The 144179-nt window shown below is 37.9% G+C and overlaps 1 pseudogene; it reads left to right on the top strand.

Moving 5' to 3' along the window:
* The first annotated feature begins 2863 nt into the window (after positions 1 to 2863).
* On the top strand, positions 2864 to 109796 carry Ppp1r2-ps2 (protein phosphatase 1, regulatory (inhibitor) subunit 2, pseudogene 2; annotated as a pseudogene).
* The last annotated feature ends 34383 nt before the right edge of the window (positions 109797 to 144179 follow it).

The raw sequence follows: 144179 nt of genomic DNA on the forward strand, positions 1-144179 counted from the left end.
CAGAGACTGAAGGAACACCCATTCAGAGCCTGCCCCACATGTGGCCCATACATATACAGCCACCCAATTAGACAAGATGGATGAAGCAAAGAAGTGCAGACCGACAGGAGCCGGATGTAGATCGCTCCTGAGAGACACAGCCAGAATACAGCAAATATAGAGGCGAATGCCAGCAGCAAACCACTGAACTGAGAATAGGTCCCCTATTGAAGGAATCAGAGAAAGAACTGGAAGAGCTTGAAGGGGCTCGAGACCCCAAAAGTACAACAATGCCAAGCAACCAGAGCTTCCAGGGACTAAGCCACTACCTAAAGACTATACATGGACTGACCCTGGACTCTGACCCCATAGGTAGCAATGAATATCCTAGTAAGAGCACCAGTGGAAGGGGAAGCCCTGGGTCCTGCTAAGACTGAACCCCCAGTGAACTAGTCTATGGGGGGAGGGCGGCAATGGGGGAAGGGTTGGGAGGGGAACACCCATAAGGAAGGGGAGGGGGGAGGGGGATGTTTGCCCGGAAACCGGGAAAGGGAATAACACTCGAAATGTATATAAGAAATACTCAAGTTAATAAAAAAAAAAAAAAAAAAAAAAAAAAAGAATGGATGGCTTTATCACCCTGCTGGGGGATCTTTTGACCCAGAGGAAAAAAAAAAAAAAAGAAATACTCAAGTTAATAAAAAAAAGAAGCCCCAAAAAAAATAAAAAATAAATGCATTCTCCTTTCCATTAATTTTTCTCTAGTCATTCTTGTAGCCACCATGAGTACATTGAATTCTTTTCTACATCAAGCCTTTAAATGTGTGTTGACAATGGTCAATATTGATCTTCTCTTTAGTACATATTTTCAGTTCCTTCAATTTCCTTTTAAAAATATTATTTCACATCTGCTTATGCTGTAGTCAATATTGATTTTATACCTCTTCTATGCTAGAGACTGTGCTAGATGACATGAAATTGAAACAAACCATAAAAAAGTCAGCACTCTTTGAGATAGTGTTAGAATAATTGAGGAAGGCTGTCCCATACATATAGAGGGAATTATGATGAATACTACAAAATTGAAGAGTGGAATATTTTAAGAACAATGAGAAGTCGTTTCTATTGGGAAGAAAACAGTGCGTGTCAGGTGAAAGTTTTAGAGAGAGTTTGGGATGTGATATCTCAGCCTTGAGTGTTCTATTGCAAGTTTCCAGTGAGGACAAGACAAATGGAAATTGCTAAATTCAATCAATGGTGAGAGGCAGATTTGATTGAAGTATATTCTATGCATGTATTAAAATGTCATAATTAAATCCATTATTATGAATAACTAATACCTGGTAATGAAAAAGGGCAAATCTGATTAACAATTTGAAACTCTTAAGTTCTACAGGTATCACTCAAGTTATTTACTCTGTGACCTAATTGTTTCAGAAGGTTTATACCCTACTGTGACTGTCCTTAGAATTCTAAGTTTACAGATCTTGAATTCACTAAATGCACAACATGTATACCAACATCATTGGGTTTTTATTTGTATGTATTACCCACCATGTATAAAGTAAATGAAGTAAAATACTTGCTAGGGTTTTGTTTTTAGTTACATCCTTTCCCAGGCCAATTTCAAAATAAGGTACTGTTTCTGTGTAGAAATTTGTCATGACAAATGTTAATTTCTCTGAAGTCCATTATCAAGGGGTATTTCACTTGCATCCTTGATCACAGTGTCATATTAAGCATATCAAGCAACCTGTGAAATCTGGCACTAACAATACATTTATTTTTATATGTCTTTCTACTTTACCATTCAGACAAATGATATTCCAAGATACATCACTGAAGTGAAGAGTGAATCTTTATGTCAGGAAATTACTTCTGATGATTAGATTCAGTAACATGTTTTTCACAAGCCATTTCAAGACTCCCAAACCTGGTTGCTATCATCTTTATTTTATTAAAAATGTGAAGTCAAATTTTGTATTGATCTCCTTATAATTTTGTATTTTTTCCACAGTAATCTTTATTTTGACTAACTCAGATATAGAACATACATAGCTATTTGGAAGAGGTACATCACAAACACAATGACAGACAGAAGTGTACATGTGTTTCTAAAGACACTATGTAAGTAACTAATAGACATAAACACTGTCCAATGAAAATTAAATAAATGTATATATATTAAAATTATATATACTGTATATATCAGTATATATATACATACTTATATATATACATATAATACATATATATATATATATATATATATATATATATATATATATATATACTGATGTCATTATGGAGGTGAAGGCAGACAAGATAAAATGAGGACTGTCATTGTATGAGAAGGAAGGATGGTGGACGGGGACAATTTTAAGAAGCAGGAGAGAGGAGCAGAGCAAGAGAAGGAGCTGGGGGGCTGGAGAGATGGCTCAGTGGTTAAGAGCACTGACTGCTCTTCCAGAGGTCCTGAGTTCAATTCCCAGAAACCACGTGGTGGTTCACAACCATCTGTAAAGAGATCCGATGCCCTCTTCTGGTGTATCTGAAGACAGCTACAGTGTACTTATATATAATAAATGAATAAATCTTAGAGAGGGAGAGAGAGAGAGAGAGAGAGAGAGAGAGAGAGAGAGAGAGAGAGAGAGAGAGAGAGAGAGAGAGAGAAGGAGCTGGGAGACCATGGCAGCAGATGTTAAGATTCTTCTCTGTACATAGATACAGGTTGTTATGACTATTTTTAAGGGATGGGTGTGTACAGGAGTTTGTGCTGTCTAGATGGGCACATTTTATCTTATCAATTGGATCAGAGGTGATTGGGTGGTGTGTTCTTTCATGGGGCAACTTAACTGACTTCAAGAGAGTGTGTGGCGATAGGATGCACCGGGCCCGCCAGGTACTGGGATGTGTATGCAACCCACCCTGGGAACTAGATGGGTAGAGATTGCTGCCTGGCTCAGAGAGTAGCAGTCAGCAGTGTGAGATGGGATGGAGTTTATTTAGCAGGTGATATGCTTTGCTGACTGAGATGTAAATATCCCGCAGATATCATGTGGCCCTATGGTTCCAACACTAGCACGGGATAATAGAAAATCTTTTTTATTTTACCACAATATATACATCAACATATAAAAACATAAAATGAAAGTAAGCAAACCTGTTAATATGCTTAAACTCATTTTTAAAAGGTACAAAGGGATGGAGGAATGGTTCAGTGGTTAAGAGCATGATCTGCTCCTCTAGGGATTCAAATTTCCATGTCTAGCATGAGCATGAAGGCTTATATTAGTCTATCGCTCTAGTCTCAGGGTTCCAATATCCTCTTCCATCTTCTTTAGGCATCAAGCCTATCTGTGGTGCACATACATGCAAGGAAAATACTCATTCACATCAGATGAAACAAACCAAAATAAGATAGAGTAAAATAAAGACAATTTCAAAAAGAATATGAATTTCAAAATAACAACTGGGCCAGACAAAACAACACTTAATACAAAGTATGGTCTTAAGACACAGATCAATGAATGTCTAGTGATTTGAACTTTTTAATGTCGTATTATTCTCCTTACCTGAAAGATCTAATTAATAATTCACAATAGGTGGCAGGACATGTATTATAGTTGAAATATTTTTGTGACGTATTTGTGTTTGTTAAATAACTGGGTGTATACATTTACTACAGCCAGACAATGTCATTTCTATCTTCACAAACTTCTCAACTCACAGTGAAATATTGAAGTCTTGACCTAAAGTGCTATACTATTCTTGGCTTGAGTTAATGTCCTTCATGCTTTAGTTTTCAAAATATCATTGAACAATATGTATGTCTACTGAATATGTGAACAATACCATTGTGTACACATGTACACATTTATCTGTTATTGTGCTTGTTATTTTTTTCCAAAGAATTGAAATTGTCTATTTACTGTATCTATTTATCTTTCAAGGAGAAACATTTAAAATATTGTGTGGGTAAAACTACTTTGTAAGAAAAATTACCCAGTCAAGCAGTAATAAAGTTCCTAGTAATATATGAATTGTACCAAACAATTTGAATATCCATTAAAAGGTAGACACATGGCCCATAAATACTTGGAAGGAAGTGTTTCTCTTTTGGTGTAAAGTTAAACTAATTGGGATCATCCAGTTTGTTTGGACCTCTAAGTGAATTTGTATTACTTATAAGCCACATGGATTTTAATAAGTAATTTGACTGCTATAGAGTTTGATTTCTTCATCTTTGAAAACATGATGAAAATCAAACATTTTAAGATAAAATGCTTTATTATGGCTAAAGAATTTGGAATGTCACCTGGCAAAATGTAAGCAATAAATACATTAAGCAGCGGAAGTGCTGGTGGAAGAATAAATCATTATCATACTAGATTATTTCAATACCAGTACTGGATACATATCTATACATAATCCTTAAGGATGGATGGATTGATAGATAGATAGATAGATAGATAGATAGATAGATAGATAGATAGATAGATAAAGCAGAAAGCTTACCCTGCTAGCTTAGACCTGTAATTTTAACTCTCAGGTAGCAGGAGGATTACTGTGAATGTGAAACCTGTCAGAAGCCATAACAGGACAAGCTAAAACTAGCAGGTGATCATCCTGAGATGGCCTCCCAGATTATTATATAATCTGTGACCAGTTCACCCTTCTTAAACAAGGCTGTAATAGATTCATTTTAGGAAATATTCCTGCTATTAAAATGCTTTTCCTGGTATTATTAAACACATATAGCAATCATTAAGTAATAGCACACACCCTTTGGAGCAGATTTCTGCAGGTCAACAAAGACTTCTTAAGTCTTAATAATAATCCTATCCCTAAAATTATAACAGTGGTTATTAAGCTCTTTTATAGTCGTACTGCTATTGAGTCTTTTTCTGGTAGTCAAAACTGCAATGAGAACTCTGCCAGTCTCCCAAGTGTCACCAGCTAATGACCCTGAGATGGTAACCAGACTTTCTCTTATTCAGAGCACATTCCAAGAGGTTGTAAAACAATTATCCAAAGGTCATACAAAGGGAACTAACTATTTATTATAAGTGTTAAGACAGAGGTTAAAATATTGACTGGGTTTATCTATACAAAACTTCACTAATAAAGTAGTTATGATTTTTAAACCTTCAGTGAACCTGTAAGAGCAGAGACAGGTGATGGATGTTTAGCCAGATAATTAATCCTAATGGATATGCATGTAAACAGTCTCTGTTGTAAACTTCTATTTCAATTTATGATTTGATTTTTTGTGTGAACTTGTGATGAACTTTGTAGCATGTGATCATGAATTCTGAATGATGTTTAAGTGCTGAGGGCAAAGGGAAGATTCAGAACCGAGCCGATGAGATCTAAGGAGACCTGAACTAAGAAGATCTTGGCTGAGAAGAACAGAGCTGAGAGAGGAACTGAGCTGAGGAGAAGTTTTAGAACGGCATTTAAACAGAATTGAGTTAAAGAAGAACTTAGAAGTATAGGCGAAGCATTGTAGAAAAGGCATTGAGAATAAGAGCATTATTGGGACATCAGAGCAGGAAGAGAGAGCAAGATTAGAAGGTGCATGCAGAGTGGAATAACAATAATACCTAGCGCTTAGAGATAACATAAAATACTAAGAGAGCAATGTGCAGAATGCAGAAGAAGAAAGGAAAAAAAGAAAAAGCTGCAGAGAGCAGAAGGAGCAGGAAGGTTTCTCCTTACATGGGACAGACCAGGTCCTTTCTTAATAACAAGGCAGGCTTAGTATTATTAAAAAGAAAAAGCTTTTTTCTTACAAACTTGGGTTTAATACATTTAGCATTAAAAGGGTAGAAGCTTTTTTCTTTCTCTATGCAATAAAGATTGGAGCTCATTTTTCATCCAGAATAGAGTTAGTTCTTTATGCACCAGTGCTTGGTCTTTTGCTCCATATGCATATGTAAGTATGGATGTGTGTAAGTATATAATTGTGAGACTGTAAGCATGCATGTGTGTGTAAGAATGTAATTGTGAGAATACATGTAGTGAATCCAACTGGTTGAGTAGGGATATATAAATGTGCATTCATGAATCTGTGTATGAACTTATGTAAGTTTATGCATGTTTGCCTATGTAAAAGTTTTTCTTTCTGCAAGCACGCTAGCTATTCACTTCTATTAGTTCAATAGAAGTTTATTGCTCCAAACTTCCCCCTAGCCTGACAAGCAAGAGCCATAGAGACAAAAGGGGAAAGGCTCTAGCAATGAATCCTTTACTTTATCTCCTGCTGTTTTAGAATGAGGTGCTAAGTGCCAGAGGCTGCAGTTTCTGGCCTCAGAGGAACACAGAAGGAGGGTCGGTTACAGTAGCAGAGCCTAGTGACATAGACATAGATAAGTAAATCAGCTACAGTAACATAGTAACTTAGACTTAGATAAGTAAACTTATTATAGAGCAACCCTAAATATATCGTAAAAGTCTTACCCCCATATCTCCTAAGACAAAGTCTTACCCTCCACTGACACTCTTCTCCCTCCACTGCATCAAGAAGAACCAACAAGAAAAAAGACCCATGCAGGGACTGGCCCCCAGCAGAAACCAGCTTGGGATACAAAGTGAGTACTAGGTCAGTATGTCTACAGGATGAGAAAATGTCTCAAAACAACAACAAAAACAAATAAAAAAAGAAAAAAAGATTTTATATCTATAATAAAAATTCTAATAAAAATTAGGATACCTTCCTAAGTAATTTGGGGTGCATTAGAGAACACATTTCTCATTTTTTTAATATAAAGACATTAAAAGGAACTGTATGCATGCCATAGGATAATATAACATTTATTTATTACTGTGTTGTTAGCTATTATTATTTTGGGTTTTCTTTGTAGCCAGAAAATGAGAAAAAGGAAAAGAAGATGCTAATGACATTAGATATTTTTAATATTGTTCACCATGCTAAGCCGTCAAGGAAGTATACATCAAAATTGCTCTGAGAACCACCTTGTTCCAGTAAGAATGGCTATTACCAAGCCAAAAACAAAATGACAATGAATGTTAGTGGGGATGTGGGGGGAAAATAACCCTATACACTTGCTGGTAGTAGTGTAAGCTGGTATAGATACTGTGAAAGTCAATTTTGAATTTTTCCAAAAGTACTAGAAGGCAATCATAAAACATGACCCAAGTGTACTGCTCATCAACATATATCCAAAGTAAGTCATGTCCACCCTAAAGTTATTGAAATAATCATTGTTGCAGTATTCACAGTTATAGAGAAATAATGTCAGCTTAGATGAATGATTAATGAAGGTTCTATATATACATCTATATCTACATATATACACACATATATATATTTACACATATACATATATTTCAGTAATAAAAGTGAAATTTGTGGAGGAATGTGTAGATCTAAGAAATACTGCATTAACTAAAGTTTCTTTTATATATGATCCTTGCTTTTAGTATGTGCATGCCAGAACAAAATTGAAAAGAGGACCAAGAAATAGGCAGGAAGAGAGGAAGAGAGGAGAGGAAAATAGTACACATGTGACATGAAATTTTAAAAGAGTCTATGATGGGTGGGAGAGCACCAATGTAGAACAAGTAGATGGGAGAGAAGTGGAACAGTAGGATCAACAACATCACAATAATGCTTGAAAATCTCATAAATATATCCAATGCTTTATTAATTAAATACACCAAAGTATAAAATAAACATAATATCTTGAGATGTCAAGACTTGAGGTAGACAACAGTGTGGTATGTGGTAGTTATCTATGTGTTGTACCTGTATTATTGGCTAGGCTGTGGCTCAGAAGGATACACAAAATAAGGAGCAGAAAACATAACATCTTCTGTATTTTAGGAAGCATATAATTACATAACATTGAATAGATTAGTGAGGGGAAGTACAACTGAGAACTGAAAGTCTCAAACAGATACTCACTCTTTCCTATTAAAGTTTCTTTTCTCAACTAAAAATTATATTCAGACCAAAAGTACTGGAAAATATATCTTTATTATGGCTGTATTGATTATAGGTGGAAGTAATTAATTACTTTGCCCAGGGTTTAGATTGTCCTGTCCAATAGGCAGAGTAACAGATGAACTTCTCAGTGAGTCTCAGACCTTAGTGAGAAAGAATCTATCTGGGAACTTATTAAACAACCTAAAACACTGGAGCCTTAACTACAGACAGTAATCCAGAGCAGTAGGTGTGGGCTGAGAAGGATCATAGAATTCTGTTTGTCTTTTACCTTTTGGCCACATTTCTAAGGTAGGTTCCAGAAGGTGTCCCACAGATCATATTTTGAGAAATGACACTTGACCCTCAAGTGTGCCTTGAAAATTCTTATCTATCTGAATGTTTTCAAATGAACTTAGTGTCAATTCTTCTATTGCTACATGATTTTCCCTGCCTGGTTGATGAATTTCTCACAAGGTTATTGAGAGAACTAAAATCATAAATACATATGACTGTGGGGAATATTCTAGATGATCTTGGCTTAATTTGGTCTTCAGTTACCTCTATATAAAACTTGGTCTTATTTTTCACCATCAGGAATCACAGCTACTAATGATCTGTCAGCCACTAACATTTATGAATCTATGGCAAATTCTTGAGGTTTTTGGAGAAGAAAATGGTATTGTATAATAAAGATACCTATAATTTTCTTTGGAAGATTTTTAGTAAGAACTGGACAGTAATGGCATGTGCCTTTAATTCTAGCACTTTGGAAACAGATGAAGGCAGATCTCAATGAGTTTGAGGTCTGACTTGTCTAGAGAGTGAGTTCTAGGACAGCCAGGGTTGCATAGAAAAACCATGTCTAAAAGGGCAAACAAAAAGTAATTAAATACATTCTTTCATTTCATTTATATATGTAATATATTCAGATACTTTTTTGCTCCAACCCCTTAATGCCCTTTCATGTTTTGTTTTGTGACCCACTGAGTTTATTTTTTTAATTATTTTGAGTGCTTGTCACTTGACATCATATGGGAAGAATGATAGTGATACTGCCATTTGGTAAATAAGAAAACTGAGGATGTTAAAAGTAAAGGAGTTGTAGAGAGGACTCTTTTTTTAATAAAGAAATATTAGAATACACAAGTTCAGAGCACCCAAATTCTGCTCTTAACAGCATTTACAAAAGTGCTTTGACGGGACAGTCCAGTGGGATAAGCAATCTCTCTCCACAAGCCTCCTATAAAGAGCAATGAACCCTGAGCAGATCAGCATGATGCATCACTGACACCTCAGGGACCTGAGATCACCATAAGTTGGTCTTGCCAGGTTATTATCTTGTGTAAATAGTGAGTCTTTTCTGCTTGTCTGGGCAGGGCGAGGAAGTGAAAGGCAAATGTGATAGAGGGGAAATAAATGTCTCAATTCTACTTCTCTGAAGTTTACATCAAAATTAAATGTTCTACTTCACAGCAATGGATGTGGGTACTTAAGTACAACAATGCCAAGCAACCAGAGCTTCCAGGGACTAAGCCACTACCTAAAGACTATACATGGATTGACCCTGGACTCTGACCCCATAGGTAGCAATGAATATCCTAGTAAGAGCACCAGTGGAAGGGGAAGCCCTGGGTCCTGCTAAGACTGAACCCACAGTGAACTAGTCTATGGGGGGAGGGCGGCAATGGGGGGAGGGTTGGGAGGGGAACACCCATAAGGAAGGGGAGGGGGGAGGGGGATGTTTGCCCGGAAACCGGGAAAGGGAATAACACTCGAAATGTATATAAGAAATACTCAAGTTAATAAAAAAAAAAAAAAAAAAAAGAATTCGTTAGACACACTCTAATTTGTACAATAGCTAAAAGGAGAGTATAATACAAGTTTGAACAGAAGGCCTATTGGGTGCACTGTTTAGAAAGACTATTTAGACATAGAGATGGCCATTCCACTGACTTACAACAGAAGCCTTTGATGTTACCACAAGCCGCATAGGTGTATGGTATAGGTTTATGTGTCCTTGCATCTCCACTGTAGTAAAGAAGCAATAAAATAAAAGTTTAATTTAAGTGGATTGAGCTAACTCTTATTAATGGAATATTTTCTAATAATCGATGCTGGGTCACATTTAGAATAAATAAGTCCACATCATAAAGCTTGACATATAAAATCAAAACAATGTGTCAATTATTATTTTAATGAACAGCTGTTGCCAGGACTAGAATTTTCACTCAGTCTTAGCTAATGGCTTCTTATCCTAACCATCGTACATGCCATTCCCCTTCATGAAATCCTCAGTTTCCTTACAATTAATATGGAGCCAGTAAAGATGAACTTTTAGAAGGTTATTGAGAAAACTGAAGTCAGGAATATATGTGAAACTAATAACACAAGGCCTGGCACACTGATTCCTCAAAAAATTCTACCCATTCTTATAAAAAATATTGCTTGTAAAAATAGAAAACAAATGATTTTTTAGAGTTCTTACTCCTACACTGGACATTTGTCTTAGCTCCAGATGCACATTGTTTCCCAGGTAAAGGGAACATGGCAGGAGGGGGGACAATAGACTATAAGAAGAAATCGACTCAAGAGAACCATGCCGTGAAATGCGGGCTTCTAGTCATGACTTAGCTGATGGACTCATAAACTCCCTGCAGCTATGGTTACCTGTATGTGACCCACACAAGATTGAGCCTATCAACCTTTTATCATGGAAAGGCCAAAGACTTATGGGTTTTCACCATTTCCGAAGGGATTGTTGCCAGTTAATATTGGCTAGCAAAAGGAATGTCACTCTCCAGACACATATGCATCAGGGGATAGGCTTGTCTGACATCAGTGGGAGGGGAGGCCCTCAGTCCTGTGGAGTTTTAATGTCCCAGAATAGGGGGATGCTGGAGCAGTGAAGTGGGAGAGGGTAGGTGGAGGAACACCCAAAAACAGGCAAAGGGGAAGGGGGAGATGTAGGATGAGTTCTTTGTGGAGAGGTAACCAGGAAGTGGGATATCATTTGAGATGTAAATAAATGGAATGATTAATTAAAAAATAAATATAAAATAAATAAATAAAGTTTTAAGTTGCCCATACTCCGATAAATAAGTTCCCATGTGTTCTCGTAAGGTAACTTTTAAAACTCAGTGAATCACACATGCATATGCATATGCACATACACACACATGGACACACACACAGAAGAGAGTAGGGGAGGGGCTTGTTGAGAAGAAGAGTTGCAATAGGAGCAGAAGGAGAACTGAGATAGTGTAATGTGGGAAGAAGAATTAACTCTCATCACATACACAAGAGGTTGATAAAGAATTACAAATGAATAAAACATTTAAAACCACTGCTCATAAGACTTCACATTTATAATTGTATCTCTCATACCAATTATCCTGAACAACAACCTACCTATTGTCATTTCATGAGAGACTTCCTTGCTAAGTAGAAAACTTTTTCTTTGAAAATGGAAACCATGCTCATTATTACAGGCAGACTTGAGCAATAATAAACCACATGTCTTAAAGTAGAGAAAATAAACATTTTGATTTGTACCTCATTCGTTAAATACCCAAGCATTCACCATATTAAGCAGAAACTGCAACCCACCCTTCTATTGCACAGACACGGAGTATTGAGCTACTTTATTGACTTGTTCAGCATGGGGCATGAGAGGAAGTGCCAATCTTTGGAGACAAATGATACAACACCAAAGCCGAGTCCTCACTGATTTGACTGCTAAATATACAAAACATCATTTTGGCAATTAGACAATAATCCTTCTTAGAAAGGGGAAGAAGACACAGGAAGTAGAAGATGGGAGGAACTTGGGGGGAAGAGAGGAGAGGGAGGGGAAAAGGGGGGAAGGATCAGGTGTGGGAGGAGACAGATATGATATAGAGAGGGTCGGAAATTGAACAGAGGTATATCAAAATGGGGGGTGGGGAACTGGGGATAGCCACCAGAAAATCCCAGATCCCAGGAAAGCAAGAGGCCCCCAGTACTCAACAGGGATGAGATTAGCTGAAATGCCCAACAAAGATGAGGGAGAACCTATAGAGACTGTATCTAGAGGTTAGGCAAGGTTCCTATTGGGGGATGGGGCCACCCACTCATCTCCAAATTTTTGACACAGAATGGCTCCTGTCTATAGGAAATATGGGGACAAAGTACAGAGCAGAGACTGAAATAAAGGCTATCCAGAGACTGCCCTACCTAGGGATCCATCTTATATACAAACACCAAACTCAGACACAATTGTGGATGCCAAGAAGTGCATTCTGACAGGAGCCTGATATAGCTGTCACCAGGGAGGCTCTGCTTGACAAATACTGATGCTTATGCGGGCAGCCAAGAATTGGACTGAGCACAGGGACCCCCAGTGAAGGAGTTAGGGAAAGGACTGAAAGAGCTGAAGGGGTTTGCTGGGCTCCAGCTGCAGAGGATGGCCTTTTCTGGCATCAATGAGAGAGGAGAGGCCTTTGGTCCTCTGAAGGCTTGATGCCCCAGTGTAGGGGAATGCCAGGGTGGGGAGGCAGAAGGGAGTGGGTGGGTGGGTGGGTGAGCATCCTCTTAGAAGCCAGGGGAAGGGGGATGTCATAGGGACTTTACAGAGGGGAAACTGGGAAGGGGGATAACATTTACAATGTAAATAAATCAAAATATCCATTAAAAAAGGGAAAATTAATTTACTTAAATAGAAAGAAAAGAGTAACCAAAAATGCCAATTCCCAAAGTTTGCTGTGTCACACACAAAGGTGGCCAACTGATAACAACACTAGTGGTAGGATATGATTGTTGTAAACTCAATTCCAAGCTGCAGCTAAGAAGTTTTGTAGGAGCAGGAGTGATGGCCCAGTGTAAAAGAGCACTCACTGCTCTCTTCAGAATACCTGAGTTGGTTTCTCAAAAGTATTGTCAGGGAGCCCACAGCCGTGTACAACTGCAGATCTAGGACATCTCATTTTCCTGGGAAATTATTTAATTATATTACAATTTCAAAAATAAAAATTATTATAAAATATTGAAGAAATGGTTCATGGCTCTCTAGCCAACAGGTTATGGCAAATCAATAGATTCCATCTTGCCCCAGTAAGAACACCCATCTCTACCAAAATAACAGTTACAATAAATGTTGGCAAGGATGTGGGAAAAGGCAAATATTGTGTACTGTTAGTGAGAATGTAGACTGGTGTGGCCACTCTGACAACCAGATTTTTTTTAAATGTACTGAAATTAGAACTCTAAAATATGTCCAGCTATAATGTTCCTGTGCATGTATCCAGTATGCCGTATACCATAAGACAGAAATATCTATATATCTGTATGTAATGCTAGAAAATTAAATCAATTTCTGAATTATCAACTAATAGATGAATCAAAAACATGGTACAAAAGTTGTTTTTTTTTATGCTGTTCAAATCACTGATTTTCTTTATGGTTCACCTGTGTGATAAATTTCTTTAATTCCTGCAGTTTGAACTGCTTACATTAAGAGTGCTCTATTTAGACAGGATTTCTTTCTCAGCCACACCATCTCCAGCTCTCTCCTTAGTTGTCTTATTGTGTACTGAAGTGTGTGCAGACATTGGTTCTGCTCCAATTTCACTCGCACTTAATGACCCAGCCCTATGGCTTGCTTCACATCTGTGAGCTTACTCTTATTTATTACTTCGTTTGTCTGCTAATGACTCTTGTCATCTCCCATCTCTAAACACTCACAAATTGTATCTCCTTTGTTTATTCAAACTAGATATATACAGCTATAGCCACCTATTTATTTCCTATGTTTATATGTATGAAAACTAATTTATTTCTTCCAGTGAAGAGTTCTTTTCACCTAACAACCTATCTACTGTCTGTTTTGTCATTTTCTTGCATGAGATGGCCTGAAGCTCTCTTTGTCCCACCTGATCAATAGCCAGTGTTATATAAGATAAAGTTTGCATTCAATTGTTTCCATAGCAACCATCACACATAGGATTAGATATAAAAACTACTTTTTGATATGACTGATTTCTGATAAAAGGCTTTACAGTTGACAAGCTAAGCTTTCTAGAACAAACTTTTCAACAACATATTGAAACAGAATTTAGTATGGCTATGGAACAAGTCAAGAGAAAGTTCACTGCACTATATCCAAACACAAATAACCTTAGGGGATTTGTATTTTAATACTTTTAAGCCTTTTACCTAAGAAGAAGACTAGATAGAAGTGCTATCAGATTAAACTTCTCCCTGTTTTTCAGAAAACACTGAGGCCATTTAACATGAACTCATTAAAATTGTCCAGTCTCTACTTAGTGTTCTTTGGCTCTATCCTTTTTCTTCTTCTTCTCTATCTTCGAAAACCACCCTTCTACACCCTAATTCTTGCCCTATGCATTCCTGCTTGTTCTTGCTCTCTTCTTTGTTATTCCTCGAATCTCATGGTACCAATTGTCCACAGTCATATGTCCTTGATGCTGATTTCTTCCTTTTGATAAGCAGACACACACAATTCTTTTTGTACACAATAATCCCTTTCCATATTCTCCATTTCTTTTACAAATTACAACTCGATTTTTCTACTTCCTTTAAGTTAATGTAAGTATGTGACACTTGTTTCTCCATTTTCTCACTGGACATTCACCCAAAAGAGACTTGTAATATAGATTCTAGTTTCATTATTTTCTTTGATTCACTCCAAATTAAAATATCCTATGTTGACCCTGATAAGCTATGCATGTTACTGATGATAGTGCTTTACCTTTTTGAAAAATGCCAGTGCCAAGGGAACTAAATAGATGAGGAGAGAGAGAGACAGAGACAGAGACAGAGAGATAGAGAGAGAGACAGAGAGGGACAGAGAGAGACAGAGAGACAGACAGAGACAGACAGAGACAGACAGACAGGCAGAGACACTGAGAGATAAAGACCATAATTGCACGGAGCCATATTGGATTTGGGGCTAGCCGCTTTTTGACTGCATGGTTCAAAGTGACTCTGGTCTGTTTGGCCACAGAGACTCACCCCTACGATGACTGCCATAAGTCTTAAGATTGTTGGACAAAGCCTCTCCCATGAATTTACGGCACAGGAAGATAATATTCAAGGGATGCCTCAGCTCCCTTAGCAGATACCAGTTATCTCCTCAGTCTACACCCGGTGTCTCCACCACCTGACCTCATCGCCTGACTTCTTTGCCTCCAGCTATCACTGCCTATACCCTCATCTCCCCCTCCTTCATGTTTCACAAAGGTCACTCCCCCTACCTGAAAGCCTTAAAAGCTGTAACGTTCATCCCAATAAACGAGACCTTGACAACAGAATCTTGCTTGGTCTCCTTCTTCTTTCGCCCCCCATTTAGGCCCAAGGGTAGCGCCCCTTCGGGACCCTGAATAACTGGGTCCCCGCTGGCGGGAACACATAATGAAAGGGAAGGGGGCAAAATGTGAGTATGAACTTGAACAAAACACATTTTAGGTATGAAGGTAATTCTCATATGAGAAAAACTGTAAAACTTCCTTCCAATTAGAGTCTGGTGATGACTCAGTACTTATTCTGTTTGTCCTGTTGACAGCTATCAGCACAAATGACTATTTCTGTCTCTCCTAGGTTCATGCTCTCATTTCTACATCCCTAGTCACATCTTGTCACTGTCATTGTATATTCATTCTATTTTCCCCTCCTCCATCATATTAATTCCCCATGATGCCACTTTTGCTGACTTCTCTCATCAAGGCTCCACACTCTCAATGATCTTGCTTGGTGTTACTGACTCCTCTTGGGAATTTCAGACCCACTCATCAAAATAACTGCAGCTTAGTAGGTCTACATATGTACCCCAAAACCTGTCTATCTTCAAAATATATTTCTCTGAATTACAGCCTATCCATTTGCTCCATTCATCAAATGAGCTTTATTTCCTCAGGGTTTTTATTTTCTAAGGAAATTCCTGATGCACACTCAGACTAAAGATCCTGAGTTACCTTCAGCAATTCTGTTATTGATTACTCTCTGTATCAAATCAGTATGAAAACACATTAATTATATCATGGCAGAGCACATTACCTCCATTGTCTTTTTTTTACTTCTGATGAGGTTGTTGAGATCATATCTTTTGGGTAGAAAATATAAATAAATAAATAAATAAATAAATAAATAAATAAATAAATAAATAAATAAATAAATAAAAACAGGATCTTAAAACTCTCTCTTGTGATTCAGTTCCTCCTGCAATAAAACCTATAAACCCCATTCAGGATGACTTCACTAAAGAAAAACTAGACATTACCTCATTCAAAATGCCTAGGGTCCATTATATCCACTGCTTATCAAATTGCACAATTACAGCAGATGTTACTTACACTGTGGTATATATTCCTTTTGACTGTATATCTAGGCATTTATAGTAGCCTAAATTACATTCCAGCACTGCTCTAGACACAGAAATTATAAATACAGTACTGAACCAGCCAATTAAAAACTAGCTTTTGCTTTGTTGGGATTTTCAGTGTAGTGGTGAGACATAATAAGCAGATAAGTAAATGTGGAAATCTAATAATACCACTTCAAAACTCAAAAATGTTTAATTCTTGCCATTATAATAAGGAAAGTGCTTGTTTTTATATTAAGGTTATCCCTGCTTGTGATTAAAATTTTTACCTTATTTGGTGTGAGGTTTCTGTGCAATGAAGTCAGGCTAATAAAATTCATCTCATTCTTCAAAACATTCCTTAGCCTACACTATTATGCTCATGTATTTGTCCTTTGATCTTGAATAACCTCTCATTCTAATTGTATTCATATCCTAGTTATTTGAAGACATATATTAAAAGATATTTTTCCAAAATATCTTTAATATTTTTGTAAATAACCTTTTTTATACTGACAAGGAGAAAGTATGTTTAAAAGAAAATGACTTGGAAGTGATGGCATATGTCTTTAATCCCAGCACTTGAGATACAGAGGCAAGACATTTCTGTGAGTTCAAGGCCAGCCTGGTCTACAGAGTGAGTTCCAGGACAACCAGGAAGATATAGAAAAACCCTGACTCAAAAATCTAAAACAACAATGACGATGACAATGAAATATGACTTAGAAATTGATGGATGGAACTATATTTGAATTTTAATTGTTAAAATCTAAGATGTTGGAACAGTGAATAACCCTTTTTGAGACCTGTCTTTGTTAGGATTTTATTGCTGTGGACAAACACTTTGACCACAGCAACTCTTATAAAGGCAAACCTTTAACTGGGGTGGCTTACCATTTCTGTGATTTAGTCTATGATTGTCATGGCAGGGAGCATGGCAGCCATGTAGGCAGACATGGTCTCAAAGAGCTGAGGGTTCTTTCTAACATATTGATCTGTAGGCAGCAAGGAGATTCTAAAAATCACTGGGCATAGCTTGTGCATATATGACATCAATGCCTGCCTCTATGGTGACACATTTGCTCCAACAAGGACACACCTCCTAATAGTGCCACAACCTGCGGCCATGCATTCAAACACATATGTCTTTGGGGGCCATTCCTGTCCAACATAAGAACTCAGTTTCTTAATATTTATAATGGTGGCTAAAATATACCTTAATATTACTGTAAAATTGGTCAAATTCATCAAGTTTGTAGCAGCACTATGCATACTGCTGGCACTCGACATCAAAGGAGCAAATAGCATTGAGTATATAGGAAGCACTTAACAATTGAGAGTTATTTACAAATTGATGGTGAAGGGTTCAAGTCACACCCTCAACTACTTAGCAACTATGCAAACTTGAAAATGATTCCTAATATTCTCTCAACTTCCAGAAATTGATCTGCTCATCTATCAAGACAGCCAAAACTAAGTCTTATATTGCCCTGAGTTCAACACAAAGAAGAATTTGAAGGGATAAGTTCTTAACAAGACATGACTGAAATTATAATAGTTTGCATATGTGCACCTACATGTAGTCACAACCCTTCAATCTATTTCTGCCACTTAATTGTGAACTCTATTCTTCAAGTAGACTGCATTCACTCAGCTTTCTGTGACGCACACTACTCCCTAAAGTATTTCAAATATGGGTGTTCACTGTTATTCATTGTCTTTCTATTCTTGTTCCCAAGGCCTACTTTCTCACTAACATTTTCTCTCACGCTGTTGCTGTCAGATATGTTATTAGGTGTTCAAGTGAAAAAAAATGGATATATCCTATTACGTTTCATCACTTGAAGGAACCTTAAACTGAGAGCTTTACATGGTAGGACTTCAATATTTTGGTTAATTTGAATTTAATTCTTACTATATAAACTATAAAGTCCTCATGAGAAATGTGTCTAGAGTTAATTATGAGAGGTACAATCTCAGTAGACATTATAAATAGCATATTTTGATAGAACAGATCAATCACTTGGACTTAAATATTCTGAGTATCTATGTAATAAGTAATCCTCTTAAGTATCGGACACAGTTCAACTGCATAAGAAAATGGATACTCATGACAGGTTCTACAAGCTAAGATCCAATATGATCCCTTTGCCTTTGTCTATCAACTCTACAATTTATTAAAGTAGCTTCACAAACCCATATTCAGACAAAGATCATTAATCTAACCAAGATATCAACTTCAAGATAAAGAATTGCACTAGAATTTGATTATGCTCCAGTTCTCTTCTGCTTTCTTCCTCACACGTTTTGATCACAGTGTTTTATATTAAATTCAAGTCAGAAAGTCACAAAGGTGACAGATTCTCATTTGAACTTTACATCTAATAGTCATAAACTGCTGTGCTAGGATACTTTGTAGAGATCCATTTAAAGTTCTAGCCCAGAAGTGACAGATGTGCTGACTTCTGATAAAAATGGCCCAGTGTATTCTGCTTTGCGTTCTTTAGTTTTCTCTTAGATGATGAAAGCACTAATGATTACGCTTTGGTCAGCCATGATGGTTATTGGGACATCCATTCCATCTTCTCATAATAAAAATCGCCAGGAGTTATTGTTAGGAAAACATAAAAGGTCATGCTGAAGGTTACCAATGAAATAGAAATTTAGAAGATGCAAAAGTAATCTGAAAGCCCCATATCAAATACTTTCATCTTGGCTTGATTTTAAAGGATCTATATACATGGTAGAAAAGCCAAATCCCAAACCAATAGAAGAGAATTTATATAAATTGTAATACAGTTATAAAGTGCCACTAAAACCTTAAAATGATGTGTTTTCACAGAAAATTCAGGAAATGGAGTGGCAGGTGTATATTAAACATGCTTTCTGAATTCCTTGTTTTTGTGTGGAAAAATAGATTTTCTCTGCACAATTTTGTAACTGGAGCTGAGGAAAGTTAAAAGCAATGACAGGAAACTATTGTAATATGACCTGAAAATTAGATGAAAACTAAAAGTTTTCCCCAGTGTATTTGCAAATGTTTTTATAGAGTTACTACTTTGACAATCCATGTATGTTTGTAATATATATTCTGGTCACTGTCTCCCCCCACCCTGTCTTCTCTACCTCCATCAATAACAAGACCAAAAATTGGGGGAGGTGTAGGATAATGTCATTATTCAGCAAGGTGGGTCCAGGATAATGCATAGCCTATCATTGAATGAGAAGGAAGGATAGGTGGAGAAAAGTCTAGGAAGGAGGTAGGAGGAGGAGTGAAAAAAATCAAAATCAAGACAAAAGAGCAGGAGGATCGAGGTGGACTGGGTCAATTTTGTCTTGTTTAGATAGGCAGTATAAATCTTTATTAATTGGCAGTGAATTTATTGTGTGGCTATATTGTGGCTTGGGAAAATAATGGGGAATATAATGTGCAGGTCTCATTGCTAAACATTGCTAAAATTACAATTTTTTTACTTTGATTTAACAAGCTAAAGAGGACAGTGTGTGAAAGAAATGACTGAGAGGCAGTTGGAGCATTTGGATCTGGTTCTGTTGCCTGCACAGAGTGAGAACACGAAAGGGCCTGCAGAACGAAGTGTGTGTGTGTGTGTGTGTGTGTGTGTGTGTGTGTGTGTGTGTGTGTGTGCTCTTGTAACTACCACCTAGGGGACAATGCGGACAGGCGGACAGGGTGGCTAAAAGGAAGACAGCTGGAAGAGGGTGCTTGCAGATCACCTAGCAGAGTAGCAGCAGCAGTGAGCAGATCTGGCTCACAGGGACTGGAAGAAAACATTCCTCTTTAAGTTTTACTGCAACAGGGAGGTATTAAGGAGAACCAACATTACAGAACTGGTTCTTAGGGGTAGATTCGAGAGAAAGGAGGAATCACTGCATTTAGCCATTTATGTGCAAGGCTCAAGAGAATAGTCTCAGTCCAGTGGACACAAAATGACCCTTGGAAAACATAGCAAAACTAAAATCATTTTGTGTTACTCTGAATTGTATAAAATGGTGGGTTCTGGTAAGACATTTCATGTACGCATATAATATACTTTGCTCTTATTCATACACTATTGCCCTCTCTTGTCCCCTGTCCTTCACCTAATTCATTATATCATCCAAAATTGTCCCATTTCTAGTTTCATTTCTTGATTGTAAGATATAAATTGTTCTACATGTGAAAATACAGTGAGACTCAGATCCTGTGGATAGAGAGCTGTATCCTCAGAATTTCAGACAATCTTGACAGCACTGGTGAGACCACCACTTCTCACATTCCTGCCCCAAGAGGAACCCACCTAGAGCTCTTTGGACACAGGAACCTAGGAGCAGTATGAAACAGGATCCTTCCAGATGCTGCTGGAAGAAAGCCAGTCCCCAGGAGCGCTGACACACAGGCTTACAAGAGGATAAAGCCATTGTCAGAGACAGCAAGATCAGCTAACACCAGTGATAAGCAGATGGCAAGAGGAAAAGAGCAAGCACCTAAGCAACAGAATCCAAGGCCATTTGGCATTTTTAGAACCCAGTCCCGCCCTCCACAGCAAGCCCAGGATACCCCCAACACACCAGAAAGCAAGAACTGGATATAAAATTACAACTAGACTTGAAGAAGGACATAAATAACTCCCTTGAAGAAATACAGGACAACACAGATAAGCAGGTAGAAGCCCTTAAAAAGAAAACACAAAAGTCTCTTACAGAATTACAGGAAAACAAAACTGAACAGGTGAAGGAATTGAACAAAACTATCCAGGATTTAAAAGTGGAAATAGAAACAATAAAGAAAACAAAAAGAGAAAAAGCCCTGGAGATAGAAAACCAAGGAAAGAGATCAGGAGTCATGGAAGCAAGCAGTAGCAACAGAATATAAGAGATAGAAGAGAGAATCTCAGGGGTAGAAGATACCATAGCAAACACTGAAATGACAGTAAAAGAAAATGCAAAACACAAAAACCTCCTAACCCAAACCATTCAGAAAATCCAGGACACAATGAGAAGATCAAAGCTAAAGATAATAGGTATAGAAGAGAGCAAAACTTCCCAACTTAAAGGGCCAATAAATATCTTCAACAAAATTATAGAAGAAAACTTCCCTAACCTAAAGAAAGAGATGCCTATAAGCTTACAAGAAGTCTACAGAACTCCAAGTAGATTGGACCAGAAAAGAAACTCCTTCCCTCATTTAATAGTCAAAACAGCAAATGCTCAAAACAAAGAAAGAATATTAAAAGCAGTAAGAAAAAAGGTCAAGTAATATATAAAAGTGGTCCTATCAGAATTATACCACACTTCTCACCAGAGAATATGAAAACCAGAAGGTCCTGGGCAGATGCCATTCAGATCCTAAGAGAACACAAATGCCAGTTCAGGATAGTATCCAGCAAAGCTCTCAATTGACATAGATGGAGAAACCAACATATTCCATGACGAAACCAAATTTACACAGTATCTTTCCACACATCCAGCCCCACAAAGGATAATAGATGGAAACTTCCAAAAGAAGGAAGGAAACTATACTCTAGAAAAATCAAGAAAGTAATCTTCTTACAATAAACCCAAACAAAGAGACACACACAAAATTAATTCTACCTCTAACAACAAAAATAACAGGAAGCAGCAATCACTTTCCCATAATATCTCCTAACATCAATGGACTAAATTCCTCAGTAAAAAGACAAAGAGTAAAAGATTGGATACAGAAAGAGGACCCAACCTTGTACTGCATACAGAAAACACACCTCAGTGAAAAAGACAGATACTACCTTATAGTACAAGGCTGGAAAACAGTTTTTCAAACAAATGTCCCCAAAAAAAAGCTCGAGTAGCCATTGTAATATAGAATAAAATTAACTTTCAACCAAAAGTTATCAAAAACAATAAAGAAGGAGACTTCATATCCATCAAAGAAAAATTTAGCCAAGATGAACTTTCTATCCTGAATATCTATGCTCCAAATGCAAGAACACCTACATTCACTAAAACTTGAAGCACACAAACAAAACAGGCCTCAACAGATACAAGAAGATTAAAATAATCCCATGCATCATTATCAAATCACCATAGACTAAGCCTGTTCTTCAATAACAACAAAAATGACAGAAAGTCCACATATACATGGAAGTTGAATAATGCTGTACTCAATGATAACCTGGCCAAGGTAGTAATAAAGAAAGAAATTAAAACCTTTTTGTATTTAATGAAAATGGAGGCACAATATACCCAAACTTATGGGACAAAATGAAAGCAGTGCCAAGAGGAAAACTCATAGCTCTGAGTGCCTCCAAATAGACACTGGAGACAGCATACCCTCGCAGCTTGACAGCACATGTAAAAATCGCTAGAACAAAAAGAAGCAAATATACCCAAGGGTAGCACATTTCAGAAAATACCTAAACTCAGGACCAATATCAACCACGTAGAAACAAAAAGAATTATACAAAGAATAAAAAAAAACCCAGAAACTGTTTTTATGAGAAAATCAAAATGATTGATAAACCCTTAGCTGTATGAACTAGAGGGCAGAGAGAGTATATCCAAATTAACAAAATCAGAAATGAAAAGGGAGATATAACAACAGAATCTGAGGAAATTCAAAAATATCATCAGATCCTACTACAAAAGCCTATATTCAACAAAACTGGAAAATCTGGATGAAACAGCATTTTCTAGACAGATACCAGGTACCAAAGTTAAATCAGGATGAGAAAAAAAAACCTCTAAAGAGTCCCATAACTCCTAAAGAAATAGAAGCAGTTATTAACAGTCTCCCAAACAAACAAACAAACAAACAAACAAAAGCCCTGGACCAGATGGGTTTAGTTCAGAATTCTATCAAACCTTCATAGAAGACCTCATACCAATACTGTCCAAACTATTCCAGAAAATAGAAACAGACAGAGCACTACCCAATTCCTTCTATGAAACCACAATTATGCTTTTACCTATACCACACAAAGACCCAACAAAAAAGAGAACTTCAGACCAATTTCCCCTATAAATATCGACAGAAAAATACTCAGTAAAATTCTAGCAAACCAAGTCCAAGAACACATCATAATGATCATCCATCATGATCAAGTAGGCTTCATCCCAGGGATGCAGGGATGGTTCAATATAAGGAAATCTGTGAACACAATCCACTATGTAAACAAACTCAAATTAAAAAACCACGTGATCATCTCATTGGATGCTGAGAAAGTATTTGACAAAATTCAACACCCCTTCATGTTAAAAGTCTTGGAAAAATCAGGAATTCAATGTCCATACCTAAATACTGTAAAAGAAATATAGTAAACCAGTAGCCAACACCTAAGTAAGTGGAGAGAAACAAAGCAGTCCTACCAGAATCAGGTATTAGACAAGGCTGCCCACTCTCACCCTACTTATTCAGTATAGTACTCGAAGTCCTAGTCACAGAAATCAGCCAACAAATGGTGGTCAAAGGGATATAAATTGGAAAGGAAGAAGTCAAAATATGACTATTTGCAGATGATATATGTCAAGTATATATAGTATACTTAAGTGACCTCCAAAATTCCCCCAGAGAACTCCTAAGCCTGATAATCAACTGCAGCAAAGTGGCTAGATATAAAATTAACTCAAACAAATCAGTAACCTCCTTCTACTCAAAGGATAAACAGTCTGAGAAAGAAATAAGAGAAAAGATACCCTTCACAATAGTCACAAATAATAAAAAATATATAGGTGTGACTCAAACCAAGCAAGTGAAAGATCTGTATACCATGAAGTTCAAGTTTCTGAAATTGAAGATCTCAGAAGATAGAAGGAACTCCCATATTCATGGATTGCCAGGATTAATATAGTAAAAATGGCCATTTTACAAAAAGTAATCTACAGATTTAAAGCATTCCCCATCAAAATTTCAAGTCAATTCTTCATGTAGTTAGAACAAGCAATTTGCAAATTCATTTGGAATAACAAAAACCCGGGATAGTGAAAACTATCCACAGCAATAAAGGAACTTCCGGGGAATCACCATCCCTGACCTAAAGCAGTATTACAGATCAATAATGATAAAAACTGTATGGCATTGGTATAAAGACAGGCAGGTAGGACAATGGAATAGAAATGAACCCACACTCCTATGGTCACTTGATCTTTGACAAAGAAGCTAAAACCATCCAGTGAGAAAAAGATAGCATTTTCAACAAATGGGGCTGGTTCAACTGCGAGTTAACATGTAGAAGAATGCAAATTGATCCATTCTTATTGCCCTGTACAAAGCTCAAGTCCAAGTGGATCAAGGACCTTCACATAATATGAAATACACTCAAATTAATCCAAGAAAACATCAGGTAGAGGTTCAAACACAAGGGCATTGGAGAAAATTTCCTGAAGAGAATACCAATGACTTATGCTCTAAGATCAATAATCAAGAAATGGGACTTCATAAACTTGCAAAGCTTCTGTAAGGCAAAGGGCACTGTCATTAGGACAAAATAGCAACCAACAGATTGGGAAAAGATCTTTACATCTGATAAAGGGCTAATATCCAATATATGCAAATAATTCCAGAAGTTCAACTCCAGATAATCAAATAACCATATTAAAACTGGGGTACTGAGCTAAACAAAGATTTCTCAAGTAAGGAATATTAAATGGCTGAGAATCACCTAAAGAAATGTTAAACATTCTTTGTCATCATGATAGACAAATCAAAACAATCCTGAGATTCCACCATACACCAGTCACAATGGCTCAGATAAAAAACTCAGGTGACAACAGATGCTGACAAGGATGTGGAGAGAGGAACTCCTCCACTGCTGGTGGGATTGCAAGCTGGTACAACCTTTCTGGAAATCAGTCTGGAGTATCCTCAGAAAATTGGACATAGTACTACTTGAAGACCCACCTATACCACTCCTGGGCATATACCCAAAAGGATCTCCAACATATAACAAGGACACATGCTCCACTATATTCATAGCAGCCTTATTTATAATAGCCAGAATCTGGAAAGAACCCAGATGCCCTTCAAAAGAGTAAGAGTGAACAAAAATAATACTTAGGGAAAATATGGAGACAAAGTTTGAAGAAGACACTGAAGGAAAGGCCATCCAGAGACTGCCCTGGGGATCCAGCCCATATATAGCCACCAAACACAGACAATATTGCTGATGTCAATAACTGCTTGCTGACAGGAGCCAGAGATGGGTGTCTCCTGAGAGGTTCTGACAGAGCATGGCAAAAACTGAGGCAGATTTCACAGACAACCATTGAACTTAGAATGGGGTCCCCATTGGACAGAGTTAGAAAAAGGATTGATGGAGCTGAAGGGATTTACAACCTGATAAGAACAACGATACCAACAAACCAGAGCTCCCAGGGACTAAACCACTACCCAAAGACTACACATGGACAGAACCATGGCTCCAGCTTCATATGTAGCAGAGGATGGCCTTGTTGGGCACCAATGGCAGGAGGAGCCCTCCCAAGGCTCGGCCTCCCAGTGCAAGGGAGTATCAGGGTTGGGAAGTGGGAAGGTGTGGGTGAATGGGTAGGGGAATACCATCATGAAAGAAGGCAGACGGGGTAGGGGGTAGGGAGTTTGTGGATGGAAAACCACCGAGAAAGGGGATATTTGAAATGTAAATAAACAATATAGCATATAAAAACACATAAATAAAAGAAAACAATATTTTTCCCTCTCTGACTGGATTAATTCTCTTTTTTCTTGAAGATGACATACTTGTCCTTTATATTTTTTTTTATTAACTTGAGTATTTCTTATATACATTTCGAGTGTTATTCCCTTTCCCGGTTTCCGGGCAAAAAGCCCCCTCCCCCCTCCCCTTCCTTATGGGTGTTCCCCTCCCAACCCTCCCCCCATTGCCGCCCTCCCCCCAAAGACTAGTTCACTGGGGGTTCAGTCTTAGCAGGACCCAGGGCTTCCCCTTCCACTGGTGCTCTTACTAGGATATTCATTGCTACCTATGGGGTCAGAGTCCAGGGTCAGTCCATGTATAGTCTTTAGGTAGTATAATACTTCATTGTATATCACACTTTCTTCCTTCATTTATCTGTTGGTGGATGTTTATTAGATTCCCATGACTTGCCAATTAGGCTAAGTCAAAAATGAATACATTAATAACCATTCCTGTCAGGAAATGGAATTTGATAGTACTATCTTGAATTTATTAGTCACATTATGTCAGATTCTATGCCACCTTTATATTACAGTGTTGAAAGTAATAAACAGTTAAATATTTCATATGAAATATTCAGTGAGTAATATGTATAGTAACAGCAAATATTTACTACTGATAGCATGACAAACATATGTTCTCTAAGTGCTCTATGCAATCATTTTATGAAAGGGGAAGTAAAATTTGAAGAAAATGTAGCAGAACAACTTAAAGAGCTAGAAATCAATCACAGCTGTTAGTCCAAGACCAATACTCTCTGCAGCACTTAGTTACCATATATGAATAATGGAGGCGTCCGTGGGAAGAAGATTTTAGCTTACTATACACTGGCATTGGAGAAATATAAGGTTAACTTTTGGAAAATACAGATATGAAGATGTAAAGGCGATCCAAGTAATTCTCATTCACTAACTTTTACAAACCACGTGCCACAAGAATTTGATGACATGGCATAAAATACCATCTTCACATTTAGTTTTATACAATAGTTTTATAATTTTGTGTCTATCAACTTGAAGAAAGTATTTAACACTTGAATATTTAATAATCTTGGGTAGAGGCTTTTTTTTTCAGCTCTGCCACATTGAATCCATCTTCATTTCAGTGGTTGATGGGTAAAGGGGTGTAAAATTCTCTGATACTAGACTATTGTATTATTACTCTCAGTGGAATAAACTGCAAGGAAAAACCTGTAAATAAAGTTCTTGATCATATCGATGTAGAGGGAATTAAAAATATAAAATTCCAATACAATATTTTCATGTCCACTGTAGACAGGCTCTCGTCCACTAAATATTGACTGCAGTATTTGTTTTAAAACATTAATAGCATATATATATATATATATATATATATATATATATATCAGAAAAGGGTATTGAATCCCATTACAGATGGTTATGAGCCACCATGTGTTTTCTGGGAATTAAAATCAAGACCTCTGGAAGAGTGATCAGTGTTCTTAACTTCTGAGCCATCTCTGCAGGCCTGTCTATTAGTTGTCAGTCTTCTAACTCTACTCACATGAGACTGTGGCCAATGTTGATTGATTTTGTCTCTTTGAATCAAATTACCAGTGACTCAAATTTTAAATCTTTTTTGCTTTTGAAGAGCACAGTCATTATTGGGTCAACCATATGAAGTTAATATCTGAATTGACGAACATTTTCCAAAATTGGAAAATAAATGAAAAGAGAAAAAGATATACCACATGTTCTAAAGTCAGGACTTGTAAATATCGCTGGTTTTTAGTTTGCAGGCATCTTTTCAATAGTTTGGCTTTCAAGAAGATAAATCCACCCTTTGGAAATAAAATATCCAGGACTATACTAAGGAAGTTTTCTTAGAGCATGGTATACCCTATGAAAAGTCTACTGCTGAAAATCTCATTGTGTGGAACCAAGTTTTCTGAGCCTCAGCTCTGTTCTACATGGTCATTTATTTTTTTAATGCCCTAGTAAACTAGGGAGTTTCAAGAAGTGTGCAGGAGTAGAGTTTCAAGGTACAAAAAAAGGTATCATGTTCAGAGTTCCCTTAACAGTTTTATGATGTTAAACACTTTTATTCTTTCCTTTATATTCACTACAATGATGATTCTTTCCAACTGATAAAGTTATCAGCTAAAGTAAATGAAGTATCATATACTCAAATACAAACGAGAGTGTACACAGTAACGAATATAAATATTTTCTTTCTTCTATAATATCTTGCTATAAACTCCAGAGTTCACCAATATAAAACAACATTGTGATCACTAACAGAAGTCCTAGATTTAAGCCATTCCATTACTAGCCAATAATCACTTTTAGTATGAATTATTTAACCCATTTTGGTTGTTTGAGTATGCCTAGCCCAGGGAGAGGCACTATTTGGAGGTGTCGCCTTGTTGAAGTAGGTGTGCTACTGTGGGCTTGGGCTTTAAAACCCTCACCCTAGCTGCCTGGAAGCCAGTTTTCTCCTAGCAGCCTCAGATGAAGATGTAGAACTTTCAGCTCTTCCTGGATGCTTGCAGGGATGCTGCCATGTTCTTGCCTTGATGATAATGGACTGAAACTATGAACCTGTAATTCAGCTCCAATTAAACGTTGTCCTTATAAGAGTTGCCTTGGTCATGGTGTCTGATCACAGCAGTAAAACCCTAAGACACCCATACTGGTTGTTGTTTTCTCCTGCATCATAAGATGCTTTAAATTTGAAAATGTGTGTGAACCACTGGGCACATTGTTTACATTCAAGTTTTAATTCAGTGATATAAGGCAGGAGAATTCTAAGATTGACAGCTCCTAGAATGCAAGACCTAGATGAATCCTTGAGAAACTAATGCCCTGAGGGAATATGTACTGGTGACGTGGCACAACCATGACAGTTACCAAAGTCTTAGACTGATAGGAAATTGCAAAGCCTTCTCCCATGTGAGCTAGGCTGGAAGTTGGCAAAACTTTCTTCTGATTCAAGAATGTTTATGGACGGGTGATCTGCAGCTTCTTCCCAGATGTTAACTACCTGATGCTGCTAGCCTACAAGAGACATCTTATTGAGATTAGCTATGCCTTCTCCCTGTACTCTACCTAACAAACAGGCTGAGGTTCCAAGTATGGGTGCTGCTGATAGTATGTGTGGCAACAGGTCTCCTGACCCCAGCTTTTCTGTGCCACCTGTTATTTCTTCATATCCTCACTGTCCCTAGTCAGTATCCCAGGTTCAAGCTGCTCAGGTCATGGCAAGCACACTAAATCTTTGACTATAGTCAGGGCCAATGTTAAAGTTGTAATATAGTACTTATTATTAGGTCATATTGCATGGCAGATGAAAGGAGTGTTGCTGAGTCGACTCTGACTTACTGAAAATAGAGTGTTCTGATTTGGTGTGACCTACCTGACTAATTCACTTGAAGAAGATATAGACTTCAGAAAAAGTCAGAAAATGAAAATGCATCTTGTTTGTTATAAAGTAGTAATCTGTTTTAAATTTTTACATGTATGAGGAAGTGAATACGGCATTTTACCAACAGCCAAGTAAATGTGTAAGTGAACAGCTTGCTTCTGACTAGACCTCAGCTGTATCTGATGCATAGATTTAAACCTTAGAAAAGAAAGTCACTCTAACCACACTCAGCCATTAAAGACTTGAGAAAAACATGTTGTTTTAAGCTGATAATCTGTGTGATTTTGTTAGGCAGAAATGTAGCATTAACATAGCAGGTTGTTCTGAGGCTACAGGATGACTCCTGCTGATACATAATCACACTCTAAACTATATATCACACAAATACTCCAAGATTCAGATGAAAATATAATTATTCTTGCCCACAGGGTTGTCCTTTTATTATGCTTTCTTGAACTTTATGCATATGTTTGAATAACTCTTCATCCTTGGCTATGACCTCCATTTTCTAAATTTTCTTCATAGAAGTTATATGGGAAATCCCCACTTAAACTTCCAGATGTCTCTGTGTATTCCCAGTTAGGATTCCATTCCCTTTTATTTTTCTATTCTCACAAGAAAATTAAGTAGATTTTAATCAACTGTAAATAGCATAACATAAAGAGGTAATTACCATTTTGTCAATTCAATCAAATCATTTTAAGTACACTAGATATTATTAGTAACAGGATTTTAATGTTTACAGCTGAGAATGTTAAATAAGGCAAAATGATCATTGTTTTGTTTTTTGTTTTGTTCAAATTAAATGTGTTTTCAGACCAAGATTTTCATCATGATATAATTTAAAACTACCTCATGCAGCTATGAATAGTTTAAACACTTTAAACATACTTAGATTTATAAGTCAGTGAGTTTGGGAAGAACCACCACCATCAAAGCTACAGTCATGTAGATTGATTTGCAACATTCTTGAGTATTCTTATGTTTATAAATAGACTATTTAGAGCTCATTAAAATTTTCTCTTAGGAAAAAAATTTCAGTCTGCTCCCAGAGCTGACACTGTGTCATAGTTCTCTGTACTCAGATCCCACGTGGGGAGAGTTGGTCTCCCAGGAGTGCTGACATATCTGAGGGCACAGATAAAACTACCACTTCTGCTCAGAGGGACTATACTAAAATCCTCACGACACAGGAACTGAGGGATCCCAGAAGTACTGACAAACAGGCTTACAGGAGGGTCAAGACACTGTTAAAGACAGTAAGACCAACTACACAGAAGATAACCAGATGATGAGAGGCAAGTACAAGAATGTAAGCAACAGAAACCAAGTCCACATGGCATCTTCAGAACCCACTTCTCCTACTATATCAAGTCCTAGGTACCCCAACACACCAGAAAAGGAAGACTCACATTTAAAAATCACATCTCATGACAATGTTAGAGGACTTTAAGAAGGACATAAAAAGCTCCAATAAAGAAATACAGGACAACATGGGTAAACAAGTAGAAGCCCTTAAAGAGGAAACACAAAAATCCCTTAAAGAATTACAGGAAAGAAAGAATTCCAGGAAAACACAATCAAACAGTTGAAGGAATTAAAAATGGAAATAGAAGCAATCAAGAAAGAACACATGGAAACAACCCTGGATATAGAAAACCAAAAGAAGAGACAAGGAGCTGTAGATACAAGCTTCACCAACAGAATACAAGAGATGGAAGAGAGAATCTCAGGAGCAGAAGATTCCATAGAAATCATTGACTCAACTGTCAAAGATAATGTAAAGCAGAAAAAGCTACTGGTCCAAAACATACAGGAAATCCAGGACTCAATGAGAAGATCAAACCTAAGGATAATAGGTATAGAAGAGAGTGAAGACTCCCAGCTCAAAGGACCAGTAAATATCTTCAACAAAATCATAGAAGAAAACTTCCCTAACCTAAAAAAAGAGATACCCATAGACATACAAGAAGCCTACAGAACTCCAAATAGATTGGACCAGAAAAGAAACACCTCCCGTCACATAATAGTCAAAACACCAAACGCACAAAATAAAGAAAGAATATTAAAAGCAGTAAGGGAAAAAGGTCAAGTAACATATAAAGGCAGACCTATCAGAATCACTCCAGACTTCTCGCCAGAAACTATGAAGGCCAGAAGATCCTGGACTGATGTCATACAGACCCTAAGAGAACACAAATGCCAGCCCAGGTTACTGTATCCTGCAAAACTCTCAATTAACATTGATGGAGAGACCAAGATATTCCATGACAAAACCAAATTTACACAATATGTTTCTACAAATCCAGCACTACAAAGGATAATAAATGGTAAAGCCCAACATAAGGAGGCAAGCTATACCCTAGAAGAAGCAAGAAACTAATCGTCTTGGCAACAAAACAAAGAGAATGAAAGCACACAAACATAACCTCACATCCAAATATGAATATAACGGGAAGCAATAATCACTATTCCTTAATATCTCTCAATATCAATGGCCTCAACTCCCCAATAAAAAGACATAGATTAACAAACTGGATACGCAACGAGGACTCTGCATTCTGCTGCCTACAGGAAACACACCTCAGAGACAAAGACAGACACTACCTCAGAGTGAAAGGGTGGAAAACAACTTTCCAAGCAAATGGTCAGAAGAAGCAAGCTGGAGTAGCCATTCTAATATCAAATAAAATCAATTTTCAATTAAAAGTCATCAAAAAAGATAAGGAAGGACACTTCATATTCATCAAAGGAAAAATCAACCAAGATGAACTCTCAATCCTAAATATCTATGCCCCAAATACAAGGGCACCTACATACGTAAAAGAAACCTTACTAAAGCTCAAAACACACATTGCACCTCACACAATAATAGTGGGAGATTTCAACACCCCACTCTCATCAATGGACAGATCATGGAAACAGAAATTAAACAGTGATGTCGACAGACTAAGAGAAGTCATGAGCCAAATGGACTTAACGGATATTTATAGAACATTCTATCCTAAACCAAAAGGATATACCTTCTTCTCAGCTCCTCATGGTACTTTCTCCAAAATTGACCATATAATTGGTCAAAAAACGGGCCTCAACAGGTACAGAAAGATAGAAATAATCCCATGCGTGCTATCAGACCACCACGGCCTAAAACTGGTCTTCAATAACAATAAGGGAAGAATGCCCACATATACGTGGAAATTGAACAATGCTCTACTCAATGATAACCTGGTCAAGGAAGAAATAAAGAAAGAAATTAAAAACTTTTTAGAATTTAATGAAAATGAAGATACAACATACTCAAACTTATGGGACACAATGAAAGCTGTGCTAAGAGGAAAACTCATAGCGCTGAGTGCCTGCAGAAAGAAACAGGAAAGAGCATATGTCAACAGCTTGACAGCACACCTAAAAGCTCTAGAACAAAAAGAAGCAAATACACCCAGGAGGAGTAGAAGGCAGGAAATAATCAAACTCAGAGCTGAAATCAACCAAGTAGAAACAAAAAGGACCATAGAAAGAATCAACAGAACCAAAAGTTGGTTCTTTGAGAAAATCAACAAGATAGATAAACCCTTAGCCAGACTAACGAGAGGACACAGAGAGTGCGTCCAAATTAACAAAATCAGAAATGAAAAGGGAGACATAACTACAGATTCGGAGGAAATTCAAAAAATCATCAGATCTTACTATAAAAACCTATATTCAACAAAATTTGAAAATCTTCAGGAAATGGACAATTTCCTAGACAGATACCAGGTATCGAAGTTAAATCAGGAACAGATAAACCAGTTAAACAACCCCATAACTCCTAAGGAAATAGAAGCAGTCATTAAAGGTCTCCCAACCAAAAAGAGCCCAGGTCCAGACGGGTTTAGTGCAGAATTCTATCAAACCTTCATAGAAGACCTCATACCAATATTATCCAAACTATTCCACAAAATTGAAACAGATGGAGCCCTACCGAATTCCTTCTACGAAGCCACAATTACTCTTATACCTAAACCACACAAAGACACAACAAAGAAAGAGAACTTCAGACCAATTTCCCTTATGAATGTCGACGCAAAAATACTCAATAAAATTCTGGCAAACCGAATTCAAGAGCACATCAAAACAATCATCCACCATGATCAAGTAGGCTTCATCCCAGGCATGCAGGGATGGTTTAATATACGGAAAACCATCAACGTGATCCATTATATAAACAAACTGAAAGAACAGAACCACATGATCATTTCATTAGATGCTGAGAAAGCATTTGACAAAATTCAACACCCCTTCATGATAAAAGTCCTGGAAAGAATAGGAATTCAAGGCCCATACCTAAACATAGTAAAAGCCATATACAGCAAACCAGTTGCTAACATTAAACTAAATGGAGAGAAACTTGAAGCAATCCCACTAAAATCAGGTACTAGACAAGGCTGCCCACTCTCTCCCTACTTATTCAATATAGTTCTTGAAGTTCTAGCCAGAGCAATCAGACAACAAAAGGAGATCAAAGGGATACAGATCGGAAAAGAAGAGGTCAAAATATCACTATTTGCAGATGACATGATAGTATATTTAAGTGATCCCAAAAGTTCCACCAGAGAACTACTAAAGCTGATAAACAACTTCAGCAAAGTGGCTGGGTATAAAATTAACTCAAATAAATCAGTTGCCTTTCTCTATACAAAAGAGAAACAAGCCGAGAAAGAAATTAGGGAAACGACACCCTTCATAATAGACCCAAATAATATAAAGTACCTCGGTGTGACTTTAACCAAGCAAGTAAAAGATCTGTACAATAAGAACTTCAAGACACTGAGGAAAGAAATTGAAGAAGACCTCAGAAGATGGAAAGATCTCCCATGCTCATGGATTGGCAGGATTAATATAGTAAAAATGGCCATTTTACCAAAAGCAATCTACAGATTCAATGCAATCCCCATCAAAATACCAATCCAATTCTTCAAAGAGTTAGACAGAACAATTTGCAAATTCATCTGGAATAACAAAAAACCCAGGATAGCTAAAGCTATCCTCAACAATAAAAGGACTTCAGGGGGAATCACTATCCCTGAACTCAAGCAGTATTACAGAGCAATAGTGATAAAAACTGCATGGTATTAGTACAGAGACAGACAGGTAGACCAATGGAATAGAATTGAAGACCCAGAAATGAACCCACACACCTATGGTCACTTGATTTTTGACAAAGGAGCCAAAACCATCCAATGGAAAAAAGATAGCATTTTCAGCAAATGGTGCTGGTTCAACTGGAGGGCAACATGTAGAAGAATGCAGATCGATCCATGCTTATCACCCTGTACAAAGCTTAAGTCCAAGTGGATCAAGGACCTCCACATCAAACCAGACACACTCAAACTAATAGAAGAAAAACTAGGGAAGCATCTGGAACACATGGGCACTGGAAAAAATTTCTTGAACAAAACACCAATGGCTTATGCTCTAAGATCAAGAATCGACAAATGGGATCTCATAAAACTGCAAAGCTTCTGTAAGGCAAAGGACACTGTGGTTAGGACAAAACGGCAACCAACAGATTGGGAAAAGATCTTTACCAATCCTACAACAGATAGAGGCCTTATATCCAAAATATACAAAGAACTCAAGAAGTTAGACCGCAGGGAAACAAATAACCCTATTAAAAAATGGGGTTCAGAGCTAAACAAAGAATTCACAGCTGAGGAATCCCGAATGGCTGAGAAACACCTAAAGAAATGTTCAACATCTTTAGTCATAAGGGAAATGCAAATCAAAACAACCCTGAGATTTCACCTCACACCAGTGCGATTGGCTAAGATCAAAAACTCAGGTGACAGCAGATGCTGGCGAGGATGTGGAGAAAGAGGAACACTCCTCCATTGTTGGTGGGATTGCAGACTGGTAAAACCATTCTGGAAATCAGTCTGGAGGTTCCCCAGAAAATTGGACATTGAACTGCCTGAGGATCCAGCTATACCTCTCTTGGGCATATACCCAAAAGATGCCTCAACATATAAAAGAGACACGTGCTCCACTATGTTCATCGCAGCCTTATTTATAAAAGCCAGAAAATGGAAAGAACCCAGATGCCCTTCAACAGAGGAATGGATACAGAAAATGTGCTACATCTACACAATGGAATATTACTCATCTATCAAAAACAACGAGTTTATGAAATTCGTAGGCAAATGGTTGGAACTGGAAAATATCATCCTGAGTGAGCTAACCCAATCACAGAAAGACATACATGGTATGCACTCATTGATAAGTGGCTATTAGCCCAAATGCTTGAATTACCCTAGATCCCTAGAACAAACGAAACTCAAGACGGATGATCAAAACGTGAATGCTTCACTCCTTCTTTAAATGAGGAAAAAGAATACCCTTGGCAGGGAAGGGAGAGGCAAAGATTAAAACAGAGACTGAAGGAACACCCATTCAGAGCCTGCCCCACATGTGGCCCATACATATACAGCCACCCAATTAGACAAGATGGATGAAGCAAAGAAGTGCAGACCGACAGGAGCCGGATGTAGATCGCTCCTGAGAGACACAGCCAGAATACAGCAAATACATAGGCGAATGCCAGCAGCAAACCACTGAACTGAGAATAGGTCCCCTATTGAAGGAATCAGAGAAAGAACTGGAAGAGCTTGAAGGGGCTCGAGACCCCAAAAGTACAACAATGCCAAGCAACCAGAGCTTCCAGAGACTAAGCCACTACCTAAAGACTATACATGGACTGACCCTGGACTCTGACCCCATAGGTAGCAATGAATATCCTACTAAGAGCACCAGTGGAAGGGGAAGCCCTGGGTCCTGCTAAGACTGAACCCCCAGTGCACTAGTCTATGGGGGGAGGGCGGTAATGGGGGGAGGGTTGGGAGGGGAACACCCATAAGGAAGGGGAGGGGGGAGGGGGATGTTTGCCCGGAAACCGGGAAAGGGAATAACACTCGAAATGTATATAAGAAATACTCAAGTTAATAAAAAAAAAAGAATTACAGGAAAACACAAACAAACAGATTAAAGAATTGAACAAAACCATACAGGATCTAAAATTGGAAATAGAAACAATAAAGAAATCACAAAGAGAGACAACTCTGGAGATAGAAAAGCTAGGAAAGAGATCAGGAGTCATAGACGCAAGCATCACCAAAAAAATAAAAGAGATAAAGGAGAGAATCTCAGGGGCAGAGGATATCATAGAAATCATTGACAAAACAGGCAAAGAAAATGTAAAACAGAAAAAGATCCCAAACTAAAGCATTCCAGAACACAATGAAAAGGTTAAAGGTAATAGGTATAGAAAGAAGGGAGAAAAAAATCTCCCATATTAAAAGGCCAGTAATTATCTTCGACAAAATTATAGAAGAAAGCTTCCCTAACCTAAAGAAAGAGATGCCCATAAGCATGCAAGAAGCCTATAGAACTCCAAATAGATTGGACCAGAAAGGAAATTTCTCAGGTCACATAACAGTCAAAAAATCAAATGCACTAAAAAAAGAATATTAAAAGCAGTAATGGAAAAAGGTCAAGTAACATATAAAGGCAAACTTATCAGAAAATTCAGCACCCCTTTATGATGAAAGTCTTATAAATATCGGGAATTCAAGGTCCATCCCTAAACATAGTAAAAGCAATATGCAACAAACCAGTAGCCAACATCAAACTAAATGGAGAGAAACTTGAAGCAATCCCACTAAAACCAGGGACTAGACAAGGCTGCCCACTCTCTCCCTACTTATTCAATATAGTTCTTGAAGTTCTAGCCAGAGCAATTAGACAACAAAAGGAGATCAAGGGGATACAGATTGGAAAGAAAGAAGTTAAAATATCACTATTTGCAGATGACATGATAGTATGCTTAAGTGACCACAAAAGTTCCACAAGTGAACTGCTAAGCCTGATAAGCAACTTCAGCAAAGTGGCTGAGTATAAAATTAACTCAAATAAATCAGTAGCCTTCCTCTACTTAAAAGATAAGCAGAATGAGAAAAAATTAGGGAAATGACACCATTCACATGTCACAAATAATAGAAAATATCTTGGGGTTTCTCTAACCAAGCAAGTGAAAGATCTGTATGACAAGAACTTCAAATCCATGAAGAAAGAAATTAAAGGAGATCTCAGAATATGGAAAGACCTCCCATGCTTGTGAATTGTCAGGATTAATATAGTAAACATGGCAATTTTACCAAAAGCAATCTACAGATTCAATGCAATCCCCATAAAAATCCCAAATCAATTCTTCACAGGGGAAAAAGAGCAATTTGCAAATTCATTTGGATTAATAAAAAAAAACAGGATAGAAAAAACTATTGTCAACAATAAAAGAACTTCTGGAGAACTGTCATCCCTAACCTCCAGTGGGATTACAGAACAATAACGATTAAAAACTGTATGGTATTGGTACAGAGACAGGCAGGTAGATCAAAGGAATAGAATTGATGACCCAGAAATGAACCCACACACCTATGGTCAGTTGATCTTTGACAAAGGAGCTAAAACCATCCAGTGAAAAAAGACAGCATTTTCCACAAGTGGTGCTTGTTCAACAAGCAGTTAGCATGTAGAAAAATGCAAATTGATCCATTCTTATCGCCTAATACAAAGCTCAAGTCCAAGTGTTTCATGGGCTTCAATGTAAAACCAGATATACTCAAAGTAGTAGAAGAGAAAGAGGGGAAGAACTTTGATCACATAGACACAGCAAACAATTTGTTGAACAAAATACTTATGCTTATACAATGGCTTATGCTCTAAGATCAAGAATCAACAAACAGGACCTTCAAAATTGCAAAGCTCCAGTAAGGCAAAGGACATTGTCATTAGGACAAATGGCAACCACCAGATTGGGGAAAGATCTTTATCAATCTTACATCTGATAAAGGGCTAATATCCAATATATGCAAAGAAGTCAAGAAATTAGACTATTACAAAATTGGATACAAGGCTAAAGAAAGAATTCTCAACTGTGGAATATTGAATGGCTGAGAAGCACCTAAAGAAATGTTCAAAATCTTTAGTCATCTGGGAAATGGACATCAAAGCAACCTCACACCAGTAAGAATGGCTAAGATCAAAAACTCAGGTGACAGCAAATGCTGATGAGGTTGTGGAGAAAGAGGAACACTCCTCCATTGTTGGTGGGATTGCAAGTTGGTACAATCACTCTGGAAATCAGCCTAGTGGTTCCTCTGAAAATTGGACATAGTACTACCTGAGAAGCCAGCTATACCACTCTTGGGCATATACCAGAAAGATGCTCCAACATATAACAAAGACACATGCTCCACTATGTTCATAGCAGCCTTATTTATAATAACCAGAGTCTGGAAAGAGCTCAGATGTCCTTCAACAGAGGAATGGATACAGAAAATGTGGTACTACAATGGAATACTACTCAGCTATTAAAAACAATGACTTCATGAAATTCTTAGGCAAATGGGTGGAACTAGAAAATATCATCCTGAGTGAGTTAACCCAATCACAAAAGAACACACATGGTATGCACTCACTGATAAGTGGATATTAGTCCAAAAGTTTGGAATACCCAAGACATAATTCACAAGCCACATGAAGCTCAAGAAGGAAGATCAAAGAATAGAACCTTCAGACCTTAGGGGTCGGGGGACAAAAATATTCACAGGGCAAAATAGCTAGACAAATTGTGGAGCAGAGACTGAAGGAAAGGCCATTCAGAGACTGCCCTACCTGGAGGATCCATCCCATATACAGACACTAAACCAAGACAATATTGCAGATGCCAAGAAGTGTATGGTCACAGGAGCCTGATATAGCTGTCTTCTGAGATGCTCTGCCAGAACCTGACAAATACAGATGTGGATGCTCCCAGCCAACCATTAAACTGAGAAAAGTGTCCCCAATGGAGAAGTTAGAGACAAAAAGTGAAGGAGCTGAAGGGGTTTGCAACCCCATAATAAGAATGACAATATCAAATATCCAGACACCACAGAGCTCCCAGGGACTAAACCACCATCCCACGAGTACACATGCATGAACCTATGGCTCTAGGATGGCATTGCCCAGCATCAATAGATGAGAGGCCCATGGTCCTGTCAAGGCTCAATGTCCCAGTCAATGTCAGCTCAATGTCAGAGAGGGGAGGTGGGATGGAGTGGGTGGGTAGGTGAGCGAGACCCTCATAGAAGCAGGGGGAGGGGGAACGGGATAGCGGGTTTCTGGAGGGAAAATCCGGAAAAGGGATAACATTTAAAATGTAAATTAAAAAAAATAAGTTAAACAATTTGAAAAATGTCATTCACTATCTCTAGCTATAGAAATTTTGCTTGATTAGTGTACTGGCAGAATCTATATTGCATAAATGTGACTTAGTAGACATGACCTAGTGTAGGAGGAACGGTGGTGGCCATGTCTAAGTAAACTCCTGGGGCTGTTTAGCTGCCAATGCATCTCCTACCGGAGGATATAATTGAGGATTGATTGCCCGAAAGATGAAAGATTGCTAGTGCAGACAGTGTTAGTCAATCGGGTACTGCTGTTTAGAAGAGATGTTTTCTTGGGGCCAGTGGGGCATGTATGGAAGGTATTAAAGGAGCTTGTAGCAGTGTTCAGAGTAGCTTGCTTTCACCTGCTCCCAGAGTCTGTGTCATTGACACTATCCCACATCATCTCCAATCCCCAAGGGCAGGTAGTGTCAGGCAGCAAGTAGTCCGGGGCACAGTCAACAGTCTGGGTCTTTCCTTTTCTCTTACTCCAATTCTCTAACAATCACCATTATGTTTGACTGTTTTTTGAGTCTATATATAACTGATATCATGTCGTACTTATTTTTGTGTTTCTGTCTTATTTCACTTAGCTCCATGTTCCCCAAGCACATTTAGTGATGTCACAAATGGTGGGATTCCTCCTTTTTTGAGCTAAATGGTTCATTGCTAGCATCATAGTGTAGTTTACTGCCTCTAATCTTCCATCAAGAGACAGGTTGGTTGTTTTTTCCCCGGTATTCTAGATGGTGAATATAATGTCTATAAATACAGGTATACAAATACCTCTTTGAGGTCATGAATCTGAGAAAAATTGGGGAGCATGAAAGTAGTCAGCTTGAAGAGAGGAAAAATGATCCTGTTTGCCATAAGGAGTTAAATATTTAGGAACAAATTAAATACAAAGTTAAAAAACTACCAACAATTAATAAGTGGTATTCTTACTCATGAAACTGAAAAGCTTTTGTACCAAAAGCTAAGGACACCATCAATAGAACAAAATGGCAGTCTTCAGAATGGAAAAAGATCTTCACAAACACTGTCTCTGACAGAGTACTAATATACAAAATACATAAAGATCTCAAGAAATTAGACAAGAAACCAAATAACCCACTTTTTAAAAAAATTGCTACAGAGCAGAACACAGACATCTCAACAGAGGAATCTTAATTGGCTAAGAAGAACTGAAAGAAGTGTTCAACATCCTTAATAACCAGGGAAATGCAAATCAAAGTGACCCTGAAGTTCCATGTTATATCCTTCAGAATGGCTAAGATCAAACACTCCAGTGAAAGGACATGCTGGCTAGGATGTGCAACAAAACGTTCACTCTTCCATTGCTGGCGAGAGAGCCAACTTGTACAACCACTTTGGAAATAAATCTGGCAGTTTCTCAGAAAATTTGGAATAGTTGTACCTGAAGACCCAGCCATACCGGAATATACCCAAAATATGTCTCACTATACGACAGGAACACTTGCTTAACAGTAATCATAGCAGCCCTGTTCATAATAGCCAGAAACAACCTAGACATGACATAAATGCTGAGCCCAAGAAATATCAACAATGTGGTTTCCTAAGCAAAATCTGCATAATGGCAAAACCTTTACTCATGCCAACGCAGGCATGGGGAATTTAACAAGTCCCCACTAATAGATGAAAAGCTATAGGTTATCAATACCTGTGGAAAAAATATAGAGTCACTTTTCTCTGGGGAGAAGCACCCTTGCAGATTATCAAAAACCCAAGTAGTCAATTCTAATTAAAGAGGTCATGAAGTCATGATTTTGAGAAAGGAATGGAGAGGACATGAGAGGAGCTGGAGAGTGGAGATAAAAGGGGTGGTAATGAGGTACAAACAGTACTCATTTTAAAAAGTAGAAAGGACGAATTTATCTGCATGTAACCATAACATTAACATCCCTTATCCAAAATGTTTACAATGAGAAGCATATATAATTTATAGTAAAAATGATACTGTATTTTTAATTTTTTTTGCTTTAATTTTGAAATACTTGCATATATGTGTGGGAAAACTCTACTAGTTAAGGTTGAAATCTACAATGACTGGATAGCCTCTGAGCTCAGAGCAATCTGGGAGACTCCCTTCATTACTAGGGCTTTTCCTTCTCTGACTTTATCTGGGGAATTCTAAGCCCTCACATACATCTCTACCTGAGGAATGCCATGCAGCCTCAATTAGATTGCAGGATCAATTTCCTTTGTCCAGATAAGAACCTGTTCAGCCAGCCTCTGAGATTCCTGAAGTGCTTCCTCATGGTAATGAGAGAGTCCAGTTACTCTAAGCCTCCAGCCAATGACCTTTTCCCATCCTGAATGTCCTGACCCTCAGTTGTCCAAAACTTTATAAGCCTTCAGTCACCCTAAGTAAACTTGATCTGCCTACTGATAGCTGATACCACTATGGTCTTTCACTGTATGTATTCACAAGGCTTCCACATCCCCCCTCTTCTGCCTCGATGTCTCTGCTCCTTCCGCCATCATGGGTTAAATTGGCAACAATCCATGAGAGTGAGGAGACCCACATACATGTGATGAATTAAGTAGGAAACATGATGTCTAAGCATGACTTTTATTAATAATGATAATGATTACATACATTCGATAAGTTTGTACAAAAAGCAAAGTATCATGACATGAAATATTTTATATGTGTGATTGTGTCAGTGCTTAAAAAGATTCAAATACTTTCAAAAAACTGACAAGTACTCAGGCCTAATTGGACATCCATAAAATCACCTTCTCCACAAGGCTCAGGAGTTATAAGAAAAGAAAAAGAAAGATGGCAAGATAAAGAAGTGGCAGATGAGACCAGCAAAACACTGCTTTTCAGACACAAGAAAATCATTGCACACAGGAAATCATAGAGCTATGTCTGCAAGCACAAGATATGCACAAAGCCAAGCTAAAATATCAAGCATGGATTCAGAAAGGGCTCAAAAATTCCTGCCTTTATCTGAGAAGCCTTGGCAGTTGACAGATGCTGGGGGAAGGAGAGGCAGTTTTATTTGGGAATGTGAACCATGATAAGCTTCCCATGCTCCAGTAAATGGTCCTTATACCCATTTATGTACTGGTAGCACTAAGTGAACTCATTGGATTTAAAAAGAAAAGAATGTAAAATTGAAAAGAAAGTTGGTGGAGAGTAGTGAGGAAGGTGATGTGAGGGGATGTGGAGGTAGGTTGGTTCAAAATACTTTTTGTGAGTTGTTTTACATAAATGTTATGCATGTATGAAAATTTCAAGTGAAAATTATAGATTTTAGAGCATTTCCAATTTTAGAATTTTGGATTATGCATGCTCTCCTACGCAGTTTTGGCACATCTGTTGATGACTTCATTTTTCAAAAAGTATTTGTTTGCACCTGACCTCTGAGTCATTGAAGGCAGAACAAAATAATTAAATTGTTGTATTTCTCTTTGGGGACATTTTGTCTGAAAGCAAGAAGTCATTTTCTCTTTGTAACCCACATCCTGACTTTGTTGAATGGAGCTTGCTCAACTTTTAGCTCAGTTCACTTTTGAAAACTCTACATTTGGGAATGTGGGAAGGAAAAGGGAGGAGGAGAGATCAAGGGATAACCACAAGCAGACTGTATTGAACGAAAATAATTAAATAAAAGAAAATATTATATCCATGTTCATAGTAAGATAATTTTAATTATGTTTAACACTATAGAAATAAAGTGATTACCTGTAGAAGGTTGTTTGCCTCAATATAATACCCTCATACAATGAAATGTGATATACCTAAAAGTATAACCACGTCATAAGAACTCTGTTGAAAGTATCTTTATGAACTATTATGAATAAAGAAACTATATAACTATGTTTATAAAACTCAGGACTGTGTTTAATAAAGTATTCTCCTATAATATAGGAAAGAAGGCATTATAAATCACCTATATTCATTCTCTTTGGATAGATCTAGAGGGAATATACAATGAATCATGTTGATTATGATACAATGTGAAAATTAAAAGGAGATGTAGGAGCTCCAAATGATTAGTTAACACATGACACTGAGTTACAAGCATGAATCAAAGTGAGGACTTTACAACAGAAAGAAAAATATTTCCTACAGATTAAAGGGCATGAAATAGAAAAGGCCATTGGTTATACCATAGGTGAGAGACAGAAACATAAGATAAATTTAGAAAAAAGTTATGGCTGATTAGCCATATAAAAGAGGTGAGACTTTAAGCTAGGACAGCACTTATAAATATATGAGTCAAAGGGCTGTTCTTAATATGTTGGAGAGTTCCAGAAAATATTTTATACGTGTTCTAAGTACCAATATTTTTTATACTGGAAATTCAACCTAGACTCCCTTAAAAATACTGTTTATTCAGGAAAACTATCCATTTAATTTTCATTACTTATTAACAACTATAAAAGACAGATCTGTGTTTCTCTTTAATCTTTCTATATATCCAGTTCTAACATTTGAGTACTAATTATATCATAACCACAAACTCTAGAAAATTCAACTCCTATGAGAAAATGTAAATAACAAAGAATGCCTTAATACATTATGAATGTTTTCTTGATCTTGTAAAGCAAAATAATTTAGAGTCTTCTAGGGGCTTTACGACAATAATTTACAAAAATCATGTTAAGAAGTAGAAAAATGAAACATAAAGGGTTCAATGACGGGAGGTGGCCAATATCACACTCATCACTGCAAACCTTCTCTATAGAGAATGAATGCTATTATATTAGCTACTTCATATGCTGTGATATATACTATGCAAAAGCAACTTAAAGAAGAAAATATTTATTGAGGCTCCTAGTCTGAGTGTATTGTGCATCATATATGTTAGGAATTCAGGATGAGAGGATATTGAGGTTGCTGGTCCCATTGCATCCAAAATCAGGAGGTAAAGAGCAATGAGTGTTTGTGCTTGTCTTGCTTTCTCATTTCCATTCAGTCTGGATCCTCGGCAAATGGAATCATGTTTCCTACAATTAGGGTGGATCTTTACCCATCAAGTACCCTTATATACAAATTCCTCACAATCATATTGGACATTTGTTTGCATGGTAATTTGATTGACAGCATCAAGTTAACTATGAAGAGTAAGCATTGTTTATACGAAGATAGATTTCACAAATGTCTGTCAGATCATGAATACTCCTATTGAATGACATTAAAATTTTATATGACATTGTATATGGTGAACGTAAATAGCCTCAATACTGTTAGTGGAGTAATCAAACATTTGTGATCACTCAGCAAGTCAAGGAAGAATGTAATTTTTTGATAAGAAAAGTAAAGCTTGACAAGAGATTTACCTTTCTTAGAAGATGTCAAGTATTGTAACCCACTGAACAATAACCCACTAAATATTGCTTCTTAAAATAATAGATGATATTAAAGGTATTAATTAATTAATTGATAATGAAGAAGTTAATATCCTGATATATAAAATCCTAGATCAAGAAAGAGTGAGGAGTCCTAGTAATAATATTTAATGATTGCCTTCATCAATAATAATTGCTAAATAATATTTTTGAGTACTACTTCCTAGGTGCTAGCCTAAGAGATTGCCAGTTGCTTCAACTTAATCTTTATAACAACCTTAAAGATGGGATCTACTATGAATACATACAATGAGTACCATTATCCTGTCCAACAGCAAAGATAGGGATGGGGAGGAGAGGGAGAGGATAAAGAAGGAAGCCTGAGAATGGAGTAATATTTATTGATATCATACATAATACTTCCCCTGGAATATGGGTTAAAGATGCTTGCTTACACTTCTGTAAAATATGGCCAACAATCCATTCAAAGTTTGTTGATACTACTTGAAGAAATAAATCTCAAAGGCATATGAATGAACAATTACAAGTTGAAAATATATTTGATGTCAGAAATCATGAAAGTAAAGAACAATTAAAATATCAATAACCCTAATGCTTAAAATTCAAAATACTGCCAGTTCAAGTGCTACTGGAGAATATGCAAGACAATTTGAATAATGCTGATGATGATGTATAATTTTACAACTCTGGCAAAGTTTTAATGTTTCTTTTTTAAGTTTTAGTACTCTAAAATTCTTTTTCCTTACCACACAGGGAAATGTTGTTCAATGTCTCATGCTAATTAAAAGATACTATTATGCTGTTCTCTTATTCATTTCCCTTCATCCTACCCTAATCTTCCTGTACCCCTCTTAATGGTTTCTTTTCCCTCTCAAAAAAGCCCCTTCATTATTCTTTCATAATTCTGTGTGGGTTAATATCGATTATCAACTTGATAATATCTGGAACCAGTTGGGAAACAGATCACTGGGAATGCCTGTCGGGAATTAACTTCATGATGTTGAATGAGTTGTGAAGATCTGTCCACTGTAAGTGGTGTCATTCCTGGTGTAGACTGCATAAAATGGAGAAAGCTAGCTGAACACAGGCATTCATTGCTCGCTTCTTACTGCACATGCAATGACAGCAGCTGCCTTAAGCTCCTGGTGCTGTGACTTCCATACTATGAAGGAGTGCGATTTTGAACTATGTATCAAAATGGTCCTTTCTCCCTCCAGCTGCTCATGTACTGTATCACAGGACCAGAAAAGTAACCAACGTAGTTCCCTTTCTGCTTTCATATCATCTAGAAAAGAGATAAAATCCAGAATCAACATGTGATAGAAACATGATATCTGTCTTTCTGTTTATCTTATTTTGCTTAACCCATGGATCTCCAGATGCATGTATTTTACTGAAATTTTCATAATTTTCCTTTTCATTATGGCTGAATAAAATTCCATTGTGCATATGTACCAAGTTTTATCTAGTTATCTTTGATATATACCTTCTCTTCTTTTGTATCTTTGCTGATATATTTACTGCAGTAATAGACAAAAATATGTGGGGTCTTCCACAACGGTATGAGAATCTGTCCCCATAATAAACCAGCTTGCAAATATTGCACCAGTGATCATATTTGTCTGGGAGATAATTATTGTAGCATTCAGAGTATAGTACTAGGGAAGATTACTGATATCCTCCACACCCCAGCAACACACTAAAACCTAGTCAGCAGAAAGTAAGTATCCTGAACAGTTCATTATTGATTTATCTCTGTGCTGTATTTGAAGCATATAGTTTTTATTCTGCAAAAGGGTCTTACTTTCTAGTTATGATGGGCAAGCAAACAGCAAGGCAATAACCTGTCTTATTTTGGGTGCCTCCAAGAGCTCACTGATAAACAACTTGTAGGGAGGTAACTTGTACATGCACTGAGCTTTCCATTTAAGTAACCCATTTCTTCTGGGAATGGCATATAACCTCATATGAGACACTTCTCTTCAACCTCCTCTTTAAAGTGAATTATTGTTTACTTAGCTTATGGACTAATAGGGTACAATAAGGCTTCATCATATATCTTTAGCTTTGGTAAACTCACCATCATTTCAACCTTCAGTTAAAATGTTATTCCCAGAATCCTCACAACATAGTCTTGTCAGCTCACATGTGTTCTTCTATCATATATCATTTTACTGTTAAATTTGGTTGCAAATCCATATAAGTTCTTCATGCCTACTTTGTTTTGGTCAAACCTTCCTCTGAATTCTCATTTCCCATCTCTCCTTTCATCTCAACTATAATCTACTATCCTCCCAGTAGATTCCTGATGTGCACAGGTACTCCAGGATAAACACACAACACAAAAGATTTGAGTTTAACATACCCATACGAGATAGACTATTTTATTTGTGTTTTGGGATCTGGAAGGCCTCGCTACGAATAATCCATTTTGTGTTCCAACTATTTCCTTATATGTTTCATGATTATATTTTTCTTTGCAGGTAATATTCTAATGTACACATATAACACACTGAAATTTTTGAAGTCTACTGCAGTAGAACAGGAAATAATTGTAAGAACTAAGAAATGGAAATACATGAAATGAAAGAGATCCTAAATGGAAACAGGAATGATGATATAAATCAGGTGGAACACTTTCTTTTAAACAGTAATCATACAATCTAAATCTTTCACGACTGCTTATGTTTTTTTATCTTTATTAATTTGGGTATTTCTTATTTACATTTCTATTGTTATTCCCTTTCCTGGTTTCCAGGCCAACATTCCCCTAACCCCTCCCCCTCCACTTCTTTATGAGTGTTCTCCTCCCCATCCTCCCCCCACCACCGCCCTCCCCCCAACAATCACGTTCTCTGTTTATGTTTTTTAATATAGTGAAAACATACATACACAAATATTTCTACATAAATATTAATGAGAGTTTTATTCACAGTAATTGTAATGGTCTCATCCAACATATGGTGGGGGCACATGCCTTTAATCACAGTACTGAGGAGGCAAAGGAAGGAGGATCTCTGCATTTGAGGCCAGTCTGTTCTATAGAGTGAGTTCCAGGACAGCCAAGGCAACACAAGAAACACTGTATTAAGCAAACAAACAAACAAACAAACAAACATGTTCTAGCTAAAGAACAAAGAACAGATTGCTACCAACTAAGAAAAAGAAAAAGAATTCACATGCCAGTATATGTGTAGCTTTGCATGAATCTTACTGAGTTTTTGAGAACAAAAACAAGAGACTCAATTCTAAAAGTATTGATCTTTAGAGACCAAGGGAAAACGAATCTAACTTGTAATACTACAAAATGGATGACTATTCCTTTTGGACCACTGTTGTAGTTATGAAATGAATGAAAAACTATGCCAGAAGACCCTGAAAAGTACAGCCATGTAATGTGGAAGCCAATTTTGTACTTCCATTTCTGCCTTTTCACACTCAGGGACAACATTGTCAGATTGAAAATGTATATATGGGAGTATTTACGTGATAGTTTTAAGGGAAAAGTAAAAATAAAGGGTTTATCTTCATGAAGAACCATGTGCTAAACATTTTCAGGAATATACCAATTTTAGGGACTTCATTTTCTGAGGAGTGTCTTCCACTTATACTCCCACAACAGAGCAAAGTCCAGTTCTAACAAAGACTCCCAATAGGGAACTGCAGTTGATTAGATGTACCTATTTGCTCATGGTCTCCTGGGTAAGTACCTGCTTTACAGGCATTTGAAGAATGCCAAAGCAGCTGCTCCAGAAAGTCTACGCCCAGCACAGGTGATGGGTTCCCCATAATTGTTTTTATGGAGTTCCCTTCCAGTTAACATCCCAAAGCCAAAGATCTCAAGGCCAATTAGAATAGAATGCACAGAAATGTCTGGAAAGTACAAAAGGTAGTTCTGGAATATACTAAGCCTACCCCTACTTCTCTAAGGGAATGTCAATAGTTCACAGTCCTTATCTTGAGGGTCTCTCTTTTTCTTCTCTTCATCTTTATTAACTTGGGTATTTCTTGTTTACATTTCAATTGTTATTCCCTTTCCCGGTTTCCAGGGCAATTATCCCCCTAGCCCCTCCCTGTCCCCTTCTATATGGCTGTTCCCCTCCCCATCCTCCCCCCATTACTGCCCTCCCCCCAACAATCACGTTCACTGGTGGTTCAGTCTTGGCAGGACCAAGGGCTTCCCCTTCCTCTGGTGCTCTTACTAGACTATTCATTGCTACCTATGGGGTCAGAGTCCAGGGTCAGTCCATGTACAGTCTTTGGGTAGTGGCTTAGTCCCTGGAAGCTCTGGTTGGTTGGCATTGTTGTTCATATGGGGTCTCGAGCCCCTTCAAGCTCTTCCAGTCCTTTCTCTGATTCTTTCAATGGGGGTCCCATTCTCAGTTCAGTGGTTTAATGATGGCATTCGCCTATGTATTTGCTGTATTCTGGCTGTGTCTCTCAGGAGAGATCTACATCTGGTTCCTGTCAGCCTGCACTTCTTTGCTTCATCCATCTTATCTAGTTTGGTGGCTGTATATGTATAAATAGAGGCACACCTGACGTGAGGAGGATAGCAGCTGTGTGGTCAGGAGGACCATGCTCTACAACAGAGAGTAAAAGAACATATTGTTATCTGAACTGCAATTTTGGTGACATTGTTGCAAGAAATTGTTTGCCTTCATACTCTATATCTTTAACTTGTATATAATCATTTTGTGTTAATTTTATTGTGACTCATTCAAAAGAGGTAGTCTTTGACAGTCACATCACAAAAGGAGTCAATAATCACTTGAAAATACCCAATGATATTACTCATAGGTAATATGAAAAGTAATATGTAATTTAAATCTATTTTACATTATGAATGTCTCAAATTTAAGATGTCTCCAATTATAAGTTCTGTCCAGAATATTGAGCAGCTAGAAAATATCTTATATTCTAGAGGGATGTAAAATGATGTTTTTTAAAAAATATCTGACATCTTATAAAGTTATAAGTATACCTACCTAGTTTATGTAACTATGAATAACCCTCACTAACATTTGTTAAGTGACATAAGCCAGATGAGAAAGAGTACATCCTTTGTGCTTGATTATACATCAAGAGCTAGAATAAGCCAAAATAATTTATGAAAAAAGAAATCATATCTGTTTGTTTTGGGGAAAGAAGTCACCTAGGTAGTAAATTTGTCAAAATTAATGATGCTTTATGCTGAGTGAATTTTAATATGTGAAAATTATACTTTGGTAATTAAATCAATAAAGGAAATTTCACTGAATTTAAATATATTCAACCATCAACAATGTACTCTTGGGACTCAAGGTTTTGTTCACAATATTATTTACACAGTAGAAATGCTTGAGGATTTTTTTTTTATTAACGGCGATTTCTTATATACATTTCAAGTGTTATTCCCTTTCCCGGTTTCCGGGCAAACATCCCCCTCCCCCCTCCCCTTCCTTATGGGTGTCCCCCTCCCAACCCTCCCCCCATTGCCGCCCTCCCCCCATAGTCTAGTTCACTGGGGGTTCAGTCTTAGCAGGACCCAGGGCTTCCCCTTCCACTGGTGCTCTTACTAGGATATTCATTGCTACCTATGGGGTCAGAGTCCAGGGTCAGTCCATGTATAGTATTTAGGTAGTGGCTTAGTCCCTGGAAGCTCTGGTTGCTTGACATTGTTGTACTTTTGGGGTCTCGAGCCCCTTCAAGCTCTTCCAGTTCTTTCTCTGATTCCTTCAACGGGGGACCTATTCTCAGTTCAGTGGTTTGCTGCTGGCATTCGCCTCTGTATTTGCTGTATTCTGGCTGTGTCTCTCAGGAGCGATCTACATCCGGCTCCTGTCGGCCTGCACTTCTTTGCTTCATCCATCTTGTCCAATTGGGTGGCTGTATATGTATGGGCCACCTGTGGGGCAGGCTCTGAATGGGTGTTCCTTCAGTCTCTGTTTTAATCTTTGCCTCTCCCTTCCCTGCCAAGGGTATTCTTTTTCCTCATTTAAAGAAGGAGTGAAGCATTCACATTTTGATCATCCGTCTTGAGTTTCGTTTGTTCTAGGGATCTAGGGTAATTCAAGCATTTGGGCTAATAGCCACTTATCAATGAGTGCATACCATGTATGTCTTTCTGTGATTGGGTTAGCTCACTCAGGATGATATTTTCCAGTTCCAACCATTTGCCTACGAATTTCATAAACTTGTTGTTTTTGATAGCTGAGTAATATTCCATTGTGTAGATGTACCACATTTTCTGTATCCATTCCTCTGTTGTAGGGCATCTGGGTTCTTTCCATTTTCTGGCTATTATAAATAAGGCTGCGATGAACATAGTGGAGCACGTGTCTCTTTTATATGTTGAGGCATCAAGAGAGTATAGCTGGATCCTCAGGCAGTTCAATGTCCAATTTTCTGAGGAACCTCTAGACTGATTTCCAGAATGGTTTTACCAGTCTGCAATCCCACCAACAATGGAGGAGTGTTCCTCTTTCTCCACATCCTCGCCAGCATCTGCTGTCACCTGAGTTTTTGATCTTAGCCATTCTCACTGGTGTGAGGTTAAATCTCAGGGTTGTTTTGATTTGCATTTCCCTTATGACTAAAGATGTTGAACATTTCTTTAGGTGTTTCTCAGCCATTCAGCATTCCTCAGCTGTGAATTCTTTGTTTAGCTCTGAACCCCATTTTTTAATAGGGTTATTTGTTTCCCTGCGGTCTAACTTCTTGAGTTCTTTGTATATTTTGGATATAAGGCCTCTATCTGTTGTAGGATTGGTAAAGATCTTTTCCCAATCTGTTGGTTGCCGTTTTGTCCTAACCACAGTGTCCTTTGCCTTACAGAAGCTTTGCAGTTTTATGAGATCCCATTTGTCGATTCTTGATCTTAGAGCATAATGCTTGAGGATTTTTAAAAATACGCAGTCTTTTGTCCCATTACCAAATATTGAGAACTATTGGGTTGCTACCAAAAAATTCCTTTATTAATTGGAAAATATTGACATAATTTGATTGTTTCAAGGCATCAGTTAAAACAGAAATCAACTTCCATGCTCAAATGTAGTATCTCACGATTCCTTTAAATTCACTTGATCCTAGTAGACATACATGTAGTGCTTGAATTTGGGGTTGAAGAGATGACTAGGTGGTTAATAGCACTGGGTGCTCTTTAGAGGGACCAAGGTTCAATTTCTAGTACCACTTGGCAGCCAATATAACCACTAGTAACTCCAGTTCCGTGGGATTCATTGTACTTTTCTAGCATGTTTCAAGCACTGACCATGTATGTGCACTGGATAGCCGTATAGGCAGGAAAAACATTAATACATAAGTAAAAGTAAACATGTTTTAATTTTAAAATTTTATCATGGGACTAGAGAGATGACTTAGTGGTTAAGAGCACTGGTTGCTGTTCCAGAGGTCCTGAGTTCAATTCCCACCAACCACATGGTGGCTCACAACCATCTGTAATGAGATCCAATGCCCTCATATGGCGTGCAGATTTATATGCAAATAGAGCATTCATATACCAAAACCAAATTTATTTAGTTGACAACAACTATGAAACTAAAATATGGCCATTATTGGTTTTAATTTCTTCTAATGGCACATAGAAAACACTATAGAAATAGGAACAGGTATGAACATTAAGATTTTTGAATAGACAGAAATTTTTTTGAAAAACAGACTGAACTACAAAGGGTGGAAAATGAGGTGACCATAAGAAGAGGAAGCAAAACAGTAGGAAATTGACTTGGATGTCAGTGTCCTTTGGACACTAAAGAACATCAAGCCCTAAAAATGAGACGCAGAACTCATTACTAAGGCCAACTGAACTGCAACAGCAAAGCAATATAATTTAAATAAATAGTGTAGGAGAAAGAACCTGTGACTAACTCCCTAGAAATCTAAATCAAGGCCAATTCAAACTACTTTTGGAAAATTCCTTTCCTAGTTTCAGCAGCTTCACCTTAATGAAGATTCACCTTATGATTTCTAAGTCTGGACTCCTTGAGCACTTGTGACATAATATATTCCAGGACGTGGGAGGAATGAAAAGGGTACATTTTGGGATGTTGAGCAGCAGAAGTTTCCAGGGCCAGAAAGGCCAAAACTTTATGCACCAAGAATGAAAACGATTAATCAATCACTGAGGAAATGATTGTCGTCTCCAGTTCAACATGTTCAGCCTCATCGTTCTCTGCATCTTACCACTCTAAATTTCTCACAGTCTCTAAATTTCTCACAGTCAAAACTGTAGTCATTACCCTTGGTCTGGGTTAAAGCTTTGCTCAATCCACAACATCTGCCTTACCTTCCTCTCAGGGGGTATTGAAAAAGGTGAGATGTTGCATATTCACTGGAGAAGATTCTAGTACCATTTTCTGGCGTGCACTTGAGAATATTACCATTTTATAGGACTAAGGGATAGCTCAGAGGTGAAGAGTACTTGGTGTTCTTGCAAAGGGTTCAATTGTCCCCACACTCATGGAGGCCTAGAGTCATGTTTTACTCCAGTCCCGCAGGATCCAACATCCTATTCTGACCGCAATAATCTTACATAGTGTATAGAAACTCATGCAATCAAACATGCAGAAATAAAATAACAATCTCTTTTAAAAAAATAAGGAATTGTAGCCTTTGGGGAGACATATTGTCAAAGGCCCCATTATACTTAAATATTTTATGAACACTACTGTGATGCTGAACATTAGGCAAAAATTATCTCTGCAGCCGACTGACACAGATTTGCAGTTAGAAAGGGAAGAATTATGTTTGCATTTTATTTTTTATTTTTTAAATTATCGTAAATCATTTTTTACATTCCAGTCATTATCAACCCCCTGATCCACCCACCTACCGTTCTTCATCCCATCCCTCTACCTCCCCCCTCGCTGTCTTTAAGAGGATGTTGTCCAACTTCACCCCCAATCCACCCTGCCAGGCCTCCCAAACGCTGGGGCCTCAAGTCTCTCAAGGATTGGATGTTTCTTCTCTAACTGAGGCCAGACCAGGCAGTCCTCTGCTGTATATGTATCTGGAGCCTTGGTCCAGATAGTGTATGCTGATTGTGTCAATCTCAGAGGAGCTCAGTGACTCAGAGGGATCTCAGGGATTCAGGTTAGTTGAGACTGGTGGTCTTTCCTCCTTAGCTGCTTCTAGCCTTTCCTTAATTCAACCACAGGGGTCCCAGACTTCAGTCCATTGGTTGCTTGAAGGTATATGCATCTGTCTCAGTCAGCTGCTTGTTGGACTTCTCAAAGGGCAGCTATGCTAGGCTCCTGTCTGTAAGCACATCATAGCATTAGTATTAGTGTCAGGCCTTGGAACCTCCCCTTGAGTTGGATCCCAAGTGGGACGGTCACTGACAATCCTTTACCTTAACCTCTTCTCCATTTTTGTCCCTGCAATTGTCTTAGACAGGAACAATTCTGGGTCAGTGTTTTTGACTGTGGGATGGCAACCCCATCTTTCCACTTGATGCCCTATCTTTCTACTGGAGGTGGACTCTACACATTCCCTCCCTCCACTGATAGGCATTTCATCTAAGGTTCTTTCCTTTAGTCCTGAGAGTCTCTTACCGCCTAGGTCTCTGGTTCAATCTAGAGGGTCCCCTCCTCCTACCTCCTGAGGGTGGCTGTTTTCTTTCATTTCATTCATTCTGCTGGTCCTCAGGGCTTCACTGCTGCCCCCCCCAATACCTGATCATGTTCTCCTTTTCTCCTTCCCTTCCCCTCTCCCACCCATGTTACCCCATGAGAAGGGGGTGACAAAAAATATCCCTCCATCTGCTCCCAGTGATTGCTTTCTTCTCCCTCCCAAGTGAGGTTGAATCATGTTTACTTGGGACTTTTGGCTTGTTAAACTTCCTGAGTTCTGTGGATTGTACCCTCCTCAGAAATTGGAAATAGTTCTACCTGAAGAGCCACCTATAGCACACTTAGGCATATACTCAAAGGTGCTTTACCATGCCACAGGGGCACATGTTTCACTACGTTCACAGTGGCCTTATTTGTGATAGCCAGAAGCTGGAAACAACCCAGATGTCCTTCAACAAAAGAATGGATACAGAAAATGTGGTTCATTTACACAATGGAATACGATTTGGTATTAAGAATGAAGGGCATCATGATTTTTGCAGACAAATCAACGAAACTAGAAAATATCATCCAGGATATGGTAACTCAGACCCAAAAGGACATATATGGTACTCAGTAATAAATGGCTATTAGCCAAAAATGTACAAAATACCCAGGATACAATCCACATTTGTATTTTCTAATAAGAAATTCTACAGCATGCTTCAGTCTTTCTTAGAAGAGGGAACAAAATACTCACAGGAGGAAATACAGGGACAAAGAATGAAGGACTGAAGGAAAGGTCATCTAGAGACTGCCCACCTGGAGATCCATCCCATATGCAGATACCAAATCCAGTCACTATTACTGATGCCAAGAAGTGCTTGCTGACAGGAGCCTAATATGGATGTCTTCTGAGAGATTCTCCTGGAGTCTTACTGATACAGAGGAGGGTGCTTGCAGCTAATCATCAGAGTAACACTGGGACCCCAGTGGAGGAGTTAGAGAAAGGACTAAAGGAACAAAAGAGGTTTGCAACCCCATAGGAAGAACAATAATACCAAACAACCAGACACCCCAGTGTTCCTGGGGAATAAACCACCAACCCATGGCTCCAGCCTCATATGTAGTAGAGGATGGCATTGTCTGGCATCAATAGGAGGAGAAGCCCTTGGTCCTGTAAAGGTTCCTTTCTCCAGTGTAGGAAAATGTCAGGGTGTTGAGGTGGGAGTAGGTGGTTGGGAGTGGGAGTGTCTTCATGAAAGCCAGGGGAGGGAGAGGGGAACAGGGGGTAACATAAAATATCAAATAAAATGACATTCCACAGCAAGAGATCAGACTTGCTGCAGGTAAATTAATAACAATAGTGCCGTTTAAGTAATTTAAGAATTACTTTCTACTCAGGAATAATAGACTAAGTAGGTTCACCAAGGATCACTTACTGATCTTAGCTCAAAGGAAAAATTAAGCTTGTTCAAAAACATGAGCTGGAGAGGAAAGGTCAATGAATTAAAAATAAACCAAGGTGGGGATATGTCTCAATTGATTGAGCGCTTGTCCTGCATGCAGTACAAACACTGAAAAACTCAATTTCTATTTCCTCCTTTTCATATATGAAAAATATCCCATAAGTGAATAACATCTGGCATAAAGTCAAAGATTTCATCGATACAAATCAATGATAAATAAAGAACATTCTCAAATCTGGTCACAGAGTTCCAAAAAATAAGAGGGTATGTTGCTACATGCTTGTAATTCTAACTACTCAGAAGGTTGTAGCATGAGTAAACTATTTCATGTTTAACATTTATTACATTGAACGTGATTGTTGGGGGGAGGGGGTAATGCGGGGAGGATGGGGAGGAGAACACCCATATAGAAGGGGAGGGGGAGGGTTAGGGGGATGTTGGTCCGAAAACCGGGAAAGGGAATAACAATTGAAATGTAAATAATAAAGATAAATATATATAAAAGACTTAAAGGACTGTTAGGTTACTATAATCGCAGAACCTAGAGTAGTACCTAGCACATAAGTTATGATAAACACAAGTTGGTTGAATAGATGAATTTAAGAAAGTAATTCATTTTTAACAAACAGGGTTAACTATTCTACTTTGCTAGTATTTAAGAAATGAACAAAAACTTGCATATGTAAAGAACTACCACTATTTTAAGTACTCATAGATAACGCAAAGTAATAGTAGTTAACTTATACCTGCAAACAGAAGTATTTTGAGGAGAATATATCAAAAAAACAAGGAAGATGTGTCTTCAACTCAGGATGCAATGTCAACACATGGGCTCCAAATTAAACTCTGGTTCCACATTAAAAGTATAGGATTGAAACCTTGTTATTTAATTCATACAAAAGATACTAGAGCCATTCTCATACATAGAAGGTTAAACTTTTTCTTGGGTCACTGAACATATTTTGTGTGAACTATGTATAATGCTGAAGGGAGCCCCATCCATTAGAGGAACGTTTCAAAGCCTGTGAAGATTTTCCAATATTATGGCCATTTTTAGACACTCACTGATTCTGATGGCCAAAGTCATGATTTGTAATAGATAATTTATTATTATGTTAATTAATACAGGTTGGCACTCCACTTCCATCCATACCCTTCTCCACTTAGAGGATCTGCTGTTGTGTCTAGAGAAGATAAATCATGTCTCACTATGTACTGAGAAGTAGAAAGAAGGAAATTTACATTGTACATTAAGTCAGCTGCTGTTTGATCCTGAAAGAAAAAATCAAATCCAGTCAGTTGCCCCAGGAAATCCTTAGTGTGTTCTATTGATAAAATTTAAAGTAAAACTCCCAAACACTTAGCAACCTTATTTATTAAAAAAAAAAAAAACTGGAAGTGACTTTATAATTTTCAATTTGTGTTTTCACTGACAAAATAGTAGATTTCCAATACAGAGCTCACATTAGTGTAATGAATGGGGAAGTTGACAGTAAAAGCTGAATCAAGGGAGTGAATCGTGGTTGAAGAAGACAGAAAGAGGATAGTATTAGAAATGCTAGTTAGATCACCGGGACCTAGGAATCAATCCAAGACCTTCTCCATTCAATCCTACAGGAGTGAAACTTAAGAACATAAATTGTAATTGATCTGTTACATTTGCTAAATTAGCCCAGTCACACTGGGCTAGATTTCTGTGGTTCCTTTTCTTCTTGGTACTGATTCTCTAGTATACAAAGTCACTGATTTATCATATATTCCCTAGATTCCACAGTGAAACTCTGGCAAAATTCTTTTAGAGATAAAGCACCATTTATGCATCAGACTTCAACTCAGAAATCCCTCTTACTATGTAGCCTTGATTATTATAAAGCTCAAGATACACCTGGTAGAAGTGAGAGGAGTCCCAAGTAAGTCTCCCCTTACCAAAGAGACTTTGGTAAGTAGCCGAAGCAGTGAACTGCTCAAGGGTGGCTCCAGAAAACAGAAGGAGCCAGCCAAATCCAGTGATGCACTCAAGACTCACAGAGATCAGACTGTATAAAAAAGCATTTTATCCAGTCTCATTTTTTTCACATGGACAAAATCAAAACGCCTGGCATTAGAACAGATAGGAAAGGGACTGGAGAGATGGTGGTGTGCATTAAAGGACTATCTGTTCAGATCCTCAGCATTTGTTTAAAAGCCAATTGTGCCAGCAGAGTGACTGGCAGAGATAGGGGTTTTCTGACTTGCAGACTAGTTTTAGATTCAGTGAAACACCCGTTAAAGGAAGACAGCCATGATACTCCTTTGTGGTAAACATGGTACACTATGTGAACAGCTGGGTGCACACATAAACAGAGACATGCACCTACCAAATATACACATGTGCACACACACACACACACACACACACACACACACACAACTAAATGCCAAAAAATAGAAACTAAAGATAAAGGTTGACTATTCCACTGGAAAGAAAAAAACAGGAATTATACATATATCTGAATTTCAGACAATGAATAATTTTAGTTTAAATATACCCTCATGCAATACAGGAGACAATTTTTATACTAAAATGTATATTTTCTAAACTTAATAAACTTATCTCACTGAATAATCAAAGGAAGGAAGGAAGAAATGGCTCTAATTTATCCATGCATTAATCTCATCAACAGGGGAATTGTAGCATGGCTCAAAAGGGGAAATTAAACAAAGGATAAACAAAGGCTTCCAGGCATGGGAAATGGCCAACCAATAACAGGCCCAAAGTGAACCCATGCCCTGGACAAGCACCAATCTCTGACACTATTAATGATACCCTCTTATGCTGGCAGACAGGAACAAGATATCTTCTGAGAGGCTGCATTCAGTCGCTGAGTCAGGCAGATGCAACACCCACAGCCAAACAAAGATGGATGGAGCTTGAGGACTCTTATGTAAGAATAGGAGAAAGGATTGCAAACATTGAAGAAGATAGGAAGTCCACCAGCATCAACTCACCTGGGCCCTTGCCTCTCTCAGAGTCTGAAACATGAACCAAAGAATATACACAGGCTAGACCTAGGCCCCTCTGCACATATGTAGCAGATGGGCAGCTTGGTCTTCATGTGGGTCAGGAAAAACTGGAACAGAGGCCATCCCAAGAGCTGTTGTCTGTTTGTGGGATATGGTCTATAAGCTGGTCTGTCTTGTCTGGCTTCTCTGGGAAAGGAAGCACCTAGACTCCCAGAGGCTTGAAGTACCAGGGTGGGGACGATACTCAAGAGGGGCCACCGACTCAGAGAAAAAGAGGAGGGGAGATGGGGAAAGGATTATGGGTGGGGGTGAACAGGAGGGGGCCAGTGAGTGTGATGGAAAGTGAATAAGTAAAAAAAAATTAGTTTAAAAAAATGCTTGACTTCAGTTTCTTCACCTGTGAAAAAAAGAAGTAAATTTGAAACATTCTTCTTAGAGTGTGGTATTTTTTGAACTTTTAAAAGAGTTCATCCATACTTCCTAGATATGTTTCAGATGTTTGTGTTTGTACTAGATGTCTTGGTGGGGATGTTGTCTGTTCTTGAACCACTGGCTTCTGGAGGTTTGGTAGTATTACTGCACTGGACGCCTCACAGCATGCATCTCTGCCACTCTGGATTTGGTTATCTGAACAAGACTATTTTTTTTTTATTTTTTTCTCCATCTTTATTAAATTGGGTATTTTTTGTTCACATTTCAATTGTTATTCCCTTTCCCGGTTTCCAGGCCAATTATCCCCCTAGCCCCTCCCTGTCCCCTTCTATATGGCTGTTCCCCTCTCCATCCTCCCCCCCCCCATTACCACCCTCCCCCCAACAATCACATTCACTGGGGGTTCAGTCTTGGCAGGACCAAGGGCTTCCCCTTCCACTGGTGCTCTTGCTAGGCTATTCATTGCTACCTATGAGGTTGGAGTCCAGGGTCAGTCCATTTATAGTCTTTGGGTAGTGGCTTAGTCCCTGGAAGCTCTGGTTGCTTGGCATTATTGTTCATTAGGGGTCTCGAGCCCCTTCAAGCTCTTCCAGTTCTTTCTCTGATTCCTTCAACGGGGGTCCCGTTCTCAGTTCAGTGGTTTGCTGCTGGCATTCGCCTCTGTATTTGCTGTATTCTGGCTGTGTCTCTCAGGAGCGATCTACATCCGGCTCCTGTCAGCCTGCACGTTTTTGCTTCATCCATCTTGTCTAATTGGGTGGCTGTATATGTATGGGCCACATGTGGGGCAGGCTCTGAATGGGTGTTCCTTCTGTGTCTGTTTTAAACTTTGCCTCCCTATCCCCTCCCAAGGTATTCTTGTTCCCCTTTTAAAGAAGGAGTGAAGCATTCACATTTTGTATTGGCAGAAGGCGAGAGAGAGAGAGAGAGAGAGAGAGAGAGAGAGAGAGAGAGAGAGAGAGAGAGAGAGAGGGAGGGAGGGAGGGAGGGAGGGAGGGAGGGAGAGGGAGAGGGAGAGGGAGAGGGAGAGGGAGAGGGAGAGGGAGAGGGAGAGAGAGAGAGAGAGAGAGAGAGGGAGGGAGGGAGGGAGGGAGGGAGGGAGGGAGGAGGGAGAGAGGGAGAGGGAGAGGGAGAGGAGGGAGAGAGAGAGAGAGAGAGAGAGAGAGGGAGGGAGGGAGGGAGGGAGAGGGAGAGGGAGAGGGAGAGAGAGAGAGAGAGAGAGAGAGAGAGAGAGAGAGAGATCTATGCACAATACCAATACGGATAGAGACCTTCATCAAGTTTTCAGGGTACATGTGACCTGAGAAAGGACCACACAAAAACATTTGAATCTTTTTTCTTTATCAGTGTTAACTCTTGCAGTTTCTGTCCTTTAAAAAAAAACAAAAAAACAAAAAAAAAAAAACAAAAAAAAACCCACCCAAACCTTGTAATGAATTATTAGGCTGTGCTTCTTTTCTCTCTTGTGCTCTCTCTCTCTCTCTCTCTCTCTCTCTCTCTCTCTCTCTCTCTCTCTCTCTCTCTCTCTCTCTCTCTCTCTCTCTCTCTCTTGTTCTAAAACAGGCTTTAGCTGAATCTTATTATCATCTGGGTGTGAAAATTACATATCGGTCCCCATCCTATTAGGAAGCTAAGTTAATGAGGAAAGAAAGGTGTCTCATTGTCTGGATTCATTTTTCCTCCATCCTTAGAGAAAAGGATGTTAGATCTATCATTCTCTGCCTTACGTTCATTTGCATTTCCTTCACTAAAACAATTTCATTATCTAATAAGCCACAAGATTCACAGTTCCAGGATGGACTAATTGATTTTCCCCACATAGATCTGATGAGACTGGGAGAGCTTTTCTTCAAATAAGATAGATTTCATTGTCAAGTCTTCATTGTAGGCAGAACTTCCTGCTGTCAGCTAGCTCTTCTACTCCACATGAAGAGCCCTGTTCTCTAACTCCTTCCTATTAATCAATCACTATCTTTATATGTGTAATAAATAGCATGACTGCCAGCTAAAAGACAAGAATTTTAGTCCTAAAATACAGGGGTTTTCCCCACTGAAAACCAATTCAGACAGCATAAATATCAGCCTCACTGTGATGTTTTGCCATATAAATAACAGAAATTATCTTAACTGGTTATTTTCACTCACTGTTTTTTTTAAAGGCTGGAAAATGAAACCTTTTGACAATATTCTACAGTAAGACTGTGTGCAAAATGTCATAATTGTAAGCATCTGTTAATTACCATCTTATCTCCTTCTGCCATGATTTATAATTGTTCAGCTCAATTGAGGATTTAATTTTTATATATCTCAGAGGGGGCAAGTTTTACTGATCATCTCAAATTTGACAAGATGTAAGCTGCATTCATTTTATTATATTTTTGATGTATTTCATCTTTTGTTAGGTCTTTAGAAATTTCATAATTTTTAATCCTATTCACTGCCTGCCCCCACATCTCCCCGTTCTAGTGCCCCTTCTCTATCCACTCAAATTTGTGTCTATTAAAAAAATAACCCAGCAATTTTAGTTGGTGCTACCAATATGTGGCCTTCCAGTGGCGTGTGGAAGGGGATGTTCTTGGTCTGGGATTTTTTCCTAGAGACAAATGCAGATAAGATGTTGCTAGGATACAAGAGGTAATTACAGGATGGGAAGCTGTGCGCATGAAATTGGTTATTCCCTTCTTGCTGCTTATTTTCCTTAACTCAGCCTCTGCTCCATGGCCTTTTTCCACTACCATCGCCTTTCTTGTTACTGTTCCAAAAAGGTTGGTACTGCTACTATTAAAATAGCAAGTTCATTGGCTATATTATAATATCGAATGAATTTGTTCCTGTAGCCTGTAACTAGACAGACAAAATCAAGCTTCACTAATGTCTTTTTTTTTATTTTGTTGAGGATAAGTAAAGAAATTAAAATGTTTTCTCTATAAAGGAAATCCTTTGCTCCAAATATCTGGATTGTTTGGTCCAAATGGCCTTCTTTAACCACAGCAAACTAACCTAGCAGCAGTTTCCTCTTATTATAGATCATTTGCATTCCCATAGTCTAGTTTTTATAAAGAGAATTTATCTGTTTGAAATTTTTACTGGGAATTTGTAGAACTGTGTGCATTTTTTGTGTGTTGACATACTGTAAGTAACAGGAGATGAGTCATGACTCTTTTAGCGCTTATGCTCAAAGAATATAATGTACTTGTACAAAAATGTAGCAATGAAACCCACTATTTTGACCAATGAATATACACTAATTAAAATTTTATGAAATGTAATTCAAAAAGTGTATGCATTTATCATGTATACTGTGTTTTGCAGTGTATGTATATTGAAGGAGGGTTAAATCAAGCCAATTTAATTATATTCAATACATGCTTATCTCTATGTGGTAGGGACATTTAAAATCTATTCTTTTACCAAATTTGAGTGTGATATATTACAATTAATTATAGTCACTAAAATATGAAAGATACCTTTAATTTATTCCTTCCATTGAGTCAAAACTGTAGATTCTTTTTTTTCCTACAGGTATATATGCCGTGTGTGTGTGTGTGTGTGTGTGTGTGTGTGTGTGTGTGTGTGTATAGATAACCAGATGTGTACATTAGTACCTAAGAGTGATTTAGGAACTCTTTTTTGGATGCTCTTTCTGCTTATTTATAGAAGCAGAGTATTTCAATCAAATCTAAAAATCATATAGAAGGATATGTTTATCTTGCTAGTAAACCTGATTCAGGAATCCACTATTTCCATGTTTGGATGACAGAACATAAACACTAAATATAATGTTATAAACACCTGAGATTTATATGAGAACCAGTGTACAGTCTTCTTGTTTGTATGACAGTGCTTTAATGGCTGAACCATCTCCTTAAAATTATGAACTTTTGTTTGATGTCTTATGACTCTGGTCATATGACCCTTGTATTATCTGCTACTAAAGTGTTAAAAATTTAGACTACAAACATTGCGATTTATAGTATCTATTTTTCTGTGCTCCTTACTGAATTCATGGCCTATTTTCTTTAATTGTGTGTGTGTGTGTGTGTGTGTGTGTGTGTGTGTGTTCCTAAATAAATACAGTCTGCTTAATCTATATAATGTTTGTATATATGCATTCAAGACTGACCACTTGGTATTGGCTAATGCATTGGGGTACTAATCTGATCTCAGCATTCATGATTTGCCTGTAGTTCTTTGTCTAGAGATGAGGCCTTTGAGATTTCTGTCTTCTATGTTAGTATGTCTATTGGCTTTGTCTTGTTCTGGTCCTGTTAGGTAGCTATGTTAATGGGTGAAATTTACCTGACATTTCTAGAATATACAATATCAAATAAAACTGCCCGTTCCTCTAGTTCTTATAATCTTTTCACACTCTCTTGATTCTTTACTTACACCTATATAATTCCTGTGCCTTAATTGTAAGGGACTATGTTATAATTGTGCCAGTTAAAGTTAGAAAACAAATAATCACTTGCTCCTTCTATTTTGATCAGTTGTGATTTTCCGTAATGGTCTCTATTGCAAAAAGTACTCAGTTATCTGAGTGAACAAGGATGACTATTTAGAATGTACTTAGGGATTAGGACTGTTTAATACAGGGGTTCTTCTGGAAGATTGATGACATGACTAGCCCCAGTGTGTTGGCTAGATTTCTAGTACCAGTTATGATTTCTTTCTTGTTGACTGTGCCCTAAGACCAATTAGAGAGTTTGGTGATCAGTTAACACCAAGGTATGCTTGCCACTGTTTTACACGAGGGTTATTGTGCAATGCTTGTTATTGTTCATAGGCATCAGAGCTGGGTAGGTCCATTGGTCGTTTCCCTCTTTTAAAAGCCTGAATGGCCCCTTCTAGTAGCATGACAACTAATCCTAGGAAGGAGGCTCTCAGGTCTGTTCTATCTCAGGGCCTCTGTCTAAAGCGAATGGTACACTCTACAATAGGAACTTATCTTCTATCCTTGGAGGGGTAGCAATCAACAGTGATAGCAGCACTGACCAGCAACTCAACAGGGGCCTTCTCAGTTTTGTGTTGCATATTTAAGGTTGTCTGTCAGTCTTGATGGGAGCGAAGTCTTAGATAGATACAGCAATAATATCAGAAAAAGAGTTAAAGAACTATCCCTATTTGCCGGTGACATGATTCTATACTTAACCTAAATAATCTACAATAAGATTCTTCAACCTAAAATACTAATATACAAATCAATATATAAAACCCAATAGCCTTATATATATACCAATAATTAACTTACCAAGAAAGAAATTACAATTTCCTATTAATAAAAGCTCAGAAGAAATATACAGAAATAAACTTACCAAAGAAATAAAAGAATTCTACCATAAAAACTGGAAGACAATAAAAAGGAAAAAAATGAAACAAAATAATGAAAAGACCTTTAATTTTCCTGAGTTGGCAAAACTAATATCTTGAAAATGGGTTTATTACAAAAAGTAATTCACATATTCAGCACAATTCCCATTAAAATATGTCCATCTTCACAGAACGAAAAAACTCTCCAAGAATGTATATTGAATCACAAAATACTACAAATACACAAAACTATCTTAATGAGTAGAATATCGGTAGAGATTTCACAGTACCTAACCTGAAATTACAAAGCTACTGGCACAAAAATAGATAGGCAGGCAAACAGAATGTAGGACCTACACATAAAGTAACAAAGATAAAGCTACTTGGGGTATGGCAGCACTTGCCTTTAGTCGTAGCACTCAGGAGGCAGAGGCAGGCAGATCTCAGTGAGTTTATGGCCAGTCTGGTCTACAGAGTCAGTTCCAGGACAAGCAAGGCTATAAAGATAAACTCTTTGTCACAAAACCAAGAGGAGGAGGAGGAAGAGGAGGAGGAGGAGGAGGGGGAGGAGGAGGAGAAGGAAGAAGAAAGAGAGGAAGGAAACAAAAAGGGAAAGAAAAAAGAAAAATCTGTCACTATACTATACCTCAACCTCAAGGCATATTTATTTACAATAAAAAATTTTAACTAATAAAAAACAGATACAGCTACCTAATTTTTGACAAACCTGTCAAAACCACACAACCTATTCAACAAAGAATTCTCCCAAACCTGGATGTATATCTCCTGAATGAAAATGGGTCCATTTCATTCACCTTATAGAAAAATCAACTCCAAGTTGGTTGAAGAAATACAAAGTTATTTTAAAACATGAAATTCTGCAACTGTTAGAAAAAACACTGATGGATATTGAATGCACTTCAAGATCTAGCTTTATGGAATAATTTTTTGAAGCAAACCTCAGGAGCAAAAACTGGTCTTCAAGAATTATGAAATGAGAATATATGAAATTAAAAATTTTATGCACAGCAAATCAACTATTAACATAGCAAAGATCCTACCAAATGAAAGGAAATATTTCCCAACTATACTTTAGACAAAAGAATACTGTATTGAGTTTACAAATAATTTTAAAAAGATTAAACACACAAATCCCTAAACTGTCGGTCAAGAAATGGACTAATAATGAAAGCGAAGACAGTTCTCAAAAGAAGAAATAGAAATGGTCAATAACCATTTTAAAAAAATATTTAACAGCCCCAGGAATAAGAGAAATGTAAAATCAATGTGGAAGTTTAGACGAACTTAAAAATGAAATTACCATATGACCTAGTTATGTCATTCCTGGATACCCACCCAAAGCATTTCATATCCTAGCCCATCCTGATTTATTGTTGGTTTATTAATGATAGTAAGTACCAAGAAACAACCTAAATATCCACTAGCAAATAAATGAATAATGTAATGTGATACGTTAACACAATAGAAATGTATTGTGTTAAAATGTAAAATATGAAGTTGAAGATTTTAAAGTACAATATGAAGCAAAGTATCCCAAACTCAGAGATATGAAAAACACATTTATTCTCTCTTATGTATAAACTGCAAAGTGTGCATAAAATATGTAATTATATGCAAATATGGCAAAGCCTAAACATCCAGAAAGGACATAAAGAGAAGACACGCGTGCCAAGGAAGGACAGCAGATGATGCTGGATGGAGAATGAGAGAGATATGACAAGAAGTAAAAAAAGAAATTGTTTTAGAGAGAATGGACACAGTGTAAGTAGTTAGTGGGGGGAGAGATCTACAAAACAAACATTAATCAAAATGCCTTTAAGGTATCTCCTATCTTTTATGCTAATGAAATGAAAGATTAGTTTTAAAAAGTAGATGAAAATTTAATGTTGGATTAGACCAACATTAGAGCAGTGTCTCTGTTACTAGTTATAGTTAAGTCAGTATTTCTGTCTTATTTGCTACTTCTGTAAAATGGAGCTGGTGTGCAGTATGGGGAGTAACTGTTATTATTATTTTAAGGATGAAATAAAATTGCCATAATCATAAGAGTATATATTTTGTGCTCTAGGACCCTGACCTTTGGTAGTGAGGAAATGTTCAAAGGACAGACACATGTACCTGAAAGCTGAGGTCAAATAGGGGATGTGCTCTGCTGGAGAGTACCGACTACTGCCAAGACCCTGGAAGCTCAGCATATTCATTATATATAGTACAGGGACACAGGCAAGCTAGCCTGGGTAGGAAGTCTAGGTATAGAAGCAGTCTCTGGCTATAAAGGTATGGTAGAAGGAAGAAGCAGTTGCCAGTTTTTGTATACACTGATCAATCATCCATAAACACTCATACTTGGCTCACAAGATGGGGGAATTCAACAACTTCTAGCCCAGTTTATGTTGGAAAATAGATTTTGAGACCTTGTTTTTTGCTATTGATGGTCCCATATCATCAATCCCAACATTACTCACTCCAGGTTTCCTCTGCTCTCTCTTATCTATCTATCTATCTATCTATCTATCTATCTATCTATCTATCTATCATCTATCTATATCATATATGATATGCCTCATTTATATGACATAGTAGATAAATGTTATACGTATGAAAATATTATAAATTGATTGATAGAGTTTCTAAAAGAATGAGGTCAAATCAGGACATGAATATGATTTTATAAAAATTAAAAGTTTTTAGTGTGCATAGCATAATTGATTATACTTGTAATCTAACAAGGTAAAGCTACTGGCAGTTATGTGGTTGGGGTTTTTAGCATAGTCCATTTCCATATAAGTCATTTTTAGCCCATTCTAAATTATATGTGTTAAAAGGATGCATGAATTCATTAAATTATTTTTAACTCAGCTCATTATTACACTCAGCTTGACATCTCAGACAGTTGCTAATTTTTAACCAATTTAACAAAATGTCCTTTGTTAGGAATTAAGTAGCAATGTTTCTAACTTATTGTAGCTGAAATGCAAGTATTTCAGAAAAGAAGGTATATTACATATAGAAAATTAGAAAATTAGAAAGACGCTTGAAGTAATTTTGGCCTAACCGCTCATTAGACAGATGTAGAAACAGAACAATTTCTTGATATCATAATTAAATGATTAAATATAGTCAATGGACAATGAACCAATCACCTATAAAGATTTAGAAAACTACCACAAGCAATCATGCTACAAGTTAAAAAATGAGGAACCGATAAAGACTTATTGTGGGACCCACAGGCTAAGCATGTGCTCATGGAACAATTATATTAGGTAGCTTATTATAAGCCATGAAAATCCCACAGAAATTAAATTGGAAAGCTCTCTTAGAATGACTGTTTTGTATTTAAAGGACTTTCTTAGGTAAGATAGCATTTCATTTTTTGCTATCGCCCCACTACAGTTTTATATCAGTTCATTTATTAATAATGTTTGTGAAATGAGGAAAAAAGCCAAGCTCATACTACTAATAGGAATTAAGGGAATGTGTCCATTAAAATATAGTCCATATCCATGCATTTTATGTTTATATGTATGGATATTCATCTACTTAAGCAATAATAATTAATAAATGTTGATTATGGACTATGAACAGTGACTGAAAGAAACAAGATATGGGAGAAAGAAATGGGGGAATACATCTTGAAATAACTTTTCTCTGCAGCAACACAATCAAATAGTGAAGCAAGGGAGAGATATTACCCCTTTTACTTGACCCACAAAAAAATAAAGAAAACTTATTGAAGAAGGTACTGATATTTTTAACTCTTCCTCCTCTGAGGCCAGGCAGTATGACATGGGAAAGATAACCTTCTTGTAGGAGAAAGAGAGAGAATTCATTATGGAACTTTGCTTCAAAACCAAAATTTATTCTGTCCCAATTAAATCCAGACAGGATAGACTCACGGCCTCAGACTCCAGGCTTACAATAATGACCTCATCTCCAGACTATCCAACCACCAGACCAATATCAGCTACCTCATTCTCTAGACAAGTGGTCCTCAATCTTTCTAAAGCTGCTCTCCTCATCTTGTGGTGAACCCCAACCATAAAATTATTTTGTTGTATTTTTATAACTGTAAATTTGACTAATGTTATAAATCATAATGTAAAGAGTTCACAGGTTGAAAACCACTATTCTAGACTGCTTTCACCAGAAGACTTGATTCTCTGGCCAGAGGAGACAGCTGGTAGTGAACAAGCACTCTCAGTCCAAGCACTATAGCTAGTTCCTGCAGGAACTGTAAGCCTCCAATCTTATCATGGCACTGTTCAGAATCCTGTAGGCTCAGGTCCTATATCTCCCACTCAGGCAGAGTCTATATGATTGTGTCAAGTCCCAATTAACCCAAGAAGACGCCAACATCAAAGTGGCCCTAGTACTAGGCCAATACCCATGGAACCAACTTCTGGTCAACATTGTTGGAAATGACATTCAGACTCATCTCAATACCAGGTTCTAAATTCCATGGTTCTGGGAGACTCAAATTCCAGGAGTACTTTAATCAACCCAGGTTCCATCCTTCTCCAAATAGATCCTAGCAGTAGATAAATCCAGACAGGCTTATACCTTATACTTTATATTCTATATTTGGGTGTCATACTAGCTCTTGAAGCCCTAGCATCTAACATCTGTGCCAACCCAAGAATATCTTGACCTTAGACTCCATGCTGGTCCTAGAACCAAGAAAGCCTTAGACTCAAGGCAAGTCCCTATAGATACAGCATCACTTGACTCAGGGGCCAGGTTCCTTTTGAATAGACTCTGGTATCAGGCTACACCTTGTGGTCTGAGACTCCAAGGTAAGTCCCATAAGTCTGGAATCCACATCTACTCTCTTGGAACTAAGACCCAAACTCTACAGCCTTTGGGTCTGCCATCAAGCTATACCTGCCCAAGAACCATATGCTATGGTTGCATGTACTAAGTATACTCAAACACAAGAAGATAAATACTCCAGGACCATTCCAGTAGACTTAAGTTCTAGGCTTATCTAAGAGCAAATATTATAGATACTAATTTCCTACTCCAGATAGCAGTTTTTGGCAGGCAAAAAAACAAACTAACTTCTCTTGGCATAGTGACAAATACTTTTAATTCCAACACTTTGGAGACAGAGAAAGGTAGATATCTGAATTCAAGGCCAACCTGGTCTACAAAATAAGTTCCATGACAGCCAGTACTACAGACTGAAACCCTCTCTCAAAAATCCAAAAAGAAAACATGAGATTTCATGCAAGTATACATTTTAATCACAATAAAGAATAAATCAAGTGCATATTCAACTTATCAATGTGGAAATTTTTTTTTAGAAATGTAATAATGAGAAAGGGACAAAATGTTAAAATATATAGGGACCTCTAACAGCTCTACAGAAAAAAACACCAAAAATATTCATAAACAATTGTCTAGAGGACTTGAAGAGATACATTTCAAAAAGATAAAAAGCCATCATATCTAAACATAGGCAAAATTATCATTGATAATCAGGAATATATGGCATAAATATATAGAAATGTGTAATCTTATGAGCTTTAGAATATATCATAAAGAAAATATGGATGTTAACATGTTGGTGATGCTGTGTAGAAAGAGAAAACTAGAAAATGCTAATTTGGATTTAAATTAGTACAGTAATTTTAAAATCTAGCGTGGAAATTCCTGGCCCAAGAAAACCTCTTGCGATTCAGAAATCCCATTTAGTGATATATATAAAAGAGAAGTAAAAATAAGTGAAGACATTATCATTACCAGGCTCATTAAAACAGTATACAAAATAGCCAAGCTCTGCAAGTGAATGTTTAGAAAAGTACATGCACTTATAGTACATCTAATACAGTGCAATTTAGTTTTTACGCAGGAAGAAAATATCATCACATCCGGGTTCAGTATAAATGAACACAGAGGACATTATTTTAAAAGAAGGAGACTAATGACAAAGGAACTAGTATCTCAATACTATAAAGACTTAGAATGTAGAAATTCCATAGTTATAGAGATGAAAATAAACTAGTACCTATGTGAGATTGAACAAATGTTGGTCAAATAATACTAAATTTCCAAGTGAAGGGAAGAAGTTCAAGAAATAATATAGGGTAACATGCTTACTATAATGTCATATATATATATATATATATATATATATATATATATATATATATATATTTACATTTTACTTTTTTAATAACGTGAGTATTTCTTATATACATTTCGAGTGTTATTCCCTTTCCCGGTATCCGGGCAAACATCACCTCCCCCCTCCCCTTCCTTATGGGTGTTCCCCCCCAACCCTCTCCCCATTGCCGACCTCCCCCCCACCAGTCTAGTTCACTGGGGGTTCAGTCTTAGCAGGACCCACGGCTTCCCCTTCCACTGGTGCTCTTACTAGGATATTCATTGCTACCTATGAGGTCAGAGTCCAGGGTCAGTCCATGTATAGTCTTTAGGTAGTGGCTTAGTCCCTGGAAGCTCTGGTTGCTTGGCATTGTTGTACATATGGGGTCTCGAGCCCCTTAAAGCTCTTCCAGTTCTTTCTCTGATTCCTTCAACGGGGGTTCTATTCTCAGTTCAGTGGTTTGCTGCTGGCATTCGCCTCAGTATTTGCTGTATTCTGGCTGTGTCTCTCAGGAGCGATCTACATCCGGCTCCTGTCAGTCTGCACTTCTTTGCTTCATCCATCTTGTCTAATTGGGTGGCTGTATATGTATGGGCCACATGTGGGGCAGGCTCTGAATGGGTGTTCCTTCAGTCTCTGTTTTAATCTTTGCCTCTCTCTTCCCTGCCAAGGTATTCTTGTTCCCCTTTTAAAGAAGGAGTGAAGCATTCACATTTTGATCATCCGTCTTGAGATTCATTTGTTCTAGGCTTCTAGGGTAATTCAAGCATTTGGGCTAATAGCCACTTATCAATGAGTGCATACCATGTATGTCTTTCTGTGATTGGGTTAGCTCACTCAGGATGATGTTTTCCAGTTCCAACCATTTGCCTACGAATTTCATAAAGCCGTTGTTTTTGATAGCTAAGTAATATTCCATTGTGTAGATGTACCACATTTTCTGTATCCATTCCTCTGTTGAAGGGCATCTGGGCTCTTTCCAGCTTCTGGCTATTATAAATAAGGCTGCAATGAACATAGTGGAGCACGTGTCTTTTTTATATGTTGGGGTATCTTTTGGGTATATGCCCAAGAGAGGTATAGCTGGATCCTCAGGCAGTTCAATGTGCAATTTTCTGAGGATCCTCCAGACTGATTTCCAGAATGGTTGTACCAGTATGCAATCCCACCAACAATGGAGGAGTGTTCCTCTTTCTCCACATCCTCGCCAGCATCTGTTGTCCCCTGAGTTTTTAATCTTAGCCATTTTAACTGGTGTGAGGTGAAATCTCAGGGTTGTTTTGATTTGCATTTCCCTTATGACTAAAGATGTTGAACACTTCTTTAGGTGTTTCTCAGCCATTCGGCATTCCTCAGCTGTGAATTCTTTGTTTAGCACTGAACCCCATTTTTTAATAGGGTTATTTGTTTCCCTGCGGTCTAACTTCTTGAGTTCTTTGTATATTTGGGATATAAGGCCTCTATATGTTGTAGGATTGGTAAAGATCTTTTCCCAATCTGTTGGTTGCCGTTTTGTCCTAACCACAGTGTCCTTTGCCTTACAGAAGCTTAGCAGTTTTATGAGATCCCATTTGTCGATTCTTGATCTTAGAGCATAAGCCATTGGTGTTTTGTTCAGGAAATTTTTTCCAGTGCCCATGTGTTCCAGATGCTTCCCTAGTTTTTCTTCTATTAGTTTGAGTGTGTCTGCTTTGATGTGGAGGTCCTTGATCCACTTGGACTTAAGCTTTGTACAGGGTGATAAGCATGGATCGATCTGCATTCTTCTACACGTTGACCTCCAGTTGATCCAGCACCAGTTGCTGAAAATGCTATCTTTTTTCCATTTGATGGTTTTTGCTCCTTTGTCAAAAATCAAGTGACCATAGGTGTGTGGGTTCATTTCTGGGTCTTCAATTCTATTCCATTGGTCTATCTGTGTGTCTCTGTACCAATACCATGCAGTTTTTATCACTATTGCTCTGTAATACTGCTTAAGTTCAGGGATACTGATTCCCCCTGAAGTCCTTTTATTGTTGAGGATAGCTTTAGCTATCCTGGGTTTTTTGTTATTCCAGATGAATTTGCAAATTGTTCTACCTCTTTGAAGAATTGGATTGGTATTTTGATGGGGATTGCATTGAATCTGTAGATTGCTTTTGGTAAAATGGCCATTTTTACTATATTAATCCTGCCAATCCATGAGCATGGGAGATCTTTCCATCTTCTGAGGTCTTCTTCAATTTCCTTCTTCAGTGTCTTGAAGATCTTATTGTACAGATCTTTTACTTGCTTTGTTAAAGTCACACCGAGGTACTTTATATTATTTGGGTCTATTATGAAGGGTGTCGTTTCCCTAATTTCTTTCTCGGCTTGTTTCTCTTTTGTATAGAGGAAGGCAACTGATTTATTTGAGTTAATTTTATACCCAGCCACTTACTGAAGTTGTTTATCAGCTTTAATAGTTCTCTGGTGGAACTTTTGGGATCACTTAAATATACTATCATATCATCTGCAAATGGTGATATTTTGACTTCTTCTATTCCGATCTGTATCCCCTTGACCTCCTTTTGTTGTCTGATTGCTCTGGCTAGAACTTCAAGAACTATATTGAATAAGTAGGGAGAGAGTGGGCAGCCTTGTCTAGTCCATGATTTTAGTGGGATTGCTAAGAGTTTCTCTCCATTTAGTTTAATGTTAGCAACTGGTTTGCTGTATATGGCTTTTACTATGTTTAGGTATGGGCCTTGAATTCCTATTCTTTCCAGGACTTTTATCATGAAGGGGTGTTGAATTTTGTCAAATGCTTTCTCAGCATCTAATGAAATGATCATGTGGTTCTGTTCTTTCAGTTTGTTTATATAATGGATCACGTTGATGGTTTTCCGTATATTAAACCATCCCTGCATGCCTGGGATGAAGCCTACTTGGTCATGGTGGATGATTGTTTTGATGTGCTCTTGAATTCGGTTTGCCAGAATTTTATTGAGTATTTTTGCGTCGATATTCATAAGGGAAATTGGTCTGAAGTTCTCTTTCCTTGTTGTGTCTTTGTGTGGTTTAGGTATAAGAGTAATTGTGGCTTCGTAGAAGGTATTCGGTAGTGATCCATCTGTTTCAATTTTGTAGAGTACTTTGGATAATATTGGTATGAGGTCTTCTATGAAGGTTTGATAGAATTCTCCACTAAACCCGTCTGGACCTGGGCTCTTTTTGGTTGGGAGACTTTTAATGACTGCTTCTATTTCCTTAGGAGTTATGCGGTTGTTTAACTGGTTTATCTGTTCCTGATTTAACTTCGATACCTGGTATCTGTCTAGGAAATTGTCCATTTCCTGAAGATTTTCAAGTTTTGTTGAATATAGGTTTTTATATAAGATCTGATGATTTTTTGAATTTCCTCTGAATCTGTAGTTATGTCTCCCTTTTCATTTCTGATTTTGTTAATTTGGAAGCACTCTCTGTGTCCTCTCGTTAGTCTGGCTAAGGGTTTATCTATCTTGTTGATTTTCTCAAAGAACCAACTTTTGGTTCTGTTGATTCTTTCTATGGTCCTTTTTGTTTCTACTTGGTTGATTTCCGCTCTGAGTTTGATTATTTCCTGCCTTCTACTCCTCCTGGGTGTATTTGCTTCTTTTTGTTCTAGATCTTTTAGGTGTGCTGTCAAGCTGCTGAAATATGCTCTTTCCTGTTTCTTTCTGCAGGCACTCAGCGCTATGAGTTTTCCTCTTAGCACAGCTTTAATTGAGTCCCATAAGTTTGGGTATGTTGTACCTTCATTTTCATTAAATTCTAAAAAGTTTTTAATTTCTTTCTTTATTTCTTCCTTGACCAGGTTATCATTGAGTAGAGCATTGTTCAATTTCCAAGTATATGTGGGCATTCTTCCTTGATTGTTATTGAAGACCAGTTTTAGGCCGTGGTGGTCCGATAGCACGCATGGGATTATTTCTATCTTTCTGTACCTGTTGAGGCCCGTTTTTTGACCAATTACATGGTCAATTTTGGAGAAAGTACCATGAGGAGGTGAGAAGAAGGTATATCCTTTTGCTTTAGGATAGAATGTTCTATAAATATCCGTTAAGTCCATTTGGCTCATAACTTCTCTTAGTCTGTCTACATCTCTGTTAAATTTCTGTTTCCATGTTCTGTCCATTGATGAGAGTGTGGTGTTGAAATCTCCCACTATTATTGTGTGAGGTGCAATGTGTGTTTTGAGCTTTTGTATGGTTTCTTTTACATATGTAGGTGCCCTTGTATTTGGGGCATAGATATTTAGGATTGAGAGTTCATCTTGGTGGATTTTTCCTTTGATGAATATGAAGTGTCCTTCCTTATCTTTTTTGATGACTTTTAGTTGAAAATTGATTTTATTTGATATTAGAATGGCTACTCCAGCTTGCTTCTTCTGACCATTTGCTTGGAAAATTGTTTTCCAGCCTTTCACTCTGAGGTAGTGTCTGTCTTTGTCTCTGAGGTGTGTTTCCTGTAGGCAGCAGAATGCAGGGTCCTCGTTGCGTATCCAGTTTGTTAATCTATGTCTTTTTATTGGGGAGTTCAGGCCATTGATGTTGAGAGATATTAAGGAATAGTGATTATTGCTTCCCATTATATTCATATTTGGATGTGAGGTTATGTTTGTGTGCTTTCATTCTCTTTGTTTTGTTGCCAAGACGATTAGTTTCTTGCTTCTTCTAGGGTATAGCTTGCCTCCTTATGTTGGGCTTTACCCTTTATTATCCTTTGTAGTGCTGGATTTGTAGAAAGATATTGTGTAAATTTGGTTTTGTCATGGAATATCTTGGTTTCTCCATCTATGTTAATTGAGAGTTTTGCAGGATACAGTAACCTGGGCTGGCATTTGTGTTCTCTTAGGGTCTCTATGACATCAGTCCAGGATCTTCTGGCCTTCATAGTTTCTGGCGAGAAGTCTGGTGTGATTCTGATAGGTCTCCCTTTATATGTTACTTGACCTTTTTTCCTTACTGCTTTTAATATTCTTTCTTTATTTTATGCGTTTGGTGTTTTGACTATTATATGACGGGAGGTGTTTCTTTTCTGGTCCAATCTATTTGGAGTTCTGTAGGCTTCTTGTATGCCTATGGGTATCTCTTTTTTTAGGGTAGGGATGTTTTCTTCTACGATTTTGTTGAAGATATTTACTGGTCCTTTGAGCTGGGAGTCTTCACTCTCTTCTATACCTATTATCCTTAGGTTTGATCTTCTCATTGAGTCCTGGATTTCCTGTATGTTTTGGACCAGTAGCTTTTTCTGCTTTACATTATCTTTGACAGTTGAGTCAATGATTTCTATGGAATCTTCTGCTCCTGAGATTCTCTCTTCCATCTCTTGTATTCTGTTGGTGAAGCTTGTATCTACAGCTCCTTGTCTCTTCTTTTGGTTTTCTATATCCTGGGTTGTTTCCATGTGTTCTTTCTTGATTGCTTCTATTTCCATTTTTAATTCCTTCAACTGTTTGTTTGTGTTTTCCTGGAATTCTTTCAGGGATTTTTGTGTCTCCTCTCTATGGGCTTCTACTTGTTTATTTATATTTTCCTGGAATTCTTTCAGGCATTTTTGCGATTCCTCTCTGTAGGCTTCTACTTATTTATTAATGTTTTCCTGTGTTTCTCTAAGGGAGTTCTTCACGTCTTTCTTGAAGTCCTCCAGCATCATGATCAAGTATGATTTTGAAACTAGATCTTGCTTTTCTGGTGTGTTTGGACATTCCATGTTTGTTTTGGTGGGAGAATTGGGCTCCGATGATGCCATGTAGTCTTGGTTTCTGTTGCTTGGTTTCCTGCGCTTGCCTTTCGCCATCAGATTATCTCTAGTGTTACTTTGTTCTGCTATTTCTGACAGTGGCTAGACTTTCCCTATAAGCCTGTGTGTCAGGAGTGCTGTAGACCTGTTTTACTGTTTCCTTTCAGCCAGTTATGGGGACAGAGTGTTCTGCTTTCGGGCGTGTAGTTTTTCCTCTCTACAGGTCTTCAGCTGTTCCTGTGGGCCTGTGTCTTGAGTTCACCAGGCAGGTCACTTGCAGCATACAAGTTGGTTTTACCTGTGGTCCCGAGGCTCAAGTTTGCTCGCGGGGTGCTGCCCACGGGCTCTTTGCGGCGGCAGCAACCAGGAAGACCTGTGCCGCCCCTTCCAGGAGCTTCAGTGCACCAGGGTTCCAGATGGCCTTTGGTGTTTTCCTCTGGCGCCCGAGATGTGTGTGCAGAGAGCAGTCTCTTCTGGTTTCCCAGGCTTGTCTGCCTCTCTGAAGGTTTAGCTTTCCCTCCCACGGGATTTGGGTGCAGAGAACTGTTTATCCGGTCTGTTTCCTTCAGGTTCCGGCGGTGTCTCAGGCAGGGGTCCTGCTGCTCCTGGGCCCTCCCCCACGGGAGCCCAGAGGCCTTATACAGTTTCCTCTTGGGCCAGGGATGTGGGCAGGGGTGGGCAGTATTGGTGGTCTCTTCCGGTCTGCAGCTTCAGGAGTGCCCACCTGACCAGGCGGTGAGGTCTCTTTCCCACGGGGTCTGGGAGCAGAGAGCTGCTGCGGGCCTGGATCCGCGGGTGTGTGACTTCCGGTAGACACAGGATGTGCCTGGTCTTAGAGGAATTCTGCCTCTGTGTGTCCTGATTTCACCAGGCAGCTTTCTTGCAACAGACAAGTTGGTCTTACCTGTGGTCCCGAGGCTCAAGTTTGCTCGAGGGGTGCTGCCCACAGGCTCTCTGCGGCGGCAGCAACCAGGAAGACCTGTGCCGCCCCTTCCAGGAGCTTCAGTGCACCAGGGTTCCAGATGGCCTTTGGTGTTTTCCTCTGGCGTCTGAGATGTATGTACAGAGAGCACTCTCTTCTGGTTTCCCAGGCTTGTCTGCCTCTCTGAAGGTTTAGCTCTCCCTCCCACGGGATTTGGGTGCAGAGAACTGTTTATCTGGTCTGTTTCCTTCAGGGTCCGGCGGTGTCTCTGGCAGGGGTCCTGCCGCTCCTGGGCCCTCCCCCACGGGAGCCCAGAGGCCTTATACAGTTTCCTCTTGGGCCAGGGATGTGGGCAGGGGTGGGCAGTGTTGGTGGTCTCTTCCGCTCTGCAGCTTCAGGAGTGCCCACCTGACCAGGCGGTGAGGTTTCTTTCCCACGGGGTCTGGGAGCAGAGAGCTGCTGCGGGCCGGATATATATTTTTAAGTTATAAAAGAAGAATTTTTATTTGTACTTTCAGAAAATAATATGTAAATTAATTTCTTTGGTAATTGTCTTTACTTTTCAACCAGACAATGTGAGTAGCTTCTAAAACCTAATGGTTTACATAAGATATATGAAACTGATAATTATAAACTATTTAGAATATTTTGTTATATTAATTGCTTATATATTAATGATTTTATTATTTTTAATATTTTATATTTTGAACATTTTTTCTCTTCCTCCCAACACCTCTCAGATCTTTCTCACTCCTTCATTGCCTTCTCATTGCCCTCTCAAAATATAAATGCGTGTTTCAGTTGAGGTTTGGTCTATTGCTATGCATTGTAATGTCTAGGCCTACAAGTGACTTCTCATGTTTACAAGCTTTTGTTGTACAAATCTTGTTCCTTGATTTAAAACTATAGGTTAAATACAATTGACTACAACCAATTATTAGGGGGATTACAGGTAGGTGGGTTAGGAGTGATCTGTTGGCAGAGGAGAGACCAAGAGGAAAGAGAAAGAAGGAGGGCAGAGGGAAGCTGCCACGAGATGAGAGGAACCGTGAGCACCTGACCAGGAGAAACAGCAAGTATCTGCTGTATAACACTGGGTAGGTAGCCAGGCTACCAGTTAGAAGCATAGATTAGGGGTAACTCCCAGTAATTTTTAAAGCCAAAAAAGTAACCATAGTCTGAGTCTCATTTATTTGTAAGGTAGTTAGGGATAAGCTTAAATTGTTCATACTACATGTTTGAAGGCAAATTTAACTTAAATAATCATAAATTCAACCTTATTCTTCAAAGATATACCAGCCTGATAATCAGTTTATGTGAAGAGAAGAAGACTATAAAGGCTAGAAATCAAAGGAAGATTATCAGTACTTTATTCTGAATTGTAAGCTTATATGCCTTGTTTTTGTATATTAACCTCCTTCAAGACTTTAATCAGAAAGTACTTACTAAGATGTTTTATATTAAAGATAAAATATTCTGATTTCATAGGCATGTTGACTATAGGCATTTATCATCTCTACCTTCAGGTACTCTATTAAAATGACAAAAATGAAAAACTATGTATAAACACATGTCAAATACAAAATCAGATCAAATTGAAAAATTGTAGAAGTTTATTATGAATACAAAAGAACTACTCACAAAACAGTGGAAAATTTAGCTCACGGCAGACACAATCTAACCTTCAAAGTATTATGGAAGGATTGTAATCTTATCAGTGATTGACCACTCTATAGTAACATTCTGTTTAGACCAAGTAGAGCTATTGATTCAGCAGACTGATTGATTTAATTTTACTGAATAGTGCTAATAAGTGTATAAAACTTACTGGATGTTTCATGTATAATCAGTCATCATTCAGTGAGATCAAGATGGTTTAGATTTGCACATGCTTATAAACATTTGAACATATATACAAAATGAGACTTCCAGTTTTATTTTTAAACCATTCTCTTAGGTTACATGGGGATGAAAGGGTGGTAACAGCAAATCAGCACTATCAATATGTTCCTGGTTGGTAAACGAAGAGTTGTAAGGTTGTCCCTCACAGTTCATCGGAGGTTGTTTATAGGACTCGTGCCAATTCCAAAAATTTATGGATGCTCAATGTTCTTGTGGGAAATATCATTAGATCATTTGTATATGACCTCGGCATATCTTCCAGTGTATATTAATGTCTATATTATTTATAATACCAGGTGGGATATGAATGTTGCATAAAATATTGTTATATGTTATTGTTGTGGGACTAAAAACAATAAATATAGATTAATTAAAATTTGAATCGAAGAAACAATGCTTCTATTCCTATTTGGCTGTTCAGTTCATACAGATTTCAAACAACTAGGTATTTCCTCACATGGACTATTCAAACCTTTAGAAATTGCATAAACACATGCACACATGCACACATGCTCAGATACACATGCACACAGCAGTCTTCTGATTTATATCATTTAGTAATCTAGTTTATAAAAAAAAGAGAACCTAGGAAAGAGATCAGGAGTCATAGATGCAAGCATCACCAACAGAATGCGAGAGAAAGGAGAATCTCAGGTGCAGAAGATATCATAGAAAACATTGACACAACTGTCAAAGGTAATGTGAAATGCAAAAAGTTCCTAGCCCAAAACATCCAGGAAATCCAGGAGAAGATTAAATCTAAGGACAATAGGTATAGAAAAGAGAGAAGATTCCCAAATTAAAGGCCAGGAAATATCTTCAACACAATTATAGAGGTAAACTCTAAGCTAAAGAAAGAGATGCCCATGAACATACAAGAAGCCTACAGAACTCCAAATAGACTAGACCATAAAAGAAATTCCTCCAGTCACATAAGAGTCAAAACACCAAATGCACAAAACAAGGAGAGAATATTAAAAGCAGTAAGGAAAAAAGGTCAAGTAACACGTAAAGGCAGACCTATCAGAATTAGACCAGACTTCTCAACAGAGACTATGAAAGCTAGAAGATCCTGGGCTGATGTCATAGAGACCTGGAGAGAGCACAAATGCCATCCCAGGTTACTATATCCAGCAAAATTCTAAATTAACATAGATGGAGAAACCAAGATATTCCATGACAAAACCAAATTTACACAATATCTTTCCACAAATCCTGCCCTACAAAGGATAATAGATGGAAAACTCCAACACAAGGAGGGAAACTACACCCTAGAAAAAGCAGGAAAGTAATCCTTAAACAAACAGAAGATAGCCACACAAACAGGTCCACCTCTAACATCAAAAAATAACACAAAACAACAACCACGTTTCTTTAATATCTCTCAACATCAATGGATTCAATTCCTCAATAAAAAGACATACACTAACTGGATAAGTAAACAGGACCCAGTATTTTGCTGCATAAAGAAAGGTCACATCAGTGACAAAGACAGACACTACCTCAGAGTAAAAGAATGGAAAAATTTTTTCCAAGCAAATGGTCCCAAAGAAACAAGCTTAAGTAGCCATTCTAATATTGAATAAAATCAACTTTTAACCAAAAGTTATCAAAAAAAGATAAGGAAGGACACTTCATACTTGTCAAAGGAAAAGTCTACCAGGATAAACTCTCAATTCTGAACATCTATGCTCCAAATGCAAGGGCACCCATATTCATAAAAGAAACTGTACTAAAGCTCAAAGCACACATTGCACTTCACATAATAATAGTGGGAGACTTCAACACCCCACTCTCATCAATTGACAGGTCATGGAAACAGAAACTAAACAGAGACATGGTGAAACTAACAAAAGTTATGAACCAAATGGATTTAACAGATATCTCTAGAACATTTTATCCTCAAACAAAAGAATAAACCTTCTTCTCAGAACCTCATGGTACCTTATGCAAAAATGATGCTACAAGCCTTTAATCCCAAAATCCAGGAGGCAGAGGCAGAGCCTAATCTACAAAGTAAGTTCCTAGGTGATCAGAGGTACATAATAGAGACCCTGTGATGACTATTCTTGGGTCAACTTAACTATAGCTGACATTAACCAAAACCAAAACTGATGGATATACCTGTGGGGGGTTATTCTTGGTTGAATCATTTGAAGTTAAAAGACCCCATCCTAAATGCAGATCTTTTGAGGTAGGAAGATTCACCTTAAACTTGGGCCACACCTTTATAGAAGAAGGATGCCTCTCCTCTGCCTGCTTGACCCTATTTTTGCTGACAAATTAGTTCCTTCATAGACAATAGAGCCCACTTTTTTCTGTTCTGATGTATTCTGAAGAGCAGCTGAAATAACCAGGCCCTGGGACTGAATAACTACAGAATACTTAGATTTCCGTTGTTAGAGAGCCATTGTTGGACTAGCTAAACCATAGCCTGCATGCCAGTCTGATAAATTACCAAATGAATATATATATACATAAATATATTTCATACATACATGTGTTTGTGTTCTCTCAGTTGTGTTTCTCTAGCAAACTCTAATATACCCTTCCATGTTAGCTTTCATAGTTGTAGAAGATACTTCTATTCTGGCTTTTAAGTCAGCGAGCCACCAGTCTCTGCTTCCTGGGTGCTGGTATTTGGGGCATGACCACCATGGCCAAGTTGACCAATAGTCTTATTGAGCTGTAATTTGTGTGAGTTTCAGTAATGACCAAACCCATCAGATATACCCACCTATACAATCCTAGAATGACTTTTGTAGGAGTGTCTTAGTTTATTTTCTATTGTTGTGATAAACACCATGACCAAATGTAATTTGGTGAACAAAGGGTTCATTTGGCACACAGGTTAGAGTCTAACTTTGGGGGAAGCCAAGGCTGGAACTGAACTAGAAAACACAGAAGGGCATTAGTTCTGTCTTGTTTCTCCTAGTTTGTTCAGTCTGCTTTATATTCACTCCAGGGTCACCTGCCCAGGAATGGCATTGCTCACCATCGGCTGAAGACTTCCACAATAGTCATTAACCAAAACACAATGCCCTGACTTAATAAACTTTTTTTCCACAGTTGTTGTATAAGCAGAGAGCATATCTTTAATACTGTGTTAAAGGAACATGTGTCTAAAGTTAGCATTTGTTTTAGGTACACTTCAATTTCTTTCTCTTCTCTTAAATTCACACTCAGTGTAGCTGTCATATTTGCCCTTTAGGAGCTACATCATTAAAAATGGAGCCAAGATCCCTCTCATCATGAGAAATACTTGAAATAATATGAGCTATCAGGGGATGATGGCCCTAGAGGGAGCTTTCTGAAGCTATATTCATTTTATGATATGTTTCCCTCTTGGGTGAGTTTTTTTTTAATTTTTTGATACAGAAGGTAAAGACTTTGACTAAATCAAGAAATATTCCAAAAGCTTATGTTAAGCCTTATGTTGTCAACTTAAACACATGCTAAACAGAAGCTTAGTGTCACATCAAGGAACACACACGGAGCAAAAAATACCTTGAAATGGCACTTGTTTTTACAAAAAGGTTGTGCTAGAACCTCAAACAGGCTAGCAACATCTCAGAGTCAACCTGGCTCTAATGTTTTATCTCTATCATAAGTGAAATTTTTGTCATCTCAACCCACTGAAGAGATCTTAATTTCACAGTATGATGTGATTTACTTATCTGTGTAAGGGGAAAAGGAAGGTTGGGAACTATAAGTCCTTGTTGACCTAACTATCTCTTAGTTCATAAAAAGGTTTCTCATGCGGACAAAACAGAGTACTTGCAACACATGGCAAAGAGCCATCATGAAGCAATGGAGGGACTTAGTGTCAGAGGTGCTTCAGCCACAAAAAGTTTTGTGGCTGAACTGGAAGAGACTGAACCATTCCATGAGGACCTGAATATGCAATCCACCTCTGAATACCTAGAGTCCCACAAAAACACCAAGCTAATTCTTTCCAATGCTTAGATATTCTCTACTTCAAATAAATTCTGTGAAGGAAACATTTTCATCACAAATTATACTTTAAAATCAAAACCCGAAAATTGCATACAGAAATGGGCCAGAGGCAAAATCTACTTCTTTATCCAAACTAAATTGTTAGATCTGTCCACCTAATCTTGGTGCTGGCTAGATTCCTAGAAAGATCTCTCTCTCTCTCTCTCTCTCTCTCTCTCTCTCTCTCTCTCTCTCTCTCTCTCTCTCTCCCCCCCCCCATCTCCTCTCTTTGTCTCCTCTCTCCCAATTCTCCAATAAGGGAAGGAAGTTCCCTGTTTTTGCTTTCTTCTCAAAAGGGCAATGATTCCCATTGTGATAATCTCAAATTCTTGACCTCATAGAAACCAAATTTCCTTCCAAGGACTGCATCTCTGGCTATTTATTGCTGTGTCTTCGTGGGAATTTAGCAATGCAACTCATTCCATAGCATTTCCAAGAACATCATTGCTCCTGACTGAGATTATGAGCTTAAATAAGCATGTAGTTCCCCTAGCTTTTGCCCACATATGTTTAAGACTAAGCACTGCTCTGGGCTATAAAGACTCTTATTTTGCCCATCATAGGCAAACTTATTCTCTTGAACCCTGGTAAATCAAGATTCTTTGTTTTTCTTTTTAAACACACCACACACACACACACACACACACACACACACACACACACACACACACAGAGAGAGAGAGAGAGAGAGAGAGAGAGAGAGAGAGAGAGAGCGCAGGGATTTAATGCAGTCAACTTTACATCACAGCTGCATATTATAATTTTTGCTACAAGGCAGACAAGTCAGTCTTCAAGGTTTAATGCTATTTAAAAATTCTAATTTCCATCAAAACTTAAGGTTATTGATCTAATACTTGAAAAGGTCTCTAAAGCTCTTTCTAACAGGCTTATTTCCTATTGTTTCTTTGAATAGGCCATGACATTTCCCCCTTATGTTTTATTTTAAGGATCTGCAGAGAATGCAGATAGGATTGCTGGCCTTTGAAATCATCTTTGTAACCGTATGTAAAGAATGGCAACAATTACATATTGTTTTAATATTCCATACCACACCATTAATATTCATTATATGCGTATTATGTATTATCTGGAAATTTATTCACCATTAGTATGCAAAATTGTAGGAGAACAAATACCACATAACAATATTCATATTCAAGAAACAACTTTCTCTTTGCTCTGTACATTTAATCCTTTTGCATTATGACATTTTGTATTTCACCCCAAGCTCATAAAAATAATATTTCATATAGAAGACTGTCTGTTTTTGATACTTATATGATAAATAAGTTGAGATCAATTTACCTGTTATGAGATTTAAGGCTTATAATATCCTTTATACAGAGTCTCTGAGAAATCGGTCTGCTTTGAAAAATGTCAGAGAACATTGCCACAGTTAACAATCAGACATAATTGAAGCTGTGGGTGGAAATATGGAAAATACAAAAGAACTGCTTGCACTTTGCTTGAAAAATAAAATTCTGGACAAGAAATCTGATCTTCAGCATCAGAACACTACAAAAAAAACAAGAAAAAAAACCCTCATGTATTCATTGAGGAAGCCACTTCCTCACTAATTTCACTACTTGTGACTGACCACATAACAGGATACTTTCAAAACTCTAGGGAAGAGGCCGTGTGTCTGTCACATGCAGAAAAAAGGACCATCAAAGCCTTGGTCCGTATCCTCGCACACATGTGTGTTATTATACAGTAGCCTTTATAGAACTTAAAGATATTTTAAAATTATATTTGTTGTATGGTTTTCAATTTCTGGGATAGAATCTGGAAGACCCCCACACTGTTCTTCAATATACTATATAGCCCAGGCTAGCCTTCAAGTACCAGTTCTCCTACCTCTTCCTCCTAAGTACTGGAATCCCAGGCATGTACCACTATACCTAGCACTCCAATTCAACTTTTCTTAGCAAAATATAGAATACTTGCTTTATTCGTTCCAGTCTTACATGCTGCTTTCTCAGTACAGGAAAGTTTATATGGTCAGTTTGCATGGTTCAATGACAAATTTCTAAGAAGAGTCACAAGAGATGTTTTCTATAAAAACATCCAAAAAGCATCAAGGGTTTTCTAATGAATCAAAATAGCAAAGGTATTTGAAGCTTCAATTTGTCATCAATGTTTAGACCTCATGAAGTAAAACAGACAGATAAATACTTGTTGCCATATTAGGAAAATAGAATAGAGCCAAGCATAGATACATCAGCATAAGAATAATGGAAGGTAATCAATATATTATAGACTTATCTGTACTTTTGAATGTATTCCAATATTACTTAGAATTCTGATACAACAGTTCAAACTCTTGAAGAGACTTAGTCATCCATTCTAGACATATGTTAATCATCATGGGATAGTGCTTAGTAACAAGCAATTCTGAGGGAAAAAATCAGTTTGTCTTAATTTGAGAACTAATTCCCAGATGTTTGTCTAGTGTGGGCTTCCCTGGCAGGTGTCATCATAAGAAGTAGGTTGCAGCCAAGGTGCTGTCAGCACTGAAAAGGCATGTCACACACCTTTCCAAAGTGGTGGGGAAAGCTTCAATCTCCTCCAGATTGAATACAAAAACCATATGGCATTTGTTTTAAAAATGTCTCTGAAGTACCTTCCAAGGTTTCCAAATTACTCTCTTGTATCTCTTTTGATAACAGTTTCTAATTCTGTCACTAGGAAAATTAGAAGAAAAAAGTTTGTGCTCATGGTTCATACTTACTGAATTTGATTTCATGTAGTAAAGGTAAATTCTATGATCCCTACACATAGTATTTTTTGAGACTTTAGATAAAATAAATAAATAAATAAATAAATGCATATATGTGTGATTTAGTAAATATAATAAATATATAATATATTAAATACAATAAAAATTTATTATATATTTATATATGTATGTGTATATATGTAGGATATAATTTTAAGGTGATGAAAACACAGTTGAAAAGTCAAATTAAAAGTTCCTTCTTTGACGTTTGACATTGAATTTTTATTATATATATTTTATATTAATTGTTCATTAAATATTCTGGCATGCATTTTGGTCATTTGCATTGTTATTAGCCTGTCTTGTGACTACACGCTACATTATTTCCTTTCTCTTTCAAATTAGTCTCCACCAGTTGTTTTTTTTTTTTCTGTTGCTCCAATTAGATGAATTAAGGTTGCTCACAGAACCATGATTGACTTCTTACCTCTAAAGACAATGTCTCCTCCAGTAACCATTAACCAACAATCCCAACCAGGAAATGGTATGGCACCATGGTCCCTTACTCCATCCATGACAGAATAGAAAGAGACTCAGCTGATAAAGATTGTGTATATATAATCACAGCTGGTGAGAGTTCAAGGAAGCAATGACCTGTCATTTCCTGAAGAAGGGATTGTATCCAGCCTCTTACATTCTGTTCACCTTGTTTTGCATGACATTGCTCAGCCTCAGAATGGGGACATTTCATGAATCATGCACAACTATAATACCCTAATGCTTCTAAGAGCAACCTAAAACAAGGGCTCATTTCAAGAGATTAACAAACCTCTTAGTGTCTGTTGCACACATGTATACATCGATTCTCTCTCTCTCTCTCTCTTACTCCTCTCTCTCTTCCTCTCTCTCTCTCTCTCTCTCTCTCTCTCTCTCTCTCTCAAATACAGAAGCTCAAGTATACAGACACTCTTAAATGTACACACACACACACACACACACACACACACACACACACACACACACACATACACATACCACTGGACTACTCAAACTTCTACCAAAAAAAGCCTCTTTAGAACAACGATTAAGGTAAGACATCTGCAAGCCTAAGGAACTGTTTCTTAACCATATGTATTAAATATCCTAGGTGTGCTTTTCATACATTACTTACTCTGTGTGGATCACAAAGTCTAGGATGTGTTCCATGAAACTTGAGTGATTTCTAGGACCATTCTTGGTAACTTAGATACTATTTTACTTGAAAAATAGTTGGAAAATAATTTTAGTCATAAAATTTACCTCTTAGAAACTTCAACTTTCCCCAAACAGCGAAGAAACTTGTTATAAATTCAGTAAGTAATACAAGTAATCAAAGGGCAGCTGTAGTACAGAAACAAGTCTCCAAGAACAGTTCCACTGTGTAATTGAATCAAAAGCCACTGGGAGAAAATATGAAAGCAACCATCGATATAGACAGGGCTGAGGATGTCTAATTTTAATTAATTGATCCTAGCACATTAAAGACAAGTGTTTTTGAAAGAGTTTATCAATTTCTAGCTGGTGGAAAAATTCTCCCAATCTGATGAGCTAAAAATAAAACCATTCTGTTTAGTTATTGTTCAACTTGAAGGGATTGTAGGGATATGTTCCAACTGTCTCCAAATAAATCCCGATTATTCCATTTTTAAGTGTTTATTTCACATCTTTCTTTTTAGTTTGAATTATTAAGGTCATACCTGCTGATATCTCTCACATTGTGGCTGGGTTGTTATTTCCTACCTTGTTTGTTTCTTATCTCACTTCCCTGCACACTGCAGCCAGCAAGGCACACAATACAAAGTTCACCAAAGACTTATGATTTCCCATTTCGTAAAAGAACTGTCTAGACATTCTTGCATCTCAAAGTTATGGGAAATGAGAAAAGTGTTTCCTGTTCACACTGCTAGGATAAAATCTCTTCATTTTTTTTCTTGGCTCATACTCTGTTTATAAAGAAAGTCAAAGAATTTTTTTCATTTTTCTCCTTAGACTGTGGTCAACTCAAGAGCTGGGAGAAAAATCTTTGGAATTCTCTCAAAATTAAGAGTTTTGAGTAAAGAAGTGCTGAATAAATTAAGAACTAAATAAAACTGTAATTGTTGTCACCTACTGGAAGTTCCAAGGAACCCTTTGTGAGTTCCCTATGGGCTAAGTTCTATCCTGTGAATGACCCTACAATCTCCACTTCAAATAGAAACAGAATCCCAGAAGTTTAGAAACTTCTTTTCTTATATCCAGAATTGGAACAGCTAAGCAAAAAGGATTTAGGTTGGCTAAATAATACAGATTGTATTCCTAACTAGAACATCTTAATAGTTCCAAGTTAGAATGCATGGAAAGATTTGAATCTTTATCAAACCGGAAAGCCTGCAATGTGAGAATGACTCTGATCAATGACATAGCATAACATATAAAGATTTTAGGCGAACCAGAAATCCCTGATTTAGGACACTATAACATACCTTCAAAGGAAGTAAAACCAACTACAGCAAGCATATGCCTGTATGAGTAAAACTGGTTCAAAGGCCAGTCTGTCTGATTAAGAAAATTGTATGTGCCACTTAAAGGTAATTGTATGATTTTTAGGGAAAATGGTACCAAATAGAAAGTATTTTATTGCCATATAATATCATTGTACCTCTATTTCTAGTTATCATTACTATCATATACTATGAAAAAAATGAACTAGACAAAAGAGATATGTATAAAGTATTGCTTCAATATGTATTTTCCCTCTTATTTATTAATCATTTTATTTGTTTACATTTCAAATGTTATCCCCCTTCCCAGTTTTCCCTCAAGAAATCCCCTATCCCAACCCCCCACCCACTCCCACCTTACCCCTCTAGCATACCTCATCTCTGAAGCATTAAGCCTCCACAGGACCACGTTCCTCCCCTCACACTGATGCCAGATTAGGCAGTCATCTACTACATATGTAGCTGGACCATGTACCTAAGCATGTATGCTCTTTGGTTGGTTGTTTAGTCCCTGAGAGCTCTGAGGAGACTAATTAGTTGATACTGTTATTCTTCCTGTGGGGTTGCAAATGCCTTCAGCTCCTTCAGTCCATCCCCTAACTCTTTCATTGGGATTTCTAAGCTCAGTCCAACAGTTGACTGTATCTATATCTGCATTAGTCAGGTACTGGCAAAACCTCTCAGAGGACAGCCATACCAGGCTCCTGTATACAACCATATCTTGGCATCAGCAATAGTGTTGGGATTGATGTCTGTGGATGGAATGGACTGCATGGTAGGGTGGTCTCTGGACGACCTTTCCTTCAGAATGTGCTCCATTTCGTCCCTGCATTTCTTTTATATGAGTGGGTATCCTTGTCCCTCCACTAGGGGCCATGTCTATCTATTGGAGGTGTTCTCTTCAGGCTCTACCTCCTTGCTGTTAGGTATTTTGTCTAATATCATATCCACTGTTTCTTGGGACACTCTCACTTCCCTGGTATCTAGGACTTTCTAGTGGTGCCCCATCCCCCATTGCTACTTATTTCTTATTTCTATCCTGGCCCTCTGGACTTCTCTACTGTCTCTTCCCATACCTGCTCCTGCCCCCTTTTTCTCCCCTCCCCCTCTTTCACCCAGATACCTTCTTCCTTTTGCCTTTTGTGATTATTTTGTTCCCCCCTCTAAGTGCTAAACTTTAAAGGATATTTTATTGGTGTGGTAAATCTCCAACCACAATAAGCCCATTTAAGGAAAACGCAACTTTGTTGTAGTTAATCTTCAATCCCAATAAGTCCATGCAAGGAAAACACAACTTAGTTATATATGTGTAACCTGCATGCCTATATTGGGCAGATGTGCCTCTACAACACTTCCTTCCACAGCTATGAAATCCCTACTACTTGCAGTTTCTCCGGACCATGTGCTTCTGCTCCATCTTCCAACAACTTTCCCAATGTCCTCCTCCATTTAACATCTCCTGCAACTCCTCCACCTCCCCTCCTCCTCTTCCTGTGTTGCCCAGAAAACCCGCCTCCTTATTTTCCCCCAAAGATTGGCTATTTGTCATCTTTCTTAACCAATCAGATAATTAAGGGAAATTCCTCTACATATAGATTTTCATTTGTCTACTGCAAATCCAAATTTTGTTTTGAATCTTCAAAACTTTTCTTAAATTACAGCTTTATTTGTATGTGTTGTCAGTTCTCAAGAAAAATATCCAGGAAATAAGTTTTTAAAGTGATCATCAAAATTCTTAACCATCAGAGAAATGCAATAGAATAGGTACAAACAAAGAAAATAAAGGATAAAAGCATGAATGAAAAAGGAAACTAGACTGTAATGGTAGTAAGAGGGTAAAAAATAGTTCAGTCATGATAGAAATCTGTAAGAAAAATGTTCAAAAACATAAAAATATAACTACCAAATGACTCAGCTATGCTACTCTATGTGCTACCACAGAAATATTTGCACACCCATGCTTGTTGCTGCAGTATTCAAAAATAACAGGGAAATAGAAACAGCCAAGATGCCCTTCAACAGAATAATGAATAATTTAATATACACAATGAGATTTTATTCTGTTGCAAAGAAAAAGTGAATTCATTTAAGTGTTAGATTAAATGATGTAACCTAGAGTAAGAAAGACAAGCACATGTATAAAGTATAGCTTATGTGTATAACTTATATGTTTATAAGCATAGACTATGAAACTGGGAGGGAAAACAAGAGAGGGGAAGAAGGTGTTGAACGGGAGGGAAAGGTAATAGGACACCAGTGACATGCAAAGGGTTATGGAAGTTTGTAGAAAGAAAAATATGGATGGGCATCAAATATATAAATTAACTCAAAGAAGCCAAATAGAAACTGTCACAAGTTATGTGGTTTAATGTTACCATGTATAATGAAATAATACATTAATCTTGTACTGAAATACATATTGACATAAGAACTAGTACATGAATTAATGTATATGAAACACTCAGGACATCTAGCACCAAAAGACAGCAAATGGATTGGAAATTGCCAGAGCTTACATGGAAAAGGTAATGGGATATAAGTGCTTAATGACAGAAGTTTCCTATTGGAGTGATACATTGTATCAAGCAGCATGTGGTATACTATTTAGGATTTACTATGTACTGCTGAGTTGTACTCCACTTTAGAATGGTTTATGTCCTGTGATATTGTTTTGTTTAAATAAAATTCCTCTAGGTGCCTATCCAATTGTTCAACGGTTAAAGACACTCAGCAATAAGTCTTATTATCTGAAGTTGATCCCTGAAACCCAGAAGTGGATGGAAATAACATCCATAAATTTTCTTCCAATTTTGATTAGTGCACTATGGCACAGGGATGAATGCACATGTGTGTGTGCACACGCCCACACAAACAGATAACAAACAAATAAATATATAAATGCATAAAATTATTTAAAAATAGTTCTGTAGTCAAAGGGTAACCAACCTTGTGATGTAACAGGCAGTGAAGCAGGAAACAGGTGAAGTCATTTTATTCCATATTCACTCCTTGGCTTGGGCTTATTAGGCCAAGCATCTTTCAGAGGGTCAAATTTTTCTCCCATTGGACATTTGGTTTTCTGCTTGCTCTCAGTAATGTATCTTATCACTGTCTACCAGCAGTCATATGGTAGCTGGGTAGTTAGTGAGGAATCACTACAAATGTACAAAGACCATGACTTTTTTTTTTCAGAGCTGGGGACCGAACCCAGGGCCTTGCTCTTGCTAGGCAAGTACTCTACCACTGAGCTAAATCCCCAACCCCAGACCATGACTTTTTTTCTTTATAAATACTCATTAATGGTTTTGTGTAGTCACCTTATTGATTAAAGCAATTATAAATTATGATGTGACCCAGCACTACATCATGGTTCATAACTTTCTGTCACATCAAATTTAGGGGATCTGACACATTCTTCTGACCTCCATGGGAGATAGACATGTATGTGATGCCTATATATACATGTAGACTGAATAGTTAGAAACATAAAATATAATAATTATTTGTATATATTTTAATATGGGAAAATACCTTATTTCCCAAAGAATTCTCTCAAATTTTCTTCTCAGTTGCATATTTGTCAATTAGGATTGCCATCTCATAAAACATAAGGTTGAAATTTTTCAGTCTCATTTTTTTGTCAAATACACAAGGGACCGGATTTTTTTGCAGTCCATTCAGAATTAGTTGTAATAATTATACCATACAAGAACTGATTGTTCTCCATGGAGATGCCTGACAAGGCAAATATTGTCAGCATGGGGGTAATGGGAATGGTCTTTTAAAATGGACTTTTGAAGAGCTCTATGATGGAAAGCCTGCTGGTTCTCATATCAATAATATTTCTGAAGTTTCTGGGTTTTAAGGTTATTCTGAAGCAACTTTAAGGGTGAGCAAAACTTCATAAACCTTGACTTTCTTGCACATAAAGATTTGCTCATCTTTATAAATTTTCTGCATATGGTTACTTACTTGTGGGTGTTCTAGAGCTCTGATTACTTTCTAGTGCTTTTGTTGATTTTAGAGAAAACTAGAATTACAGAGATAACTTTACCACCCAGATCTGTGAAGTTTAGAATATTAGTTAAGAGTTCTGTGTGGGTTAAAGATTGACAACCTTGCTAATTCTCTTATTGAATACCATACTAAAAGTAGAAGCTAATTTAATTAGATATAAATATAATCCAAGAAACAGAATAGTAACAAATGGGAGATACACAAGAAAGACTCCCTCTCTTATCTTCCTTTCTCTCTGTCTCTATTTCACATCTCCATTCCTATAAACACATTTATGATATACTCACCACTATACTGAAATTTTGCTGTCATGGAGATACAACAAAGCTTGTTAATATAGTAATGTTCATAAGTGATATATACATACATATACATATACACATGCACACACATATATACACTTCCACACCCTGGTCCTTGTTAATGAATAGCACATACTTGTCAGGAGAGAGGACCAGTAAAGTTCACTTAGCACGACTAACCGTGAATGTTTGACATACTCTGTTACTACTGCAAGGATGTAGTGCGAAAACAAAATAACAGCAACATATCAGCAACAACAAAACTGCAGCAGCAGCAGCAGCAGCAGAGGCAGCAGCAGCAGCAATACCAACTATAAACCTTCATTCAGGAATGGTTTTAGTCCCCAAAGAAATACTTGAGCAAACTCTGGGGTTTTGTTCCCATGGTTATTTTCTAATAATCTTGCTGTAAAAAATGAATAAAGCAAACCCACATATGAAATAATTGACAATTAAAAATCTGAGGGTTCACATTGAAAAGCTACATACACTTTAGGATCACTCATTTGACAGATAGCCCTTAAAAGGAACAAACTGGCATCGTACTCTAGTTCCTTCTGGGCATGATGGGGATATTGCCTTTGTAATTAGTTGGCAGTGTGATTGCTTTCTAACTTGCAGTTTTGAAAATGATTTATCACCTAAATAATGACACAAAATTTTAAGTGTCAATTATCCTCATTGGCATTTAACTATAATAGTTAATGTACTTCAGTTCTTTAGATGTGAAAAGGTTTTTAAAATATGGCATGTACAAAATGTTAGTTCACCTATGTGAGAACCTGTCAAAACAGCTTATATAATAGGAAATGTGAAAGTAGCAGCATATATGTGCCACAGAAATTATAGATATGTTGTAATCCACAAACTATGCCATATATCTGTCCTTTTCAAATTTTGCATGAGAGAACTTATCAAACTCTAGATTAAAGAGGCTGGAAAGTCATCCGGTCCCAGCACACAAATTTAGTAGTTCACAAGAAAAATATCCTCTAGCTCATTCTCTTTTGGCCTCTGTGGACACCTGAACATAATCCACTTAGATGCATGGATACTCATACACATCCATAAAACTGATATGAAATAAAAAATGTACATTGCAAATTGGAGATCTAGGCAGGGCTAATAATCACCTACATGTATAAATAAGACTCATGTTCTTACATCAGCATTGCAAAAGTGAATGGATAAATGTTCTAAATTGGACTTTACCATAACGTATGATGTTTTTAGTTTTTCTCTTCTATTTTACTGTATTGAGGATTCAAGTTATCTTAATTTCTGGGATTAAGGAAGGCATAGAGAAATGGAATGATAGAAAACCCCTACATGTATTGTGAGTCAAATCTGATTCGCACAATTCAAAATCTGAGAAATAGGTGAAAATATCCTAGAGGTACAAAAAACAGATGGGCTTAAAGTACCAATAAAAGAACACTGGATCTGTTTACAGAAATATTTGAGTTATAGCATAGGGTCAGTGTTAGCTGGAAAGGTGAGTACGACCTTTGCCAGCACCATGGCATCCAATTGCTTTAGTACAAAAGAAAGAATTTTTAATAATGGAGGTCCATGGCTGCATGTAGCTATAACATATTTTTTCTCTGCTCTTTTAAAAAAATGGCAAATACAGATAATTCCTCCCTTCTTTCTAAGCCACAAAAAAATATAAGGGATGCCATAATTCCTTTAGGCTGAAGGAAAAATACAGACTTCCTTGAATGAGAATAACTAAACCATGCCAATTTTCCATACAGTTAGCAGTAAATCGCTGACTGCATATTTGTCTAAGACTGCAATGCCAAATAAGGCTTCTGCCAGAGACCATATCCCAAGCCTAGAGGAAAATATGCTTCTACTGCTTTTATAGCCTCACATACAGTCAATTAATAACAGAAGATTTCCACCTGTGTATCTCAATGAATGGCTAACAGAAAGAAGAGGCAAATGTGGCATAGACATTCACAGTGAGTTCAAAAACAAAATACGTTCAATCGGAGCTGTAAAGCAAATGACCCAGAGAAGTAGAGACACTAACTACCAAGGCAGTCTAGAAGCATATTATTCTTCAAAATATGATTGAGACATAGTAGAGTGTCCTGGTGATAAGGTGAGGCTTGCATACTCACTGTTGCAGTGAAGTAAACTGACTGTCTCTACCTAGCCCATGTCATAACCTGTACAATATAATAATTTGGTAATACATGTCCTTGCTATTTAAAATATAGTCCAAGAAGCAATACCATCCACAGCACTTGTCAGAGTGCTAGAAATACAGACCTTTATCCATCTAGATGATGTCCATCTCCAGCCTAAACAACATATATGAGATGTGCATGCTCAATGAAATCTGATAACTGATATCAATGTTTCATTCCAGAGCCTGCTTCATGTTAATGATGCACTAAGTAGAATTATCATTACTAAAACTTTCGTTTCTACTTGAGCCTAGCCTAGTAACCATGGTGTGCCTGGATGGCTGCATTCCTATCCATGCCCCTAACCTCATCTCCATAAGACCATCCTGCCTTTCACTGCTCCTTTCTCCTAACTCTGTCCCATTTCCTTAACTTCTTAGGGCCCAATATAAAGAATAGGCTCTTGGCTGACTGGCATGAGGAAATTCCTTCCAGGTTTATGTACTTATTGCATATATACATATGGCAGAATCATATCCATTTCATATTGTGGTCAGTTTGGGGCATTTTTATTTAGGTTACTTGAATAGCTGAAAACTCAAATGGCAGAAACTTTAATGCTAGCTCAGTTTCAGGAATTTTAACGTGGGACTAGAAGGTACCATGATTTTAGGTGTATGACAGGCAGAAACATTATGAAGTCAATAACAGAACAAATCTGCTTAACTCAGGATAGCTAAGAAGTAGAGAGAGTCAAACAGGTATAGGAATAAGAATCATCATTAAAAATGCCCTCCAAGACTGGAAAATATCATCCTGAGTGAGGTAACCCAATCACAGAAAAACACACATGGTATGCACTCATTGATAAGTGGCTATTAGCCCAAATGCTTGAATTACCCTAGATGCCTAGAACACATGAAACTCAAGACAGATGATCAAAATGTGAATGCTTCACTCCTTCTTTAAATGAGGAAAAAGAATACCCTTGGCAGGGAAGGGAAAGGCAAAGATTAAAACAGAGACTGAAGGAACACCCATTCAGAGCCTGCCCCACATGTGGCCCATACATATACAGCCACCCAATTAGACAAGATGGATGAAGCAAAGAAGTGCAGGCCGACAGGAGCCGGATGTAGATCTCTCCTGAGAGACACAGTCAGAATACAGCAAATACAGAGGTGAATGCCAGCAGCAAACCACTGAACTGAGAATAGGACCCCCGTTGAAGGAATCAGAGTAAGAACTGGAAGACCTTGAAGGGGCTCGAGACCCCATATGAACAACAATGCCAAGCAACCAGAGCTTCCAGGGACTAAGCCACTACCTAAAGACTATACATGGACTGACCCTGGACTCTGACCTCATAGGTAGCAATGAATAGCCTAGTAAGATCACCAGTGGAAGGGGAAGCCCTTGGTCCTGCTAAGACTGAACCTCCAGTGAACGTGATTGTTGGAGGGAGGGCGGTAATGGGGGGAGGATGGGGAGGGGAACACCCATATAGAAGGGGAGGGGGAGGGTTAGGGGGATGTTTGCCCGGAAACCGGGAAAGGGAATAACACTCGAAATGTAAATAAGAAATACTCAAGTTAATAAAAAAAAATTTTAAAAAATGCCCTCCAAGGAACAAATGGATCTTCCTTGGAAGGAAAAATAAAATAAATTTTGTGGATGAACTGTTGGTGGCAGAGGCAAGTGGGAGATGCTTCCTCTGACAGGCAGCAGTTGGGAACAGATACAGAGACCCACAGCCAGACATTATGCAGAGACAGTCTAAATTGAAGGTCTCCATTGGGCCCTCTCATTGGAGATTGGGGAACCCCTCAGAAGAGGGAAAGGAAAGATTGTAGGAGTCAGAGTGGATGGAGGATACCAGAAAACATGGTCTACTGAATCAACTAAGCAGGGCTTACATGAGTTTGAAGCAGCAAGCACCTGGCCCACCTGAGTCTACACCAGTTCCTCTGTATATATGTTTTGGCTGGCTGGCAACTTGCTGTTTTTGTGGTACTCCTAACAGTTGTAGAGGCTCTGGCTCTGGCTCTTTTGCTTGTTATTGGAACTCTTTTCTTCTCACTGGTTTACCTTTTCTATCTTCAATATGAGGTCTTTTGCTTACTGTATCTTGTTTTGGCATGTTTGGTTGTTTTCTCTTGAAACCCTGCTCCTTTCTAAGGGTAACAGAGGCTGAGTGGATCCAGGTGAGTGAGGACATGGGGGAAGCTGAGACCAGTGGAGGGTGGGGAAACCATAGTATGGAAGTATTGTATGAAGGGGGACTATATTTTCAATAAAAATGCCCCCAAGAAGTTCTTCCATTCAGGCCACTTCCAAATATCCCATTCAATATGACTATATCAGGGCATTAATTCCCTACCACTAATTAAATTAATGTTCTCATGATAAAATCACTAGTATAAATAGATAGGAACTAAGATTCCAGCAAATTACCTTTGGGTGACATTATATATTTGAGCCATAAAAACTAATAGCAAGGACTGTGAAGTTAAAATTGTGTCTTTGTAATCTTAAATGAGTCACCTAACTTTTATGAGCTAGTATGAATTGTAATTTACATATAGAAATATAGTGCAAGTATTCCATAGAGAATGTACAATATATCATTATTATATTATTTTCTTGATCACACTTTATCAATCATCTGATCATCAAACCTTGTCTACCCTCCTTACCCACCCAACTTCATGTAATTTCTCTCTCCTTAAGAGACTCAGACAAACATAAAAGTACACACACAAACACACAAAACCCATGGAAAATAAAATTGAGTGAGTTGGCCAACTATTCCTGTGTGTGGTTCCTGCTCTCTATAGTGTAATAAATTTGCCCAGTGTCACTCCATTGCACTATACTGACTCTACCTATCACAGCAGCGATCGATAGCTCCTCAACTAGACATAGGACTTCATGCCCACCCCAGTTCTTCCATTCTGGAATTTGGTCTTGCTAAATGTTTTATTTTTTACAAAAGACCCATGTAACATTTGGCAATCTTAATAGTATGAATGATAGCTATAGGGCTTGAAAATATTTTTCCTGTTAAAATTCTAGTTGTTATGTTGAAATAGAGATCTAGTCTGGCAAGGATTTCACAACTCTTCTGTTTAACAGGAACATGAACCTCTGTTTCAACTTTTCCCACACGTCTTCACTCTGAAAGATTAATTACTTCATAAAACACTTGGCTACATACTTTCTTAAATACCAAGAGCTCTTTAATTCCTTGCAGAAAAAATACTAAAAGAAAAACTACACGACTGATTAGTAAGTAGGATTAGTTATGGTCTCTATTGCTGTGATAAAACACCACGACCAAAAGCAATCTGGGGAGGAATGGATTTATCTGGCTTACACCTCCATATTATAGTTGAGTATTGAAAGAAGTCAGAAGAAACTCAGTCTGGACTGGAGCCTGGAGGCAGGAGCTAATGCAGAGGCCACAGAGGCGCTGTGTACTGGCTTGCTCATCATGGTCGGGTCGGCCTGCTACTTTATTGAGCTTAAGACCACCAGACCAAGAATAGCACCACCCACAATGGCCTGGGGCTTTCCATCAATCATTTTTATGAATATCCCTTACAGCCAGATTTTACAAATCATTTTCTCAATTGTAGAACCCTCCTTTCAGATGAATGTAGCCTGTGTGAAGTTGAAATAAAACTGGCCTTCCTATGCTCTTTAGTTTCTTCCCATAAAATAGAGAGGGGGAGGCACTGTTACTTGAACCTCAACTAAGTAATGCTACTTCAAATATATTTCCATGAGAAAAAAAATAATTCTCTATTACTTATCAGAAACATATCTATCTCATAAACCTGGAAAAAATCTGGAATTCTTTACTCGTACAAATTCTTCACTAGACTTGATATGAACCCTTATTGAATTATATTTTCCTAAATATGGAACACCTTCCTGGCTGTTACTAAAAGGCATGAATTTGTTCATTGTTGAATAGAATTAGTAAATTTGGAAAGTCTACAAGAATGTACAAATTAGACCCCAGAAATATTATCATTGAGAAGATATTTGAAATCCTTTTGATTTGACTGTCTTATAACAGTAGATTCTTACTTCTGTTATCTGAAAATACTCTTACGTTTAGTCAATCTGTTTATATAATCATCGTAATCATGCATTATTGCGTAATTAGTGTAAGTACATGTAATCAGCTCTAATATATAATCACACAATGGAGTCATTGTAAAACAAGTCCTTGTGAATCTAAATATAATGCTTCGTATATCTGTAAAAGATAAATATTATTTTTATTTGGACTGGTTAAAATGGGGTTTTGTTTCCTCTCAGTAGTTACCATATTCAGGAACTAGTCTTCCACTTGACACTGTAAGAAAATGTATATACATTCAATTGCTCATCTTTTAAGTCACAGGGTAAAATCAGATTGCCCTCCAAAAGGCATTAATTATTTGATGCACAATAAATCATTTCACAATGTTTAAAGCCATAGTTGTGATCAGATGTAATGCAAAATGGTCCTATTGGGAGGCATCCAACAATATGTCACAAATATCTTTATGTGTAAATGAGTATATAGGTATCTGAAATTATAAGCTATCCCCCAAATACTGAAAACTAGGTTAGGATTCTGCTAGAGTGTGAATAACGTAATAGGAAAAAACTTTATTCGATTTTTTACTTATAAGACATAGGCAATGAAATAATAGACTTTTATAAAGGATACCATCTTAAAGATATCCATTCAAACTATAAAGAAAATCACTATGAACATTCCAAGGGTCTTCATTTGAAATTTGTAATGTATGTAAGACCTGCATTGAACTCACAATATTTTGCCTCAGCTTTTCAAGTGCCAAGATCGCTTACCATTACTGAACATTACATTACTTCAGTTGACATCCTTTATAATTTCTTTAAAATATTTTTAAATAAAATATTTTATGGTTATGGGTATTTGGTTTCTATGTATGCTATTCACCATGCATCTACCCTTATAGACAAGAAGAAGAGGTCATTCTATTGTGAGATACCATATGGCTGCTGGTAACCAAACCCAGATTCTCTGCTAGAGCATTACTCCAAACTACTAAGTCATCTCTCCAGTGCCCTTTCAACTGTCTCTAATTCCAGTCATACTGAATCAGATGACGTATTCAGGCCTCTGTTGATATACAAATGCATTTGTGACATATACATATATAAAGAGAAAATGTAATGCACACAAATAAAAATTAAGAATTTTTTTCAAGAAAAAGAAAACATGTAGGGTTTAGTGTGATATCTAGATGATAAAGACAATTGCTTCTAAGCCTGGGGACTTGTGTTTAATGCCAGAGAACCATAGATAGAGGGAGTGCAAGAACATCACAAATTGTTCTCTGATCTACAAAGGTCCATGGTGAAATGCAAACCCAAACGTACAAAAAATAAAGTGTAATTTAATAATTGAAAAAATAAAGCTGCAGAAATAACTATATATATTTCAAAAACCTGTAGTAAATAAAACACTTAAATTAGTAGTAAGAAGAATAAAAGATGTATGCAAGTAAATGAAAATATATTTATACTTGAAATAAACATAATAAAATCTAAAAATTATTAAGGTTTAGAGAAAAGTGTTAGCTAAAATAACCTATACCCAAAAAGATACAGGCAATATTGTAATAGATATCACAAATAAATCAAGGATTATAAAACATTTTACCAACAGAAAAGTGGATAAAATTTTGAACTATAAAATTGACAAAAAAACAAAATAGGAGGAAATAGAAAATCTAAACAAATCAATAATAAAATAAAAATTGTAGTCATAATAAACCATTTGCTATTAAATAAACTACCAGGAGTGGTGCTTCAACTGTTGAAGCCTATGAAATGTTAAAAGAAGAAATAATACCAATTGTTCTTCAAATATTTCCAAAATTCTGATGTAGGAATGTTCCCAGGGCTTCCAGTTTCTGCCTGTGCCTAGAACAGAACTGGTCCCACAGCTCTCTGTACCCAAATCCTATGAGGGAGAGAGCTGGACTTTCAGAAGTGCAAAAAATTCTGAGAGCTCAGAGTAGACAACTACTTCTGCTCACATTCCAAAGGAACCTTCCTACTGCCCTCTGTGCCCTGTGGGCACAGGAAATTAGGAGAAGTAAGGGGCAGGACCCTTCCAGTTTCTGCCTGCACCCAGAGTTGAAAGCCAAACACCAGGAGCATGAACACACCTGAGAGCAGAGGTAAAAGCAACTCTTGTACTCCAAGCGACCCGCCTGGTAGCCTCAGTATACACAAAGGCAGGAACAGTCCGGGATGGGACACTTCAGGTTGCTGCCTGTGCTTGGAGCTGAACCACTCCCAAAACTCTGTGTACCCAAATCCCATGGAGAAAGAGAGCTGGACTCTCAGAAGTGCAGACAATCCTGAGAGCTCAGGGGAGACTATCACTTCTGCTCACATTCCTGCCCCAAGAGGAACCTGCCTAGTGCCCTCTGGATACAGGAACATAGGAGCAGTCAGAGGCTTCAGGACACACAAACCCAGGAGCAGTCTGGGACAGGACTCTTCAGATTTCTGCCTGCACCCAGAGCTAAACTGGTCCCAGAGCTCTCTGTATCCAGGTCCCGCTGAAAGAAAACAGGTCTGCAGGAGTGCTGACACACAGACTTATAGGAGGGTCAAGCTACTGTCAGAGACATCAAGACAAGAAAAATACTCAATAAAATTCTCTCAAACCAAATCCAAGAAAACATCAAAATGATCATCCATCATGATCAAGGAGGAATCATCCCATGGATGCAGGGATGGTTAAATATACAGAATTTCATCAATGTAATCCACTACATAAACAAACTAAAAGAAACAAAAACACATGATTATCTCATTAGATGCTGAGAAAGCATTTGACAAAGTTCAAAACACTTCATTTTAAAAGTCCTAGAAAGATCTGGAATTCAAGGCCTATAACATGTTTACTAAACATAGTGAAAACAATATACAGCAAACCAGTAGCTAACATTAACCATAATGAGAGAAACGTGAAGCAATTCCACTAAAATCAGGGACTAGACAAGGCTGCCCACTCTCTAACTACTTATTCCATATAGTACTTGAAGTTCTAGCCAGAGCAATCAGACAACAAAAGAGGTCAAAGGGATACAAATTGGAAAGGAAGAAGTCAAAATATCACTATTTGCAGATGATATGATATAATTAAGTGATCCCAAAAGTTCCACCAGGGAAATACTGAGCCTGATAAACACCTTCAGCAAAGCAGCTGGATAGAAAATTAACTCAAACAAATCAGTAACCTTCCTCTACTCAAAGGATGAACAGGCTGAGAAAGAAACTAGAGAAATGACACCCTTCACAATACGCACAAATTACATAAAATACCTTGGTGTTACTCTATCGAAGCAAGTGACAAATCTGTATGATAAGAAATTCAAATCTCTGAAGAAAGAGATTGAAGAAGATCTCAGAAGATGGAAAGATCTCCCATGCTCATGGATTGGCAGGATTAATATAGTAAAAATGAGCATTTTGCCAGAAGCAATCTGCAGATTCAATACAACCCTCATAAAATTCCAACTCAGTTCTTCATAGAGTTAGAACGAGCAATCTGCAAATTCATTTTTTAAGACCAAAAATCCCAAGATAGCAAAAAGTATTCTCAACAATAAAAGAACTTCTGGGGGAATCACTATCCCTGAACTCAAGCAGTACTACAGAGCAATAGTCATAAAAACTGTATGGTATTGGTACAGAGACAGGCAGGTAGATCAGTGGAATAGAATAGAAGACCCAGAAATGAACCCAACATATATTTCACTTGATCTTTGACAAAGGATCTAAAACAATCCAGTGGAAAAAAAGATAGCATTTTCAACAAATGGTGCTGATTCAATTGGAGGTCGGCTTGTAGAAGCATGCAAGTCACCCCATTCTTATTGCCCTGCACAAAGCTTAAGTCCAAGTGGATCAAGGACCTCACATAAAACCAGGTATACTCAAATTAATATAAAAAATGTGCAGAAGAGCCTTGAACATATGGGCACTGGGGAAATTTTCCTGAACAAAACACCAATGGCTTATGCTCTAAGATCAAGAATCGACAAATGGGACCTCATGAAACTGCAAAGCTTCTTTAAGGCAAAGGACACTGTCATCAGGATAAAATGGCAACCAACAGATTGGGAAAGGTCTTTACCAATCCTACATCTGATAGAGGGCTAATATACAAAATATACAAAGAACTCACAAAGTTAGACTCCAGAGAACCAAAAACTCTATTAAAAACTGTGGTATGGGGCTAAATAAAGAATTCTCAGCTGAGGGATATCTAATGGCTGAGAATCACCTAAAGAAGTGTTTGATGTCCTTAGTTATCAGGGAAATGCAAATCAAAACAACCCTGATATTCCACCTTACACCAGTCAGAATGGGTAAGATCAAAATATCAGGTTACAACAGATGCTGGCAAGGATATGGAGAAAGAGGAACACTTTTGCATTGTTGTTAGGATTGCAAGCTGCTACAACCGCTCTGGAAATTAGTCTGCAGGTTCCTCAGAAAATTGGACATATTACCACCTTAGGATCCAGCTATACCCCTCCATGATATACACCCAAAATATGATCCAAAGTATAACAAAGACACGTGCTCCACTATGTTCATTGCAGCCTTATTTATAATAGCCAGAAGCTGGAAGGACCCAGATGCCATTCAACAGAGGAATGGATACAGAAAATGTGGTACATCTACACAATGGAGTACTACTCAGCTATCAAAAACAATGACTTCATGAAATTCATGGGCAAATGGATGGAACTAAAAAATATCCTGAGTGAGGTAACCCAACCAGAAAAAACACAGATGATATGCACTCCCTGATAAGTGGATATTAACCCTAAAGCTTGGATTACCCAAGATAAAATTCACAGACCACATGAAGCTCAAAAAGGACAACCAAAGTGTGGATTCTTCAGTACTTCTTAAAAAGGGAAACAAAAATATTCATAGGAGGAGATATGGAGACAACGTTTGGAGCAGAGACTGAAGGAATGGCCATTCAGAGCCTGCCCACCTGGGATCCAGCCCATATACATACATCCACCAAACCTAGACAATATGGCTGATGCCAAAAAGTACATGCTGACAGGAGCCTGATATTGCCATCTCCTGAGAGGCTCTGACAGAGCATGACAAATACAGAGGTGGAGGCTAGCAGCAAACCATTGAACTGATAATGGTGTCCATATTGAATGAGTTAGAGAAAGGATCGAAGGAGCTGAAGAGGTTTGCAATCCCATAAGAACAACAATACCAACCAACCAGAGCTACCAGGGACTAAACCACTACCCAAAGACTATACATGGACTCACCCATGGCTCCAACTGCATATGTAGCAGAGAAGGAGGAGAGGAGAAGCCCTTAGTCCTGCCAAGGCTGGACGCCCAAGTGTAGGGGAATGCCAGGGTGGGGAGGCAGGAAGTGGTGGTTGGTTCAGGGGGCAGGAACTCCCTCATAGAAGAAGGGGGAAGAGAAGTAATAGGGGGTTTATGGATGGGTAACCGGGAAAGGGGATAACATTCTAAATATAATTTAAAAAGTAAAATACCAAATTCAGTACATAAATAAATCATCTGTAATAATGTAAAAAAGAGATTTTAAGGAAAAGTGATTGTTGCTTCCTGTTATTGTTCTTGTTATAGATGGAATTATTTTTGTATGGCTATCTTCTTTTGGGTTTGTTGAAAGATTACTTTCTTGCTTTTGCTAGGGTATAGTTTCTCTCCTTGTGTTGTAGTTTTGCATCTATTATCTTTTCTAGGGATAAATTTGTATAAAGACATAGTATACTTTGGTTTTTTCATGGAGTATCTTGGTTTCTCCATGTATTTTAGTTGAGAGTTTTGCTGGATATAGTAGCTTGGTTTGGCATTTGTGTTCTCTTAGGGTCTGTATGACCTCTGCCCAAGATCTTCCTGCTTTTAGAGTCTCTGATGAGAAATTTGGTGTAATTCTGATAGTTCTTCCTTTATATTTTACTTGACTTTCCCCCTTTCTTCTTTTAATATTCTTTTTTTGTTTTGTGCATTGAGTATTTTGATTATTTCGTGAAAGAGGATTCTCTTTTATGGTCTAATCTATTTGGTGTTCCATATGCATCTTGTACATATATGACCATCTCTTTCTTTAGGTTGGGGAAGATTTCATCTATGATCTTGTTGAAAACATTTTCTAGACCTTTGAGCTGAAAAATCTTTGCTGTCCTGTATGGCTATTATCCTTAGTTTGGTCTTCTCATTGTGTTCTGAATTTACTGGATGTTTTGGCTTAGGAGGTTTTTTTTTTTTTTTTGGTTGTTTTTGTTGTATTTGCTTTGACCCTTGTGTCAATATCTTCTAAGGAGGGATGATATTTTTAGGCTCAACAATAGGCAATCTCTCCAGAAGTTTTATTAATACAGGATATATGTTTGTGTGTGTGTGTGTGTGTGTGTGTATTCATGTTTTCTAGAAATTAAATTAAAAGAAACATTTCAACTCTGTCTTATTTCAAATAACAATAGACATAATACTTGTTGACATAATTAATGTTTTTATTCAGTTCTAAAATAATGTTAATGAAAAAGGGTGATAGTTTTACATATTAAAAGTTCTAATAAAAGGACTGGAAATATGTCTCAATAGGTAAGACAGCCTGCTATACAAGAATTAAGACCTGAGTTCAGATCTAGACCTCACATCAAACTTTCAGAGTAGCTTGTCATATGTGTGACATATATGCTATGAAGAGTGGAGTCAGGAGTATGCCTGGGGCTTGCTGGCCAACAGGGTAGTTCTAAGATCAGTGATAGATTATGTCTAAAGGGATTAAGAAAGTGTGGTAGGGTTGAACATTTGAAGTCCTGTTCCTACACAAACACACACATACACATGCACAAGCACATACGTACACACACACACACACACACACACACACACACAAATACAAACACCTGAAGGGAGGAAGAAAGGGAAAGAGGGAAGGAGGGAGAGAAGGAAAGATATTTAATACTTTGTTTACTAGAATGTTGTAGGATTCTTATATATGTTTCTGTATACAACTATTGTGCTAATGTGTCCTGAATAGCACCTAGCCACTGCCGAACTCTTCTTTACATTCCTTAGAGCAAGAGGTAGTAAATGATGTCATAATATTATACTTTATATGAATATGCATGTTTACATATGTGGGTTCACATGAGTGCACCTGTATCTACATACATATTGACGATTTAAGTTGATTTCAGTTCTCTCTCTCTCTCTCTCTCTCTCTCTCTCTCTCTCTCTCTCTCTCACCTAATCATTGATATAGGGTCTCTCAAATGAACCCCAGTACTGATATAGCTACTTTAGCTAACAAGTTCACTCCTGGGATCCCTTGTCTCCAGTACTGCTATTGCAACCAGGCCATAATAAACACCCCATACTTATATGAGGTGTGCTGATCTGAACACTATTCATCATGTGGCTCATCCGGCAAGTGCTTTACACACGGAGCCTTCGGAAGCTATTCTTAACATTCCAGATACCTGTGGAAATCTAAACTATGCTTTAGGGACTCACATTAGGGGCTAGTCCATCTAATTCTGTATTTCCACAAAGCTAGCTTGAATTTCTCCTAAATCAAAGGTTATTGATTTCCTGTAAGAATTGGATTTGTCAGTAAATTCTCATCCTGTTTGCTCTGTGTGGGAGGTATTGAACTGGAATATGTAGATATCAGTGGAGAGGAAATAAGCCTCTTCTCAATCCCCCACTCTATAAGGGAAGTTGCAGAGTGAGGCAAAAATACTTGAGAGTGACTCTCAAAGTGCTTTTACAACAATGATTCTATTAGATACTAAAATAACCCCTGTCAGTTCCAGAGAACAATTATTGGCCCTACCCCTATCTTACAAAAATACAAAACTGACATAGAAAATTTTTCAAATATGTTACAGCAACAGAATGACATCTAAGGAAGAATGAAGAGATGAGAACTCAGCCTTGGATCAGGAGAAAGGTGAGGGAACAATGTAGCATCTTTCATTCGACTCAGTTTTATGTAGCTGGATGTTAATGCTGTTCAGTATCTAGAACACTTGCAACCAGGTGTATCTATGGCAATGAAATATTTAAGTTTCTTTGGGGGCATTTGCTCACCTGCTAACATTTTCTATTGCTTGACAATGAACATTATCCCTCAAATTGCTTGCTACTGTAGTACTGTGACATAATTAGGTTTTCTGAGAAGTCTATCTGGGTGTCACCATAATTTTTGTCAGCAGAGTGAATAATGACAACCTGTTCTGTTACCAGACTGGTGTAATTATTTCTCAGGAAATCTGTATGTTACCTTCTAAAGTAGAAGTCCACATCAGTTATTCAGGAACGCAAAGTCCCTGAAACAGACAAAGGCAAGATCATTCTCTTTGGAAACATTTAGACGATATGTATTTCCAAAGAAATGCTATCAAAATTATCAAGAAGGTTGTTCTCCTTGATGATAGCTCTAACTCTAAAAAATCAAGAAGAAGAAGAAGCTAGGATTAGAGACATATGCAGTGCCTGTATGTGAACCCTGGCCTCCTTCGTAAACAATGAACAACTTAGGATATTGAAAACCAAAGTAAACATGGCCAGAAGTAGGAAGTTGACTGCAGAGCTTTAAGATCATACTGGATTTGAATGTTCACTCCAGGATTATGTCAATTGCAAAGTGAAATGTATACAATTATCAGGAATATATATTCAATATTTAGTTTTGTTTTTCTTCTAAAAATCTGCTTTATAATTTGGCAGTTGTTTAGCAAAAATACAGAGACACAAACATGTAAATGTTTTTTGGTGGGTATATGTAGGAGAAAAAGGATGATTATTAAAACTAGCAATATGCAATCGTGCAGAAATCATTCCTTTAGTTTGAGGACATGGTCTTTGTCGATAGTGTAATTTTTCTTTATTAGTGAACCTTTATCTTCATGTGTATCAGGAACTATACATTGACTATGACAAAATTTTTAAAGCATATGACATTTTGATTTAGTTGTAATGCGGTGAAATAAATAAATAAAAATAAAATCAAAGTTCAAAAGGACTTTAAAAAATATCTCTCCTAAGTATAGAACAGCATGAGTGCTAAGGTAGTTTCAAGACTATTTGCAATGGTTAGAAGGGGGTATATTGTAGAGACTAAATCCAAAAAAATAGTTAAAGAGCTTATTTTACAGGAAAATTAGTTCACATGATAGTTCTTTTATTCTCTTTGAGCTTTTTCTAAATCTTCATGTACTCATAGTTTTAGGAGAGACGAGTGATTAAGATGTTATTGTTATTTTACAAATTGAAGATATTGGTTGGGGATTTAGCTCAGTGGTAGAGCGCTTGCCTAGCAAGCGTAAGGCCCTGGGTTCGGTCCCCAGTTCTGAAAAAAAAAAAAGAAAAGAAAAAAAGAAAATATTTTTAAATTAAATTTCTTATATAAAAGAAAGCATTTAATTGGAGCTGGCTTACTGTTTCAGAGGTTCAGTCTATTATCTTATTCACTTTATATTCTGCTCACTGCACCCGCCCCCACCGGAAGATGGAACCACCAACGATTGAAAAGATTTATTTTTAATTTTCTTTTTCTTGGATATTTTATATATTTACATTTCAAATGTTATCCCCTTTTCCTAATCTCCCATACCCCTCCCCCTGCTTCTATGAGGTTGCTTCCATACCCACCCACCAACTCCAACCTCAATACCCTGGCGTTCCCCTTCATTGGGGAAATGAGTCTTCACAGGACCAGGGGCTTTTCCTCCTATTGGTGGGTCTCCTCCGCAAGCTGGGGAACTACATTTCAGGAAGCAAAGGGAAGACCTCTGCGCAGTCAGTGTGGTGTGGTAGTCATTGTGTCGTCAGTTAAGCAGGTAGTGGTTTCTGTAACAGCGGGTGTGGCTGCTTTAGACTGGCCTGGGCTGCACGACTGCTCGGCTGCATGGAGGGGTCTCGGCAGCGACCAACCCCTTCTTCTTTAGGACCCTACACCAGCTGGAGCAACCAGCAATGGCGGCCTCAATGCCTCGCACCAGCCCATCAAGGGAATCCTGAAGAACAAGATCTCTATGGCTTCCCTGGCAGTGGCGTCCATTGAACACCCCTTCGGGACCTTTGAAGAGAAGCTGGGTAAAAAGTCCCAGAAGTGGGATGAAATGAACATCCTGGAAACATATCATCCAGCTAACAAAGACTATGGTTTAATGAAAAAAAGTAAGCCAAACACTCTATACCGCAATACAGTAGCTGACTATGATGATTCTGATAATGATTCAGAAGTCAATGAAATCATGAATCCAGATTTCTTAACTAAGAAATTAGCTGTTGATGAAGCCTCCGAGCCAACAAATGTGATTCTAGAACAAGAAAGTAGTGGGGAGAAAGATGATGAAGAGCTAGAAAAGAAGCAGCAGTTTGACATGAAAAGGAAGCTTCACTACAACGAATAACTAAATATTAAATTAGCCAGACTTTTGATTTCAAAACAGCTACAAGATGATGAGGATGGAATGGCGATGACTACAAACCGAGACAGCATAAATATTGAAGAGTCGAATCAAGGATCTACTGAACGTGACCACCTGCAACAGGAATCACAAAGTTCTTAAAAGGAATGTGATCAACTAAACAGTCATTTGTCAAATACAAACCTTGTTATTGTAGTACACTGCTTCTTGGTCTCTACAATTCGTAACTTACTTGACAAAATACACATTGTTTATATATTGTTAAAAGTTAAGACAATAGAGTCTGAGTAGATGGAAAATGCCTAATTAATGCATATAATCTTGTGCCCAAACTTCAGAACAAATACAGTGTAATATCAGTAATTCAAAACTGCTTTACTTTTGTAAGAGCACTGGTTAATTCCTATAAGATACTATATAGCTTTTTGCACTTTAATTAATATTTAAATATCATGGAGGAACTATTTTTGTCCCTTCTAGAGAAAAATGGTGCTAAATGTTTGGAGGTAGTAGTTTCATGTTTTTTTTTATTTCATCAAAAACCTATTCATACAATGGGATATACAGATGGATAAATATTTAGGTAGAAAGAGATTTTCTTTAACATTTATCTTAGCTTGTTTTGGCTAATTGAGAAGGCATCTGAGCTGTTGTCTGATCAATAAACTTTAAAATTCCAATTGATTTTCTTTGTGCTCAAAAGGAAAGGAATGAAAATGTTTTTCATTGAAACTGGTTTCCCCCCATTCCCACCCACACTCACATAAATGACCAGGTTAAAGGTGCATGGACATTTGCTCTTCTTGTATACTGGGGAGACTTCAGACAACTGTCTTAACACCATGTAATATCTCAGTGTTCCGTTTATTTATATACTTGTCTCAACCTGCTCTAGTTACATTATTTCCTCTGCCTATACACATACCGTTGTAAAGATTGTATTATAGGATGGCAAAGGCTGTTGGACATGAGGAACTCTTGCATATTCTGTCATCTGCTGCAGTAGTGAATCGTCACTGTAATACCTGCTGGTTCTAGTTCATAAAGAAAACAGATCTAATAGTAGCCATACTATGACAGGAAGGACAGCTAAGAAGCTCGGTATCTGGACTTCTCTGACTGACAGCTTAGTCAATAAATGGTTGATTTTTTGTTCATTTGACATTAGACCTTAGAAAACAATTAACAGGCTTTTTTGTACAATGCAAGCATTGCATATAATCAGAAAATGATTGTTCTTGGATGTACAGACAGCATTATAGCTGAACATTTTTAAATTAATAGCTCAACATGGCTGCCTTGATGGTTGTATAAATAAGAGACAGATTAAAAGAATCATGACAACACCTAAAGAAATGTTCAACACCTTTAGTCATAAGGGAAATCCAAATCGAAACAGCCCTGAGATTTCACCTCACACAAGTGAGAATGGCTAAGATCAAAAACTCAGGTGACAGCAAATGCTGGCGAGGATGTGGAGAAAGAGGAACACTCCTCCATTGTTGGTGGGATTTCAGACTGGTACAACCATTCTGGAAATCAGTCTGGAGGTTCCTCAGAAAATTGGACATTGAACTGCCTGAGGATCCAGCTATACCTCTCCTGGGCATATACCCAAAAGATGCCCCAACATATAACAAAGACACGTGCTCCACTATGTTCATAGCAGCCTTATTTATAATAGTCAGAAGCTGGAAAGAACCCAGATGCCCTTCAACAGAGGAATAAATACAGAAATTTTGGTACATCTACACAATGGAACATTACTCAGCTATCAAAAACAATGACTTTATGAAATTCATAGGCAAGTGGATGGAACTGGAAAATATCATCCTGAGTGCCGTAACCCAATCACAGAAAAACACACATGGTATGCACTCATTGATAAGTGGCTATTAGCCCAAATGCTTGAATTACCCTAGATGCACAGAACACATGACACTCAAGAAGGATGACCAAAATGCGAATGCTTCACTCCTTCTTTAAAAGGGGAACAAGAATACCCTTGGCAGGGAATAGGGAGGCAAAGTTTAGAACAGAGACAGAAGGAACACCCATTCAGAGCCTAACCCACATGTGGCCCATACATATACAGCCACCAAACTAGATAAGATGGATGAAGCAAAGAAGTGCAGGCCTACAGGAACCAGATGTAAATGTCTCCTGAGAGACACAGCCAAAATACAGCAAATACATAGGCGAAAGCCAACAGCAATCCACTGAACTGAGAACAGGACCCCAGTTGTAGGAATCAGAGAAAGGACTGGAAGAGCTTGAAGGGGCTCGAGACCCCATATGAACAACAATGCCAACCAACCAGAGCTTCCAGGGACTAAGCCACTACCCAAAGACTATACATGGACTGACCCTGGGCTCCAACCCCATAGGTAGCAATGAATATCCTAGTAAGAGCACCAGTGGAAGGGGAAACCCTGGGTCCTGCCAAGACTGAACACCTAGTGAACGTGATTGTTGGGGGGAGGGTGGTGAGGGGGGTAGGATGCGGAGGGGTTAGGGGGATGTTTGGCCGGCCACCGGGAAGGGGAATAACAATCGAAATGTAAGTAAGAAATACTCAAGTTAATAAAGATTAAAAAAAGATTCATAAAAATCTTTGTGCATATATATTCTTCCCACAAAATACTATATATAGTTTCTCTGAATAATATGTTAATAATTGTGTTTTGAGTTATAAACCACTAAAACTTTAGTTTCTGCACAAAAAATGAACATATTTATGAGGTGTAACAGGATAATCAATAATGGTGTAACTACAGGAAAAGTTGATTCATAGCTTAAGAGTAAAAAATTGAGTTCTTAAGTACAAAATTTTAAGCACCATCATTGTTTCAATTAGTAACCATAGAATTTATATCTGTATTCATAGCACTTATCAAGTGTTATCATTTCTTCAACATATTGTGTAAGTGCCTATTATCTACAAAGCCATTATAGAAGATTTAAACTATATAGAAAGTAAACAGGCCATTCCAGTTCCACTGTTATATTCCTATGTTTAAGGAAAAAAATGTGACTTTTGCTGTGCTTTGGGAACTGCTTGTGGATACTGCTCCTTATGTTCAGTATTAAATAATAAATCACTAAAAGTCTACTATTTCTAAACCAGGGCATATAAAGATAATTTCTGCTAATGATCATGGCACTCCAGGAAATTATACTTATTCAATGTCATTAGTAACACCGAAATAACTACTAAATTTTTGTTTCTGAAACCTAAGGTTAATAAGAAAGTACCATTTGTGATGTGGAAAGCTTCAGAAAATGAACATTAGCAATATATATAGATATAGATATAGATATAGATATATAGATATAGATATTAAGGAAAATGTGAGCTTGTGAATAAAAGGAAAAATGATGGAGAGAGTCAAGCAGGAACAGGACAAACTGGAGAAAATTAAGACTTTTTAAAGATCTATTCATTTTCAGAAATGTTTGGCCTATAATGTTATGTATGTGAGCTGCTTGTGTGTCTGGTGCCTATGGAGGTCAGAAGAGAGCATGAGAGACTCTGGAACTAGTCATGGATGTTCTAACTGTGAACCAACTGATCCCAGGTCCTCTGAAAGAACATTTCCTCTTTCATGCTGAGCCACATCTCTTGTAGCCCCTCCAAAGAAAGATTCTCTTTTGCTTAAAATTTGAACCCACATTAAATGCTCGCTTTCTTTCTAAATCCATCATTCTAATCCTCCTTCCTTCAAGAACTAGATGAACTCTTCCTTAGACTTCCATTAATGACGTCCCTGATCATCAATCATAACAGTAAGTTATACACAATTAAGCACATGAACAACTTTCGTGTCCTGGTCCCAGGAGCATGTGTTACATTGACATACACATACCAACTCCTTCCAAGGTAGCATTCATTACCTGTCAGGCCTGCTGCGATTTACTTGGAGCTCACTGATTGCTCCAGATTCCCAAGAAGATACACCACTCTCTTCATCACAGATAGTTACACATCAAGGTTTACTGCAAGACTGTTTACAATATTTCAGGCATGGAAACAACCTAAGTGTCTAGTAATAGATGAATGGAGAGAGATAACATGTGCATAGTGGGATGTTTTGAAGGAAAATGGATGCATGTGGGGACAGTAAATACAGAGTATTTTTATAATTGTTAGAAAGAGAAATATTGGATGTTTTCTCTCTTTTGTGGTCACTTGATGTAATACAGATAGATAAAATAATGATGGTAGAAGCAACTCTGTCTAGGGCACTAAGAGGCACAAAGGGAAGCAGCAGGTGAAGGAGAGGTAAGAAAGAAAGGAGTGCGCTATGGGAGAAATGGTGCAAATGTAAATATATGTGCACAAACTCCTACTTAAAAGATAAATGGCTTAAAGTTATCCTGATACATACAAAGGATACCCATTATAATAATTAAAATTATTTTTTGGAAACCACAGGTGTAATGTACAGAGGAATAAGAAACTAACTCTGATATAATGCTCTATGAAAGAAAAAAAATGATACAAAATGTTGGGAAATACATTGGTAGTTTCTTAATAGGAGAAAATAAAATGTGTAAAAAATGCTTTCATCAACTTGGTAGTGAACGAAATCTTCAAAATTGAATTTTAACACATCAACTACCTTGATCTCATGTTTGCTCATTGTATATACATATATAAATACCACATTATACTCCAAACGTATGCATAATAGTGAGACATTAATAATAATAATACTTTGAATATTGTACCTTACCTCATACAAATTTATTACATAGTAAGTTTAATTATGATATATTCATACACGTATGTGATATACTTTAATCATACTAACCCTCACATTATTCATTCTTCATCAACTTCTGATCCTTTTTGTTGTTCCAATAGTTGTTTTGTTTCATGGCCTTTCGAAGTTCTTTAAAATCTAGGTTGTGGATAGGAGAGAATATGTGACAGTTCTCCTTCTAAGTCTGACTTGCTTTGCATAACATGATGATGCATTTTCTTGACAACGAATTTTACAGAGAATTGTTAATATCTATGCTTTTCCAGTTCTTTATACAGATGATCTCTAATGAGCATATGTGACCCTAAGGCATTACCACATAACAATAATAATATACACATTATAGCACTTATTTTTTAATAATGGCATCAAATACTCATTGAATTAGATGTTCGGTGAGTGTAAAACTGTATGCTTCACATGTTATATTACTAAAGAAGTAGGGATTATTATTAGTCATGTTGTATAGATTAAGAACCTGTGGGAACAGTAAGATAGGTCAGCAGATAAAGCCTCAGGAACTGAAACTCATCCTTAGAACCCACAGACTAGAAGGAGAGAACCAGTTTTTTCAGATTGTTCTGATTTTCACATGCTTGCAGTACAGTATGTCCCAATCCCCAAAATAAACAAATTCCAGAATGCATGGTTTTCAACTAGAAAGCAGCACCCTGAAATTGAAAAAAAAAAAGTTCTGCTTGGTTTGAGAACTCTCATGTGACACTGCCTCTCCTTCTCCAGTTAACTTTAATTCACTGTTTCTTTAATATGTATACAATTTTACAAATCATTAAGTAAAATATGACATAAATCTGCTTTGCATCCATAAAAACTCCATAAACACATGAGAGATTATGTTCTGAATGACATTATAGTTGCCCATGTGGGAACAATGATTTCTTCAAACTTACTTGCGAGCAAAAGTTCTTGTGAAAAATCTACTAGACTGTGAGTTCAGAATGGTGCTATTCACTAGGGAAAGGGAGCAGAGTTATCATCCCAGCAAGCACTCCTGTTCAACTACACTGTTTTGCTTTGTTTTGGATTATGCATCACTCACTTTCCTAAAATAAAACTTTGAAAACACTAAGAATTACCAGATATGAAAATACAACCATGTGTCACCTACTAACCTCTTAGCTATGAAAACTAAAAGGTTAGCATTTTGGAAGAGGTGTATTCTTTAAATAAAAAAAAAATAAGATAAATCTCTGGGCAGAATTGACCAATGAGAGAATATCTTAACAAGCTTAGGATTCTTTTTTTCACACATTTATTAGCTTAAAATATGTAGAGATTTGCTATCTCACTGCTTTGAAGGCTACAAATCCAAGACTCAGTTTCAGTGAGTCAAAATAAAGGCAAATCTTTAGATCATTGGGATTCTCATCCATCATCAATGCAGATTCATTTTGCAGCAGAGAGCATTACAGAAATCATCTAAATAAAATATGCCCAGTGACACCATTCTGATATAAGAACAGTGCCCCCCTCCTTCAGTAAAGATATCTCCACAGCGGTGCATTGCCTATGCTATATTTCAACTCCCCCAGTGGAATCTAACATACACAGGTGTTATACTAACAGATAGGTCTAAATTCTGTCTTTGTAAAACTGCAGCTCTCCTTTCTATTCACACATTCTGGCATTTCAGCCTGTGCTTGATATACCCCAAGCACTCTGAACAGGCTTCCTGTGATAGTTCTGTTCCTCTCCTCCCATAGACACCCCCTTCACTGTGTGAACTTCTCTTCTCCATAAAGCTCTTACTCAAATTCAAGAATGATGTACAGAGGAAACTGCAAACAAGATAGTTTTATATTGCTCTACTTTGTTTGTTTTATAAATTACTAGATGTTCTGAATGATAAGACGAAGGAAAAAAAAAAAAAAAAAACAATGTCCCTGTCCCCAAGGTTTCCTCTAGTCTTTGGATTGAAATCCATATCTAAAACCTTGTTCTTTTCATTTTTTTCTTTTTCCTTTTATTTAAAATAGATTTTTTTATCCAATATACTTTGATTGTGGATTCTCTCTCAATTCGTCTGAACATCCAGATTCAGACCCTCTTCGTCTCTCCTTAGAAAAAAGAATAGGCATCTAAGGAATAACAAACTTAAATAAGATAAATAAAAACACCAATCAGATTCAGGCCCTCTTTGTCTCTCCTTAGAAAAAAATTGGCATCTAAGGAACAATAAACTTAAATAAGATAAATAAATAATACCAATTTTGAATATGAAAAAAGAAACAAGAAAACGTCCCAAAGAAAGAGCCCAAGAAATGCTTCTAGTCACAAAGACACATGTGTTTACAGAGTAGAAAATCACATAAAACACTAACCCTGGAAGTCATGAGATAAATTCAAAGGGCCTGTATAGTAGAAAAGCAAAAATAAAACCTAAACTGTACAAGCATTTCAATCCAGCAACATTGGCTATACTAATATCTAAAGACCTCTATGTCTTCATGATCTGGCTGTAATGCAGACATACCCTTAGTACGCACCTTTAATTTCCCTGTATGGAATTCTTTACTACATGCTTTTAAACACAAAGAATGATGTCTAATTGAGGGGCAGACAAACAGAGAAAGATATTACAGAATAAGTCAGTGATAGTATATGTCCAACTTTCAGGGAAAAGATATTTAAGAGCAGTGCAGGGAGAAAGAATTCAGTTCAGAAGAGTTCATTTAAAGGAGTTCATTTCAGAATAGTTCAGTTATGTCAAGTCAATTGGGGATCAGTGAGTACAGTACAGTGGAGTTCATTCAAGAGCTTGTGCATTTCAGTTGGGAGTCAGTTCAGTCAGTGAGCTGGGAGTCAGTTCAATGAGTACAGCACAGTGGAGTGGAGTGGATTTGTGAGTTTATGCAGTTTTCAGTGCAGGTCAGCAGAGTTAGTTGAAGCCAGCAAATAAAGAAGAGGCAAAGGATTAGAACAAATTACCACATTTAGTCTGAGGGGAAGCAGAGAGCCCAGTTTGAATCAGGCAACTTGCAAAAGAATTTGAGGCAGACAGAATGGCCAGAATGACACAGCCAGAATTCAGAAAAAAACTAGAAAGTTAAGGTTATCCAGCAGCAAGACTCCAAGACAAGAATTACATCTGGCAAATAAAAGTTACTTTTACATTAAATATAGATAAATATTTAAAAGCCAATTGTTAAGATTCTGAGACAATGGACTTACAGATTATTTTGTTTTTTGGGTTTTTTTTTTAAACTTTTGGGTTTTTTTCCTATTCATTTATTGGATTTTTTGTTATTAACGTTTCAAATGTTATTCCCTTTCATGGTTTCCAATCCATAAAAGCCCCTATCCTTTTCACCCTCTCCTTCTTCTATGAGGGTGTTCCCCTTCCCCAAAACTTTTGGGTTTTTCCCTTTTTATGTATTGGAATTTTTATTTACATTCAAATGTTATTCCCTTTTATGGTTTCCAATCCATAAAACCTCTATCTGTTTCCCCCCTCCCCTTCTTCTATGAGGCTGTTCCCCCTCCCCAAAACCTACCCCTTCCTGCCTCCCTGTACAGACATTCCCCTACACTGGGGGTAGGGGGTGGGGTCCAGCCTTGGCAGGACAAAGGGCTTCTCCTCTCATTAGTGCCCAACAAAGTGATCCTATGCTACTTATGCAGCTGGAGTCATAAGTCTGTCCATGTGTATTCTTCGGTTGGTGGTTTAGGTGCTGGGAGCTCTGGTTGGTTGGCATTGTTGTACTTATGGGGTTGTAAGCCCCTTCAGCTCTTCCAATCCTTTCTCTAACTCCTCCAACAGGGATCCCATTCTCAGTTCAATGGTTTGCTGCTAGCATTCAACTCTGTATTTGTAATGCTCTGGCTGAGACACTCACGAGATGGCTATATCATGCTCCTGTGAGCATGCACTTCTTGGCATAAGCAATATTGTCTGGATTTGGTGGCTGTATATGTATATGTAATGGATCCCCAGGTGGTGCAGTCTCTGGATGGCCTTTCCTTCAGTCTCTACTTCAAACTTTGTCTCCACATTTCCTCCTATGAAGATTTTTATTTCCTCTTTTAAGAAGGACTGAAGCTTCTGCATTTTGGTCATCCTTCATCTTGAGCTTCATGTTGTCTGTGGATTGTATCTTGTGGAATTTGAGATTTGGGGCTAATATCCACTTATTAGTGAGTGCATACCATGTGTGTATTTTTCCCCTTTTAAGAAGGAGTGGGAGCATCTGCATTTTAGTCATCTTTCTTGAGCTTCCTGTGGTTTATGGATTGCATCTTGGGTAGTTCCAGCCTTAGGGCTAATATCCACTTATAAATGAGTGCATACCAAGTGTGGTTTTCTGTGAATGAGTAACTGCACTCAGGATGATATTTTCTAGCTCATTCCATTTGCCTAGGAATTTCATGAAGTCATTGTTTTTAATAGTTGAGTAGTACTCCATTGTGTAAATGTACCATGTTTTCTGTATCCATTCCTCTGTTGAAGGACATCTGGGTTCTTTCCAGCTTCTGGCTATTATAAATAAGGCTGCTATGAACACAGTGGGGCATGTGTCTTTGCTATATGTTGGAGCATCTTTTGGGTATATGCCCAAGAGTGGTATAGCTGGGTCCTCAGGTAGTTCAATGTCCAATTTTCTGAGAATCCTCCAGACTGATTTACAGAGTAGTTGTAGCAGCTTGCAATCCCACCAACAACGGCAGAGTGTTCCTCTCTCTCCACATCCTTGGCAGCATCTGTTGTCACCTGAGTTTTCGATCTAAGCCATTCTGACTTGTGTGAGGTGGAATCTCAGGGTTGTTTTGATTTGCATTTCCCTTATGAGTAAGGATGTTGAGCATTTCTTTAAGGATTTCTCTGCCATTTGATATTCATCACCTGAGAAATCTTTATTTAGATCTGTACCCTATTTTAAATAGGGTTATTTGTCTCCCTGCAGTCTAACTTCGTGAGTTCTTTGTATATTTTGGATATAAGCCCTCTATCTGTTGTAGGATTGGTAAAGATCTTTTCCCAATCTGTTGGTTGCCGTTTTGTCCTAACAACAGTGTCCATTGCCTTACAGAAGCTTTGCAGTTTATGAGATCCCATTTGTTGATTCTTGATCTTAGAACATAAGCCATTGCAGAAAAGTCACTCTTTCAGATTGGAAGTCGTATATATGGAGTTGTGTTTAACTTTTTCTTTCGGTAGAATCCAGAGTGCTTTTCGGTTCCATGAATCCTCCTTCAGAGGTCTGGAGGTTTGAGGTAGGTATCAGCTCACCTCTCTGTGTGCAGTGAGTTGTGTAGGTGCTCTCTTTAACAATTGGGTCTTACTGTCAATTTTGGGGGATCAATCAATTACCGTGGAAATAACCTATGTTGTTTGGAGGCTCCCATGGGACTGCTTTGGTCAACAACCTGATTAGGTGTAACCCCTTAGTAACATGGGGAGCTTCACTTAGTAACAAAAGATGTACTTTTAGGGTTCTATCTCCTCCATTATTTAGCAATTTCATTAAGGTCACCTTTGTATTTTTATATATTATAATACATCTTTACTGTATTAAGTTTCCATATGACTCCTCCAATAGTCCTTAATGTTAGCTTTTTTTCCCATCTTTCCTCCCTCACCACAGTCTTCTCTCTGAATCCCTGATTCTTCCATTCCAGTCTACCCTTTCCATTTGTATCTACCCTCTTCCTTCTTCCCAAGGAGTTTCACCCCTAATGCCTAGTTCCTTACACTCTTCTCTACCTAAACTCTATGGTTATGTGGGTGTGAAATGCCCCTAGGTGGGTCCTGGTGAGTGGTGAGAGAGGCTTCCATACTGCTCTGATATTACAAGTGCCCATGTCCACTGACATACCATGTGACGTAAGAGGATCTTAACAAGCTAATGAGCCTTAGACTGGGCCAAAAACAGAGTGGTGGTTGTTTACTCGGTCTTTATGCAAGTCCCCATTGGGTGCTGGCAGCCTAGCACCTCCCCATAGTAGCAGTGGGATGGTTGGCTACCCCAGAGCTGATGTTGATTCCCCATTGGTCCTAAGGCTGTATAAAAATGCATGTTGCTTCATAATACATTAGATCTACATTTGATGCTGGTCTCTGAAGTCTGCTTCCCTAGTTGGTGACTGTCTACCTCACCCACTCCTGGATCCCTGTTCTCATATGGTTATATAGCTTATCAATGAGTTAACAGCTAGCATTCACATATAAGCACTTGACACCATGTTTATTAATCTACATGTCAGTTACGCCACTTGGGATGATCTTTTCTAGTTCTAGATCTACCTATTAACTTCATGATTTTATTGTTTATGCCATTAAATATTCCATTGCATAAATATCCTATTGATGGTCATCTAGGTTGTTTCCAATTTCTGACTAAAATAGATGGAAAAGCAATGAACACTGCTGAGAAAGTTTCTCTGTAGTAGAATGTAGAGTCCTTTGGGTTTATGTCCAAAAGTTGTATCAAAAGTGAGTAAGATCAGTTCAGATCTTTCTGAGAAACTGCCACCTTGATTTCTATAGTGAATCTATATGTACTCCCACCAGCGATGGAGGAGTGTTCACCTTAATCCATATCCTCACCAGCATGAGCTAAAATTTGTTTTGTTAATCTTAGTCATTCAGATGAGTGTGTGAAGAAATCTCAAAATAGTTCTGATTTACATTTTCCTGATGACTAAGGATATTGAACCCTTTATTTGTCAAGTATTTGAGTTTTCTCTTTTGAGAGTTCTCTTTATATATGTACCCCACGTTTACTCATATGAAGATATACATTTTCTCCCCATTCTCCTGGTCATACCTACTTTATCCTATTTCTTTTTTCATTTAAAACTATGCCTTATAAGTGGACATGTGGAACACACCATTAATCTCAGCCCTTAGGAGGAAAAGGCTAGAGGAATAAAACACCTTGAGGCTAGTTCTTCCTTTTATATAGGTCGGGCTACAATGCCGGATGGGGGGGGGAGAAATAAAGACAAAGAAATTAATAATAATTACACAATTCATTCTTAGAATGCTCAAGGATTGCAGTTCAAGGTCTAGTATATATCAAAATAAGTACCTATACTTATACTTAATCCCATACTCTATTATAGAAATATTTTGAAATTTTTCTTATGTAAACTTAAACATTATTAACTTTAGATACAGAAGATATGTTTCAAAATATTATGGTAAATAGGCGATAGGAAAAAAATATGTATGATGCTAGCAATAATAGAAAAAAGAAAGAGAGAAAGAGAGATGGCTCAACTATAAAGATGTTTATATCCAAGTCTGAAAAATCTAAGTGATTCTGAAATACCACATAGAATAGGAAAAAAGTAATCCCCACAAATTGTTCAGTCAGGCAACAAATTACACACACACACACACACACACACACACACACACACACACACACAATTATATAAAATAAATGCAAAACTAGAAAAACAGTAAACATTCAATGGTGGAGATTATTTATATTATCTAGATATTAAGTCATACAGACTAGTAAAATTTGAAATCCTGGATTATAATGTAACACTATAATGTTACTGGGCAAAACCAAGATATAGACTATACATAATAGACGGTCAGAATTATAGTTAAAGACTATATAAAGAATTTATACCTTTGAGGACTGAAATTATAAAGGAATACATTCAACATTCTTTTGTTTACTAGCATTTGTTTGAGACAGGATCTTTTCTAGAAATCACTATGACTTTGCACTGACAAAAATATCCTCTACAACACTGAGCCCTAAATTTTTCAATATTTCTATACCAAATTATTTTATTCTTTTGTTTTTATTAAAAGATTTATCTTCTTAATACTTAGTAATGGAAAGCACAAAATTTTGAAGGTAGTATTAAATCAGGGGAATCATGAAATATGACATGAAGATATAATTTGTTATTAATGAGGGAATGGGACACAGAATTGTTAAACAGTTTGGCTAAAAGAACTTTTGAGAAGACTTATATAAGCATAAAATGTATATAAAATGTGAACTATATTGACACCACTATTGCTACTAAATCATTAAATGTAGTCAAATGACCAAAACTAGTAAAAAATAGAATGGCATATAATCATCCATTCGCTAAGTTTCAAAATCCTAGTTAAGAAATTTTTTAAACCAGAAACTCATATATAGCCTTTGTTATGTGGAGATATATTCTCACTAGTTCTATTCTCAATAGAACTTTTATCATAAAGTCACATTAGATAAGTTTTGGTTTGCAGTCTTATTTGCTAGATATTAAAATGTCTACATCCACTTGGTTCTTAGGCCCACTTTCTTGTAATATCCTTTTCCAACCCTTGACCCTGAGGTAATGCCTATCCTTCAGGTTGAAGGTATGTTTCTCAGATGCAGCAGAAGGATAAATCCTTTTTTTAATTCATTCTGTTAGTCTATATCTTTTTATTGGGGAATTGAGACTTCTGTTGTTGGGAAATATCAATGACCAAGGATTATTGATTCCTGTTATTTTGATGGTGGTGGTGGTCGAGGATGGAGAGGGAGAGAGAGAGAGAGAGAGAGAGAGAGAGAGAGAGAGAGAGAGAGAGAGACAGAGAGAGACAGAGAGAGACAGAGAGAGACAGAGACAGAGAGACAGAGAAAGACAGAGACAGAGACAGAGAGACAGAGAGACAGAGAGACAGGGAGACAGAGAGACAGAGAGACAGAGAGACAGAGAGACAGAGAGGAGAGAGCCTGGCAGAATAGCAGATCTGCTTATTTTAGAGTTTGGTAAGGTGAATCAGGCTGGGAGACTAGCAGAAGAAGTGATGTAATGGAACTTTGGGAATCATGTCTGCAGAGTGCTTGTGAGCACGGGAAGAGCCTAGCAAGTTAGATCTAGAGGTAATATTGGGAATAGAGACTTGAAGATCTGACTTGCCTTTATTCGTTGTCTTTTCTGTCAACTGACAGAAAGAAACTTTTGTTCCTTTTAGCAAGTCTATTCCTTCACTAGCATTAGAGCCTACTTCTTTGAAATTCTGGAATATACCGAGGAGCAGCTGAGACATCCAGCTCTGTGGACTGAGCACCTCTGGACAAGTAAACTTTTCAGTCATAGCCTGACATTGTTGGATTAGTTAGATTGTAGACTTTCGGTGATTTAAATGTAATTAGTTTTGCCATTCTAGAAAACACTGACTAATATACTCCTACTTTTAAATATCCCTACAAATTTTGGCTGCTATTGTGGATACTTCTTATATTTAAAATTGCAGTTTGGAACAGTAGTCCTATGATATGTGTGTGAAGAAAGGGAAGCATGTAACAGTGATGAAGTTTTCCTTTCCAGTGTGACATCAGTCAAAGCAGGTAAACGGCTGCCTCTGCATAAAGCTTGCATTATAAATGGTGTATAAAGGCAACACTTTAAAGTCCCAATTGAGCAAAAATCCCTAACTTTCCATTTCCTGTCACAAAGTTCTTTTTGTAGCATCAAATCAATAATAGTTGTTTTATAGAAAGCAATCACTTTTTGTAAAGATGGCCAAGTCCTGAATTCATTTTGTTCACCTACAAATAGTAATAGTCACAAATGACCCCTAGACTTTACCACATATGGGCAACAGAACACCTAAAAAAATTAGGTTAGGTGGACTAGGAGCAAGCGTATTTGTCCCTTTCACAGTGCCTGCACTGAATCCAAGCTGTTACATTGTAAAAATGTAACAGAATCTATATTATGAAAGAAGCTACATGCCCAGCTTATGGATTATATAAGCATCTATGCTTCAGTTGTGCCATAAACATTTACAATAAACTACAAACATTAAATTGATCCTGCACAAACAGGGAATGTAACATGAGCAAGTGAACAAGCAGCAGAGAAATGGTCATTGGAAATGGTCAATGAGGCAACACATATGCCCACTCTCAATATGGAAACTACTACTGTAGTTAGAAATGGATTATTTGCACAATAAAATGCAAACAAAATATGAAAAATCATCTGAATTCTCAAAACAATCTAGAAACTTCAGTCTGTATTCCATATTCTTATTGGACTTCTTCAACTCAAATGTATCTATTCAACTCCACAATTTAAAACCTGCCAACATACATTAGTGCAACCAATTGGACTGAGCCAAAAATGGCTAGCATAATGTTTGTCCTGGATCTCACTTGAATTGTCTCCTTCCACAACCATATTGGGTGTTTCCATGTCCATATTTTTATTTGTGCATTCCCACCACCATTGACATTTCTTCAATCTTCCAACGTATATGGCTTGGTACTACCAGCAAATGTCTATATTTAAATGAGTTCCTCATGGAAGTTCAGCATTTAATGTTGAAAACAGAAGGCAACTGCTTACCTGTTATGTTATGACTTAGGTCACACTAAAAATAAAAACCTCGACTTTTACCATTAAAAGAATACCCTTGGCAGGGAAGGGAGAGGCAAAGATTAAAACAGAGACTTAAGGAACACCCATTCAGAGCCTGCCCCACATGTGGCCCATACATATACAGCCACCCAATTAGACAAGATGGATGAAGCAAAGAAGTGCAGACCGACAGGAGCCGGATGTAGATCGCTCCTGAGAGACACAGCCAGAATACAGCAAATACAGAGACGAATGCCAGCAGCAAACCACTGAACTGAGAATAGGTCCCCCGTTGAAGGAATCAGAGAAAGAACTGGAAGAGCTTGAAGGGGCTCGAGACCCCAAAAGTACAACAATGCCAAGCAACCAGAGCTTCCAGGGACTAAGCCACTACCTAAAGACTATACATGGACTGACCCTGGACTCTGACCTCATAGGTAGCAATGAATATCCTAGTAAGAGCACCAGTGGAAGGGGAAGCCCTGGGTCCTGCTAAGACTGAACCCCCAGTGAACTAGTCTATGGGGGGAGGGCGGCAATGGGGGGAGGGTTGGGAGGGGAACACCCATAAGGAAGGGGAGGGGGGAGGGGGATGTTTGCCCGGAAACCGGGAAAGGGAATAACACTCGAAATGTATATAAGAAATACTCAAGTTAATAAAAAAAAAAAATCAACTTCATAACTATTTTCATTCCTTCATTTTCTCCTTCCTGTTGACAATTGTTCATTGTCAGTACTTAAATTCTGGACATACTATGTATGGCATTATCAGAAGTAGGCCTGGAGGTGTCATAGGTAAGTGTCATCATTTTCTGATTTTATGAAAGTAATGCACCAGTTAGAAAATTATGCTCCCGCAAATCCTTGCTGCACTTGTTATTACCAGTTTCATACTACAAATCATTGGAATCATATGGTGTAGGATGATCATATTTCATATGAAATTGGATGGCAATGTTCATTTCATTTTTAATAAAATTTTGACTTCTTCTGTGAAAATTTCAACACTTACACTGAGTCCTTTATTTGTATTTGTGTGCCAAGACACAGACTCCTATATTCTTTTCAACATTCCTAATATGAAGCACAGTGCCTGAAATGTAGTATATATTCACTGAATATATTTGCATGAGCAATATATATAATATATATTACATATATTATATGCATGTAATGTATAGGTATATTATATGTATATATACATGTATATATTCACAGCTGAGGAATGCCGAATGGCTGAGAAACACCTAAAGAAATGTTCAACATCTTTAGTCATAAAGGAAATACAAATCAAAACAACCCTGAGATTTCACCTCACACCAGTGAGAATGGCTAAGATCAAGAACTCAGGGGACAGCAGATGCTGGCGAGGATGTGGAGAAAGAGGAACACTCCTCCATTGTTGGTGGGATTGCAGACTGGTACAACCATTCTGGAAATCAGTCTGGAGGTTCCTCAGAAAATTGGACATTGAACTGCCTGAGGATCCAGCTATACCTCTCTTGGGCATATACCCAAAGGATGCCCCAACATATAAAAAAGACACGTGCTCCACTATGTTCATCGCAGCCTAATTTATAATAGCCAGAAGCTGGAAAGAACCCAGATGCCCTTCACCAGAGGAATGTATACAGAAAATGTGGTACATCTACACAATGGAATATACATGTATATATAATGTACATGTATACAGATATTTCATACCATCTCTTCCTAAATCAAGACTAGATTGCATTAGTGATAATGAAGAGTGGAAAACACATACTAGACAAGCATATTGTAAGTGATGAACACATCTATCAAAAGATGTTGTGTATGTTTTAGCCATGAGATAGAGTAGCAATGTATAGCAAGTGTCCTTTCTTAGACCCATTTCAAAGCTCTGATAAGTGGATAAGGGCTCTAGAGATCTGTATATACTAAAAACATAAATATGGTGATAGGAACTTTGCAGATATGATTAAGGCTGTAGACATTTAGATACCAGGATTATCTCATATTATTCAGGTGAGACAAATAATGTCACAAATTTATTCATATCTGAGAAAAACAGACCGATCTTCTTAAATAGTGTATTCAGACCTAAAACCTATATTTACCAATTGTGGAATACTATCTCTTTCTGGAAGAGTGCTTTTATACAATTGTAATGTATCCTTCTGGACCCTAATCACCCATGTTCCCTGATCAATGGAAGCTGCCATATACTCTGTCATCAAAACCCCAGTTTGAGAAATTGTTTAGGATAACCATTTAGAGTCTCTAGGATGTTGCAAAACAATTCTATAAAAGTGACCTAATAGGATTCTATGTCTCTTTTAAGCCATCATTTTGATGATGACTTCAACTGACTTCTCTTACAAAGCTTCCAGGTGCTTTTTACTTATGTGGGAGTCTGATGTAATGACCAGGTGACTATAGTAAGCTTATCCTTCTACAGAAATCTGGTACAAGGTCCTTCAACTTCTATGATTACATTTCACCTTATTAAACAAAGTTTATGCTAATTAGGGTGTGAAACTTTTCTTCATTGACTTTGTCTCTTAATATTATCCACGAGGTTTTAATAGAGGACCTGGTGACAGATTCTGACAGCCAATGAAAAATGTTTAAAGCCTTTCCACCAAACCAAAAGCCACAGTGACAAAAATCATTAATCTTGATAACGCTTATTATAAGGCCTGCTAAGCATTCTCTAGATGATTTTCTTACCTACCATCTACCTGTAATAAGGACAAGAGGGTCCCAAATATTTTCTTAACTACATGCTTAGTAATACTTTTATTAGTACTAATAGTCTTATTTTTGTATGTTACAAAAGCTACCTTAACATACACCAAGGATGCATATTGTCACCAACAACATGGCTTGCCTATGTTTCCCTTATGTTAAGTTTTATCATCACCACTAGATACTACATCATCACTCTTGCCAGTTTGAACGCAGTCAGAGTAGTATGAGCCCCCAGACTATGAGGATTAACAAGCCATCCAACTCGTTCCTCTTTTTGACACACTGGGCATTTTTTTTTTCAGGACTAAAACAATTGGACTCAGAGTCTCTTTGCCTCAATTAACCTCTCTGCCTCACCATCTCTCAGAAAACCTTAGGGAATTTTCAGATCAACACCACATCCTTCAGGACCATCTCTTTGGCTGCTGCAGAACTCCCAAATTAAAGATAGATCCTTCCTGCTTCTTTTATCTGGCCTTCAGGTCTGGAATGAAGGGCTAATAACCAAGAAAACCTCAGGTGGTATGAGAAACTTTAGTCAGAAAAGAAAAGGAGCTGATAAGAGCTTCTGCAGGCTATTAGGAGCTGGGAAGCTACTGAGAAGATGAACACACCTGTCTCCCGTTGGTATTTACAATTTTGACACAGCAGGAGAATGGATCTACACATGTTTTATACCACAAAGTTTCTCCATTCTGCCCAAAGCCCCTGCACCTGGTCACATGGTCTCCATTACTTAGGAGAGAAAACTGCCCTTCATTCTTCAGATTAAAGGATAATGCATTCGGGAGACACATATTTCCTTCCCTGTCTGTGTTTTGTGTTTATGTAGTGACATGGTGACAGAATCAGAAGCAGAAAGATGCAGCACAGACGCTTTAGATGATGTGGAAGGATGCCATACGCCAAGGAATATAGGCAGCTTTAAAGCCGCCTCATAACTCTGGAAAAACAGAGAGATCCACGGGCAACTTAATATTGGCTCACTCAGAGCCTGCCCCACATGTGGCCCATACACATATAGCCACCAAACTAGATAAGATGGATGAAGCAAAGAAGTGCAGGCTGACAGGAACCGGATGTAGATCTCTCCTGAGAGACACAGCCAGAATACAACAAATACATAGCCGAATGCCAGCAGCAAAACACTGAACTGAGAATAGGACCCCCATTGAAGGATTCAGAGAAAGAACCGAAAGAGCTTGAAGGGCCTTGAGACCCCATATGAACAACAATGCCAACCAACCAGAGCTTCCAGGGACTAAGCCACTACCCAAAGACTATACATGGACTGACCCTGGACTCTGACCTCATAGGTAGCAATGAATAGCCTAGTAAGAGCACCAGTGGAAGGGTCCTGCCAAGACTGAACCCCCAGTGTACATGATTGTTGGGGGGAGAGTGGAAATGGGGGGAGGATGGGGAGGGGAGCACCCATAGAGAAGGGGAAGGGGAGGGGCTAGAGGGATGTTGGCCCAGAAACTGGGAAGGGGAATAACAATTGAAATGTAAATAAGAAATACACAAGTTAATAAAGATGGAAAAAAATTCTGATACAACTCAAGTTAAGACTGTCCTACAGCCCTCTGTACCCAAATCCTGCCCTGAGAGAGCTAATTTCCCTGGAGTGCTCTCACTCCTAAGATCACCAGCTCACAGTCTCACAGGCTCACAGACACACAAGAGGGACATGCTACAGTCAGAGATAGCAAGGCCAGGCGTTGGGGATTTAGCTCAGTGGTAGAGCGCTTGCCTAACAAGCACAAGGTCCAGGGTTCGTTCCCCAGCTCCGAAAAATAAAAATAAAAAAATAAAATAAGGGAAGTCCCACACCCGCGGATCCCGGCCCGCAGCAGCTCTCTGCTCCCAGACCCGGTGAGAGAGAGACCCAACCTCCTGGTCAGGTGGGCACTCCTGAGGCTGCAGAGCGGAAGAGACCAACAACACTGCTCACCCCTGCCCACATCCCTGGCCCAAGAGGAAACTGTATAAGGCCTCTGGGCTCCCGTGGGGAAGGGCCCAGGAGCGGCAGGACCCCTGTGCCTGAGACACCGCCGGAACCTGAAAGAAACAGACCGGATAAACAGTTCTCTGCACCCAAATCCCGTGGGAGGGAGAGCTAAACCTTCAGAGAGGCAGACAAGCCCGGGAAACCAGAAGTGACTGCTCCCTGCACACACATCTCGGACGCCAGAGGAAAAAGCCAAAGACCATCTGGAACCCTGGTGCACTGAAGTTCCCGGAAGGGGCTGCACAGGTCTTCCTGGTTGCTGCCGCTGCAGCGAGCCCGTGGGCAGCACCCCACGAGCGAACCTGAGCCTCGGGACCACAGGTAAGACCAAATTTTCTGCTGCAAGAAAGCTGCCTGGTGAACTCAAGACACAGGCCCACAGGAACAGCTGAAGACCTGTAGAGAGGAAAAACTACACGCCAGAAAGCAGAACACTCTGTCCCCATAACTGACTGAAAGAGAGGAAAACAGGTCTACAGCACTCCTGTCACACAGGCTTATAGGACAGTCTAGCCACTGTCAGAAATAGCAGAACAAAGTAACACTAGAGATAATCTGATGGCGAGAGGCAAGCGCAGGAACCCAAGCAACAGAAACCAAGACTACATGCCATCATCGGAGCCCAATTCTCCCACCAAAACAAACATGGAATATCCAAACACACCAGAAAAGCAAGATCTAGTTACAAAATCATATTTGATCATGATGCTGGAGGACTTCAAGAAAGACATGAACACACTTAGGGAAGTACAGGAAAACATTAATAAACAAGTAAAAGCCTACAGAGAGGAATCGCAAAAATCCCTGAAAGAATTCCAGGAAAACACAATCAAACAGTTGAAGGAATTAAAAATGGAAATAGAAGCAATCAAGAAAGAACACATGGAAACAACCCTGGATATAGAAAACCAAAAGAAGAGACAAGGAGCTGTAGATACAAGCCTCACCAACAGAATTCAAGAGATGGAAGAGAGAATTTCAGGAGCAGAAGATTCCATAGAAATCATTGACTCAACTGTCAAAGATAATGTAAAGCGGAAAAAGCTACTGGTCCAAAACATACAGGAAATCCAGGACTCAGTGAGAAGATCAAACCTAAGGATAATAGGTATAGAAGAGAGTGAAGACTCCCAGCTCAAAGGACCAGTAAATATCTTCAACAAAATCATAGAAGATAACTTCCCTAACCTAAAAAAAGAGATACCCATAGACATACAAGAAGCCTACAGAACTCCAAATAGATTGGACCAGAAAAGAAACACCTCCCGTCACATAATTGTCAAAACACCAAACGCACAAAATAAAGAAAGAATATTAAAAGCAGTAAGGGAAAAAGGTCAAGTAACATATAAAGGGAGACCTATCAGAATCACACCAGACTTCTCGCCAGAAACTATGAAGGCCAGAAGATCCTGGACTGATGTCATACAGACCCTAAGAGAACACAAATGCCAGCCCAGGTTACTGTATCCAGCAAAACTCTCAATTAACATTGATGGAGAAACCAAGATATTCCATGACAAAACCAAATTTACACAATATCTTTCTACAAATCCAGCACTACAAAGGATAATAAATGGTAAAGCCCAACATAAGGAGGCAAGCTATACCCTAGAAGAAGCAAGAAACTAATCGTCTTGGCAACAAAACAAAGAGAATGAAAGCACACAAACATAACCTCACATCCAAATATGAATATAAAGGGAAGCAATAATCACTATTCCTTAATATCTCTCAATATCAATGGCCTCAACTCCCCAATAAAAAGACATAGATTAACAAACTGGATACGCAATGAGGACCCTGCATTCTGCTGCCTACAGGAAACACACCTCAGAGACAAAGACAGACACTACCTCAGAGTGAAAGGCTGGAAAACAACTTTCCAAGCAAATGGTCAGAAGAAGCAAGCTGGAGTAGCCATTCTAATATCAAATAAAATCAATTTCCAACTAAAAGTCATCAAAAAAGATAAGGAAGGACACTTCATATTCATCAAAGGAAAAATCCACCAAGATGAACTCTCAATCCTAAATATCTATGCCCCAAATACAAGGGCACCTACATAGGTAAAAGAAACCTTACTAAAGCTCAAAACACACATTGCACCTCACACAATAATAGTGGGAGACTTCAACACCCCACTCTCATCAATGGACAGATCATGGAAACAGAAATTAAACAGTGATGTCGACAGACTAAGAGAAGTCATGAGCCAAATGGACTTAACGGATATTTATAGAACATTCTATCCTAAAGCAAAAGGATATACCTTCTTCTCAGCTCCTCATGGTACTTTCTCCAAAATTGACCATATAATTGGTCAAAAAACGGGCCTCAACAGGTACAGAAAGATAGAGATAATCCCATGCATGCTATCGGACCACCACGGCCTAAAACTGGTCTTCAATAACAATAAGGGAAGAATGCCCACATATACGTGGAAATTGAACAATGCTCTACTCAATGATAACCTGGTCAAGGAAGAAATAAAGAAAGAAATTAAAAACTTTTTAGAATTTAATGAAAATGAAGATACAACATACCCAAACTTATGGGACACAATGAAAGCTGTGCTAAGAGGAAAACTCATAGCGCTGAGTGCCTGCAGAAAGAAACAGGAAAGAGCATATGTCAGCAGCTTGACAGCACACCTAAAAGCTCTAGAACAAAAGAAGCAAATACACCCAGGAGGAGTAGAAGGCAGGAAATAATCAAACTCAGAGCTGAAATCAACCGAGTAGAAACAAAAAGGACCATAGAAAGAATCAACAGAACCAAAAGTTGGTTCTTTGAGAAAATCAACAAGATAGATAAACCCTTAGCCAGACTAACGAGAGGACACAGAGAGTGCGTCCAAATTAACAAAATTAGAAATGAAAAGGGAGACATAACTACAGATTCAGAGGAAATTCAAAAAATCATCAGATCTTACTATAAAAACCTATATTCAACAAAATTTGAAAATCTTCAGGAAATGGACAATTTCCTAGACAGATACCAGGTATCGAAGTTAAATCAGGAACAGATAAACCAGTTAAACAACCCCATAACTCCTAAGGAAATAGAAGCAGTCATTAAAGGTCTTCCAACCAAAAAGAGCCCAGGTCCAGACGGGTTTAGTGCAGAATTCTATCAAACCTTCATAGAAGACCTCATACCAATATTATCCAAACTATTCCACAAAATTGAAACAGATGGAGCACTACCGAATTCCTTCTACGAAGCCACAATTACTCTTATACCTAAACCACACAAAGACACAACAAAGAAAGAGAACTTCAGACCAATTTCCCTTATGAATATCGACGCAAAAATACTCAATAAAATTCTGGCAAACCGAATTCAAGAGCACATCAAAACAATCATCCACCATGATCAAGTAGGCTTCATCCCAGGCATGCAGGGATGGTTTAATATACGGAAAACCATCAACGTGATCCATCATATAAACAAACTGAAAGAACAAAACCACATGATCATTTCATTAGATGCTGAGAAAGCATTTGACAAAATTCAACACCCCTTCATGATAAAAGTCCTGGAAAGAATAGGAATTCAAGGCCCACACCTAAACATAGTAAAAGCCATATACAGCAAACCAGTTGCTAACATTAAACTAAATGGAGAGAAACTTGAAGCAATCCCACTAAAATCAGGGACTAGACAAGGCTGCCCACTCTCTCCCTACTTATTCAATATAGTTCTTGAAGTTCTAGCCAGAGCAATCAGACAACAAAAGGAGATCAAGGGGATACAGATCGGAAAAGAAGAAGTCAAAATATCTCTATTTGCAGATGACATGATAGTATATTTAAGTGATCCCAAAAGTTCCACCAGAGAACTACTAAAGCTGATAAACAACTTCAGCAAAGTGGCTGGGTATAAAATTAACTCAAATAAATCAGTTGCCTTCCTCTATACAAAAGAGAAACAAGCCGAGAAAGAAATTAGGGAGACGACACCCTTCATAATAGACCCAAATAATATAAAGTACCTCGGTGTGACTTTAACCAAGCAAGTAAAAGATCTGTACAATAAGAACTTCAAGACACTGAGGAAAGAAATTGAAGAAGACCTCAGAAGATGGAAAGATCTCCCATGCTCATGGATTGGCAGGATTAATATAGTAAAAATGGCCATTTTCCAAAAGCAATCTACAGATTCAATGCAATCCCCATCAAAATTCCAATCCAATTCTTCAAAGAGTTAGACAGAACAATTTGCAAATTCATCTGGAATAACAAAAAACCCAGGATAGCTAAAGCTATCCTCAACAATAAAAGGACTTCAGGGGGAATCACTATCCCTGAACTCAAGCAGTATTACAGAGCAATAGTGATAAAAACTGCATGGTATTGGTACAGATACAGACAGATAGACCAATGGAATAGAATTGAAGACCTAGAAATGAACCCACACACCTATGGTCACTTGATTTTTGACAAAGGAGCCAAAACCATCCAATGGAAAAAAGATAGCATTTTCAGCAAATGGTGCTGGTTCAACTGGAGGGCAACATGTAGAAGAATGCAGATCGATCCATGCTTATCACCCTGTACAAAGCTTAAGTCCAAGTGGATCAGGGACCTCCACATCAAACCAGACACACTCAAACTAATAGAAGAAAAACTAGGGAAGCATCTGGAACACATGGGCACTGGAAAAAATTTCCTGAACAAAACACCAATGGCTTATGCTCTAAGATCAAGAATCGACAAATGGGATCTCATAAAACTGCAAAGCTTCTGTAAGGCAAAGGACACGGTGGTTAGGACAAAACGGCAACCAACAGATTGGGAAAAGATCTTTACCAATCCTACAACAGATAGAGGCCTTATATCCAAAATATACAAAGAACTCAAGAAGTTAGACCGCAGGGAAACAAATAACCCTATTAAAAAATGGGGTTCAGAGCTAAACAAAGAATTCACAGCTGAGGAATGCGAATGGCTGAGAAACACCTAAAGAAATGTTCAACATCTTTAGTCATAAGGGAAATGCAAATCAAAACAACCCTGAGATTTCACCTCACACCAGTGAGAATGGCTAAGATCAAAAACTCAGGTGACAGCAGATGCTGGCGAGGATGTGGAGAAAGAGGAACACTCCTCCATTGTTGGTGGGATTGCAGACTGTTAAAACCATTCTGGAAATCAGTCTGGAGGTTCCTCAGAAAATTGGACATTGAACTGCCTGAGGATCCAGCTATACCTCTCTTGGGCATATACCCAAAAGATGCCTCAACATATAAAAGAGACACGTGCTCCACTATGTTCATCGCAGCCTTATTTATAATAGCCAGAAAATGGAAAGAACCGAGATGCCCTTCAACAGAGGAATGGATACAGAAAATGTGGTACATCTACACAATGGAATATTACTCAGCTATCAAAAACAACGAGTCTATGAAATTCGTAGGCAAATGGTTGGAACTGGAAAATATCATCCTGAGTGAGCTAACCCAATCACAGAAAGACATACATGGTATGCACTCATTGATAAGTGGCTATTAGCCCAAATGCTTGAATTACCCTAGATCCCTAGAACAAACGAAACTCAAGACAGATGATCAAAATGTGAATGCTTCACTCCTTCTTTAAATGAGGAAAAAGAATACCCTTGGCTGGGAAGGGAGAGGCAAAGATTAAAACAGAGACTGAAGGAACACCCATTCAGAGCCTGCCCCACAGGTGGCCCATACATATACAGCCACCCAATTGGACAAGATGGATGAAGCAAAGAAGTGCAGACCGACAGGAGCCGGATGTAGATCGCTCCTGAGAGACACAGCCAGAATACAGCAAATACAGAGGCGAATGCCAGCAGCAAACCACTGAGCTGAGAATAGGTCCCCCGTTGAAGGAATCAGAGAAAGAACTGGAAGAGCTTGAAGGGGCTCGAGACCCCAAAAGTACAACAATGTCAAGCAACCAGAGCTTCCAGGGACTAATCCACTACCTAAAGACTATATATGGACTGACCCTGGACTCTGACCCCATAGGTAGCAATGAATATCCTAGTAAGAGCACCAGTGGAAGGGGAAGCCCTGGGTCCTGCTAAGACTGAACCCCCAGTGAACTAGACTATGGGGGGAGGGCGGCAATGGGGGGAGGGTTGGGAGGGGAACACCCATAATGAAGGGGAGGGGGGAGGGGGATTTGCCCGGAAACCGGGAAAGGGAATAACACTTGAAATGTATATAAGAAATACTCAAGTTAATAAAAATAAAATAAAATAAAATAAAATAAAAGAGACAGGAAGACCAACTAAGACCAGAGATAATACAGATGGAAAGAAACAAATGCAAAAACATAAAATAACAGGGAAAAAAATGCTACTTGGCATCACCAGAATGCAGTACTCTCATCCAAGCAAGTCCTGGATACCCCAACATAGAAGCAAAGCAAGATTTGGTTTCAAAATCACATCTTATGATGATGATAGAAGACATTAAGAAGGGTATTAATAACTTCCTTAAAGAAATACAGGAGACCACAAGTAAACAAGTAGAAGAACTTAAAGACATAACACAAAACCCCTTAAAGAGTTACAGTGAAACACAACCAAACAGGTGAAGGAATTGAACAAAATTATCTAGGATTTAAAGAGAGAAATAGGAAGGGTAAAGAAAGTACAAAGGGAGACAACCCTGAAGATAGAAAACCTGGGAAAGAGATCAGGAGTCAGAGATGCAAACATAAACAACAGAATACAAGAGATAGAAATGCAAATCTCAAGGTCAAAACATACCACAGAAAACATTGTCACAAATGTCAAAGATAATGTAAAATGCAAAACGTTCCTAGCCCAAAACATCCATGAAATACAGGACACAATGAGAAGATCAAACCTGAGGATAATAGGTATAGAAGAGAGCAAAGATTCCCAAATTAAAGGGCCAGTGAATATATTCAACAAAATTATAGAAGAAAACTTCCCTAACCTAAAGAAAGAGATGCTCATGAACATACAAAAAGCCTACAGAATGCCAAATAGATTGGACCAGAAAAGAAATTCCTCCCATCACAGAATAGTCAAAACACCAAATGTAGAAAAGAAAGAAAGAATATTAAAATTCATAAGGGGAAAAGATCAAGTAACTTATAAAGGCAGACCTATCAGAATTATATCAGACTTCTCACCAGAGAGTATGAAAGCCAGAAGATCCTGGGAAGATGTCATATAGACCCTAAGAGAACACAAATGCCAGCCCAGGCTACTATATCCAGCAAAACTCTCAATAGATGGAGAAAGCATGATATTCCATAACAATACTATATTAACTGAATATCTTTCCACAAATCCAGGCCTAGAAAGGATAATAGATGGAAAACTCCAACAAAAAGAGGGAAACTACACCCTAGAAAAATCAAGAAAGTAATCTTTCAATAAAACCAAAAGAATATAGCTACATAAACATAATTCAACCTCTAAAAACAAAAATAATAGGAAACAACAATCAGCATTATTTAATATCTCAACATCAATGAACTCAATTCCCCAATAAAAGACATAGACTGACAGACTGGACACAAAGTGAGGACCCAACATTTTGCTGCATTGAGGAAACATACCTCAGTGACAAGACAAACACTACATCAGAGTAAAAGGATGGAAAAAAATTTCCAAGCAAATGGTCCTAGGAAACAAGCTGCAATAAGCATTATAGTATCAAACAAAATTGACTTTAACCAAAAGTTATCAAAAAATGTAAGGAAGGACACTTCATTCACATTAAAAGAAAAAACTACAGAGGTGAACTCTCAATTCTGAATATCTATGCTCCAAATGCAAGAACACCTACATTTATAAAAGAAACTACTAAAGCACAAACCATGCATTGCCCCCCACAAAATAATAGTGTAAGACTTCAACACCCCAGTTTCATCAATGAACAGATCATGGAAACATAAAATAATGGAGACACAGTGAAACTAACAGAAGTTATGAACCAAATGGATTTAACAGACATCTATAGAACATTTCATCCTAAAATAAAAGAATATACCTTCCTCTCAGCACCTCATGGTACCTTCTCCAAACCTGAGCACATATTCAGTCACCCAACAGACAGCAACAGATACAAGAAGATTGAAATAACCCCATGCGTCCTATCAGATAACCATGGAATAACTCTGTTCTTCAATAACAACAAAAATAACACAAAGCCCACATAAACAAGGAGCTGAAGAATGTGCTACTCAATGATAACTTGGTCGAGGATGAAATAAGAAAAGAAATAAATACTTTTTAGAATTTAATGAAAATGAAGGCACAACATACCCAAACTTATGAGACACATGAAAGCAGGGCTAAGAGGAAAATACATATCTCTGAGTACTTCCAATAAGAAAGTGGAGAGAGCATACACTACCAACTTAAGAGAAAGCTCCAAAACAAAAAGAAGCAAATACACTCAAGAAGCAGAGTAGACAGTAGGAAATAATCAAACTCGGGGCTCAAATCAACCAAGTAAAAACACAAAGAACTATACAAAGATTCAACATAAACAGGAGCTGGTTTTTTGAGAAAACCAACAAGATAGATTAAACCCTTAGCCAGACTAAGTAAGCCAGGGCACAGAGAAAGTATCCAAATTAAGAAAATAAGAAATGCAAAGGGAAACATAACAACAGAAACTGAGGAAGTTCAAAAAATTAACAGACCACACTATAAAAGCCTATAGCTTAACAAAACTATAAAATCTGGATGAAATGGATAATCTTCAAGAAAGATAGCAGGTACCAAAGTTAAATCAGGATCAGATGAACAAGTTAAATTGTCCTATAACCCCTAAAGAAATATAAGCTGTCATGAAAACTCTCCCAACAAAAAAAAAAAAAAAAAAAAGGCCAGGAACAGAGGCTTTTAGTGCAGAATTCTATCAGACCTTCATGGAACACCTAATACTCATACTTTCCAAACTATTCCACAAATTAGAAACAGGAGCACTACTCAATCTGTTCAATTAAGCTACAATTACACTTATACCTAAACCACACAAAGACCCAACAAAGAAAGATCTTCACAACTGGAAGAGCTTGAAGGGGCTCGAGACCCCATATGAACAACAATACCAACCAACCAGAGCTTCCAGGGACTAAGCCACTACCCAAAGACTATACATGGACTGACCCTGGGCTCCAACCTCATAGGTAGGAATGAATAGCCTAGTAAGAGCACCACCAGTGGAAGGGAAAGCCCTTGGTCCTGCCAAGACTGAACACCTAGTGAACGTGATTGTTGGGGGGGAGGATGGGGAGGGGAAGCCCATAAAGAAGGGGAGGGGGGAGGGTTAGGGGGATGTTGGCCTGGAAACCGGGAAGGGGAATAATAATCGAAATTGAATAAGAAATACTCAAGTTAATAAAGATAAAAAAAGAAAGAAAGATCTTCATACCAATTTCTCTTATGAATATCAATGCCAAAATACTCAGTAAAATTCTTGCAAACCTAATCCAAGAGCACATCAAAACAATCATCCATCATGATCAAGTAGGCTTCATCCCAGGGATGCAGGGATGATTTAATATATGGAAATCCATCAACGTAATCCACTATATAAACAAACTCAAAGAACAAAAACAGATGACAATCTCATTAGATGCTAAGAAAACATTTGAAAAAATTCAACACTCCTTCTTTTTAAAAGTCTTGGAAGGACCATGAACTCAAGGCCCATACATGAACATAGTAAAAGCAATAAACAGGAAACTAGTAGCCAACATCAAGTCCTAGCCAGAGCAATCACACAACAAATGGATGTGAAAGGGATACAAATTGGAAAGGAAGAAGTCAAAATATTACTATTTGAAGATGGTATGATAGTATACTTAAGTGACTCCAAAAATTCCACCAAAGAAATACTGAACCTGATAAACAACTTCAGCCAAGTGGCTGGATATAAAATTGACTCAAACAAATCAGTAGCCTACCTCTACTCAAAGGATAAACAGGCTAAGAAAAAAATTAGGGAAATGACAACCTTCAAAATACTCAAAAATGATATAAAGTACCGTGGTTTGACTCTAACCAAGCAAGTGAATGATCTGTATGAGAAGAACTTTAAGTCTCTGACGAAGAAATTCAAGATGATCTTAGAAGATGAAAAAAAAATCCCAAGCTCATGAATTAGCAGGATTAATATTTTAAAAATGGCCGTCTTGCCAAAAGCAATCTACAGATTCAATGCAATCACCATCAAAATTCCAACTCAATTCTTCATAGACTTAGAAAGAATGATTTGCAAATTTATTTGGAATACCAAAAAAAAAAAAAAAAAAGCCAAGGATAGTGAAAACTATTCTCAACAATAAAGGAACCTCTGAAGGAATAACCCTCCCTGACCTCAAGCTGTATTACAGAGCAATTGTGATAAAAACTGCATGGTATTTGTACAGAGACAGGCAGGTAGATCAATGCAATAGAATTGAAGACCCAGAAATGAACCCACACACCTATGTTTACTAGATCTTTGCCAAACGAGCTAAAGATGTCCAAGGGGAAAAAAGACAGCATTTTCAACAAATGGTGCTGGTTCAACTGGAGATCAGCCTGTAGAAGAATGCAAATAGATCCATTCTTATCTCCTTTTACATATCTCAAGTTCAAGTGGATCTAGTACCTCCTTACAAAATCAAATATACTGCAACAAATAGAAGAGAAAATGTGGAAGAGCCTTGAACACATGGGCACTGGGAAATTTTTCTTGAAAGAAACACCAATATCGTATGTTCTGAGATCAAGAATTTAGAAATGCAACCTCATAAAATTGCAAAGCTTCTGTAAGGAAAGGACACTGTCAATAGGAGAAAGAGGCAACCCACAGATTGGGAAATGTTCTTTACCAACCCTACATCTAATAGATGGCTAATATCTAATACATACAAATAACTCAGTAAGTTAGATTCCATAGAACAAAGTAATAATATTTAAAAAATCGAGTACAGAACTAAACAAAGAATTCTATTCATAGGAGGAAATACAATGTTTGGAGCAGAGACTGAAGCAAAGGCCATCCAGAGACTGCCCCAACTAGGGATCCAGCCCATATTCAGCCACCATACCCAGACAATATTGCTGATGCCAAGAAGTGCCTGCTGACAGGAACCAGAAATGGGTATCTCCTGAGAGGCTCTGCCAGAGCATGGCAAAAACTGAAGCAGATTTCACAGACAACCATTGAACTTAATATGGCGTCCCCATTGGAAGAGTTATTAAAAAGGATTGAAAGAGCTGAAGGTATTTTCAACCCCATAAGAACAACAATATCAACCAACCAGACCTCCCAGGGTCTAAAACACTACCCAAAGAGTATACATTGACAGACCCATGGCTCCAGCTGCTTATGTAGCAGAGGATGGCCTTGTTAGGCATCAGTGGGAGAGAAGCCATTGGTCCTGCCAAGGCTCAATGCACCAGTGTAGGGTAATGTCTGGGCAGGGAAAGGATAGGTGGGTGGGTCAGGGAACACCCTCATACAAGCCGTGGGAGGGGATGAGATAGGGGAATCTGTGGACGGGAAACTGGGAAAGGGGATAACATTTGAAATGTAAATTTAAAAATTCAATAATAAGTAGGTACAGAACTAAACAAAGAATTCTCAACTGAGAAATATTGAATGGCCAAGAAGCACCTAAAGAAATATTAAACATCCTTAGTCATCAAGGAAATGAAAATCAAAACAACCCTAAGATTCCACCTCATACCAGTCAGAATGGCTAAGATCAAAAATTCAGGTGACAGTAGATGCTGGCTATGATGTGAAGAAAGAGGAACACTCCTCTATTGTTGGTGGGAAAGGTAGTACAAGCACTCTGGAAATCAGTTTGGAATGTCCTCAGAAAAGTGGACATAGTACTACCTAAGGACCTAGCTATACCACTTCTCAGCATATACCCAAAGAATGTTCCAGTATACATGCTCCACTATGCTCACCGCAGCCTTATTTATAATAGCCAGAAGGTGGAAAGAACCCAGATGTCCTTCAACAGAGGATTGGATACATAAAAAGTGCAACATTTATCCAATGGAATACTATTCAGCTAATTAAAACAATGACTTGATGCAATTTTTAGGCAAATGGATGGAACCAGAAAATATCCCCCTGAGTGAGGTAACCCAGTCACAAGAAAACACACACGCTATGTACTCCCTGATAAATGTATGTTAGCCCAAAAGCTTGGATTAGCCAAGATAAAATCCACAGACCACATGAAGCTCAAGAAGAAGGAAGACCAAAGTAGGCCAGTTATTCTTAGAAGGGGGAACAAAACAGTCACCTGTGAGATAACATCAATGAAGAATGGAGCAGAGACTGGAGGAAATTCCATTCAGAGCCTGCTCCACCTGGGAATCCATCCCATATGCAGCCACCAAACCCAGTCACTATTGCTGATGCCAAGAAGTACTTCAGTCCTTCTTAGAAGGACGAATAAAAATATTCATAGGAAGAGTTATGGAGACAAAGTTTGGAGCAGAGACGGAAGGAAATTCCATTCAGAGCCTGCCCGACCTGGGGATCCATCCCATATGCAGCCACCAAACCCAGTCATTATTGCTGATGCCAAGAAGTACTTGCTGACAGGAGCTTGTTATGAATGTATCCTGAGAGGCTCTGCCAGAGCCCTACTGATACAGATTAAGATGCTTGCAGCTAACCATCAGACTGAGCATGAGGACCCCAATGGAGGAGTTAGAGAAAGGACTGAAGGAGATGAAAGGGTTTTTAACCCCATAGGTGTGGCAATAATATCACACAACCTGACACCCCTCCCCAGAGCTCCCAGGGACTAAACCACCAACAAAAGAGTACACATATGGGGGAGGCATGACTCTAACCACATATGTAGCCGAGGATGGCATTTTCTGACATCAATAGGAGGAGATGTCCTTTGTCCTGTGAAGGTTCGTTTCTCCAGTGTAAATGAATGCCTTGTTGTTGAGGTGGGTGTGGGTGAGTTGGTGGGGGAGCATCCTCATAGAAGCAGGGGGGAGGAGAATGGGAGAGGAGGTAACTGTGAGAGGAGATAACATATGAAATGTAAATACATAAACTATCCAATAATATATATGGTCTAGAAGAAAAAACTCTGAGACAATAAATGTTCTACGCAACTAAGTTTGTGCTAACTTTTGTACCATAGGTATAAAACTAATACAAGAGCAGAGTCAATTCTCATATTGAGTTTTTAGCCATGCCAACATTGTAGATTAACTTTTTCTATATAATAGATTAACTTTCCCTTCATTGAACAATTTTTATTGAGAAGTCAAAAATCATCTTTATGTTCTCATAGGGCAAACTATATGTTAATGGCAGTAGTGTTTAATGGAATCCTTCATGAGCATTCTGTATTTAACAACACTTATTCACACAGTAGTGATTAACATGAAAAGAATTCTTACTACTCCATGCATTATCCAGCTGACTGGAAGTTCCAGTCCTTCAGTTGTTTCTGTTCAGACTATTAATTACAAACTGCTGCAAGATTTCCTAGACAAAGAGGCACTGGTAAACATTGTTATGAGGTGAATCCATTTTTAAAAAGTATTTTCTGTCAGATAATTGAGGGTCAACAATTTGCATTACTGACGATCACAGAACTTCCAGATACAGCTGCATAAAAAAGGCAAAACCACTTGCCCTGCAGTCTCCACCTGTAGACACACCTCTATGGAGCTGATAGGCTACATGAAGTGAGCTTATAGGCTAGTACTTTCCTCTTTCTTCTGTTAACTGAAATATCGGAGGCAACATATCCTGACCACAAAGCAATATAGGCTTTAACTTACTTACTCACTACTACCCCCACCTTCAAAACCTTATAATAGGAGACCCTAGTTTTGTCATGTAGACAGAACCTGTGGACAGACTTTGTCTTTTCTTAAGAACTGTCACAGTTGTACAGTGAGGATGCACGCATTGAATCCTCAGACCCAAGGAGGCAGAGGCAGGTGGACAAGTTCCAGGACAGCCGGGGCTACGCAGAGAAACCCTGTCTTGAAAAGTCCAAAAGCAAGCAAACAAAAGAATAGTTGTTATACAACCTATGATATTCATATCTCTACTAATATCTCCCTTCCCCTGAGGAACAACGGTTTCTTTACCTTCTTTTCCCACCTTCACATCTTCATACCTAACCTCAAGTAAAGGCTTTGAATGAGACATTTCAGAATTAAGTGGGAGAGGAGTAGCCCTCACAGGAGAGGGGGGGGGGTGGTATCACAGTCAACTCCTGTCTTTGGACTCTGTGCACCTATTTGTCTTTCCATTTTTCCACTATGTTATCACATTGTAGCAGGCCCTCACCAGATGTGGTCTCTAATCTCATCTAGGACTTTAACTCTCAAGGTGCTTTTCTTCTTTTCTTTCCTTTTAAAGATATATATTTATTTTGTGACTATGGGGCTGGTGCATGTGTCCCTGCATGAAGATAACCAGAGAGTCCACGATAGAGCCATAGATCCTTGGAGCTAGAGTTGCATTTGGTTGTAATCATATGACCTGGTTCCTGTACCTGATCCTGTGAACACAGCAAATACTATTAACACATGAGCACTTTCTTGAACCACACTTTTCCTATTATAAATTACTCAGTTTTAGTGCTTTGTTATCACAATTGAAATAATAAGGCCTAAAAAACAGAGGTCTGGTAGATTCGACACCCCAGTATAGAGGAATGTCAGGGTGGGGAGGTGGGAAGGGGAATGGTTGGGGTGGGACAGCACCCTCATAAA

The sequence above is a fragment of the Rattus norvegicus genome, chromosome X (assembly GCF_036323735.1).
Source record: "Rattus norvegicus strain BN/NHsdMcwi chromosome X, GRCr8, whole genome shotgun sequence".
Lineage (NCBI taxonomy): Eukaryota > Metazoa > Chordata > Mammalia > Rodentia > Muridae > Rattus > Rattus norvegicus.